General features: G+C 40.6%; 2 protein-coding genes across 5 annotated transcripts; both read right to left on the bottom strand.

Annotated features, from left to right (window-relative positions):
* Positions 1-1690: 1690 nt before the first annotated feature.
* Positions 1691-15731, bottom strand: slc46a2 (solute carrier family 46 member 2). Its single transcript, XM_085413633.1, has 7 exons — positions 14977-15731; positions 12821-12991; positions 12022-12240; positions 11411-11582; positions 6213-6296; positions 4170-4326; positions 1691-4088 (listed from the first exon to the last, which is right to left on the bottom strand). Exons 1-7 carry the CDS (start codon positions 15448-15450, stop codon positions 4040-4042), a joined length of 1326 nt encoding a protein of 441 aa, XP_085269759.1. The 5' UTR covers positions 15451-15731; the 3' UTR covers positions 1691-4039.
* A 2274-nt stretch (positions 15732-18005) lies between these two features.
* On the bottom strand, positions 18006-101459 carry palm2akap2 (PALM2 and AKAP2 fusion). 4 transcript variants are annotated; one of them, XM_085413629.1, is made up of 16 exons: positions 101095-101459; positions 86735-86815; positions 79505-79626; positions 66951-67065; positions 66137-66158; positions 65269-65394; positions 63607-64437; positions 56939-57024; positions 27922-28140; positions 27448-27810; positions 26199-26297; positions 25992-26093; positions 24344-25805; positions 23376-23554; positions 22541-22579; positions 18006-20756 (listed from the first exon to the last, which is right to left on the bottom strand). In XM_085413629.1, the coding sequence occupies exons 1-16, from the start codon at positions 101143-101145 to the stop codon at positions 20625-20627; spliced, it is 4029 nt and encodes a 1342-aa protein (XP_085269755.1). In that variant the 5' UTR covers positions 101146-101459; the 3' UTR covers positions 18006-20624. The 4 variants fall into 4 exon arrangements, with proteins under 4 accessions (XP_085269755.1, XP_085269756.1, XP_085269757.1 ...); XM_085413630.1 differs by having other exon boundaries at positions 22553-22579; XM_085413631.1 differs by lacking the exon at positions 22541-22579 and having other exon boundaries at positions 101095-101458.
* Between the last annotated feature and the right edge of the window lie 9231 nt (positions 101460-110690).

Below are 110690 nucleotides of genomic sequence, written 5' to 3'. Positions count from 1 at the left end.
TCAGAAGGAAGAGCGCAGGGCAAGCTAGCGAGACAGAAGTTAAGCTCTCCTTACAACATGGACCTCCCCCACCCTCATTCAGATCTGGCGTTTGGAATTATTTTGGTTTTCATGTGAGGTATGACCCTGAAGGTAAGGGAGTCATGGACTAAAGTAAAACAGTATGTTGGATGTGCCATACAATGCTCAATTACATGGGTGGGAGCTAGTGTGTTAGCGCAGTTAGCTCGTTAACGTGTTGGCCGTCTAGCCCCATGCACGGGGCGATCGGCGGTAGCTCGTTAACGGAGATTTGCCATGTTGTGGCGTTAAGGTCATTTCAACGAGATTAACCTGAAAGCACTAGTGGGAACACGACGAATATGACGGCACATTTACGCCGACATCATCCTAGTGCAAAGACAAGTGGAAGCAGACAAAAAAAGCAAGCATGCTACTAACTTTAGCCGAGTCATTTAGACAGCTGTTAGCACATGATTCTCCTTATGCTGCTGAGAATATAGCCCAGAAGAAGTGGATAGTATAGCTTTTATTTTGGAAAGAGACATTTCTCTGTAATAAACTCTCTTTTCCAAAGATGAGTGATTCCTCAATCAGATACAGGGCTCGCAATATCGCTAGCCCGACGTCCTGGAGCTAGCGATTTTTTCAGTCGGGGTACCAAAATCTATCTCTTCCCTGCCCGTCGGGCTATTGTAGGAAGGAAAAATATATGTCAATGCTTTTGCATTCTTTCAGAAATGTAGCTGGGTAATTATGTCATTGGCATCGGTGAGCCACTGTCAATATGTGACATATTGAAATCGCGTTTGAATTTGCGCTTGTTTTTTTGCTTTCACTTTGCAATCATGCGAACTGTGTATAGAGAGCGACAGCACTGATCTGTGAGTGATGATAATTTGTGCACCAATTCCTCTGACATCGTCTTATTAATCGTTAGCTTACTATGCAAACATGACAAGTGAAATCTCCTGCAGCAAGCTTAAACATGTGAGAGGTTGATCACGCAGAGCATCGCTGAGCTTATGTGAGTGCGTGTGTAAAAGCAGCAGGATTTATATTTGACTACGATGACCTGGATGACTGAGAACCTTCACAGACAGATATATATTTTAGTTCTGCTGAGCCAAATAAGACAGGTCAGGGTGAAGAAGTGACAGCCAAAGAAAAGCTTACCACAAAACGGAGAAGTTATGACAAATCAGACTATAAGGCAAAAAGAAAGTGCAGCTTTATGGTTTCATGGACAAAAGAATTTCTGTGGCTGCGATATGACGAGCTAAATAACCAGGGCTGCACATAAGTGGTCCGCAGGTGCGCATTCGCTGTCAAAATAAAAAACACGCACAAGGGTTTGGGTTAAATTTAAAAACTGTACTTTTGAGTTAAAATATATATTTATAATTTTAATAAATGACAAATTAAAAAGGCATGAACATTTTTTTTGTATCGAAAAAATATCGAACCGTGACACCAAAGTATCGAACCGAACCGAACCGTGAATTTTGTGTATCGTTGCACCCCTAGTATGTATGTATGTATGTATGTATATATATGTGTATATATATATATATATATATATAGTCATCAAAAAACTAAATATACTGCAGTTATGCTCTGGATGAAGAGGTTTAGAAAGGATTGAATATTTAAATATTCTTTCATACAGACAATTTAAAAACATCACAACAAGCCTTAATAATGTTTATTTAACAAAAAGATTTTTAGTGTCATTGCAGCTCGAACACCAACATAAGTTGCTCTTTATGTTTAATAATTTCATTTAAACTACAGCAGAAGCCCCCTTTTATGCACCGTCAACAAATAAAAGTGCAATAATGTGCAAATGCAAAATAACTATTACAAAAAAACCTTCATTTGGTTTCCTTCAATCAGTACTATAAGCACTACTTCAGCTATACAAACATGTCTACTAATAACTAAAATATGGCTTTAAATTTCTACATAAATTCATACACAGAACTGTACCAGTACCTTCAGACTTAGACAGATGAACATAAAGCACAATCAAATGAATTAGTGGGTCAATATGTAAGGATAATAAAAATATATAAAAGCAAACAAAAAGTTATGTCAAAAAAGATCCCTTAGACTGCCAGTAGTCGGTGTGCGAGAACGTCAAATGACACCAAACCTAAAGCTTTTCCTAAAATATGTGTTGTGAGCAGCTGACCGATGGTGATGATACACGGAGTCATGAGCGGGGGAGAATCCAGCAGTTTTTTCCCATCCACAGAACACTTGTCCACGCACTTGTGATCGTTTGCTAACGTTGCGCTGAATGTTTCAGGCACAACACATTTTTCCTTTTGTTTCCTTACGAACTGCGTCAGTAGGATTAATCTGTCAAATACGCAGCATTAGCTTCCTGTGAAACTTATTTCTTTGTGTTTCTGGCAGCAAAGAAATTAAGAGGTGACTGTTTTGTTAATAATTGGTTTGCCACTGGGCGCAGACAGGTGGTAAAATATTTGATATTTAAAAAATCAATAATATCCTCTGAGCAGCAAAAATTGGTTCAATCTAAAGAAAACTGGGCAATGTTTTGCTATGGTTTACAGATTGAACGTCGTGTTTCAGTCTTATAATGTGCAACAGTGCGCATCAGACTTATGGAGTATGTTTTTCTTTCAACTTTTTTGGGCTTGTTGCCCAATCTGTAGTGGCGTCTATGCAAGCCCTGTTGATTTAAAAAGCAGTGCATGCAATTAGTCCGTTGCCACTGATGTAATGCTTAGCTATTATATCAGGGAGCTTAATACAACACTGTTTAAAAAAAAAAAGAGAGAGAGAAAAAGTTTGGTATGTTTGGTATTGGGGCTGAAAGCTCGTTTCCGCCACTGAAAAAAAAAAACCCCTGATTGGCAGAGCTCATTCGATGTTTCGTTATCTCAAAATTTTGACGTAATAACTGTATTTTTTATTTTGTAGACCAAAATTTTGGAGATAGTAACTCTAATTTTCCATTTGTGGATGCCAGAAACTGTTTTTGACAGAGACGAGCTTCCGTAAAACGCAGCGTAGGCTTGCAGCAGGTTTAAGTCACACCTCAGAAACAGTGGCCTCTAGAGGAGTTAAGGTGATGTGAACAGGACACAGATGTAAACAGTACAAAAAGATGGGCGTGCCTTCTGCGTCTGATGAAATCTGTATTGTCGTTTCGTGGCCAGCAGGGGGCTGGCCATTAAACTCATGTCTGAGAAAAAATATAGATGGCATTGCAGGGTTAGGGCTTGTACAGATGATGTAAGAAAATGTCGCTAGTTTCAGATTTCATAAATGATCCTCTTTATTAGACTCAGTCAGAAGCTGTTAGCCAATGACTGTGCGGTTTCTCGAGCCTCGAGGCTTCACCTTGAGACATCACAGTGGCCATGTCCACCGTTTACACTGTCTGTGACTCAAACTGGATTCACTTCATGTAGCTTTGACCTAAACCCAAACTGCAGCTAAGCTGGCATCAGAGCAGCACTCTCATTAAGTTTGTGCACATTACTGTGCAAGTACAGTAACAACTGCAAAGTCTTTAAATATGGAAACAGTAACAGCCAAAAAAAAACCCCTGATTTTATAACCACACTTCCACTTCTAGCTTCTAGTTTACGAATCTACAAAAACAGTAGGCAGTTAAGTAAAAACAGGTGAATTCATAACAGAGATCAACTTGTGTCAAACTTTCTGTTCCTGTAACAGCCTGAGAGGACTCCAGGATACAAAACTCCTAACGAAGTTGTTTAAAACATGACCCATGGCTGAAAACTGCGTGTGAGTAACAGTTTGCTGACAGAAGCAGCCAACGCAGTCCGTGACAAATCCTAAACTATGTGGAAATCACCGTGGCAGCTTCTGTCTTTGTGAGGCAGTTGTCTATTTGAGATGTAGATGTAAAAATACTGTTTGCCCTCTTTTATAACTGAGGAACACCACAGGAAGTAGTTTCAAGTCTCAGTTCCCTTCTGCCTTGCACCAATGCTCACTCGCTGCTGCTGCTGGTGATGATGTTACTGGTTCGGCCGCTCTAAATCTTCTCATACTGCCACCTCTGAGGTGATCTGCAGCCGATGATACTGGAGGGAGTAGACAGAGGAGATGAGACAATGAGACTCTGAAAGGCGGGCACGTTAGTCTGAAGTGATGGGCACACATACCTGATGGGTGTCATTCCCAGTACTGTGAAAATACTGGCTAGTGTGAACACAAAGCCTGGGAACCAGTCCAGGGTTCCCTGATAGATCTTGGTGAAAGCGGGAATGTACGCCAGGCTGGCAAACTTCAGAGCGAGTTGCAGGAAGGTGAGGGTCATGCCTGAGGAGAAGGGGATGGAAGACAAAGGGAATGAAGAGAGAAGAGCTTGCTGTTTGTTTAATCTATACAAGATATTGCTGGTGTGTGTGTGTGTGTGTGTGTGTGTGTGTGTGTGTGTTTGCATTTCTGACGTTTCAAGCAGATGACGGGAGAAAAAGCCCTGGCAGTAAATTGATCTGATCCTGTAATCACCTGGAAACTGTGTGTTCATGTGTGACAGAGAGGGAGGAAGCCTTCTCTGGCTAGTTGCAGAGCAGGCTCTTATAATATGCAGGTCATTGTTTATCGTGAAGCAGCCTTAAAGGGATCACATGGAGGACTTGCTTATGCACAGATCCTCTCACATGCATCCAAAACTCCCTCAAACTCAGTGCACGCACACTGAAACACAAGACTTAAAATGGTGGCAGCTTTATTAAGGCTTAAATATCACAAGACTCCAAGGCAACCACATTTCAAAATAAAATTAAAATGTCTTCAGTTTTACAGGGAAGATTATGTTTAACCTAAAAACTCCAACTGCTTTCGGCACACGGGTCTTCATCAGGGAGTAAAACAGAGTCAATGAATCGTTTCTAGTGGCATTCCAACAATCGGGCCCTTTCACCTGAGGTCTTCCTTTATTAAGATGTTTAAAAAATATAATAAAACCTCACAGTATAATACTATTGAAGGAGAGCACTTCGCAATCAAGCTGCACTTGTGGTTCCAAGATTTACTAAAAGTAAAATGGGAGGCAGAGCCCTCAGCTATCAGGCCCCTCTCCTGTGGAAACAGCTCCCAGTTTGGCTTCAGGGGAGTATAGTTTTAAAATTTGGCTTTAAACCTTCTTTTGTTTATGTTTTGAAAAAGCTTATAGTTAGAGCTGGATCCGCTTTAGTGATGCTGCTATAAGCTCAGACTGCTGCGAGGCTTCACAAAACAATCCTTCTATTCTCCACTAATTGAGGAATAATGCTCCCATCCCTCAACCGGTCATGGCAGATGGCTGCCCCTCCCCGAGTCTCTTCCTGTTAAAAGGCAGTTCTTCCTTACCACTCTCACCAAGTGCTTCCTTGTGGAGGATCATGTGACTATGTGCTAAATTTTAAAAAAGAAAGAAAAGAAACAGTGTCTGACAGCTATACGGGAAATTCTGCGATTACATAATGACTGAATAATAAATGAAGTCCTCAGCGTTGTGCCACCTGCGTGCACATCTGAATCCTATAAAGCAGTAAAAAAAACCAAACAGCTGGAACAAGAAACAGCTCCTGCTAACGTCTGGCTTATAAAATCTTCTTGCTTATGCTGAAAAGTGTAAAAATGTGACAGCTAATACTAAACAAGCTTAAATCATACATGGTCTTTTCATTAATTAGTAAGTTGTTTGGGCCTCGCTCTTTCATGGGGCAGTGTAATCCATGTGACATGAACTTTAATGCGTCAGAGTTGACAAACCTGTTTAAGAGTCATGAAACTGGTGGCACAGCAGCCTATAACGACAATGCTTTGCTGACACAGTATTTTCTCACGAGCATTAAAAATAAACAGGACTGGTGAGTCTTTTTCCCCCTCTAACGTATCAATGACCTTCAGACAGCAAACACAACTCGCAGGAAAAGTCATGTTGTCGTTGCTTTAATGCAACCACAGATCACTCCAGCCTACTCTCAACCCGCTCTGCTCCTCGAACTCTGAAGCCATCGTTGATTTTTATGCTGCAGTCAGTAAATATGTGTCGAGTTTATTATGAATGACCACACTGGGTTTTCATCCATTGTGTTCAGGCACCAATATTATACATTCATTCACGTGCTCAAATGACAGCCTCCAATATTCTCACTTTTTTAAGATGAAATACAAAGTGTGTGTTAAGTGCTCAAAAATCTTTCCTGCGTACTCACCACATGAAGAAGCTGGGACCTGCTGTGAGAGCAGAGATCTGATTGTGGTCATCGGGATGAGAGCAAACAGGGTGAGTGCACGAGCTGCAGAAAAAGTTCATGATTAACATTTTGTTCCATAATGAATTCTTCAAATCCGCCAAACCCGACCACAGCTATGCAGCTACTGCTGCCCATTCTGGGTAAGAATGGTCGCACCTGGTGTTTAAACAAGTATAATTTTTAATCCGGCAGTGCTTGCTTTAAAACAATGTCCCAATTCAGAGGCTAAATCCTTTGAGGGAAACAGGTCAGGCCTTCACAGGCAGCATTGACCCACCAAATATCTCCCTGCTGAATAACTGCCAGCTGGTGGTCTGGTCACTGAGATATAGTTATTGAGATATGAACATACAAAGCATATGTCAGAGGTAAGATTTAGAAAAATCAGCACATGTATCAGAATAAAAACACAAAGCGGTCAACTCCCTGTTTCGTAAACATCCCAAGTTTCAATGACCATGTCCATCAATGCCTCATCAGGGAGTTTGTAGTACAGGTTTTTACCTGACTAAGAAATACTGAGACTAAGGATTTTTAGTCTATTTTTAGTCTTTGTACACACACACACACACATATAAAAACTAACACCCAGCACGCCCCTGCGGGCGGTTTATCCTTCAAGCTCGGGTCCTCTACCAGAGGCCTGGGAGCTTGAGGGTCCTGTGCAGTATCTTAGCTGTTCCCAGGACTGCACTCTTCTGGACAGAGATCTCCGATGTTGTTCCCGGGATCTGCTGGAGCCACTCGCCTAGCTTGGGAGTCACCGCACCTAGTGCTCCGATTACCACGGGGACCACCACTATATATATATATATATATATATATATATATATATATATATATATATATATAGACTGCAAGACCAGACTGACCAACCTGTGCACTGCCTGGATTGATTACAAGAAGGCCTATGACTCAATGCCCCACAGCTGGATACTGGAATGCCTAGAATTGTACAAGATCAATGGGACCCTAAGAGCCTTCATCAGGAACTCAATGGGGATGTGGCGTACAACACTAGAGGCCAACTCCAAGCCCATAGCACAAGTTACCATCAAGTGCGGGATCTACCAAGGAGATGCTCTGTCCCCACTGCTGTTCTGCATAGGCCTGAACCCCCTCAGTGAGATCATTAACAAGACTGGCTACGGATACCGACTACGGAACGGAGCAGTTGTCAGCCACCTCCTGTACATGGATGACATCAAGCTGTATGCCAAGAGTGAACGAGACATCGATTCACTGATCCACACTACCAGGCTATACAGCAATGACATTGGAATGTCGTTCGGACTGGAGAAGTGTAGTCGGATGGTAACAAAGAGAGGTAAGGTAGTCAGAACTGAGGGGATTGAACTACCAGAAGGCAACATTGCAGACATAGAGGACAGTTACAAGTACCTGGGGATCCCGCAGGCAAATGGGAACCATGAAGAGGCCGCTAGAAAGGCTGCAACCACCAAGTACCTGCAGAGGGTCAGGCAAGTCCTGAGGAGTCAGCTGAATGGTAAGAACAAGATCCGGGCCATCAACACATACGCCCTGCCCGTGATCAGGTACCCTGCTGGGGTAATAGGCTGGCCAAAGGAGGAGATAGAAGCCACTGACATAAAGACAAGAAAGCTCCTGACCATGCATGGAGGGTTTCACCCCAAGTCCAGCACCCTGAGGCTGTACGCTAAGCGGAAGGAAGGGGGCCGGGGACTGGTGAGTGTCAGCACCACAGTCCAGGATGAGACAAGGAACATCCAAGAATACATTGGGAAGATGGCCCCAACTGACCGAGTGCTCAGTGAATACCTCAGGCAGCAGAAACCCAAGAAAGAGGAGGGAGACGAGGAACCATCATGGAAGGACAGGCCCCTGCACGGTATGTACCACCGGCAGATAGAGGAGGTGGCTGATATCCAGAAATCCTACCAGTGGCTGGACAAAGCTGGACTGAAAGACAGCACAGAGGCACTAATCATGGCAGCACAAGAACAAGCTCTGAGTACAAGATCCATAGAGGCTGGGGTCTATCACACCAGGCAAGACCCCAGGTGCAGGCTGTGTAAAGATGCCCCAGAGACAATCCAGCACATAACAGCAGGGTGCAAGATGCTAGCAGGCAAGGCATACATGGAACGCCATAACCAAGTGGCCGGCATAGTGTACAGGAACATCTGTGCCGAGTATAACCTAGAAGTCCCGAGGTCAAAATGGGAGATGCCCCCAAGGGTGGTGGAGAATGACCGAGCTAAGATCCTGTGGGACTTCCAGATACAGACGGACAAAATGGTGGTGGCTAACCAACCGGACATAGTGGTGGTAGACAAACAGAAGAAGACGGCCGTAGTGATCGATGTAGCGGTTCCGAATGACAGCAATATCAGGAAGAAGGAACACGAGAAGCTGGAGAAATACCAAGGGCTCAGAGAAGAGCTCGAGAGGATGTGGAGGGTGAAGGTAACGGTGGTCCCCGTGGTAATCGGAGCACTAGGTGCGGTGACTCCCAAGCTAGGCGAGTGGCTCCAGCAGATCCCGGGAATAACATCGGAGATCTCTGTCCAGAAGAGCGCAGTCCTGGGAACAGCTAAGATACTGCGCAGGACCCTCAAGCTCCCAGGCCTCTGGTAGAGGACCCGAGCTTGAAGGATAAACCGCCCGCAGGGGCGTGCTGGGTGTTTTTTATATAATAAACTTAAACCTACACCATCCTCCCTATTCTGGTATTTTAAAGAGTACTTAGCAGAAATATTAAGCAACCTAACTAATAGGGTTCCAACTCCCAGCAAAAAAAAAAAAAAAAAAATAGGGAACCACCCCCCACCTCATGATGCTTAATCGACATAATTAACTTTAATTTGATGCAGTTTGAAAAAATGCACAGAAATCAATTATTTTTCAAGAGTAATTAAATAGATTCAACATCTTTCTTCAACAGAATTGCAGACTGCACAGATGGTACCTTCCCAACGGAAAAAGTAGTATAGCTTACTAGGGTATATATATTAGACTTAACAGTTACTATATACAGTAATGGACTTCTATACATTTTACATCAGATTAAAACTTTGAGTGTAAGATTCAAATAATTATTTATTAAAAGCTAGACATTTTAAATGAGAATAAGTAAGAAAAGTATGTCTTTGTGCCCCCTTTTCCCTGTTCATGCCCTAACGGCCCCCCTGGCTAAACTTTGCTAGATCCGCCCCTGCACAGTTACCAGCATCAGCTACATAGAAAAAGATCCTGGTGTAGAAAGTAATATTAAATAAATTCTAACAACAGCTTAACAAGCTTAAACATGCTGCTGTTGTTCAGCCGCTGGTTTCCTCTTTCTGGCGCGAAGTGGGCAATAAACAAACAAGAGAGACGAACTCACGACAGAAAAGCTGATCAGCTGATCATTGATCAGTTTCACGACTGAAGTAGCAGCAGGAGAGGGAGGGAGAGAAGAGGCAGTCGCTCCATATATCGTTTGTTAAGCTTAATGCTGGAATGCTTTACAAACATTCAGCGATGAACTTACACACTTGCTTCATTTCTCTCTGGGATAACTTCCTCGGAGATGAAATGCCGGATTGGTAGCGAGGCTCCAAATACTGAACCAGACCGCAGACAGGTCTCCCACGCCACAGCCGCTCTATCACGTGATGCATACTACTCCGACTGCTAAGGTTATGGGCCGAGTTACGCCATGTTGCAAGTTTTGTGAGGTGTTCTTTTGATATTTAATGGATCGGATTATATATATATATATATATATATATATATATATATATATATATATATATATATATATATTGTCCAAGTTCAGAAGTGAAGTATGATAAATAGCAAATAAAAAACATCCTAGTGGTGCCAATCCCGCCCAAACAATAATTAAGACAAAGTATCTCATTTGTTTATAACCAGAAAATAGACCAGACCACAACTGCTGAGAAATGTCCCTTTTTACATTTCCACATGTTTATCCGTGAGCTTCAGCTGAGTAGCTGTTTGCTGGGTGTACATATTGAGTATTGAATGTCTTAGCCTTCAGTAAGAATGCAGATCTCTTATAGTGGTCACTACAGTGGACAGCTATTCAAAGGCTGTTTTCTTGTATTTGTGTCAGTGTTGATAGCATATTTGCACATAAACCACCACATTGGACACTGATGTGTGACTCCATACCCTGCCACCCACTGGCCAGCCAGTGGACTAAGTGGATGTAAAAAACTCTTTGCAAAGTACATGTTTAAAAAAATGAAGTTCAAAAATCTTTTTTTCATGCCTAAAGATGAATAAAAATACTTAAGAAAAAAATCCTGATTGAGGTCATAATTCATGCATGAAAGGGTTAAATAAACCTTATCAAACTTAATTGGTTGAAACTAACTCCTGGCTGATTTGGTAATTAAATGTAATGTTCTTGTTGACTGCCTGTGTGCATATAACATGCTTCCTGCAGCACAGCACTCTTAGACTAAGGGGGAAAAAGTGTTTATGGCTTACAATCACTCCTAGTTCCTTATTTTGGTTCCTACTTTTTTATGATTCATGGTGGTGTTTTAGGTCTGACGTAAACTCAAATAAACAGCTTGAATTTTAGCACACAAACTTATTTTGCTTGCTGAGTCAAACTTTCTAATCCATCAAAGCATAAACACACATTTTTTTCCCATTTGCTGTTTGCTGTGCGAACCACTTGGCAAAGTAAAAATAAAAGCAACGATTGGAATCTGAACACGCAGCTCTTCTGGGAACTAAACCTGATCTGTTTTTTAGACAATACCAAGTGTCACATGAAGAACAGGTTAGGAGCAGTCACACAACTGGGCCTTTGTTGCTTTCAGTGTCTAATTTTTTTTATTTTCTCACTTAAAAACACATTATTTTAGGGCAGCTTTTCATCTTTATTTGACATGACTGAGAAGAATACTGGAAAGTGGGGGAAAACACACAGCAAAGGGTCCTAGGTTAGGCATGCATTGAGCCTGATCAACCAGGGGCGCTAAACTGGGGGCCTATTTACTCTGTTTAAAGGTCATAGGAGAAAATGAAGGATGTGGCCTGTGCGTGTGGCATGAGCTCTAAACCCGCCTCAAATCTTCTGGATGAAGTGTCTCTATTAGCTGCTAATCCACCACAAATTTACTATAAAATCTGTGTAACATGTTTGTTCTTACCGAGGTAGAAAGTGAGGGTCGTCGTTACAAAGGACATGAAGTAAATCCCGACAGCGAAGGACACCATGCCGATCAGAATGAGCGAGGTGTCGCTGCAGCAGCGTCGAAACCCGATGACACCTATGTAACTGGTGAGGAAGATCACACAGCCTGCTGCATTTCCGTACCCCACCTGAAGAAAGAGGAAAAGAAATGAGAAAAAAAGAAGGGAGAGATGTTCAGCGATAGAGAGGCAATAATAAACAGACTATGCAACTAGAACAGATGGCATTAATGCTTAAGTGCCTTAAATCTGCATTATTTTTAATGACCATCAGGGGGCGACTCCTCTGGTTGCAGAAACACTCCTGGCTGTATAGACATTTGTGGGAAAACACGCCTCAGTTCCCTCAGTCTGTTCAGAAGACTACAGTCATACAGTCAGAAAGGAGGATGAACAAGGGTGTGCTCATTAGCTAACAACATACCAATCACCAACCAACCGATGGCTAAGCTTAGACACTAATATTTAGAATTGTCCCGTCTGCTTAAAATAGAGTTAAAACTAGCAGTGTTACTTTTATCCCATCTTTTTTGCATCAAATCACAAAAATGGGGTAAAAAAAACTTACTAGAGTGGCGTTCCAGCTGAGTGGTGCTCTCAGCACAAAGGCGCCCAGTACTTCAATGGCTCCGCCCACTGCAAAGTCGTACAGGATGGCAGCCACAAACAACAGAGCCACATTCACTCTGTTTATCTCAACAGGAGCCTCGACAACTGAAGAGTTAGTGGAGGCGCGTAACAGTAGGTGGCGGTTCTCCTCCGGCTCTCCATCGCTTACACCTTTCACCTTTAATAAAGACGGACATGCGTGGTATATGAGCTCGGCGAGGTGGTAGAGCGAGCACGTGTGGCTAAAACTGAAGGCAGAACATGAATAAAGATGGTTCTAGTTATAAGACACATAATTACAGATTAATGTAATTATTCACATTATTATTACAGCAGCATGTTTAATGATCGACAATTTAGCTTGCTGTTCTTTATTTTATGTCATAGATGTACTTTTAGGTCATTAGGTCATGGTGAGGTCACCAAAAAGAAAGAAGTTTTTTTTTCTACTTTTGGCTCTGTATGATGTCAGTAGGATCAGATCCTCTGAATGTGGTTATCTCTACCTGGTGTTCAGAGCCCTTTTGTTTTGAAGGGGCAGCTAATCAGAAAAAACTTACCTTTAAGGGGGGAGGAGCTAGAAGCAAAGTGGATGAAGGGCCATTATAAAATATACTGTGAATCATGCAAAGCTGATTCACAGTATATTTTTTGATTCCAAGAATAAAAATAAAAATAAACAATTAGAAATACACAAAAAACACATGGCTACACTGGACCCCCGCCCCCTCTGAACCCTCTCACGTGCACACACTGACCTGCAGCAGGAAAATGGAGTGTAAGAGGCAGAGCAGATGCAGCAGTGTGCTGATGATAAGCAGGATGGTCCCATGTCCCAAACTGGAGCTGTACAGGTGGAACAGATGGCCAGAAGCGAGGCTGCCCACCACGCCTGCTAACCCATACATGAACTCCACCCTCATCAACACCTGCAAGGGGGCACAGGGTTATTTCTTTTAATATAAATCAGTTAAGTCTGTGAAGGTTCTCAGTCAGGAGAGACCAAACAGCCACTTCACAAGAGCATGGCACAACACAGAAGAGCCACCTCCACAGGACAAGACTCAGCAGTCCATCTGCATCTTAAGGACAAAGGACACTCTTTCGAGGATGCCAATGTTCACATTTTGGACAGAGAGGACAGATGGTTTGAAAGAGGAGTGAAAGAAGCCATCTATGTCCACTGTGAGCGACCATCTTTGAACAGAGGCGGTGGTTTACGACACCAACTCTCTGCCATCTATAATCCAGTTTTGAGATCCCTTCCCAGACGCCTTAACGCCCACTCACATCCTGGGCCATCTGACCTCAGGAATTCGCATGATAAGGTGGGGCCAGGTTTCACAATGAACACACCCGAAACTCTGGCTGATTGGGACCCACGCCCAGTTTCACACCTTGGCTCAGGCGATTAGAGGATCATCAGGGGGTCCTTTTGTCCCTCTGTGGGGGTCACTCCCACTAGGTTTATATCTGGGACTCTCCACCATTTGACCTTAGAACTGAAGAAGCTTCTCAGATGAGAGGTGAAACGTCTTCAGGCAACTTAAAGAAGTCCAGACGCTTTTCTCTGCAAGCTCCTTTGAATAAATCAGTTAAAGGAAACTGTTTTGCTTTTGTTTGGGTTTTTTTTTTTCAGTTCAATTCAGCTGAATCATGGAGTAAAAGCCATCTGTCACAACGGGTTTGGGGGTGAAGGGAGGCAAACAGGACAAAGAAACACTGTGGAAGAGGGCAAGAGTAGTAATAATAACTTAATAATAACTAATGACTACATGCAGATTGGTGTATTAACACAGGGAGTGAAGATGAAACGGTGCATCATGGGAAGCTCCCAGCTTTCTAGGCCTATTGCAGCACAACTAAGGAAGGATTCAGGGTCACTTGATCTAGAACTATCATCATGCTTTATCAAAAAGGAAAGTCTTAAGTTTAATCTTAAAAGTAGAGAGGGAATCCAGACTGGGAGCTGGCTCCACAGCAGAGGGGGCTAACCCCTGAGTGATTTGGTAATTAAATGTAATTTTCTTTTTGACCGCCTGTGTGCATATAACATGCTTCCTGAAGCACAGTACTCTCAGACTAAGAGGGGGAAAGTGTTTATGGCTTTATGTTAAAAGTTTAAGCTTACTTTTTTTTTTAAGTTCACTGAATGTTGGATAACACCTCCCACCCACTCCATGACATGTTGGTCAGTCACAGGAGCTCGTTCAGTGAGAGACTGAGATTACCGAAAAGCACCACTGAACGACACAGGAAATCATTCCTGCCTGTGGCCATCTCCCTGTACAACGCATCCACTTAACACACTGTTTGCTGCTACAACTACACATGTTTCTTTTCCAAATATTTATTTATAAGTGACTTATGTATGTATGTATGTATATATATGTATATATTGTACTATTCTTAGTTAGCGTATTGTCTGTCTTGTCTTAATGTTGGTTTAAAATGGAGCACTGTAACAAAAAATAATTTCCCCCAGGGATCAATAAAGTATTCTGATTCTGATTCTGAATATATATTTGAGTTGTATTGTGTTTCTTTTAGGTACAACATCTGTATTGCATAGATTTTAGTTAAAAGAGGTGACGCAGACTCGTATATCGACCAATTGTGCTCACATGAGCAATAAAACCTAAAGGCCATTTTTAAATAAGGGAAATCCCTGAAAACAATAATAGCGAAAGACTGAAAAATCTGGAAAAAAAAAAAGAGAGAGAGAGAGAAAGAAAGAAACGGTCTTCTTTAATGGCCCAACTTATTCGTTTATATCCTTGTAATTCTTAGTTTTTGCACATTATCATCAGTTTTACAGTCAAACACAAAGTTTTGTGATTGAAAGTAAGTTATTTTGAGGCTCCTCTCGGCGCTCCTTCCACGGCTTTGCAGCTGCAGCACGCCTGTAACTCACCTTGGAGCGGTCGGCCGCCGTGGAGCCGAGTGAAGCTAGAGTCATTACACCGGGCCAATATGCGGTGAACCCGCCGGAGAGCCCGAGGACAGTCCCCGCCGCGAACATCACCTGCAGCGGCAGTTTTAGAACGACTACCAGGAGCAGGATGACCCTAGACAACAGGTAGCCGGTGAGGGGGGACACGATGGGGGCTTTCCTCCGGCCGCGGTCGCTCAGTCTTGCCAGGAACAGCGCAGGAAAGATGGGAGTCAGCTGGATAATGAGGTTGTTGATCATGTAGAAGTCGGTCATGGCTTTCTGCTGGGCATCCTCACTGGAGTGGCCCGGGTCGGTAGCGTTGGCACAGCGGTCCCAGACCACCATCTGCAGCGCGGTATCAAAGAGAGTGCTGCCCAGCTGCTCGAGCACGATGATCGGCTCGATCTGCCGAAGCATCGCGAAGGCTGCTTGACACAAGTTCGGTACCACCATGATCTGGATTGTTGTAGCTTTGTAAAAAAAATAAAGATGACCGTCTTCTAGGACTGCTTCCGTCAGTAGTAAGTGAAGGGTGTGTGCGCGTGTGCTTCAAACTAAGCAGCCTCACCGAGGAAACACGCCCACTTCCTCATCCCCTGCTGCTGATCTGCTGGCTTCAGTGCACTCTGTCAGATTTTAGGAAACCACCTTCTTTCATCAGGCTCTGGGCCACTATTTACATTTTCATCATTACCATTTCTCTGTGCTCCCTATTATATCTCCACACAAATCATCTCTCGTTGCATTTATCTAGGTTTGAGATATAAAACTGAAACACAACTGAGCTGCAGTCCAAAACATGGCATTAGATATGAACCCATTGAAGGCAGTTAATCCATCTCAGCTGGTATACTTTCATTTTCATTTTTAAATAAATTATCAGTGTGTGACTTTAAAATGTGAAAAATGCTGATAAAAGACCCAGCACGCACCACCCATGTAATTACACAGGTATTGCAAAGCCAAATCAAATGTGCAGTTCCTGTAAATTTCTATGAAGAGCTGTAGGCGAAGTAGATATCGCATGCATACAACAGCACATATACAGGCATTACCGCCAGCTCATTTCAAGGTAAACCAGAAAGCAGGTAATCCTCTAACAGGAGAAGCCTGAAACAGGAAACATTTAATTTCCTTCCAATAAACAGCAGTGACTGCAGTCTTTGTGGATAGGCTTCTGCTAGAGTGGTCTCTGTTGTATGTTGATAAAAATAATTTGAACTGAAAAAAAGCACATTCACAATGGGTTCCCACAAGCTCAACAATGCACTAACCACAAGGTACTTTCAAAAGCTGCTGCTTACAGCTCACAAATAGAACTCAAGGAAGTGTCTGTGAAGGTTCTCAGTCATCCAGGTCATCGTAGTCAAAGGAGCTTGCAAAGAAAAGCGTCTGGACTTCTTTAAGTTGCTTGAAGACGTTTCACCTCTCATCCGAGAAGCTTCTTCAGTTCTAAGGTCAAATGGTGGAGAGTCCCAGATATAAACCTAGTGGGAGTAACCCCCCCCAGAGGGACAAAAGGACCCCCTGATGATCCTCTAATCGCCTGAGCCAAGGTGTGAAACTGGGTGTGGGTCCCAATCAGCCAGTTTCGGGTGTGTTCATTGTGAAACCTGGCCCCACCTTATCATGCGAATTCCTGAGGTCAGATGGCCCAGGATGTGAGTGGGCGTTAAGGCGTCTGCGAAGGGATCTCAAAACTGGATTATAGATGGCAGAGAGTTGGTGTCGTAAACCCCCGCCTTTGTTCAAAGATGGTCGCTCACAGTGGACATAGATGGCTTCTTTCACTCCTCTTTCAAACCATCTGTCCTCTCTGTCCAAAATGTGAACATTGGCATCCTCGAAAGAGTGTCCTTTATCCTTAAGATGCAGATGGACTGCTGAGTCTTGTCCTGTGGAGGTGGCTCTCAGGCGATTAGAGGATCATCAGGGGGTCCTTTTGTCCCTCTGGGGGGGGGATACTCCCACTAGGTTTATATCTGGGACTCTCCACCATTTGACCTTAGAACTGAAGAAGCTTCTCGGATGAGAGGTGAAACGTCTTCAAGCAACTTAAAGAAGTCCAGACGCTTTTCTTTGCAAGCTCCTTTGACAACTCAAGGAAGTGTTTGCTTGTTCAGTTCTGGTCCGATAATGAGACATACCTCCTTCAAAATGTTTGTAATGTAAAGTGTACTCTATGTATACTCCCTGGCCAAGTCAGTGGGTAGCTGTTCAACTGCTCCTTCATCATTCAATCATATGGAGACATAAGTTTTTAGGCAGGTAGACACAGTCAAAAAGACATAAATTCAAACTGTGCATCACAGTTAGGAAGATATGATCTAAGTGACTTTAAACACAGCATGGTTGTTGATGTCAGATAGACTGGTCTTAATATTTCACAAACTGCTCGTCTGTTTACAGAGAAGGATCCAAAAAGAGAGAAAACATCCAGTAAGTGGCAGTTCTCTGGATGAAAATGCCCTGTTGATGTCAGAGAATGCGCAGAATGCTTTGAGCTGATAGGATGGCAACAGTAATTCAGTTAACCACAGAAGCAGATGGGCTACAGGAGCAGATCACACCAGGTGCCACTCCTGTCAGCTTAGAACAGGAAACGGAGACTGAAATTCTATTGTACACCAAAACGGGACAATATCCATCCATTCGTCCATTTTCAACTGCTTATCCAGATCACGGGTGCAGCAGTCTCTAACGTGAAGCCTAAATGTCCCTCTAACCAACTGCCTCATCCAGCTCTTCAGTAGGGGACACCGAGGCGTTTCCTGGGTATTCCTCTGGGCCTTATCCTGGTGGGACATCAGTCAGAACGCCTGGACAATAGAAGATTAGAAAAACTCAATCTCTGCTGCCACATTCAGAGGATAGGGTCACAGCAAAGTGTGAATGAAGTGTCCCTTTGGTTAGTGTATGTATATGGACAATGAAATGATCCCCCCACCTCCGCTTCCAGTATTAACACTGAAAACACATGCAAATGAACCACTCAGGAAACCCACATGTACAGGTTTTGTTTTTAATGAGAAAATATTCATAATATGTATAGTGGGTGTGTAACTGTGAGCCTTACATGTGCTATAAAATAACAAAGCAGAGTATGAGCATACAAGTGGTTAACATAGGAACAGGGGTTATACTGTGTTTATATTGTAGTAATAAGATTGCTTTATCACACACACAGACAGTGAGTTCCACACTGGAGAAGCTCTGTAGGCCGAAAACAAGCTACCAGCATTTAAAATGATAAATAAAATCATCTCTGCACCATAAATTCAAACATCAAAATCATAATAATAATAATTATAATAATAATAATAGATCACACCATTCAATAATTCCTCTGTGTGTACGTTTCATAAGCGACTCTAATGAGAACTTTGATTGGTTCCCACAAGGATGAAAACCTTTTCCGTCCTGTTGTCTTTTAGCCTTTAAGTCAAAAATAATCTCATACCAGCGTTAAAGACACTTCACCTCTGCTGCACCACAGAAGACCCTGAAAGGAGAACTTGGATGATTCTCTGGAACATATGTGTGGGTTTTAATATTATTTGTTCTGGGTTTGGTGGAAGTGGACACCGCAGAGGAATGAGTCCTTGATTTTCACTTTTGGTTTATGGCGTTTGTGCCACGCTTTCTTGACAAAGCATATCACAAGACAGTCGAGTGGAATAAGTTGCAAAGGGTGGCTTGACTTGATAGGTTAGTAGATGTCCAGCAATTACATCTGTGGTTTAGCTCAGCGTACATTCAGTGTGTTTGGAAGCAAAGAGAGAAGTTGCTGCCTTGCTGAAGGGCACTTGGACAGGTCAAAACTGTGACTTTTGGTTTACAAAAACGATGTTGTTTCTCCTCACATCTGGACGCAGAAACGAATCTCAAAGGCTACGACAGAGGAATACAATCAAAAGTTGTCCAGAAATACCGTTTCCACAGCCAGTTTGACACATTTCTACTTTTCATTTTAAATTAAAGACAGTCTGTTATACTCCAGGGAGAAGTGTGGTTGTGTTAAAGTGTATTTACTGTTTTACTCTTGAAGCTGAATCCTGTTTTTCCTCGTCACTTTGTATGATTTCAACACTTCAAAACACAAAATCAATGTCATTCTGCAAAATTCAGTCACAATACAGTTAGTAAAAAAACAAAAAAACCCTTACAAGCCCAACTTACAGCACAGCTCAGCGTCTCGAAAGACCTTTATTGCCTTCTTTTTGCCACTGCACTTTTTTTTCAGCTGTGCTTGTTTCAGGTTAGGAAAGGAGTGTGAATCCATTCGCACACTTGTACGCCTTAAAAAGGATGTGGAGAGCTCAGGCTGGTGGGTTTTCTCTAAATAACATTCTGTTTTGGTATAACGACTTCTTATAAAAACCTTTTTTGATTATTTTTTTCATCAAACTTTATCCTCGGCTAGCAAGTAGATACAGACGTTCATAGGTCAAATACACAGTCCTACCTCAGTATAATACATGAAACAACTGCTTACATCATCAGAAAGCACAGGTCAACAAAGCGACGTAGCCAACAAAAGTAAAATAAGTGATTTTTTTATATAAAACCCCTGACCCAGCCCTTTAATTAACACACAAATTCACTCAAATGGTGTAAGCACTACCAGCAGGTAGCCCCCCCCCCGCCTCTTTCTGTTTGCACTGGAAAAGAAGCGATTACAGGCAAACTTTCTATCTAAGGTGGTTGCTTATTTTCCCTAAGGTCTACCGACAGTGTAGTAATGCAGGATAGGAGAGGATACAATACATACCGTTCACCGACAAGCACTGGCGGTCTAAGGCAAGTTTAGTTTTGCTAGTTTTGCTAATTTCTTGACTAGCATTTAACACAAAAAGGATGCTGACTGCTCAAAATTCAGTAAAGATGCTTGACAAGAAGGCAAAAGCTCCTGGCAAGCGTGTCAAACTTGTGTCATATCTGCACTGTGCCATTATGGGCTCTGAAAGTGACGCTTTGGGGCACCTTTCGGTTCGGTTCTTGGAAAACACAGCAGCTTTCCAGTAGTAAATCCAGGTAAAAGTATTTCTGAAATTACAAAAACTAAAAGGGTGATCTGGCCTCTCCTTGTCTACTTCCTCTCAGAACTTTCTTTTTTTGAATAGCTGCATCTGCCTATCTTTTATATCGTCCTCTTGATTAAAAGCGTTCCACACTTTCAGAAGATGACTGTGGTTATTATATAGCACGCGCAGATGAAACCACCATCAGAGAGTCTCAGGCAACCAGTCAAAATAAAAGCTTTAGATCTTATTTGAATAATAGCATAAAGGTGAAAAATCCTAAGAATATTTCAGTCATTTAGCATCTACCAGCTATTAAAAACACTAAACGTTGCTCTAAAACCACCATCAAACACCTTTGAAGTGTCTCTTTTATTGCTGACCACCTTCACATATTTCCCACATCCTCAGCCCCTTAACATGCTAATATACCTTCAGTTTTCAGGTCCAAAAAGCCCCACTGGTTCACACTGCTGGGGTCATGTGATCTTCAGATACTCTTAATAAAATAAATAGTTTTCCTTCCTGCTTTCTCACTTTTCCTTCAGTCTTTCTCTTCCTTCATTCTCTCCAATTGGCTTGTTAGTTGTCTCTGAAGGGAGTTTTTTACTCCTCCTCCTCCTCCTCTTCTTCCTCCTCTTCCTCTTCTTCCTTGCCTTCCTCATTGGCATAGATGCCGGCTTCCCACTTCAGCGCCATGTCGCTTTTCCTCCTGGTCACACGAGTGGCCTCCAGAACCTGATGATTACAAAGCAACCAATCAGATGCAAGTGCGACCAGGAGCAATGTAATTGTTACAAACATAAAAAACAACAACAACAAAAACCCCAAAACACGCACGCCACAGTGACTTTAACATGACATGCAGTGTATGTCAAACACTGAGGGCGCGCACATCTAATCACTTTAATTAAATGACAAAAATAAAGAGCACCTGCAGTGTTTGACAGCAACAACAAAAGTAACTTTACTCCATTTCAGGGAAAATTCATGCTTGAACACCACATTAAACGTGTCCAGTCATTATTCCTCTCCCACACCCATGCTGATACTCACAATCACCTTCAAGCAGACAGACAAGGACAAGGGGAAAAGATTTCTTTGTCAACTGGAATCCAGGGTAGATCAGGACAGGGTGTAGGTGAAGTGGATTGTGGGTAGTGGCAGAGGGCTGACAGCAGTCATGATGATAGAAAAGTATGGACATGAGCTTCTCAAAGCTTAGGCCAATTACGTAGTGTCAGATTGAAGCACACCCAAGTACCGTATCTTTTAACGACTACACACTTTTGAATATCATTTACAAACATATTTATCATATATAGCTATATGGCACCATTAAAATGGCTCCTTCTGTTTTAAATATTGAAAGAAACTTTTTAAATCAACACTCTATACAGCATGTACATAAATTGGAATGTGTGGATTAAAGGTTCACACCAAATCCACGGACAAGCACATGCAGCACCAACACCACAGAGCAGAACAAGGAAATGAGAGTACAACCAGACCTGGGAGCAGACATAAAAACACATGTGGGTTTTGTTCAGAAAGTGCCCTGTCTATGGTTTCCAATCTACCATCTACATTTTCAGCACTGGTTTCATTTCTAAAAGACTGACTGAAGGACAATTAGAAGATGAAAACAACAAAGTGGAAGTGGAACTCTTCTCATTCTGACTCTGTAACTGGACTCGGGAAGTCAAAATCACTGTGAATAGGCAGTTTCTTCAGGTGATACTGATACATGCTACACTTCTGTGCAAAGGTTTTAGGTAATAAACACATTTAGATTCTTATTATTAATAACTGAATGTAATGAGGGACCCAAAGTCCAATTAATAAATTATGATCCCAACGATCCAATGAGACACACACAAGTAATGCAAATTTAAACTCACTCTGATTATTTTAATAGAGCTCTTTTTTTATAAAAAGGTTTTTATTACAGGAGCTTCATGTTTATTGCTCAGCTGGGAGTTTGATGATGTTCAAAACATAACAGCAGGTTATGGTATTAAAGGAAACCACATTCATAACTGTAACTTCTTTTCTTTCATAGAGGATAATCCAGTATATTCTCAGCTAACGGGGTGGAAGCACTGAAGCACTTTTCCTGAGTCTTTAGAGAATCCAGCCAACTCTTAGTATGGCTCCCATGGGCCACTTAGTCCAAATACTCTTCCTAAACAAAACTGACTATTCAAGCTCACCCTAGTATCAACACTGACTCAGAAATAGCTTATTTTGAATCCAGAGAGGCCATGATGCTGTAAAGGGAAAGGGTCCTCACACTAAATATTAACCAGATTTCTTTTTATTGTACCCTGAAGAAAGCTTTATGAAAGTGGATCTAAATCCATCCTTAGTTCACGTTTAGTACCTGAAACTTTTGCACAGCACTGCATAAAGCTGATTTTTGCCATCTACTTGGACTCTGTTGTATATGAATCTAATGTGTATGGTCTGACCCAGGTCTGTCAGTAAAGGCAGTTACAGGAGGGAAGAGATTCCTCAGGTACCTCAGTGGTTACCTCGTTAGCCAGCAACAAACGGGCATACTGATCAAGAAGCAGGAGAGAAGCAACAGTACACGAAGTCAACACATGTGATGCCATCATGGATAAACAAAAGCACAATTAGCAACAACATCAGCATTTAACAACTGCGCAGCAGAGATGTTTGTGTGGAATAAATTCAGTGAAGTAACTTGAAGTATGTGATCTTACAGCAGCTGGAATGAAATGTTCCCTCCCAGTGGATCTGCTGTGTGTGAATATGAATTTGAGCGTGCGGTGCTCATGAACTGAAAAGTGAAACTTCTGTCTGTCATTTCTGATTACGCAACATTTCCAACAATTTCTTTGTGTTTGCGTGCCAAACCTTTCACCTTTTCGTGAGACCCCATTTTGAATACATAAGCGTTCTGGTGTCGAATTACATTTATTACAAAACATTAAAAAAAAGACAAAAACATGGGGTCAGGACAGAAAGCCCCTCTTACTTTCACTCTGACTGTTTGACTCTCTTCTCTTCCAGGCTGGGAATTACCCTTTGGTGATGTACAGTATGTGCTCATACCAGGTCACGGGCGTTGACATTTAGGGGAGGTGATTTAACCAAAGCCCGGCTGAACAAATACGTATTATGTGACAAACTGGGTCATCTCTTGGCACTTTCACAGAGATCAGGGGATTTATAATAACTGATGCTCACAACTACTACATTAGTTTGTGGTGCTTTGTATTACGCGTTTTCTGCAACAGAAAGCTTTTGATTTTGCAGTGAAAAGCACCTCAGTCTCTTTCTCTTATTCTGTGTCTAGTCATTTATCTTTCCCTGGGTTGAAATACTTACACTGTTGTCCTCAATTTTCTCTCTCCTCTTCACTTTGTGTGTTTCGTAGTCTTCCATAAGAGTCTGCATGAAGTTTTTGGGTCGTGATCCTCCAGAGTCCTCGCTGCCAGCATCAGACAGGGCTCCTTCAGAGGTCGAGGGGGAGACAGGTGGAGCAGGTCGAACTTTCTCAATCTTTCCTGCAAACCCCAAAAATAAAAAAAAATAAAAAAAATCCATACTATGGGTTATTTAAACATTTTTTTAGTTCTTTTCTTTTTAAAAATTGTTACATTTACATCGTTTGGAGCCAAAGCTATTGTTCTTAGATATACATAAGACACAGAAAACCTGTGCTCTGCCTGCTATGACTGAGGAAAGAGCATGCAAGCAGTCATTTTGTGGGTGGTTGGACTGACTGATTCTTATACAGCACTTTTTTACTTGAGCACTCAAAATCTAGCTTTATACAACATGCCTCATTCACACCCATTCACACAAGCACTTTTTCTATACTTAAGTGCTTTCTATCTAACATTCACACACATAGATACTCGGATGGACGCATTAAAGAGCATTTTAATCTTCAGTATCTTGCCTAAGAATACTTTGACACACAGACTGGAGCAGTCGGGGATCTGACCAACTTCCAATTAGTAGATGACCTTTTCTACCTCATGAGCTACTTTTAGACCATTTCTAACATAGGGCTTTTCCTCCTTTACCACTCTAGAATAATACAGCATGAACTTTTCCTTGTGCTGCTGGCTGCATGGCTCTCTCCTGTTAAAAAAAGAAGCTAAAAAAAACTCTTTCTTTTAGTCACAGGAATTCATAAACAGCAAATTTACATGCTAATATTTACCCATTAGCTTTCCAACTGAGTAATGTTGAAGTTGATGGGTTGATTCTGGCATTTAAAATAAACTAATAAGCTTGTTAACTGTATGACTGTATGACCCTTGTGAGGACCTGCAGTACTAACTGACCTGGCGCTGTCCGTGCTGTCAATGTGAGTCTAGTTGGCAAACTGTTGCTCTTCATCTTATCTGTGGGGGAAATAGTGGCGTGCCGCATCCCCGTCCTCACAGGTCCATGACTACTGCTGGAAGTGCCGCTGGGCCGGACAACAACGGTAGGCTGCACCTCCCTCTGCTTCTTCAGTTCTTCCTCTCTCTGCTGAGCTGCTCGGATCTCCTCTTCAATCATGGACAGAGTTCGCTGCTTCTTGGAGCGCAGGCGGAACGGGCCGCTAGCCGCCTCCACCTCTGGCCCTCGCGCTGCTGTCGCCGTGCTACGCAGTTCAGCCGCCTCTGAGTATTTACTGAAGTAGCTGAACTCTGGTTTCTCTGGGCTTGGAGGAGACGGGGGACGGTATACAGGGGTTGGCCTAGAGACAGGAGCTGTTGTGGCAGGAGCAGGCACAGGCGCAGGAGCTGGGGCTGGAGCTGATGAAGCAAGCGCTCTGGTGTAGGAGGACTGGATTTTAATCCTGGGACCTCCGTCTCTGGGCCTCTGTGGTGGTGAGACAGGCTGAGACGGTGGAGGAGAAGGCGTCTGGAGCTGTGATTGTGCTGGTCTTGGGGACTGCTGTTGCTTCTGAGCCTCTTGTGATTCTGATGGCTTCTCTTGGGAAACAACTCTCACCACTGGCTGCCTGTCTGGCTGTGGGGATGAGTTGGATGGTGCAGGACTGGAGGACACAAGTGACTGGAAACTGGGGGCTCCACCAGAAGACACAGGGGAGGAAGAAACTGGCACTGGGCTGCTTGTGGATACAGAGCATGGAGATGCAGGGGTACTCAGCTGTGAAGAATTCAAGTCAGCTTGCTGCCAGTCTTCTACGTTTTCAGCTGCTAGGGCATTTTGGATGGCATTTTGAACAAGAACCCCAGCGTGGTACTCCAGCTCATCTTCTGTTGGACTGCCACTCATCTGCCCGTTGACTGGAGTAGTTGGCTGAGGGGTAGGTGGTGACACAGGGGTAAGTGGCAATGGGGTAGGGGGTAGCGAAGCCCCGCTGTCAGAAACGTTATCCAAGCTAAATATAGTAGTGTCCTGAGAGCGGACTGATAACTCGTCCAGTCCTGAGTCAGATTCCTCTGGGTGAAAAGCTGGATGAAAATGACCTTTTGCTTCCTCTTCCTCAGGTAGGATTGTCATCACAGCTAGCGCACATGTGAATTCATCTTTAGTTCTTTCATCAGACCAGGTCACGTGCGTCTCCCCAGTTTCTGCAACAATGTCACTGCTCCCGTGGCTGCCCCTGGCTGTGGATTTCGAGAAGGGTTTGGCAGAGTATATTTGAGGAGCTACATCCTTCTTGGTAGCCTCCCCTTGCAAAAACTGCTTCCTAGCAGAGGAGAAGTTGATCTGCTCCTCCACGATGTCCTCCTTCCTGGTTAGCTCCGAATCAAGGGTTACCACTGTGGGAGGGCCTGACACCTGAGGCTGCAAAACAGATGAGAGTACAGAATACAAAAGAGTCAATTAGAAAACTGCACAGCAATGAGGCTTAAGACATCTTTATTTAATCTATTACAGTCCAAATTTATCAGGCTTCCTCAAAGTCAAAGAACATGTTTGAGTGTGTGAGCTTGAGCTCCTTTGTTTTGTGCATGTGTTTGTGTGTCTTACCTGTGTGTATGCATAAGTGTGATTATGTCGCTGCTGTTTCCTCTCCTGGTACTTCCTGAGAGACTCGAGCTTATCTGCCTCTAGCTGTTCTTCCAAAGGGATCTTGAATGATTTGAAACAACAAAATGGCAAATCAATCAGTTTGTCATTAGGACAACACAGTTTAAATGAAAAACGAAAACTACCAGAGATTAAATGGTGATCTACCTCCTGAGGAGGGTTCCACCAGCGCTGAGCAATCGAAGGGTTTTTCTTCACTGCCTGGTCTCTGATCAGCTCCTGACGCTCACGCTCCAATTCCTGAACCTGACATGGAAAAACAAACCAGGAGAAGAAGAGTGTGAAAATGTACAAAGAGAATTTCCAATAAACTAGTGCACCAACAAGGAAACAAAGAAAGTTTTTATTGTGTATTGTGTACTGGTTAATGCCATCTTACAAGTAATGCTAACAGCTTTTCAAGCAACGTCAGTGTCACACAATCGTGTTGCGGTAAAATCACAGCAGTTGTGTCTCGATCATTCAGTGTAAGGTGCTCATAAATCTCAGTCAGAGCTGTCTTTTTTTCAGAACAAACCACTAAAGCTCTTTCTGTGTCTGTTCCATTACTCAGCAGTTTTTCTTCCTTGGAAATCTGCAGCATGACGGGAACAATTTCTCAAGGAATTAAGTTGTACTCCTTGCAAATAGTAACCTTGCAAAATCCCGAGTCTTTGCCAAATCTTTTAGTGTATGAGTAAGTGTAACTATTGTGGGAAAGTGTCGCAGTTTCAGGCTTCTCCTGAGGCCTGTGGGAGGTTACATTTTGGACTGTGGTCTTAGTATGACGCTTTAATATTACTTAGGATCAAAAACAGTGTTTTGAGCCCCTTCTGTTGATAGAATTTCAGGGGATTGCCATTGTTTCTATTTATGTTACCACATATGTCTTTTTGAGCTTTGATGTCATATCATGAGTCACTGACAGTTGCCACACACTTTCAATTTCAAAATTCCTTCCTTCAAGCCTGTATTTCACAATTCAATATGAAGTCTTATGTGGCAGTAAGATTACAGTGATCTCAGTCATGACCTTTCTACTTACGTAGTTTGTACATTAAAAAATGTTTCCAGGTGTTTTATATTTTGTATAGTAATAATGAAGGAACACTGGTCTTTAAGAGTAGGCCTCTGGTATTAAAATAGAGCAACTGAAAGCAAGTACACTTTTTGCATTAAGTACTAATCATTTCATTTTATTTTGTTGTTTTTCGTGTTAGAATGGTTATTTATCATTATAAACAAAAGCATGCTAGTGAATGGGGTAAACCTACCCCAAGTAACTCATCTTTGCTTGTTTTACATCATTTTTGTTTTCATAAGACATGATTTGATAAAACAAACCGTGGTCTCCTGTGGCTGTGTTTCTGAATAGCGTATTTGTTACAGTCTGATACATTATCCAGCAGCCTTTTACCTCCTCTGAGGGACGTCTCCTCGTCACCCTGACCTGCTGCTCCTCTCCAGGGGTGAACAGCTTGGCCGGGCGTTTCTCCTCCTGAAATGCTCGCAGCTCAAACTTTGCCCTGCTGCCCCCAGACTCGTCTCCCTGCGCGTGCCCGTTGGTTTTAACGGCAGACTCGTCCTGGTGGAGAAACGTGGTTTGTTTTTGTCCCTCCACAACGATCGAGTGGTGATTGACAGGGGAGGAGGGTGACACACACACAGAAGGAGAAGTTCCATCTATGCTGATGGGTTTGGTGTGACGTGACAGAGAGGAGTTCCCATTTGTGGGTGTGTCTGAGGCTGCATCTAACACCTGGTCCAGGTAGCAGATCTCCTGTGGAAACAACAGTCATATTTCAAAATACTGTGACAGAATGTGCCGCCAATTTCAAATAATAAAACAAGAAGTTAAAACCTTTTAGTTAACTTGTTTTGATCTGCATACCTGCACTACCTCACAGTCAGGAGTCTCTACTTTCATTCCAACTGGACTGTGGGCTCTGTTACTGGGACTGCTGAGACAGTCGTGCTGGATCTGCTGGCTCTCCAGTTCCATGGCTGCAGGCCTGTCAGTGATAACGCTGACTGACTCCTGGAAACTGACAGTTTTCAGGGCTCGCTCTCTCGGGACTGAGTCACTGACATCCTCTGCTTGCCATGATTTCTGTCAACAAAGAAACATTGGTGTTTCAGAAGCTCTGCCGGCTGAAGCTGACTGATAGTTGGTTTAATAAAGACAATGTGGACATTTAATAACTTTAGATATTATTTTGAAAGGTCAGCCGCTTCTAACCACTATCATTTAGACACATCAGTTCACACATGAATGTTCTTTGGTCTGCATTGCAGCAGAACACTGTGTTCTGACTGGTTCCCACCACTAAGGGGCGACAAAATACACACAGTTGCTCTGTATGACAGAAGACTGCTACAACAGTCAAAGCACTCAGGCGTTCTGTTTGCTATGTCAGCTTTGAAGACATTTCAGGTTGAAGATACACCTTTACACACATTCACTCGTCTTTTCTAGGAGGAGCTGCACTTAAGTGTTTCAGATTAAGCACCAGGCTCAGGGCCATGTTGTCAGTAGCTATTTTGAGAAGAATGAATGCCGTCTAAACACAAAAGATTTTCCTAATGTGGTGCACGTTGGGCCAGTTCCAACTAATTGTCTGACTGATAGACAACTGCTACATATCATGGAATTTAATATGTACGGCACACTATTATAAAAATACACAGGTGACCTCAGGTCAGCTAACACGGCTACATCATACTTATTATACCATGGTTTGAAAGTATGTCACATTATGAAGCACATATCACCAGATAAGGCAAAATGGTGATGTTCTATCATAAGACCTTTTTTTTTTTTTTTTTTTTTTTTTTAATATATTATGTTTCATTCTATAAATACACTTTTTAAACTTACATATCACTTGTAGTCATTCAAGGAAGAATGATACAGGCAGTAGCTGAGTCTTGTAAGGTCCATATTGATTGAAGCATTAGTATGCACAGATCAGATCCTCAACCTGGTTTAATGAATCATCCTTCACATTCCAGATAAACCATTAATAAGAAGCTAAATTTACACAGTTCAGCCTCTCTTTTCCTGGACATTACTCTCTAAAAATGTTGGTTTCCTTCTTTACTGCCTTGTAGCCATTATAATTCATCCTTAAGCATGTGCGTATCTCTAACAGGAGCTTAATGAGGAGTTGTTGAACCCTCTTTTTTAATATTTCAGTCTGTGTGAGGGGATTTAATGAGAATAACTTTAGTAAACTAGTCTGCTGATAAATTAACCATTAACCAACAGGTTATTAGAGAGAAAACTAGCTGTCAACTTCACATACGAGTAGAAGTACTAGTAGTACTAGTAGAAAATATGTCACCAGGATTACAAATCTGAAAATGTGGGTGTTTTCAACATTTTGTCAGACATATCAAACACTTCATGAGGTCATCCTGAGCACTGGGATTTTATGAGGATATTTTTCTTTTCTTTTCTTTTTTTTAAATCATAAACAACAAATAAAGAAAATAGTAATCATTTGACACAGCTCTGCAAAAGTGAGCGGCTTTTTCTTCTCTTCCACCTCAGGCCTCAGACAAACTACCAGACTGTCATATTGTACCATTTGGGAACATTCCTTCTTCTTACTATCCACAGGACGGGGTTTTGGACAATCAGTGGCATAATTCAGCTGGATTTATTGTCAACATGAAAATTAAGCCTGGATCACTTTCTTTTCCTCACGTACCACTCCCTCTTTTTGCTCCCTTTCAGTTTCTTGATCTACACTTCCTCTTCACCGCCCCTTTTGAGCTTTTTCCTTCCTCTCTGCTCTCTGAGATTGCTCAAATGCTGAAACAGTGGCCAGTGAAGTCTCTTGGAGGATTTGACCAGCTCTATTTAAAAAGCTTTGTGAAGGGACAGTTTCCTCTACATTCCCTTCACCTCCCTAGTCATCTTTTCTTTATTGCTCTCTTCCACCTCCCTTTTAATAAAAATGTTGTCTGAGGGCATCTTGGTCATCTCTTTGCTTCCATACTCTCTCTCTTTATCGATCTATTAACACATTCTCTAATGTGCCTCTGTAAAATCTAGTGTAAAATAACAATAGACCTCAAAAAACCAAAACACTGTCTAATGGATTTGTGAGTCTTCAGGGACAGTGTTTTTTTGTCCTAATTACTAACATCAGCATGCTTAAAATGCCAGTTCAATCAGGATTTCAGTGGAAACCCCCCCCCCCCCTATGGGTTTAACATACAAATGTTGGCTAATTACGACACAAGACACCTAAAATTAATGGAGATTTACTTTGTTTTGTAGGTTTTAAGGCATCAACATGAATAATATTTTTACTGGAAGATGGGGCTCAAAAAGCAGCTTACAGAATTTATAACAAGCCACCCAATAGTTGGGGGATTTTACCAGAAACCACAAATGTCAGTCTCATACTGGTGCTAAAGGAAAAGGGAGGAGAGCATGGAGTTTATTGACATTTATCCTCTGGGAAATTACTGTCTTTACAAATGTTAACAGAAATCTGCTAATAACTTGTTGTGAGAACAGGTTTGGCAATATATTAACATCTTCCAACCAAAGTTTTAAGCTTTTACATTTAATTAAAACTAAACTAAAAATTAAAACTGTATATGAAAAAAAACTTGACTTTTGATAAAATATAAGACAAAACAAAAAAACCCCTTTGAAAATTAAAGAAAAATATATAGGAAATCTGCTTAGCTTTAGTGTTTGTAAGTTTGGAAAAATTCTATTATCACAGTGTCCCTGATGAAGCTTTGATGGATATGTTTATTGAGACTGTGGATGTCCACAAGACAGTAAGTCAGCTGCTTTGAAAAGGTTGTGTTTTTATAGCAATTCTTGTAATGGTTTCCCTAAATCCTGCCCATCTGTTACACCTTTCATACAATAATAATTTAAAAGGCATAAACCAAAATGAAACCAACAACAACAAAACTGAAACTAAACTTTTCAAACACAAACTAAACTGAAACAAACAAACCAACTAACTTGGGAATGAAAATGAAACTGAACTAAATTAAAAACAAAAAGTAAAAATGACATAAAAAAGAATTCAAAAATACAATTCACAACAAGAGTCACCTCACAGTGCTTTATATTGTAAGAACCTACAGTATTCTGGGAAAAACCCCAACACTCAAGTGACCCCCTGTGAGCAAGCAAGCTGTGGGAAGGAAAAACTCCCTTTTAAGAGGAAGAAACCTCCAGCCGAACCAGGTCCAGACAGGGGCAGCTATCCACTGTGACCGATGGTATGGTTAGAGGAAACAGAAAAGAAAAAGAGAGCATATGGGGACAGGAAATTACACAGGCTAAGGGAGAGAGGAGACCAACATTAATGACATGTTGCAGTGGTGCAGAAACATGTGAGGAGTGAAACGAGGTGAGTGAAGAAGAAATGCTCAGTGCAGCATAACTAGGGGATGGTTCAGAGTCACGTGATCCAGGAGAGCAAGTTCTTAAAAGCAGAGAGTGCCTATTTCTCAAATCCAAACTGGGAGCTGATTCCACAGAAGAGGGGCCTGATACTTGAAGGCTCTGCTTCCAATTCTACTTTTAAAAACTCTAGGAACCCCAAATAAGCCAAGGAAGAATAGCTAATATGTAACTCTTTCTCGTCTCTAGTGCTCTCACTGCAGTTTTGGATTAACTGGGGCCTTTTTAGACAACTTTTAGAACAGCCTGATATTAATGAGTCCAGCCTAGAAGACTTTATTGCATGAACTATGTTTTTCAGCATAACTCTGAGACATGTTTAGAATTTTAGAGATATTTATTTAAGGTTTGCAATGAAGGCTATATCATGATAAAAAAGGACTTCTTCACATGTCACTGAGGTCAAGGTCATGCCATCCCAAGTAAGTATCTGATTTCCAAGATTTGTAGAGTCAAATATAAAGAATAATTATCCAAGCGTATAATAACTCTTCTTCCCAATCCAGCTTCCCGCTGCCTGCCAGAAAAAAAGCATTTCCTCGTGTATTTGTGAAGGTGTATGTATGCAACCCACACAGCACAGTACATAACAACAACCTCACAATACCCAATATCTTAAGCACTATGTCTGCTAATGACAAATGAAAACAATATGTGTGCAACTCTTAACTCTTGCTCAAATCAACGATAAGGAATGAGCCTCCACCTTGTGTTGCAATTCAGCAGCTGGCCTTTAAAGTGAATTCTTTACAGAATCAAATTCTCAAAGAGGGAGATCAGGGAAATAAAAAGTTATGCCAAAGAAACGCATTCATGGACTCAAAAATATTTACTCAATCCTGCAGACAAAAGAAATGTACTGATACAGTGAGCGAGACTGATACAGTCTCTAGAGACAATTGGACAGCTAACAAAAACACCACTTCCAAGAAGCGCTTTAGTTTTGACTAAGACCAATTTTATAATTACTTTCTCTGTACAGTGATTGGTTAAACTATCATAAAACTAATCGCAGGCTGTCTTATTACTTTTACTACAGGCAAGTCTCTAAATTTCACAGACATGATGAAATGACTCAGGGCATGTATTTGGGCAACTATTTTGAAGCTTTACCTGGTTTAATTTAAATTTCATAAAAACTGAACAAATCATAACTCAAATCTAATAAAAACTGCACAAGAAGTTGTTTGACTTTTCCCCCATATTAGTTAAAGACCTTTTTTATAATCCTGGAAGTTATTTTTCTACCACCATTTTTGCTGTTGTGGAATAGATTTCAATTAGTGATTCCCGGAGTGCCGAGTCTTCGACTTATAATGCCTCTGCTACTACTTTATCATTTCAGCAAAAGGAATTCGAGGTTCTTTTTTCCCTTTCTCCATCTCTCATACATTCACACTCTGCCTTCAACAAGTCAAAAGATTTTTCACCCAGTTAATTATATTCGGGATCATGTGAGGACCAGATGTCCCTGCTTTTTACACACACTCATGCCCAGATAAGCTCCTCTGTCTACTTATTTGACCTGCTGCAAATATTACACACATTTATATGTGTGTGTGTGTGTGTGTTTTTATGTGCAGGAATGTGTGTGTAGGAGTCCATGTCCAGCAGGCAGGACAGTACAGAGGGGGAGGATATCCTGTTACTGGCCCAGGAAAACAGTACTACAGTACAGGAATGTTTCATATGCAGTGCTATTCTGCTGCACACACACAAAAGGAGTGTGTATGTGACTGTAGCTGTGCATCGGTGCATGCATGCAAGAGTGCGTTCTTTCAAGGGTGTGTATTTGTATAGCAGGTGTGCATGCGTGTATGTGTTTGTGTGTTTCTGACTCCAATAGAGGTGAACTGACATTCCAGGCATAGCTGCCTGTCCTCAAGGCTCAGGCTCTAATACCTGTGATGAAGGACACTGTACACCTTCCCTGTCTGGCTAAAGGAGCAAGCTGTCTGCATGCATCTGTTTGTGAGTGTGAAAAGAAACCATCTGTCTATGGAAAAGAGACACAGCTCATAATGTGCTTGAATGTTTGAAAACTTCAGACATGTGCCCAATAGCTGTTACATTTCCAAAAGCAGTCAAATATACATGAAGGATAAATAGCATTGTTTTGGCTGTAAGAGTAACATGAGTGTAAAACATGATATTAGGAGTCTAAATAGCCCTGCACCCATCTTACTATAACTTATTCAATTACATTGGGTGTATTATGATTTCATATTGGGTGGGAATTCAGTGGAATACAATCTTGACTCTATATGAGTCAGCTAGAGTCGCATGTTCTGCCTCCGTCTCTGCCTGTCTCCAGCTATCACATCTGGAAATGCTTAGGCTCTGGCTGTGATACCCAAAAATCACAAATAGACACACATACTCTGTATCTGAGCACACATACTAAGCTGCATGCTGGAGATGTTGGATGGTGGTAGTGGGGAACACACTCAATAAGATGAGAATTTACCCAAATACATGGACACACACTTCATGACTCACAGGCTGTACACACACACGCGCACATACACACATTTTCCATAACTTTAATATCACGTCATGGTCTTTCGCTAGAGCACGCAAATCCACCAAAACACATGGCAAACATGAAGTGAAAGTATGATGACGCAGTCACACAACACTCACACTACACTTCTGTGTAACCCAGTACAGCTGGTGTTGTCGTATCTGCTTCCTGACTGAATATGATCCTGAGTGGTAACCAGAGCCTGGTGCTGGTTTAGCCCTGTGTTCTCATACCCAAACACCCTGGATTGGGGACCCAGGCCAAACAGTGCTATTCACCACATCTTCTTTGTTTAATCACTATTCACGCTAGACAATTTGAAATTCCATGGCATAAATCAGTGTTTTAACTAATCCACGATGAGTAATAGGTTGGGAATGACAGCAGCCAGACAGGTGGACTGAGTAAGGGGGATACACAGCTGGGGTTAAACAGCCCAAAGTGCGCAGTTTAACATGACATTCAAACATCTGGACAAGCAAATCAACAGTATTTCAACTTTGGCATACATAAGTTACAAAAATCTGTTAGGGTGTGTGCCTTGGATTGGATTTCTCTCCCTCCTCTATCACTTTCCCTTCTTCTCTGTTACAATATTCAAGTTCACAGTTACCTGCTCTAGATGACAATTCACAGGATTTTTCTTTCTTAGAAATATATTTGAACATTTTTGAGGAAAACTAAGAAAACGTGAACAGAATATTTTACCATGTCTCTCCCAAATAAAAGTACAATCTAATGAACTAAATAACTAGATGTAAAGAAATGTCATAAAATGAATTTGTCAAACAAAAATTACTAGTTACTACTCACCTAATGGTGTCTTCAAGTACAACTGGATTAATCTATTTTTGAGATATCTGTACTTCCATGGTGTAATGTTTAAAAGCTGCACTGTATAACATCCGTAGATCTTCTTTCCTTAAGCTTTATCCGCTTTCCTATTTAGCTCTGTCCAGCCCTGGCCCGTCTCGTTCCCAATAGTGGGAGTGCCGGACTTTTCCCTAGCCAAGCCTTTTCCTCCTCTTCTTCTCCTCCTTTTCCTCCCCTCCCATCTCTTTTCCTCTCCTCCACAAAGCTTCTCCTTTCTCAATCACATTCCTGCCGGGCTGCAACGGTAAGCTGTGATGTCATGGGCAAACTGTGTGCATGTGTATGTCTTTCCCCGCATGCACGTGCTCATGCACAAAGACCCCTTCTGTGCAAGCCCTCATATAAGCACAGGCAACAAAACATCCATCCTGTGCCTCCTCCCTTCCTGCACAAACTCTCTCTTTCCCCAGTGCATGCTGCTTGCCTACTTTCCCTTTAACCTATAACTCTTGTCGGAATGGAGCTGACAGCGAGAAGCAGGCGATGATGAAGAGATGATGACTGAAGAAAATAGGAGGGGCTGATAAGAGAGTAATGATATTTTCTTCTGTCATCATAGCATAGGACTGTTGACTCAGGCTCATATTAAGGTTAGACTGATTCACTGTCTGTATTCACCTTTTAATAAAATGAATTTAACCATGTCACCTCAAAGTATTTTACTATTAGTGCTTTCAGTAGAGAAATCTAAACCTGCAAGTTAGTGTTCATGTTGTTTGATGGGCTTGTCCCCCTTGTTAAAGATAAAGCACAGGCACAAATGGCAAATACCAGCATTAACTATCTAATTATACGAATCAGTCTTTGTATTCAAGCGTTACTCTAACGCTGTTTGCATGTCTCATTCTGTGTGTTTGCTGGGTCATAGGATCAGGCTCCTAGAAATTAGAGCTGATCTTGGTCACGGTTCACTTTCTCTGCTCACAAACACTACATAAGGACACAGCTGAAGTGGAAAGACTTTTGTCCAGTTTACAAGAGCAATTAGTCCGATTGTGTTAGTGGCTCCTAAAACAAAGGAGGATGGTGCTACAAACAGCTAAATACCAGTAAATGAAGATAAGAAGATTCCCTTTTTTGGCTCCACTGCCACATGGATAGACACAGGAAATCTTTCCTACGTCATACAATGATAGTTTTTTATTTTTCTTAGAAATGTCTTAATTACATGACATTTATATGAATATTTGTGGAAATTGTAGACTTTTTAAAAAAAAATCTAATTATACTCTAATTAGAATTATGTAATTGTACAATTATCTAATTGTATATTTTGGTTAATTTTTACTTCAATAAGCAGTTTTATCCTTATATATTGTATTTATTTTAATCAGCTATTCCACCCTATGTAAACTATATTCCTCCTTTTTACTGGTAACTTGCGATACTGTACTGAAAAGAAGCGCAGCCAGATGCGATACACCCGAAGAGGCATAAAGTGCACTCACTAATCTTGTTTTCTTTGACTATCAGGAGTGAAATGTCATCTTTCACACCTTTTAATTTTAGTATTAACAAGTATGTTTTTTCAGATCTTATTAAAACTGAAAGAAATCAGTATGAATATGTGGAAAACAGAGGTAAGAGAGGTTATTCTAATCTAAGGGAAAGAAAGCCCAGAAAAAGTTGTACTTGAGCGTGACAGGAGATAGCCTCACTGTGAATTCAGTCCTGACCACAATGAAAAACGACTTAAATCTTAAATTAAATGTGAGCTGTGCCACTCCTGCCCCTTTTAAGTGCCCCTGTTTGAACTGACAAATCAGAAGCCATCAGTGAGTTCCCAGGCTCGAAATAACTCTGGGCCATATGATGAAGGGAAACTGGTCACAGAAAAGTGGGACACTAACCCAATTATCGCATATGCACCGGGGAGATTAATTTCAGGGAGGGGTGTAATGAACAAAGAAACTTGTGATGGTCATTTGTGTATGCCAGTGCTAGTAATTTAGTGATAAGCTAATTTCTGCAAACTTAGTACTGGATGTATTAGAGGAACCGTGAAAGATGAGAAAACAAAGAGAGTCACAGACTGAGGAACACAGCAGCAGTGTGAGTGATTGTGTAGTCATGTGTGTATTTCTATGTGTGAATCCATGCAACTGGGTCAACACTATTGATGCCCGGAGCAATCTTATGTCATGGAAGTAGATCATGATTGATTAAAAACACAGCAAATGACACATTTACTTATTACAGCATGGCAGAAAGACACAGCTCTACCCCCACCACAATACTTATGCATAAAGTTACAAGTAACTTTTTCACATATTGTACCGCCAAAACAACAAACCCCCAAAAAACACAGTGTGAGGTTCCTAATATGCGAAGGGTTAATTTGACAAAGTTCAACATGGGAGCCCAACTGCTGCGAAATCTGGATTCCTTGAGGCAAGTTCTCAATGAGTGACATATTTTTTTACAGGTCACGGGAGACCACAAAGCCTGCAGGCAAGCAGCAACCTCTGGGACTGTAAAATGAAGTCAAGCTTCAAATTGCAGTTATGCCAATGGCTACTTGAAACTGGCTCCAAAACTGAATCAGTCCCCACAGACTGCCATGTTAAAATGCCCAACTAAAGCATATTTGCAGCCAGGAGCAAAATATGTTTTGTTTCTCTATGGATAGTTTAACTCTCAATAACAACAAATTTGCATGCTAACAAAACCTTTGAATCCTAGCTGAATGTTACATTCAATGTATAGTCATAATTCATTTAGATCTGCAAACAGTAAGTTTGTATTTTCTGCATTATCCCAGCTAAAATGAACATCAGATTAAAACTCCTTAGTATTGTTAACAATTCTATTTTATATAACAAATAAGGACAGAGCTAGTTTCATAAGTGGTCACCACAGCGATTAGCACTGCATGTTTGAATTGCCAGATTGCCAGATGCCCTTCTTGATGCAACCCTAAAAAGATTTGTGTCTCCTCCCGAGACAAATAAAGGCATAGCTGGAAATTAAAATGCTTCATTCTCCTTTGGAATTTGTAAAAGTATTGCTTTTACACATTTATAGGAAGTTTGAAGAGGGTTAAACCATGAAAATGAACCAATCTATTTTCTAAATGACCTAAAAACAATTTTCATGAAGATTTAGGAAATATTATCTATTTCCAAAAAAAGGCTGGCTTCATAACATCTGGTTGAGGTGAAATGTGTCAGTCATCTATTGTGCAGTCTAACTGATACAATGTCTGTCAAAGCAAATTCTCCAGGCTACAACATCCTATCAAAAGTAGCCCCTTTCAGAGGGGTCCTGGCTAATACTGAGTAAAGTTAGAGTCTGCAATGAAATGTTGCCATCCTTCAATCTCAGAACAGTCCTGCTAAATGAAGACATAAACAACATAAAAGATGGGCGGTGAACACATCAGTCTTCCAAAAGTCAAACAAAACGATCCGGCAAACTAAAGGAAACAACTGATTGGATATAAGCCTATCACTGCTCACAGGGTCATCTCAACAGGAAACCAGGAAGCTGTGGTAAATTGTGTCCATGGAAATGGCACTCAACACAGGAAATACATCCAAAAATACATGCCACCTGCACAAAAACAGACACACAAATGCAGACTACTATCGATGATGTGGTCAGTTGGGTCAACTTAAATAACTCGAAAGACAACAAGCTGATTATCCAATTGTTTTTGTCCAGTTGCTGATTGTTAATGAAATAAATAAATGATTAAAACATGATAATATGTCCAAGTAACACATTTTTGTTGGACAAGTGGACTGTTGTGAAATAAACTGGCTGAAGCAAACCCTCTTAAATAACTACTTTGGTTTTTTCTTTCTTTTCTTGCATAAGCTACTGGTCTTTGTGGCACTAAAAACACAAATGAAGATTAAGCTCAAGAAGCCTCTGTTTTTTCTCAAAAAGGTTGACAGCATTAAAGATGGGGCTGTCATCTAGCTACTGCCTCTGCTCTCTAACAAACAGAGCAAGCAGCACTGTGACAGCCACCTGCTCAGGAAGCTTAAATGTGAAGAAAAGTGTTGGTTTGTTTTAGCACAGTGCCAAAGCTACAGAATAAATAACAAGTTAAAATAAAAGCAGTCAGAATGCAAATAAGCTGCGATAAATTCCATCTATACATCCACCCATTTTCCTCCACTTATCCAATTCAGGTTGCGGTGGGGCTGGAGCCTATCCCAGCTGTCACAGATATAACACGTAAAGACACACTGACGCACACATTTACAACTACAAATTATTTAGAATCACCAATTAACCCAACTGGTGGGAACCTAACCAGAGTACCTGGAGAGAACAGAGGCAGGCACATGGAGAATATGCACACCGACAGGCACCAGCTGGCTGAAACATCATGTCAGTCAACTGCAGGCTGACTGCCTGACAGCATCCAGGCTGCCAGTCATTCATTCGTTCCCGAAAACCTCAGGATGAGCGATTTCGCTGTTGCCAACTTGATGTTTTGAAACAAATTGTGATGAGAGAGACTCAGGTCTGACTGTGAAAATTCTCAACTTGTCAGTCACAAACCAGTGAGCAAAGCCAGGAGAATCCTGTACTATGAAACACAGCATGACCAAAATTTATGATATGTTTTATTCAATCTGGCCTAAATAGAGTGACACAAATGTGTTTACAGAGGTTATGTCAGAAAGCTGTTTTCCCAAAGACTCCTGCAGGACTGGAAGGTTTTTGGAGTTACTTTCAATTTCTGGTGGTCAGCAAAAAAAAATGATGTCTTTCTTAAAACTCATCATTTATTTATTTACGCTATTAATAGAAAATATAAGTCTACCAATATATATTATAAATAAAAGGCTTAGTAAAACTTTGATCTACTCGCCTGTGGGGCCAGTGGGTGGGGGTTACTGTGGATACAGATTGATGGATGTAACAGCTTTCATTTGCAGTCCATGCAACCCCCACATTAAACAATTCACAGCCAAGCAGCACAGCAGAAATAAAGCAGAGCCCATCCTGTTCTATTAGGACTAAAATAACAAGTCTGTCTATTATTTATCTCTACTAAGCTACAGACATAAGCCACAGACATACACACAGAATGACAGCTTATTGCAGCACTGCAAAATAATATTCACCTACCCACTGCCAGAGAGCCTGAAACAACAACCAGACAGAAATCATGTTAAGGTCCCTTTTCAAAGCTTGAGTGGTACACAGAAATGCAATGCATGTCTGGAGTCATATCACTCGTATTCCTTTAAATACCTCTCTTGACACAACTCACACTCAAACCCAGAACCCCCAAGACCCCTTCATGGAGCAACAACAAAGGGCCTGACAGCAGATTCAGTGAGATTTTCCAGGCTGAATACTAATGCTACACACGCACATACAAACACACACACACACTTTCATGCTCACCGATGAGGGCTCTTAAGCAGAAAGGTCTGTAGTCAGAGAGTGTGACCAGTCGTTTACACAGGCTCTCCAAGCATAGAACAGACAGCCAGATTAACACTCACAGCACAAGCACAGAGCTAACTGGAAGAAAAAGCAGTCTGAACACAGTAACACTAGACAGCTGTCCCAATATTACTAACAGTATGTCTTTAAAGACCATGACTCCATTGCTTTAATATAGATCTCTGTGTGTTTAATAATATTTCATACTGTGAAAGCAAAACAAACAGTATTGGGCTACTTGCCCAGTGAACTGGTGCAATATGCACAGTATGTATTATGTGGCAGTAGAGGTACAGTGAGTCAGTTGCTGGTGTAGAATATTTTCAAAACCCCTTTTTTAAAGTCAGGTCATGTTGATTACCCTAAACAGCAACAGTGTCAACAAAACCTATCACAGGATTCCCAGGAGAGATTTAAAAGAAACAATTAGGAATAATGGGCTGGTGCCCAGCCATGCAGATTTGGGGTTCCACCAAAATGAAAAACCTGTGACAAAAGTATTTTAACCACAGCTTTATTATTATTATTTTTGAAATTTACCCTGTCAAATGACCTAACCAAGACAACAAAAACTATCTGCTTAATTTTATATATATAGTCAACCCCAAAGGCCCATTTTGAGCCAGGAAAACCATGAATACCCTACAAAACTTTTTTTTTTAACAAAACAGTCAAGGACCAACTTTAAAAACAGAATATGTGCATAAAAGTTAAATCAAGCATTACCACAGCATCACCCGAAAAAGTCATTAATCATATGACACAAATTGCAGATTAAATTAATGTAGGCACTAATTTCTGCCAGCAGGAACCGAGACACAGACATGAAATTAGGTGTAATAGGTTAATTTGATTAGTAACCAATCAGTAAAATGGACCAGACATCTTAAACTAGAGTTAATATATATATATATGACATTAGGAAGATATACCCAGTGTGTGATCGTATGTATTTATCTGTTTTTAATAGTGAGACCCATGTAATATATATTTTCATAGTTTACTGTGGAACAGTTTACTGCTGAGCTCCACTACTGTGTATTGTTCACGGATAGCCTCCTCCTCCACTGGTTATGTAACAGTCCAGCTCTCCCCTGCTGTTAATCCAGCAGGCCGCAGTGTGTGCAGTCAATTATCATTCCCTTTGTTTCATCACATTGCACACATCCATAAAGTGAACACAAAATTTGTTGGACAATGACAAACCGTTTGTTATAGAATAAGTAACCTCCAAGATACACTGGGCAGACAAATATAGACTGTATAGTATCAGATCATGAGAATGAAAACCTACAGGTTAGATGAGAAATATAAAGTAAGAACAGACACGAAGGAGCAAACCTTCACTTGAGCCGGAGACACATGGATGGCTGAGATTGATTGTTTCGAGGATGTGGTTTTGCACATGTGTGTGTGAAGAAAAAGCCACCAAGCATATAATTCTAATCCTTTCCCAGCGTGATTTAGCCCACCTTACCATTTTGTCCCAAAGTACCCTTGGTGCAGAGACCACACAGCGAAGCTAACAGGCAAATGGGCAAAGGTTTGCAATAAAATTAAGATATGTGGTCAGAGAAGCTAGCGTGCCAATTTTTTTGTGGATTTTATGCAGAGTCAAAAGAAGCCATTAGGAAGTGGTGTACAATAAAAGCAACGTGGCTTTTAGCAGTTCAACCACAAATTGCTGGATCGGTTGCTGAATTAAAATTTGTTTCCCATCAAGATATAAATCACAGATGCGTGCCGTTGCTTTTGTTGCCAGTTTTTAATGCAAGACTACAGTCAATCAGTCAGCAACTAATCAAATTAGCACAGCTATGAGTGTCACATGTTTGACATCAATGGAGGCTAAAGATTAGATCAACACATCAGTTCAAATTTAGCATTGTTTGGGTCAAAGAGTAAAGAAAGACTTACAGCACCACACACACAAAAAGACTGTTTGATAAACAAAGCTAGGTTTTTAGTTGGCTTCATGACGGCATCACTAAAACTGTCCTAAAAACAGACAAAATGAACGTTTGATGATTAAGTGACCATCCAGTAAATAGTAAGAGCCTCCAAACAAAGCTGGTGTCAATACTAAAACTATAAAGCTACAATAAATTATGTAACGACACTAGATCAATAGAAATTTATCTAGATTTGAGTCTAACCTCATCATCCATCATCAGTGCACGCTTCCTCTGTGTGAGTTGATCAATTTAGATAAAGCATTCCCATCTCTATACTTATATGTCACATACCCATAGCCGCCCAGCGAAAGTAGCACATGCAGGTTTGTTCCTAACCATGAGACAGAGCATAATAACACTGCTGTCCTAAGAGAGTGAACGGTTTCCTGCTGTTAGCTTATAGCATTAACTACTTCTGCTCTGCCTCACACTGGGAAGGAGCAGTGTGTTAATCACCAGTCTATTTCCGGAAGCTACCTCATTAGCCTCAAGTATTTAGAAGGAAGGAGGATTCGCAAAGGACGAAAACAGCAAGTGACAGCAAACATGTCTGAGCCTGACAGTCACTGCGTTATCCATTTAGATTCAGATATTCCATTTATCTGAATACTGTTTTTTCCATCCATGTTGATTTTTGTTTTTTTTTAAGGAAGAATGCAAACTAAAAGCACTGGGAAGAGAATACGTCAAAATGTAGCAGCACTCATTTAGTTTTTAACATGATTCAAATAATGATATTTATATTAGAGATTATGCACCAGTATGAACTTTTAGGTCCTCAAGAAAAGTTTTTTTTAAAACATTCCAGCACCACACCTGAAAACTAGAGGAGGGAGAGCGTTTACAGTCAGTGCCCTGAGTCCCTAAAATGGTCTGGCCAAGGAAATCAGATGGGTGGAGTCATCTACATCTCAAAACAGACTTTTATAGATAAGCGTTTCCATTTTTGCTAAAGTTTTATTAAATTAAATTAATTTTATTACATTTATTAAATTAAATTTAAACTTTTCAATTCCTGTGAACTTCCTGTAGTTGGTCTCAATGGTTTGTTTTATTTTGTTGTTCCTCTGAAGCACTTTATAAACACAGATTTTAAAATTTGCGATATATCTACAGTGAATTATTATTAATATTATTATGCAGCAAACACAATATAAATTATTCCTGTTTGGTACATGTGTACCACATGTGTGTGTGGAGAAGACCTGGTGGTTTGACAAATGGCAGCTTTGTTTTAGAGCTGTTATGAATTATAGAAAGAAACTGAGCGATGAGTGATAGGAGAGAACAGAAAATTAATGATGTGCAAAACATAAAAATGCACGAGGGGTGAAAGAAACAGCTGACCTCCAAACTCCCTATGTCCCAGTCTAATCAAGCATCTGCAGGAAGTCAAGAACAAGGACATAGAGGGTCCAGGTGTCAGACACCACGGAACATCACCAGAGATCGAGTGTCCATTTCCTGACAAGTCCGATCTAGAGTGGACGGCTGGTGCTAATATTGTGGCTGTTTGCTGTAACACTGCAAAAATGTCTCAGCTGGCTCACTACCAGTACATTCCTGAAATGCGCATCAATGAAATGTTAACCGTAAGTGTCCCGAGTTTTGCTTCCAAATACCATAACCTTGGGTAACCTTTACAGGAAACTCCCTCCAGGACTGTACAACAGAATCAGTCATTACGCACAAACACACACACTCACACATCTCAGAGAGAAATTGTAAAAATTACAGCATCAGCAACTGCGAATCCTGCCCAACTGATTGCAACTCTGCCTGGCTGAACCCAAAGGAAAAATAAGGCGTTCTTGTTGTTAGTAACCAGATGGCTGGACATCAGCTTCTACCTTTCTGGCTCAACTTCACAACACACAGCCTGTAAAATTTAAAGCCTACATGATACCCCAGTCTAAAGCTGAAGTACGATAAGCTTGTAGCCCTGGCAATAGAGGTCAACATCCCTCCTGACTTCCATGCAACACTGATTATTCTTCTGCTTCAGTTTTGAGCCAAACTATCCCATCTACAGGCAATTCAGCTCTCTGTTTCCTGACCATGTCAGTATAAAAGTGTTATGTCTAAGAGCAGTTCTCTTGTGCTGCGTCCTCTGCATTTTTGTAATGCACTTTCATTGTCTATGTTTGTGTGTTGTTGTAAACAGCATTTGTGATAGCAGGTGGCTTGATCTTGCTTTGTGTTAAATGAATGGCTTCTATTGCTCAGTACAACAATACTTGGTGGATGTTGCAGACAATAGCGGGTAGTGGAGTTTGTGTACTGGCAGCCATTACATAGCTGGATTGTATTGTTGTATTTCCTGCATCCCACTAGCTCTCTTCCTCCCTCGAGCACAAATAGCAATACACTGGATGACATTTTTTCTAAGCTGGAATGTGGCAATTCTGGCTTGTTTTAGAAGCTGGATTCAAACTTTCTTTTATTCACTACTGGATATATTAGTGTATTACCTGGCTCCAGACAATTAAAATAATGCAAACAACATTTAATATTTAAATTAAACTGTTTATAACAGCAGTTTAATTTAGTGTTTATCCAACTAAAGAAACACTATTCCCATATTTTAAAAAGTCCAAATCAGAATTTTTTTGTCCTTCATAAAGAAATTTTTCAAAATCCCCTTAATCCTTCCAATGAAATTCACATTAATTGCTTTCACTTAAAGTGAAGCAGTTGCTCCAGTGTGGCGATTTGACTGCAAAATAACACTCAGCAGCCTGGCTTTTATATAGTAATATAACCAGTAGACAACCAGCTAGCAAAAAACTGAGTCAAGTTCCCTACTTAAAAGAGACTTGTCGCAGACAAGTAGCACTCTTCAATACACATTCTGACTGAGATTGATTGCAATGTGTTGCCAACCTGTCTATGCTTATATATTAGACTGCAATTATTTACAACCCCATGTTAATATGTCTGACAGGGAGTGCTGTCTCTCCAAAGATCCTCAGGATTTTCTATACAGGCGCTGTGGAGAGCATCCTCACACAGAACATGACATTGTGGTTTGGGAACAGCTGTGTGAAGGACCAAAAAGCTCTCCAGAGAGTGATCCGTACAGCAGAACGCTGCTGCAGGATTGCTCTCCCCCCGCTTCAGGACACCTACACCAGGAGATGCCGGACTAGAGCAGCGCAGATACTGAAGGACCCGTCCCATCCTGGCAACAAACTGTTCCAACTTCTGCAATCTGGTAGAAGGTTCCGCATCTTCCGGGCAAGGACAGAGAGACTCAAGAGGAGCTTCTATCCCCAAGCCATCCGTGCCCTAAACACACACACCCGCCCTCTCACATCATCTATAATTGACTGAGTCAGGACTCTTCCAGACACTAAACCAAGGAACAATGTACATTTCAATTCCTTTAATTTTAAATATGTTTATATTGTCTATCCTGTAAAATAGTCAGATGTCTATTCATATTAATGTACAGAATTCACCTGCTTGCTGCTACTACTGCACATTCACCCAATGTGTGTATGTATGTATGTATGTATATATATATATATATATACATATATATATATATATATACATATATACATACATATATACATATATACATACATATATACATACATATATATACATACATATATATACATATATACATACATATATATACATACATACATACATATATATACATACATATATATACATACATATATATACATATATATATATATATATATATATATATATATATATATATATATATATATATATATATATATATATATATATTAGGGGTGCAACGATATTCGTATCGATATTGAACCGTTCGATACAGTGCTTTCGGTTCGGTACGCATATGTATCGAGCAATACAACATTTGTAATTTATTTTATCAACTTTCCTTCTGACGATGCTGTCTGTGTTGAGCGCTCAGTGAATCTGTGTTCGACTACTCCGCCTAGGCTGCACTGTCGAGCGCAGATCCACTGAGCGCTCCACACAGACAGCATAGTCAGGAGGAAGAGCACAGGGCAAGCTAGCGAGACAGAAGTTAAGCTCTCAGCAACATGGACCTCCCCCACCCTCATTCAGATCTGGCGTTTGGAATTATTTTGGTTTTCATGTGACGTATGACCCTGAAGGTAAGCGAGTCATGGACTAAAGTAAAACAGTATGTTGGATGTGCCATGCAATGCTCAATTACATTGGTGTGAACTAGTGTGTTAGCGCAGTTAGCTCGTTAACGTGTTGGCTGTCTAGCCCCATGCACGGAGCGATCGGCGGTAGCTCGTTAACGGAGATTTGCCGTGTTGTGGCGTTAAGGTCATTTCAACGAGATTAACCTGAAAGCACTAGTGGGAACACAACGAATATGACTGCACATTTACGCCGACATCATCCTAGTGCAAAGACAAATAAAACAAGCATGCTACTAACTTTAGCCGAGTCATTTAGACAGCTGTTAGCACGTGATTCTCCTTATGCTGCTGAGAATATAGCCCAGAAGAAGCGGATAGTATAGCTTTTATTTTGGAAAGAGCCATTTCTCTGTAATAAACTCTCTTTTCCAAAGATGAGTGATTCCTCAATCAGATACAGGGCTTGCAATATCGCTAGCCCGACGTCCCGGAGCTAGCGATTTTTTCAGTCGGGCTACCAAAATCTATCTCTTCCCTGCCCGTCGGGCTATTGTAGGAAAAATATATGTCAATGCTTTTGCATTCTTTCAGAAATGTAGCTGGGTAATTATGTCATTGGCATCGGTGAGCCACTGTCAATATGTGACATATTGAAGTCGCGTTTGAATTTGTGCTTGTTCTTTTGCTTTCACTTTGCAATCGTGCGAACTGTGTATAGAGAGCGACAGCACTGATCTGTGAGTGATGATAATTTGTGCACCAATTCCTCTGACATCGTCTTATTAATCGTTAGCTTACTATGCAAACATGACAAGTGAAATCTCCCGCAGCAAGCTTAAACATGTGAGCGGTTGATCGCGCAGAGAATCGCTGAGCTTATGTGAGTGCGCGTGTAAAAGCAGCAGGAGAAGTTATGACAAATCAGACTATAAGGCAAAAAGAAAGTGCAGCTTTATGGTTTCATGGACAAAAGAATTTCTGTGGCTGCAATATGACGAGCTAAATAACCAGGGCTGCACATAAGTGGTCCGCAGGTGCGCATTCGCTGTCAAAATAAAAAACACGCACAAGGGTTAGGGTTAAATTTAAAAACTGTACTTTTGAGTTAAAATATATATTTATAATTTTAATAAATGACAAATTAAAAAGGCATGAACATTTTTTTTGTATCGAAAAAATATCGAACCGTGACACCAAAGTATCGAACCGAACCGTGAATTTTGTGTATCGTTGCACCCCTAATATATATATATATATATATATATATATATATAATGTTCTTCCTCTACACCCCCCCCCCCAATTGTTTTGCACATGTCGAGGAGCGTGTCAGGCAACATTTCACTGTGTGTTATACTTGTATAACTATGCATGTGACAAATAAAGAACCTTGAACCTTGAACCTTGTCAGAGGTGTTGTATGTTCAACCTCTGGGGGACCACTACTTCCACAAGACAACTACTTCCAGCTACTTGCAAATGCTCACTAAATTCAATATCATCCCAGGGCAACAACTGATTTTTTTCTAGTTGCCATCCTATTTTTACTCTCATGTGACTGAGGCATAATTTGGGTTGCAGTCACTGATGCTTAATCAAGTATTGTTTGTGAAATGGTATGAAATAACAGAAAAATGCATAGATTTCTTTTAAATAAGCTACCAGACTCTTTAGAGTAGGTGGAAGGACCATTCTCAATCACCTCCCCCAAGGGGCAGTTCTTTTGGGGGGGGTTTTCCAAATAGTTCTTTATAGATTTGGTGAATCCAAATATTTTTGGGACCTATGCCCACAGTTTTAGAAAAAATGGGTGGGTTTATAAGGGTAGGTATCACCCGTATGCTCTGTTGCATTACTTTGCTGTGTGTTGCTAAATTTCACTGTACATATAATCAAAGCTGTGGAAACTCTTGACAGCCCCTGTAATTGATTTCATTTGCATACACTTTAAATAAAAAAAAGACCATTATATTTTGAAAACCTACATCAAAACTGACAAAAGCACCTTGGCCTTTCAGCTCTTCAACTCTGCTCTCTTCATACAGTGTCATGGTGACTTATTTTGCATTATTTGCTGAAAATAAATTTTTTTTTAAATAAAACAGAATCATAAAGACACCACTGTGTCCCTTAGTCACTTTTAGCTGTCATCAAGTCCTATGAGCTAAACAAAAATAGCAACAGAATGTTATTCACACCCCAAAGAACTACTTAAAATTCCAAGTACTTGAGACATGCACAGAAATGAAGAGGCTTTGTTTATATGCTGGGAAAAAAATAATTTTCAAGGCTTAGTCCATTAACTGGCCTGAGGAGCTTTCACATGACATGCTTTCCATCACAAACACCCAAGCCACATGTTGCCTTTCCTATTCATGTCATCCAGTCATTGTCAGCTGATAATACACTCAATATTTGTGTACAAAGAGGTCACAGTCGACTGTATTGCCACAATGTGTTGTATCCGTTGAGCACTACTCACTGTATTATTTGGACTTTGTCTTCGGAAACAGCTACTGAAGACCCATCAAAAAATCAGACGGTAAAAGGCGATTGGCCAGTTAATGTCAACAACACTTCAAGAACTTTGAAGTTAGCCAGGCTTCTTAACAGCATCCTCCACCTCCTTTCTCATGTTTTCTTCATTCTTTTTCCATCCAGTGTTCCAACTAACACCATCACTAACCTCTCCATCCTTTATCCCTCTCCATATCTATTATCCTTTGTCAACCTGTCGGCCTCTCTCATCCCATCCCTCCTGCAGGACCCTATTTCTATTTCCACCTCCTGTGTACTCTTGGCTCAGCAAGCCTCAGCATTATCAAACACACAGCTGTTACATAACCTGTGATTGTGCGTGTGTGTGTGTGTGTGTTTCCTGGAAGTAGGAGAGATTTGAGGTAGACATCACTGATAACTTTGTTGTTCCTGTCAATGTCCTTGCACTATCCATAGTGCTGAGAGGGGTGTGGATTGAAAATGTGCTTTTCTAATAGCCACTGACTGTCTCAATGTCAGTCTATGTCTCAATGTATGTGGTAGATACATCCTGTCATCAACTATAGAATCGAATTGGAGAGCTTGCTGTGATTTTTTCTGTCACTGGGCCTAACAGAGGTATTGGCAAACAGTCTGCCTGAATTGGCAGTTTGCTGTGTGGCTTCGTTATTTCCAGAACCAGCTAGCGATTTCAAATGATGACCTAACAAAATAGTCAACACGCATGAACAGCTATTCTAAATGGAGTCTGGGTGATAAAACAGACTTGAATCTCTACCATAACCCTGTTTACCTCTAAACTTTGAACTTTACTCAATAGACAAGGGCCAAAATCTCACAATGGGCTTGATTGAGATATTTGTCTGTGTTTTACAAAGATGCAGTTCTGCAGCAAAAGGGATGGTTTGTCACTCTATGTGAGAGTTATAGGCCATCAGGAGACCCAGCTTTTTGGAAAGTAAAGTGACCTTGTGACATCATATTTGACCCCATTATATTTTACACAGGTGTGCTGGGATGGTGGGTACAATTTTATGCTTCACAAAGAGAATATTTTGATACGCACAGTGGTCATTTTTTAAATCAGTTATGGTTTTTGATTATTACTTTTTTTTTTTAGGACTATACTACTATAAAACAATGGTTCTCCGGCTACGGGATGGGCCTGACTCATAGACCAGAGAGCAACTGCAGGAGGTGTGAGGGTGTGCATTTCTTTTAGATTTTGAAGTGGGACATGCCAGGTAAACTTTGAAAAAATATATCATCATCAAAAATCCCCCCCCCCCAAAAAAAAATAAGCCTCTAAATACTATAATAAAAGTGACTCTGGATGCAAAAAGTTTTACTTTAAGTTTGGCAATACTAGCGTAAAAATAGGGTGGCAACATCCTTGCTACTAGGAATAATTACTGGTTGCCTGGTGATTTCATTACATTTTTTGTCAGAGAGTGATTATATGTAGCTGAATTAACCAACTGGTTGCTTAAGTTTGAGTGTGCAACATCCTTAACCTCTGGGCAACAATTCTTAATGGAAGGCACTTGCACAGGTCGCCTGGTGGGAGGCAACCTGTATCCAAACAATCGAGATCTGACTCAGACTGACTGCAATCACTCTCAGACAGTTTGGCGAAGGTTTGCAAATATTTGCTGCAAATACTGCACTCAACCTGGGTCAGTCTGTACTGACAGACTAAACCCAACTCCTCCGCAACTCATTTCTTTGCATCAGTGGACTGGACTCAACTCAACTGTTTGCCATTGGTCATATTCTGGTTATAGTCCTAAATAAAAACAATGTTACAGTTCATCTCTGTCCTTCTGGAGTTAAATCATCAACCTGCACCAACTACATCTCTATTTGTGGAGGAATTTTGTAATTTCAGTTTCAAATCTATAAGGTTCTGGCTTGATAGACCTGGTCCTTATCTTTGAAGCAACCATTTCAAAGGCAGCAAGATCGCAAGTTGATTGCATACAGTTGCAAAGGTTTTGCACACACCACAATTTTTGCCAGTTTTTCCTAATGTGATAGTTCCTGGTGACTTTATGTGCTCATCTCTTGCTACTTTCAGGCCATACTGTACACAACATTTAAAAAAGTAAATTTTATAAATTATAGCCATTAAAGTCAGAAAGAAGTATTATCCAAGGTGACAACAGCTTCATAACAGGACTTAAAAAACCAATGTGTCTATGCATCAGCCCCAAAGATTTCACTCCTGGTTGGGTTAAAATTCCATGATTATACTGCTTTGGTGATGTCTTGGCCTCTTTACTTCCTCTTCCCAGTTGGCTGTGTTTGCCTGTATTCCTGAAACTGCTTTGTAAACCAAGTGAAAAGTAAATACATGCTGTTAAATGGGGGGAGGAGGGGGGGGGGGAGAGAATCTCTTTACAAGATGACTGGAAGAATGTTCAAAGCCTCCATCGTGCCTTTGGCATTGTACCAGCAAGCTGTACTCAAGGAAAATCTACCATGAAGTAAAATCAATCAATGAGATCAAAACCAATCAGCAAAACTGGAAGTGATGAGAAAACAGGGTCAAGTTAAGTTGTTTATTTACTTTCAGCTGCAACATCAGTAATATATGCTTCTATTGAAAACTGAAAACGGCATGGCGATAATTGAACATTTCCAGGATCAAGTCAAGTCATTCATTGATTAGATTACAAAAAGAAAAGAGAAAAGAAATCCACCTTAGCAATGTCCACTCACCAGTGAGCAAGAAGATTTTCAAAGTAAAGAATTTCAAGTTGCTTGGCAACAGCTATGAGCAAAGAAAAGAATGAAAAAAAAATCTCCAGCAAACAAATGAAGTCTGGCTTCATTTGGCAGCTCTTTCTCTAGCTTCCCTTATTACTATAATCCCCTATTACTCTGTAACTACCTTTAAAATAAAATGTTAACGTAACATACTTAGTCTTCAAAAATGTTTTTGTTTGGGCAGGGGCGTGGCAGAAACTGTGTATACGGCAACTTGACCAAGATGTTTTTCACAATAGCAGGACCTTTATTTAACTGCACATCCATCAATTTTCTTAGCTGCTCCTCCAGCTCAGGGTCAAGGTGACCTAACCGAAGAAGCCCTTGAAAAATGAGCCATTAAGATACAAGAAAAGAGAAGCTACAATAATGGAACACAGAAAAAAAACCCAAATACTGATAGCAGCATTAATAAAACGTCCCTCTGGTTCTGCCCAGTCATTCAGTATGCTGGATGGGGGATGGAAACCAGGTTAAGGTCATTCCTATATCTAGGTTAAAGTGATGCAGAGGAGGCGGAGGAGGTGCACAAAGAGAAAGAGAGATAGACATGTAGAGACTACTGCAGCAAGCAGTCTGGTCCACTGACCTCCTTTGCTTGTCCCTCTCTTTTTCTCTCAGTAGAGGAGAGTGCAGTATCCTGTGTCCTCCCACTCTAAAGATAATCAGTGTAATTACAGGCTCTGTTTCTATTAACCAGAAGCACATACATGCACACACACATGCACAGCTGACAACATTTTCAGCATGCTAACAAACCCCAGAGGACACCCCCCAGTCCAGCTGACACACACGCCATTCACCCAAAGCAACCGTTTTACTTTCACTGAATGAGTTCCCATCATAAACTTATGCTCAGACACATTTCCGCTATGTTTTAGAAACTACTTATGTTATAATTTAATCTACCTGAGTGGAGATTGGTGTGCAGCAAATCGCTGATTTCCGGAGCTCCTTAAGACCGGCCAATTAGCGGATAATAACCGGGATTAGTTTTTGGTTTTTACCGGCGGAGGAAACGGACTAACCGCTACTTCTTCTTTTTCTCCCTACGTTTTCTTCTTCTTCAGCGTTCACCTCAGTTCAAACTGCGGCACCAACCGCCGGTGGGACGTTAAATAAAACAAACGAACAAGAGAAGTAGCCTAACGGTTGTTCACGTGCTCCCAGGGGCGGTAATAACGGTAACAGTGGCTTCTGACTGAGATGGGACTGAGCTCCTTTTACGCGCCAGCTTTTCCAACTAGCGGTCTCCTCCTCTTTTTTTCTCTCCCCCTTCACCGCTTGCCCCTTTTCTCTCTCTCACTCTCCCTAGCTCTACCCTTTTTTTAGGCACGCGCGCTGAATAATGTAGGGCTCGCGAGGTCCTGGGAGTGTTTTCTGTCCCGTTCCAGAGACAATCGGAGAGCGACCAGCCAGCGCGAGCTCCAGCCAAGCACAATGAGGCCGACCCGCGCGGATCAGGTTACCACCATGCTGCCTTTCATTCATTCATTTATTCCGCCGCAAAACAATCTGACTGCAGCCCGGCCAGGCCCCACTCTCTCCCCTGCCTCTCTACCCCACCTCTCAGCCCCTACACCTTCTGCTCTGATAACCCCCCAAACACCTCCCTCTCAAATGTGCTCGTGTGGCATTTTCTGAGGAACAACAACTTGGAACAGTCTAGAACAGTGGTTCTCAAACTTTTCACAATGAGTACCACCTCATAAAATATATGGCTCTTGAAGTACCACCCTTATGACCAACATTAAAGTACAGTAGTATAGGCATATTTAAAACCACATACAGTTTACAGAGACAATTTTATTTCTTATGTGAGTGTTATTTATTGTAACTCATAAACAGGATGTGACATAATGATAAAAATAACACCTGTACTGCATTAAAACATTTACAGCAGGTGGGATATCCAATCTTTAAGTCAGAGCTTCCCAAAGTGTGTGTTCCGCCCCCTAGGTGGGGGGGGGGGGGGACACTGCTAGCACGGGGGCTCCCACACAAACGCAAAGCGGGAGATGAAGCATAGCTGAATATGTTTCCAAACCAACTTCATTCTAAGCCAAAGACTAGAAAATATGGTGAAACATATCTTTGTTCCCCCTGTCTAAATGATGGACAAACAGTATCCCACAGTTGTTTATGTTTTTGGACCCATTTTGCACAGATCAATACAATACATATTGATCTGTGCAATGCTATCAATACATTTTTTGAAAAATGTATTGATAGCAATGTTGAATATTATTACAAAGGAAAAAAAACAACTACACGTAAAATAATTACACCGTGATGCCTCTGACTTTGTAAATGGAAGGACAGTAACTGCGTGTGTATATGTAAGCATGTAAAACCTGAAGATAGTAAGATTGACAGTAACAGTATTTTGTCTGTATCTGCCATTCTGCAATTCATCTCATGTAAACAATAACGTGGCGCAAAGCGTGAAGTGTTTTTATAATGTGCTAACCATAGCTGTGTAGCTAGCCACCACACAGCACATCATTATATACCGCTAGCCCAACTTCAGTAACCCTACAAACGCCACTGCTGTTTTGTTTTCTGTCTTCATTTATGTCAGAAGTGATAGCAGAGCTGTATGTTTTCATTTTTGCTTCGGTGGTTAAGCTGCCGGATTTTCGGCTTCACAACCCTCCTTCTTGATTCATGCACGTTGAAGCTCAGTTTGCTCTTCGTAGCGTTTCAGCCAACGACACGAAATACCATCGTGTGGTGGCTTTGCTGGTTCCGCTGTCCACCTGTCGTGTGATGACCCTTCTCCGGGATGCCCCCACCCAAGGGAAATACACCGCTCTCAAGGCGCTGCTGCTGTTGCAGTGCTACTCCCTCTCAGATGCAGAGCGGGTCAAGAAACTCCTCTCTCTCTTGGGCCGTGTGATGGTACCGCTCTCGAGCTCATGGAGAGCATGCTGTCCTTGCTAGGAATGGATGACAGTGGATTCCTCTTCACTCACGTCTTCTTCCGACAGATGCTGGCCTCGCCAACTCCCCGCTGCTGGCCATGAAGGATTACCGCTCACTCACAGAAGAAGTGGATCGCATTCTCCTGGCTACCAGGAGCTTCGGCATCCGGGCAATAGTTCTCGATTCACTGATGGCATCTCCTGCGCCCCCATTCTCCTGGGGGCCTCCGACTCATCGATGGTGGCTGGGATGGCAGCAGTTTTGGCCAGCTTGAAGCTGGCCAAATCTCCTTCATCTCAATGATGCATTTGCAGTTTTAAGGCTCAGGGAAACGAGGTCGCCAGCACTCTGTAGCGGCTGCAACTGCTGCAGATAAGCAAAGGCTGCTCTTCATAGAGGACTCACGCTCAGGGAGACGTTTTCTGGTTGACTCCAGCTCCCAGAAGAGCCTCGGGAACTCTCATGTCATCTTTGCATACCTCCACAATGGTATATTATTTAATCTTAAAAAAAATTGGAAATTTCCTGCGTACCACCAGAGAGAGCGCAAGTACCACTAGTGGTACACGTAACACAGTTTGAGAAACACTGCTCTAGAACTCTAAAGGATTCTGAAGTTAGAATATTTACTGAAATACTTACATTCTAGAATAGTCTAGTTATATTTATATCAGTGAATGGTCTAGTCCAGTTTTATGCCATGTCATCTACTGAGCTAAAGTTTTTACTGGTTTTTATTTAATAATTTTAGTTATATTTTATTCATATTTTTTACATTTAATTTACATTTTTACTCATTTTAACCATTGGTGTAATTTAATGCAGAGTGATGTAAATGATTGTAGTCCTGTGAGAAAGTAAGTGCACCCTTAACGCTAGGACTTAAGAGGGTTATCCCGTCTTTAAGTCTGACGTCATTAGCCGTTTCCAGGTCCAAACTCCGCTTCTGGTCCCAAAGTCAAATGAACACTGATCAGTACGGATGCTTTACACAGGTGTAACAATGTAACAATCTGACTGAGGGCTTTCAGAAGAATTGAAACATACAGCTCTGCTATCACTTCCAAATGAAGGCAGAATTTAAAATACAAAATATGAGTAACTGTATTCCGTTACAGTTACCGTTTAAAAATGTGGTATTCAGAATACAGTTACTTTGTTGAAATAAATGGATTACACATCGGTCTTTTCCTGTTTCATATGTTAGGCTATGCCCTCTCTATTTTTGGTAAATCCACGCCGGTGGAAACTCAAACAAAACACGCATTAAGAGGCTCTAATACCGGTGTCTCAATCTTGCGGCCCATTGCACCTCTACTTGCGGCCCGCATAATGACGTAAAGAAATATTTTTTAAAAAATTTGTTCAAAAAATTATTTAATATGAAGGCAATAGGCAGAGTGTTACAGGCATAGCCCTAAAGAATGTAGCCTCATGGGCAGCGTAGCCCAGTTGTAAGTGAGCTATTAAGACTCGACTGTACACTGTTTTCCTCCGAAACAATAAGTTCCGTTGGAGCAGCCTTTCAACGCCTCTCTCTGTCTCTTGCTAGCAAAGTTGACCCAGACAACAAAGTACGAGCCCGACACGGAACCGACGTATTAGCCAGAGGTTCCTTTACTACCATTTGGACCTGTTTTATATATGCACGGAATAGTTTTCTATACGAGATCGCTGCAAAAAGTGCAGCCTTACCTAATGTCCACCCTACTGTTACTAATTTTATATTAAGATTTAAAAATCTTGTTTGTATTGGTATGGCGAGTATCCTTCAGTAATAGTAATAAATCACACAGCAATAGTACATTCATGTAGTTGTAAAACTGCTGATAATATATTAAGTAATCCAAAGTATTCAGAATACGTTACTCTCATTGAGTAACGTAACACGTTACAAAATACATTTTGGGGCATCTATTCTGTAATCTGTAGTGTAATACATTTTAAAAGTAACCTTCCCAACACTGGTAGCTAGCTACACAGCTATGGTTAGTATAATATAAACACAGTGAAGCTGGAGGATAAATGCTAGCTTTTTTGTACTAAATAAAAGTTAATGTGAGGATTCACTATGGTTAGGGACACGTGCAGTTGCATGACAAGTGCAACCCAAACACCTCAGACCAACTGTCAAACATGGTAGTGCATGGGTGATGATTTTGGCTTGTTTTGCAGCCATAGGACGAGGGCACCTTGCAAACCATGAGTTGACTGAAATTGAGAGAGCTATCTGGGGTAGTCCTTTCCTCTTTATATATCAAACCAAGGTTTCTGACTAATGTTTGAACACATTATGTGAATAATACTGTGAGGTAACACTTGCCCTTTTTCTAGATGCAATATGAAGTTTTAAATTAAACTTGCTTGACTTCTGTATACATGTCACTCACCATAGCAGTGTGAAGATTTGTGTTTGCAGTTGGAGATTGACATCCATTTGCCGTTGTCAAAGTAACTCCAAATGTCTGATTGTAGACTGGAAAACAAACAAACAGGAAGTTATTGGTACCAAATTTTAGATTAATTTTCACCTCTGGAAGACCTGCACTGTGGAGCTATAATCAGATCAAAACTAACACAATTATTACATGCTTCAATACTTAGAAATGCTTCAAAACCAAACCTCTGATGACACTTCCAAACACAAAACACAGGACAATGATTAATCCCAGGTTTGACTTCTTGAGAACATATCAGTCAGTATAAACTATGAGCGTTTCACTTACTGAATACCGTCTTTATATTTCTTATGAAGTAAATAAATAACCCTCTTTTAGCCTAATATTCTACATGCAGATCTATACTGATACTCTAAAAGTTTATCAGATGAAGCATCTAATGTATTCCTTTGGGAATATGTATGGGTCGGATTCATATGCCTCTGCATATGCCTTTGTGGTCTGTTGTTAATTTTTAAAAATTCTCTAATCTGCACTAGCATTACGCTGACAGTAAATCTTTATGCTTCATCACACGCTGTGGCTGTAGTTTCTTTTGATCAGGTTCTTTGCCCATTTATTGACCCTCTTCCTTATTGGGACTACATCTGATTTCATATCTTACACCCATGCTCACTGCAAATGAAGAAGCAACACTGCTGTAGGAGTAGAAAATATCAGCATGGATCTGTCAAAATAGATTCATTCTGAAACTACTTCTACTGGGCTTCTACAGGACAATCATTGATAGTACGGGCTAAACTCCTGCTACTACTATGCCTGTCACAACTATGCTAATTTTGCCACTGCTGAAGCTACAGTAGTTAGCAGTTAGCAGCAGCAATTTTACTGTTGTTCTAAAATAAAAGACTTAAATTTAGAGTTCTTTAAGGTTTGATTACAAGTTTGATTGATTAACATTCTATTATTGCTGCTTTTTAGATGGTGTAGCTTTTGCACATATTACTGTTAATATCTGTAAAATATAATGTCATTTCTAAAGCATTATAGATGAAACTATTCAACACTAAACTCTGCTACACCATGAAAATACCCTACACTTCAGTGAGTGCTTTTGCTTATTAATCTGATATCACTTTACACCCCACAACTACATTCTGGCAAGGAGTAACTAAAAAGAACAATAAGAAGGACAGCTGTGAAATTAATGAAAGTGGTGTTAGTAAAGGTGGCATGCAGTGGTAGCAGTAGCAGAATTAGTAGCATCAGCACCAGTAGTGGTAGACCTGTAATAAACCTTGTAGTATAAAAGGAAATAATACTTGACACTCTGTTAAAACTCAGGATGACTGCGTTGTACATTAGTTGCATCTGTCGTATGATTTCTCTTTTGAATTCGTTTCCATTTTTGCTGTTTTTTTTAATGATTTTATGCCATGTGCACTCTTAGTTCCACCTTTTTAATTTCCATCATTACTCTGTTTCTTGTGCTTTAGCGTGACTTAACTTCTGTTCAGGTGATATAAGAGGAACTTCTGTGAATAAGGGGGCTTGAAGCTGGCCAAATCTCCTTCATCTCAATGATGCATGCTCGTATAGTGGAGTAGCTCTTGGCACATGTATTATTATCCTGTCGTGTGTGAGTATGCCTGTGTGTGCAATAATTATAGCAGTCCTGGTTTCTGTTAAAGGCACTAGGCTGCCATTGGCTAAAGATAAGTCAATTACTGTTGATTATCACACAATACACACCCATCCTGTGCACTGAGAGTGTGTATGCAACCTGATTGCTATTTCAAGATACTGGTTGTCACGACTTCCCTAAGAGAATCATTTATCACCCTGAATTATATCTTATGGAAAAGATTTGCAAACCAATATAAACACAAACTATTAGGAAAGATGATACAGCACAACTGCTGTGTAAAATCTCTATAGAGTCCTACAGGAGTGTGCTTTATGAGCACTATTTGTCCATGTTTCTGTAGTGCAAAATTCATAGTGTGACAGGCTCTTTTTCTCTACCTCACCCTTTTCTTTTACTGTTGTGAAGTTGTGAGTTGTCAATAAAATCAGATGAGTGGACAAGTGATTCTGTTTATTAGTGTACTGTTTAGTGTACTTGTACTTCCTTGTAACTGCCCGCTACTTTCCTAAAAGTAAATTCGCTTGTCAGTCATTCTGCCCTCCTTTCTACATTCCTTCTTATCTACCTTCTCAAATACTTACCTTCCTGAGGTTGTGCCCAATGGTGGAATGTAGCTGTGCTCAGCTTGCACAGTATCATGCTTTGTTATAGATTGAACTACCCCAAATCGTATACATGTGAAACAGAAATTTTCATTTGTTGCAATTTATTGGTTTGAACTTTTGCTTGGAGAAAGTATTGTGCCTGATGATGGATGTTTGTCAGTAGTGTTATTTCTTTCCAGTTAAAAAAAAGATGATTAGTGTGACTTGCAAGCACATATTTAGAGCACCAGTAAATAAAATGATTAATGATTAGCTCCAACCTACACCGACTGTTGTAGAACTGAGATGCTAAATATATACCAGTGTTTTTCTTTCTCTTGTAGCTATAAATACACTGTCCCATTTATAGTTTTACCTGTAATGTAGTACTTTTAGAGTGTAAAATTAGTACTTTTACTCACGGAATCTGAATGCTTTCTTAACACTTGTCTTATCAACCTTTTCTTTTGAATCATATCATTTTATTAGATATCACATACTCCCAGTATCTCTCCCTGTAGGACTGTTGCAGCACTACTAGAGCAGATTTTCATAAACAGTGATAAGTCATACTGTAAAAGAAATCCATAAAAAAAAACTTGCACAGCATCTTATATTAATATGCTGATATTTTTTGTAGGAACAGACTCACACCATGTTACAGTGTCTGTGTTAGGCCAGTTACTGTGTCTCAGTTAGGCCACTTCAAAATTCAAACCATTTCACATTAAAAAAATGTTGTAAATGATGCATTTTGTGCATTCAGTTAATCCATATTTTCAAGATTTTGTTGTATTTTGTAATAGTTGTGTATAGAATATTTGTAACTAATACTATGCAATTATTCTAATGTGCATCTACACAGTGACTCTAATTTCTAACTTATTGAAACTGTTTTTAAAATTCTTTGTATGAATTATAGGCAACCATACACCTTCCTCTCCTTCACACTGACCGACTGCATTTTAAATGTATTTATATTCAGTATAGTTTAAAGGGATGCTATTAAAAACCCATCACAACTGAGATATATATACTGGTCTGTAAAGTGTCTTAGGTGACCACTGAAAACACAATGTGCGTGCTCGTTAGTGGCAGTGGGTATTATAACAGCTGGGTGCAGTAAGGACAGCTTGTACTCTCATTGTCAGCAGCCAATAAAAAAGTGAATGTTAGTTATAGATGGAAAGAACAACAAGCGAGAGACAGCAGGGGGGAACTGGAGAAACTCAGCTTTATTGACCAAAGATAGAGAGAAGATACAGACATCAGAAAAGACAGAGCGAGAGAGTGAGAGTGAAGACTGGAGTACGGTGTGAAGTCATAACCAGAGAGAGAGAGAGAGAGAGAAGTGTGAACAATAGAAAATGGCTCCTTTCTGTTTTAACAGTGCATACAATCATGAGGGCAGGCAGACAGGAAAACAGAGACCCCTACAGAGTCAGAGGAGTACTGCAGGCGTGGCAGTGGGGCTGGTAAACTCAACAGATTTGTTGTCCATACACTGTATACCTCTTTGCACTACATAAAAAACACAGGCACATTCCCAAACAAGCAAACTGGATCAGTCAGGTTCTGATATCAAGATCCGTCTTGCTATTTTGGGGTTTGTATTTTCATTTATAGGTGTTTCTTTCTTTTCTTTGCTCTGCTTTACTCCCTATCACCTTCACACTTTAGTGAAACTAACATTATACTTTCCTTAAAACCCTTCTCTGCATAGTGTCCTCACTATTTAAAAACAAATAGCTATAGGTAATTGTTCATGTTTCAGTAAATCTGAACAGGCAAATGTCTCCAGCCTTCACACTTGTCCTGTGCAGATAAATAAAATAATTATGTCTAGTACATCTGGCTATTTTATTGTTGGCCAAAAAAAGCTTGTGGTGGTCATAAGATGGGTGCTGTTAATAATACACACAGCAGTGAAGTGAGAGAATGAAATTATACAAAGCTCTCGTGTGTGCACTCATACAGTCATTATATGGTATCACAGGACATTCTAACAATGCCTAGTACCATAATAACTATAATTATCTCTTGATCTCTATATAGATGTGGAAAATAAAATCATCACTAAATAGAATATAGAGCATATTTACATTCTGTATCTACACTGGAAACCAGACGAGCCAATCACACAGCCAGCTGGACTGACTGACACCAGCGGTGGCCAATCACACTGAAGCATGTTTATTAAAAGGATGTATGGCTGTGCACAGAGCCACATAAGAAAATAAGCAATTATTGAAATCTGCTAGTTTTTGTTAAATACTATTTTGTTTCTTATTTGTGATGATCAGAGTTGGTACACAGTGTGGAAAAAAAACACTATGTTCTTCAGTAGAATCAGGATGAGTAAAGCAAAAAAAAAAAGAAAGAAAGAAAAATAGTGCACTCAAAAAAAAAAGATTGTTTAGCATCCTGTGTCCAATTTATTCCCTTTAGTTAAATAGTTTAGGTTCCGTTCTGTGTTTTAGATTTAGTTATATTCATGATGTTTATAGTTCCTATATCAAGGGGCACACCTGAGCCACAGAATACCCCTAAATCTAATTATCTGGGTCATAAGAACCTTCCAACATGGCCGAAAAAGCGCAGTCATTTCCTTCAATCACGTGCTTCATCTGGTCCCTATAGCTTCAGTGACCTCATTCATTTGTCTCTCTGCAGGGTACAATGGCAAAGTGTAATCATTAACTCTCCAAAAATCTTTTCAAAAGATCTATATTGAGCACCACCATCCTCCCTGTTCTACCCAACATGAAAGACACTTGAAATGAAGTAAAGTCGTTCCAGAGCATCCATTATCATTCAACTGAATGAGCACAATTGCTGCTTTTGAGAGATTTTTCTGAAAACAAGCCTATGCAGTGTAACATATACTATGTTATAATGACAACCAGGCCTTGATAATTTGTAGCACCCTTGTAAACGAGGGCCTGGTTGACGGCTATAGCAACAGCTGGCAGTGTTTTCAGTCTCTTTGCACTTGAAAGAGTATAATGGATCTCTGGTGGAGACAATGAAGTGAATTTAATGGACAAAAAAACGCTGATTGTAATTTGCACATGATCACTGTCTAAAAGCTCATTTGAGCACAGCTATTATAGTTGTAATTTAGTAGTGGTAGTGCTCGTTAATATTCATTATTCACATGTTTGTGCCCAGGCTGTTAGTGGTTGTTTCTATAGGTATAAATGCGTGTTCCCTCACTGCCAGAGTGTTTGTTAAGCTGCCCTTAGCTTCCTGTGCTCTGTAGTGTTTTGAAACACTGGAAAATTGACTGTGCAGATCCTAATGGCTGCCAAAAGGTGTTCCACAGCTTCTCATTGGCTGTTGAGTTAGGAAGTGCCAGAATCAGAGGAAATGACCTCAGCAGTGGAATAGCTGAAGTCGATGGAGGAAACACCAGAGAGAACGAGCGACAGAGAGAGAGGAAGATGGAGACAGATGGATGAGAGAAAGAGAGAGAAATTAACTACAGCATCAAAGACTCGCTTTCCCATTGGAGGAAAACATTGTCTCAACAATTCAGAGTCCTTTAAGTTTCAAAAAACAAAAAAAAAATTAGCTAGCTAATTAAAAAAAAGAAATTAATATCTAATTACTTCTAATCTCTGTTAGGACTATCAGTGTGGTAGAATGAAAGAGGCACATAAAGAAACCAAGGCAACGAGTACCCACCTTTCCTTCCTCATCAGTGAGAGACTGCGCAAGGAAAGGAGTTGGTTGTTTGAGTTTGTATGTCGCGTGTGTGGTTGTTTATGTGTCTTATGTGTTAAAACAACAGCAGGAGGGTTGTGAATGAGTAAAGAAGTAAAAAATATATATATAACTGAGGCTGTGTTTGTCTTTTTTAATATTTTAAGAACTGGCTTAGTAAAGGAGATGAGCTGTTTGATTGTCCTTAGAACCAGACATACTGTTTGGTTAGAGAGCATATCAATGTGAGTTGATTGTCCATAAAGTCTTACTGACCGCTGAGATTGGCTTTGTATGACCCTCTTTAAGCTGTTTGTCAACCGGTATCAATTTTGTCCATCTCTCTGTCTGATTTCACCACAAGTATAGCAGCAATACAGCAGCTTGCTTCCTGCATGAATTTCCAAAATATTCTGTGTTGTCTAAGGAGACGGCAGATGGAAAGAAAGAGCCTCCGTGTTGACAGAGAGGATAATGAAAGAGAAGAGATGTAGAGGTGGTAATGCAACTGAGTAAAAAGTCAACAGTCAGACAAGAGCGTGTATGCGTGTATGAGTGTGCCAGCCGATCAGAGTCCAGAGGTGGAGGAGGAGGAAGGCAGGGCTTCTGTTAGTAATCATCCAAAGACAGAGGAGAAGAGGGTAATAATAAAAGGGTGGAAGAAGGGAGAAGATTCAGTCACATGAGGATGCAGCACTGGCAGCGTTTCCTCTTGTCTGTACCTGTAGCAGGGGTGAGGCCGGGTGGGGGGACCGTGTTGGCTTCTGGATTTGCAGGGGGCGAGGAGGTACTGTCAGGCTCACGGCCATCAGAAGACAGTTCGGTGCTGACAGCTTCAGACGTGACTGGCCGGCCCGACACGAGGTCTGCTGCTGTGCCGTCGATGACGGAGATGTCGGTGACTGTTTTCTCTCTCAGTGATTTCTCATCATCTTCATCGATGAGAACAACCTCAGCCTTCACAGCGCCGTCGAATCCCAACAGTTGTCTGCTCTCGCTCATGTCTTCAACGTCCTGGTAGCCGAGGAACACCATGGTGACTGGGTGCTCCACGCTCGCCTGGGGCGGGGAAGTGAGCTCGGTGCCCGGGTGGCCTGAGGATGTTGGTTGGGTCGTGACGGCAGCAGAGGAGGGGGGCATCATGCCCAGACGGCTTTCCCTCTGGAGTGTAACCTGGGCTGGTGGGCTAGAAGGGATGGATGGCGGGGCACAGGAGGGTGGGGACAGATCATCAACATCTGCTGGAGAAACATATGCCTGTGGGGCAGCTGGAGTCACTGTCACCTGACCCCTCCCGCCATCCCCGCCTCGTACTACAGGTCTGGCAGCTCTCTGGATCAGCTGGTCAACCTGCTCAGAGCTCCAGCCATTCTCTACGGTGGTGGTGGACACGCCCCCAGAGGAAGTGACCTCATAGACCACTTTTCTGCCATCGTCGTAGACTTTGACCCCACGTGAAGCTGCATCCAACGGGTTCACGCGGTTGGCCGAGAGGATGCGCTGCTCACCAGTCTGCGGGTCGTGCTGCACGTTGATCTCCATGGCAAACATGGCTGTTAAGGAGGGAAGGGAGAAGGGAAGATTTGATGCAAAAAGGGAGTGGGGAACAAGGAAGGAAGAGTGAAGGGGTGGGGGACCAGTGGAGGGGTTTGGGATTGGAGTGAGGAAAGGGAAGGGGGGATGATGGGAGGGAAAAAAGTGGATGAAGTGAGGCGTGAGGACAGGGACATAGTGTTTTCTGTTTACTGCTAAATGTGCAATTAGTAAAAAACACATAACCAGGATTTTATTTTATTCTCAAAAATGAATCAAACTATAAAAGGAAAATATCTCGATCAAAGCCTGAACAAATGGTTTGGCATTCTACAAATATGGATCTTTCCTTACCTCAAAATCTGCAGCATTGTGAAGCATAGTAGTGAAACTTATGTTTCCCCCTACTTTTTTTTTTAAAGGTGATAAGTAAAAAGCTATGTTAATAGTTTCCCCATGCTCTCAGTATCTTCCCTGTGTAAAGAATAATGTGGCTTCCGCAACCGATACAAAGCTGACCGTGTGTTAGGACCTACTAATACATAATCCATTACATTATTATAATTAAATTTCCACGTTTTCTAATACAGACAATCATGAAAAGCACCGAAGCCCATGTGCTTCCATACATGTGGTTAAGTTAACTTAAAAAAGTTTATGAGATTTGATTAGTTTAGAGAAAACGTATCGGTGCCGCTTCAGACTCCGTGTGAGTTTATGCAGGTTATAATCCAACTTGGCTGAGGCCCAGAACTGTCCTGTCCTGTCCTCCCTTCCTCCCTCCCTCACTCTTCTCTTCTCTTCTCCACCCCCTCCCCCTCCCTTACCCTCCTCTCCTCCCTTAGTCTTACCAGGTCTTGGTCTGGCGTTGTCGCCCAGGGCAGGTGGGCCAGTCTGGTGCTGCGTGGCCAGGGCGAGGTGGTTGGGATCGGGGTCCATGCGGTCCGAGAGAGGAGCAGACATGCAGCCAGTGGCATCTAGTGAGCAGGAGCACAGGAGGGGAAATGACAATGAGATGAAGCTGTGAGGCTGTGAGTCACACACACACACTTACATTAGCTACATGCCAATACACACAAACACACACCGGGTATTCACGCATACACACACCTCAATGATGTGGAGTCCACCCTGATACAAAAACACACAAACAGTCCGGCCTCACAACAGGGTAACTAACCACACCCATGTGTGACCCTGCCCGCCTCTATTCAACACATCCACCCGCCCATACACACCATCTAACTCTCCTCAGCTCTGTTTCTCTGTCCGCAGCAACTCTAGTACCCCTGAGGTTCGTTGCTTATGCAGCAGAAGTGTGTGTGTGTGTCCGTATTTGTGTATATGTTACTGCTTTGTGTGTGTTCTTGTGTGTCTATGTGTGTGTGTGACAGCAGGAACAAAGCTTTTGGGGCTTACAGGGCTTGCTGGTGAATGGGATGAGGATAAAGCCAGTGACTGCAGGCTGCAGAGTCATGGCCTTGTGCGCGTGCGTGTGTGTGTGTGTGTGTGTGTGTGTGTGAGCTTCATGCCGGTGTCTATGTAGTTTCTGCTAGTGTGTGTTTGGGGGTTCAGGAGCGAGCTCTGGCTTGCATCTCTCCTGCCTCAGCGAGACTATTATCCACACACACAAATGCACACATCACACACACCTCACTCTGTGCAGTTTCAGTTAACATGTCTATGTTTGTAGGCTCGCACGGGTGTCATTGAGCATACCTTGATCCTGCGACATCAGACTCTGAAAGAGAGAAAAGACAAAAAAAGAAGTTTGAACTTCGTTTTTTGGGGGAAAGTGTGCACCAGCAGTCAATTCTGTATTTTTGTGTTTACTACTTTCGGTGCTACTTGAGTCCAACAAGTTTGGGGATGAGAACAAACTCTAAGGAGCTAAATGTGGTAAATAGAATGGCTACTGAGCAAGGATTGCATTGATGTGGCCTGAAAATGTGCAGGAAATAGAAGTTTCCACTGAGAAACTGACCCTGGGGGATAAATCTACAGTGCACAACCTTATGAGTGTGGGAAAAAAAGGACTCATAACCCAGTGTGCCACTTTCAGTCTCAGAAACTATGCACTCCTCCACTGAAGACTGGTGTTAGGTGCTTGGGTCATAGCTGCAGCTCTAATTATAACTGACTATTGTCAACATGAAACAAAAACAAAAGCTAATGTTTGATTACAGTGCATTTTTGAGAATCAATATGAAACTGAAGATGGGCATGTTCCAGTGGTCAAATAGCAGTAGCGATGCAGAAGTGCAAAAGGGATCACTCACATTTCTTGTTTATCATCGGAGTCAAAAAACATTTTCATCACACATTGCACGACCATCTTTTTTGAGCACTTTTAATGCAGTTTGTTTACTTGTTAGTTTATTCGGAATACCATTTACCGTGACCTAAAGCACAGCTGGTAAATTAAAATGAGCTGTTGAACTACTAAAAGAAGACTTGCACATCCTGAGCAGGGCTGGGGTATAGTAAGTCTGTATTGATTCAACAATGCCTGAATCACTTCATGTTTTTATACCTTCTGCAGCTCTTCTATCGAGCGCTCTGTCTCCTTCAGGCGTTCTCGAAGAACTTGCTCCTTGGCTGAAATCTGAGACTCTTCACTTTCGAGTGCACCGATTTCAGACTCGAGCCTATAAATACACAAAAACACAAGAGACAAATCCAAAGTTAACTGTGGCTCATTGTCAGGTTCACAATTTTCATCAGCATATCATCCAGATGCTTAACATGAGAAACGACCAGGTAGATATGGTAGGTTTTAAAGAACTTGCAAAGAAAAACATGCCATCATCTGGTTAAAAGCTTTGTACAACAGGAAAAACTCCACATCCTCCTTCAGCAGGTTTATGAACCATTTCTCTCTGTTGCTATGATAACAACATGTTTTTGCTTTTGCTATTCAGAGGGCTTAATGCAATGCAAATGCATTCAGTTAATTATAACTTCTTTTAAACAAATGGCCGTTAAGGACTGTTAAGTCATTACTGCCATCCTTTAAATTGCACCTAAAATGTTCACATGGAAGTACACACATAATGCTGACGTGGACATTTAAGAGATGGATGCAACAACAATACTAGGAAGCAGTAAGGGAGGAGGACCAAGCTTCCTTACTTCAGGATACAATCCTCTGGGACATCAGGAATTTGTGAGTCAATGTGTGTGACATCATGTAAAAGACACATTATGGCTCACAACAATGCTAGCAACAATTCTTCCGGAGTAGTCAAGAATTAGTAGAGGTCAGTCGTCCCGTTTGCACCTTCGACCATGAACACTTTATCTTATCTGAAGGAGTTTACAGAAACAAGTGCACTGATTGTTAGAATGAGTAGACCACATATATCTGATTAGATATTTTGGAGGATTTGCTTTGAAAATCTTTCACTGTATTGTCAATAGTCACTTGAAAACCTGAAATAATTTTTTAAAAAAAAGGAAAAACACAGTCTATACATCACCGTCTGTCAGCGTTGCTACCCAGGTTCACCTTCAGCAAACTGAAGAGCACTGCAGCAGTACAAAGACTTACTGTGAGGCTCAAAGACACTTCATTCATATGAGCTCGTGAACCTTTTTTTATTGATGCGGTAAATATGCAGATTGCAAAAATCAGTTTTTTAGTACTTCTATGTGAAATGTTGCTTTCCTGTGAAAACTAGTTTCTTAGCAAAATAATTAGCTTATGTAACTGTGCTGTTAATTAACTGTGCCGGTGAGTCAGTGTTGCTTGAAATAATACAGTTCAGGGGTCTGGGTACTCCAAAATAACAGGTCTGCCTTTGCTACAGAAAACATGTAACAAATATTGCAAAATACAAGGCAGCTGTTGTAAAACCACTCTCCATTCTGTAAAGCCCCAGCATCTTATCAGTGTGTACCGATGATCATAATACAGCATATCTGACTCATGATGAAGTGGAACATTTGGGGCTTTTTTTTGATTTATTTAGCTTATTAAGTTTTAAGTAACTTGTGAGCATTTTCTCCCATCTTCATATTTGGAAGAAATGACCGCAGTCAGTTATTTATAAATACAGCGATCCTCTATCTTTAACTCTAGCCTTGATGGTAGGAGAAACAATTACTCAACACTGAACTTAGAGGCAAGGACTGCACCACAATGTGTAATCATTATTTTTTCAAGTAGCACACTAATCTTAGCATGAATGTCTAAAAATGATCATATGAATATGTCATACAATCAGTTTTATCTGTTTATGAAAGAACAATGTGCGATATTGCAAAGTCACAACGTGGAAAAAATAGAAAAAGGCCACACGTTATTTTAAGGTACAAAAGCTAATTACTATAAGTGACCTTTGAGCTTTTTCTAACTCCATATTTTTATTCTTAGCGTCCATTTGAGTCGATTAGCATGACTCACAGTTCAAAATAATCACATTTTTTTCTTCTTTTTTCTTCTTTCTTAAAGCAATTAGCTGGGATTTTTAAAATCTGGTATGTGGGATTATGTTTCCGTAAAAGTCACTGTAAGCCACTTCTTTACACCAACATTTTTCTGAATGACTCCTATTTCCAAACAGAAAACGGCTTTATAAAGAGGTACCAACTTTACAGTCTGTGAGTAGCACCACATTAGTCTTAGTAGCACTAACTAAATATGATCTCTTCTTATGTAACAAAACTAACTACAAATAACTCTAAATGAGGTCTTTCTAATTCAGAATCTGTTCCCCATTCAAAGTAAGATCTTTCTCACGACTAGAGGTATAAGTCAAATTCAAATTCAAATTCAAATTCAAATTTTATTTGTCACGTACACAGTCATACACAGTACGATATGTAGTGAAATGCTTGGACAACTGCTCGTGACCTAAAGAAAACAAAAAAAGGAAAAGGCTATGAATAAGATAGGAAATAAATATGAAAAATTAAAAAGGGTAAATTTAACTAGGAAGGAATAAAATATAAATTAAGGTTAAAAATGAAATAACTGTACAACACAAATTAGAATGAAGGGTAAATTTAACTGGGAAAGAATAAGATAAAATATATAAATCAAAGTTGAAAATAAAATAACTGTACAACAAAATACACAATATAGAACTATATAAGAATGTATGAAGAAATATAAATAAATATATACACAATAACAGCAGCGTGATTTAAGTGATGAAGTGAAAACAATGTCCAGAAAGTCCAGTGTGTGTGTAAGAACTGTATGTGTGGGTCAGTACTGTGTGGTGGTGTGATTGAGAGACCGTATCGCCTGCGGGAAGAAGCTCCTCCTCAGTCTCTCTGTGTTGGTCTTCAGGGAGCGGAATCGCTTTCCTGACCTCAGCAGAGAGAACAGTCTGTTGTTGGGATGGCTGAGGTCCTTCACGATCTTCCTGGCCTTGGTCCAGCACCGCCTGCTGTAGATTGAGTGCAGGTCAGGGAGCTCGGAGCGGATGGTGCGCTCAGCTGACCGCACAACCCTCTGTAGAGCTCGTCTGTCCTGCATGGTGCTGTTTCCGAACCAGGTTAAGATGTTTCCCGTCAGGATGCTCTCCCTGGTGCACGAGTAAAAGTTCCTGAGCACCTTGGAGGGCAGTTGGAAGTCTCTCAAGCGTCTGAGGTGGTAGAGACGCTGACGGGCCTTTTTCACCACGGTGTTGATGTGACAGGACCATGACAGGTCCTGCGTGATGTGAACTCCGAGGTATTTGAAGCTGTCCACTCTCTCCACTGGGCACTCGTTGATGACAGGGGTCTGGTAGTTCCTCTCCTGCTTAGTGCTGAAGTCCACTATCAGCTCCTTTGTCTTACTGACGTTTAGAAGGAGGTTGTTCCTCTGGCACCAGTTCTCCAGATTCCTAATCTCCTTCAGGTAGGCCGTCTCGTTGTTATCAGAGATCAGGCCCACCACGACGGTGTCGTCAGCAAACTTGATGATGGTGGTGGAGCTGGTAGTGGCCACACAGTCATATGTGTACAAAGAGTACAGCAGGGGGCTCAGAACACACCCCTGGGGGGCTCCAGTGCTGAGAGTGGTGGAGGCTGAGACATGTCCGCCCATCCTTACTGCCTGTGGTCTGCCAGTTAGGAAGTTGGAGATCCACTGACACATAGATGAGCTGAGTCCCAGATGCTCCAGCTTGGTGGTGAGTGTGGAGGGAATTATGGTGTTAAATGCAGAGCTGTAGTCTATGAAGAGCATTTTAACATAATTCCCCCTTCTAGTGTCCAAGTGAGTGAGTGATGTGTGGAGGAGATGAGAGATGGCATCGTCTGTGGAACGATTTGGACGGTAAGCAAACTGTAGTCATGATGCAGAATAAGGCATAAATGCTTGCTTAATAAGGAGCGAATATATTACTTATATGAATGCAAAGAAACAACTACCTTAATGTAAACTGTTACAGTGTCCCTGATTATATTCACACGTTTTTTTTTCTGCAATTCTAACCTACTAAAACATTTTTAATTAAACTTTTATATTTTTCAGAATGACTGAATTGAAGTAAAGCAATTTACTTTAACATCTGTCAAACTGTTTTTATATTGCTGACACCTGATGGAACTGAAAATTGTACAAGCTGGAGAAATGTAATTAGTGACACGTCTAATTAGCACTCAAGAGGCCAGAGCTGATTGTATAAATATGGCTACTGAATAAACTGAACTTACTGTGATTTGTGATGAAGTCACACTGTTCATTCTTTGCTCAGATACACTGAATAATTGTGACTCAGTACCATGCACTCCCACATAGGTGTCAGAGTATCAAACTTCCAGATGTTATCCTGTCAAACGTCACAACTAAACTGGCATCTGGAAGTCAAAATACCCAAGAAAAAACACTGTTGCAAATTAAAGATAAAATATTGGTTTAAAAGTCTAAAGAGTCTAAACATACAGAGTACTGTGGCGTTTAGATCACTCACACATAAACTGTACAGTGGTACACAGGAAATTAAAGATTCCCAAATCTTTTGCTTTTACCTACAGTAAGTATTATCTAACCACAGTAGATGTCTCTACAAGCTATTGCCACTCATGTGACTGCTTATTCCAGCTCCCCCAGAGCTCATTTCCTTTCTAGTGGGAAAAGGATTTTACTTCAGCTTCCTCTGAGCTGCAAGAGGTCTTGTCAAAATGGAAGAGAAGCAAGACTTTTGCCAGGACATTGGACACAGTTTTCTCATCCTGCTACATTTTAACAATGTCAGGTAGTGTACGGTATAGTGCAAAAGTCTCATTTCTTTATATTTTATTTCCAAGTAATCAGGCTTTCTAAAGGTCTTTCAAAGTTCTTGCTTTATTCACTTTTAAATTATATCCTTAGGCACTTTGTTTGTAAAAAACAAACAAACAAAACAAAAAAAACAACCATAATTTATTCACTTTTTTTCTGTTGAATCTATGGGAAATAGCAAAGATAACAGTTCGACAGATAGAAAATAGTATTTTCTGTATTAACAACGTGATTCCCAAAAGAGCCAATAGCGGAAAGCATCTATCTATCTATATATATATATATATATATATATATATATATATACACACATGTTATTTAGGGTGATGTGCAATGTGTGCTTAAAAAAATCTGAGGAAACTGGAAAAGAGGAGGACAGATGAAGAAATGACAGGGCTAAAAATCTACATTAGATGAGTTGCATCTGAAAGTAATTTCCTTAAGAAATAGGAAAGAAATATATCAAAATCTTGATACAGGACCCAAAAGATGCATCCAGACCTTCAGCTAAATCATCTACTGTTCACTGATGCCTCATTAGAAATGGTCTCAATGGAAGGGTGGCTGTCAAGTCGCCATTTTTAAGGCAAGAAAGCAAGGGAGGATGAAGTTTGCCAAATTACAAAAGGACTGGACTGAATGTCAGTGGCAACAAATCTTATGAAGAGGTGACACCAAATGTGAAATCTTTGGTTCAAACCAATGTCAGGACATTTGTGTAAACACCCTTTACACAACTAGTCTATTCTTTGCAAATGCAATGCGGGCAAAAAAGTAAAGACAGAGTGACACTGGTATTAGTGATGTGGGTGTCTGGCACCCTCTAGTGGGGAAACCTTTAACATGCCAACAATAAAACTCCGTAAACTTTAGTTTTGGGTGAGAGGGTTGTTACACTGGTTGGTAGTTTTTCAGTGAGGAAAAACTGCAGCTGTTGTACCTAATCCCAGACTCTATATGAGGTCTGTTACTTGTTAATTATTAGTAAAACACCATAATATTTAACATATTAGTATTAAGAATATCCATCAAATAAATTTAGACTTGTGAAAATCAGAAAAACAAAATAAGAAAAGTAAAATGAAGTGCTTATAGCTGGAAAGCTAGTTGTTTTAGGGTGGGAAAGACAGAGAACCAGGCTCATGACTTTAACTCTCCTGCTACACTTCTACAAAAGAAGTCAGCAGCATTATTATCTCTGTGGCACTCCTTGAATGAGACCAGTGATGTCACTGTCCCCGCCTTGTCAGCCAACCACAGTCCAGTTGCCATGGATACGCCTGGGTGGGCAGCAGCAACTGCTTTCCACATCACACAAGAGGAGGAAGAGCCGACATCTGTTTCAGTGTGTGTGTGTGTGTGTGTGTGAGAGCATGCATTCATGTGCACGCAGGCTGTCAGAGATACAGGAACACACAAAGCAATGACACACTGAGAGGACGAGAGAGGAAGAAGCTCCAACCACATCGTGTATTTATAAGTGAAGCTGTACTTCAATTTATAGCTTTTCAATATTTGGAACAGCGAGGAGGTTGAAGGTATAAATACATATACAGTAGGGTAGGCTGCACATAGGCAGGGTTAACACAGCATGGTTTTCAGGGGTAGGAGAAACCAGAGAACTTGCAAACTCCACACAGAAAGCTCCTAACTTGGTTTCTTGGTTCAAATGGAGGCCCTTCTTGATGTGATGGTGTTAACCACTGAGCCACTGTGCTGCCTATAATAACTGGTTTATAGTGTGCTCTAAGGTTTTAATGAGATATAATTGTTTGTCAGTGTTCTTTTAATTCTGTGTGCATCCTGAGTGTGCAGGCTGGTAAACTGACTCAGCACCAATTAGTATCACTAGCCTTGAAATTCAAATGCAAACAAACAAAAACATTTAGCACAACACATAAGTTAGCCACATAAATAGGTTAGTAGGATGGAAGACTCTCGTCTTCTTCTCCCTACTCCAAAAGAAACGCCTGCTTCCCATTTCAAATTTGCTAACTCACAAAACCATTACTCCCACACATTATGTAGTCAAAGAGTGAAATCACTCTTTAAGATTGTACACACAGGCCCAGAAATCTATATTCAGACCCTGACTTTGTCTTGTTTCCCTCCTGAGTGTTGTTCTGTCGAGTCAAATCACTTGGCGAAGATGCAAGCTGCACACGATCCATTTCCAGCTCTGTAATCTCTTATTTTTACTCTTTGGTTATGATCATTTTATAGCCTGCATTCACACACCCACACAGGGCAGCTGTAACTCATGCAGCTCTTTGATCCTTTCTGCTTGAATGATTAACTGTCCTGTGCTAAAGCTCGCACACAAAGTTAAAGATGCATTATGCTGCATAAGTCTTAATCTGCTCAGTTGTTTACAGTCACAGATTGTGCTACAGAGAGCAAGAAAAGACAAGACGTATGGACACAAATGCAAAGCATATACGCCACAATAATGAGGGGAAATAATCAAAATCTTTAATTTGGGCAGGGGTCATACATGCAGGAAGCATGAACACATGATGAGATCTACTGTACTGTGAACAATGGAGACACTAGAAGCTGGTGGAAAACAGATGATCTGGCAACTGACAGACTGAAACATCAGGGAGTATAAACTGGGGAGGCTGACTGGATAAATGATTATAGATGAATTTAACTAATGAGAGTGCAAAGGAAGGAAAACTGATGGCTGACAGGAAGTGAAACAGACAGGAGTGCAAGGTGATGTGTAAAGTGCAGGCTTTTTACAGTGGATTTATACTTATGTGTTGTAAATGCAGACCTGGCAATGGCAATGGTTACTTAAACGGGCTACACCGCAAACTCAGATTCACAGCAGAAGCATAATTTAGGCATAAATTACAATGTACCTATGATGTAGATTTAACACAAAATACATTGTCTCTCCCAGCTTGCTGCAAATTGAAAAGTGTTTGTCTATGACCTTAAAAACACTATATTTTAGATGTATATGTATTAAATAACAGTAAAAAGGTTGATGATTTTAAGGAATTTATGCGATTGTCATGGTCCTGAGTCTGAGGACTCGGTGTATTGTGTTTCTTTATATTATTCTTTGTTCTCGGTTATTCTGTTTTGTCTTTTGTTTAGGTTTGCTATGTGTTAGTGTTTTTGTTTCATGCCTGCCTGTGTTCCCTCTGTCTGTCCATGGTGTTATTGTGTCTGCTCATGAGTCTGCCTGTCAAGTTCAGTGTCCTGTCTGGTTCTCTGTGTCTGTTAGTTTCCTGTTTTATTCTGAAAGTTCATGTCTCATGTGAGTGTGTTCAGTTTTACCGCTCCCCTGTCTCGTTAGCCTAATTGCTCCCAGCTGTGTCTCCCTCCTGTGGCCCATTCCCTGATTACTCCCCGTGTATTTAAGCCCTGTGTTTTCCTGAGCTCTCTGTCGTGTTGTCTGTTTAACGCCATGTCTGTCTGCATCGTTCTGTGTAACCCGGTGTTCATTCTGCGTCTTCCCGCCATCTTTCATTGTGCATTTCGTTCCTCCTCCCGTGCGTGCTTGGTTTAAGTTGAGTTCTTTAGTTTTCCCCAGTTTAGGTTGGTTTACTCCCCGCTCTGCTCCTCCTGTTTTTGTCACCTTATCACCTCTGCAAATAAACATTCACTCGCACCCCAGTCAGTGCCTGCATCTTGGATCATTTTCTCAATTCACCACACGACTGCTGTGCAGCCGTGACAGCGATGTTTTTAGTGAGTTAAATGTGGGCCTTTAATGAATTGTTTTATAGATGCTGATAGTCCAGCTACAAAAAAAAATCACTACACCTGAGAAGTAGAAGTATTGTTGCTATCAAACTAAACAAATTTATCCCTTACCAAATTACTTTTGACTACTTTCTGTCAAGTTAACTGTTTTAGCTCAAATTTAACTTATAAAGTATTTATGTTGAAACCTGCAATGTAACATCCGTGGAAGAGAAAATCAACGTAGCACACAATAAACACAATTCAGTCTTTCCTTTTTGGTGTCCCACCCACAAAATGTAAGGAATTTACTAACTATTCTATTCTAGCTGATTCTAGCTTGGTGTTCTTGTCTCAAATATGTCACACCGAGGGACTAATTTTGGCCTTTAATTTAGTTTTGGTGAGGAAAGACTTTGTTTTCACAGCAGTCACATTTGGCTCAAGCTAAAATGGTTTCTGTCCCATCTGGTTTTACAGCTGAGGCAAATGTGTGATTGTGAAATGCAGATATGGTGAACTCTGCAAGCTGAAACTGCCGTGGAATGATCTGAACTGAAGCACAGAAACTGCTCTCATACTGTCACTGCGAGGCAAAAGACAAATACTCTTGGAGCATTATGTAACACAACACAGGGCATTTCACTGGGCTTGTTGCAATAAGTATATTTTGCTATAGTCAGACTGCCAGCTGGACCTCATGTGTCCCCATTTGGCTCTTTTGCACTTGCAGATTTTCTGGTCTGGTAATCTATTGATAGTTAGTCAAGGTGATGGAAAGATGGAACATTATCTATCTGCTGAGCAATGGAGGTCACTGCAGATTTACTGGGAAAATTAGGGAAAATGGTCCTAGCGAGTGCACAAATAGAAATGTGAGATTGTGCACACGTACGCGCGCTACATGTTTAAATAAAGACTGCGCTGGCCTACCTTTGAATTCAAAACCTGTATTCTTTTAGTGAAGCTATTTTCTGATTTCTAAAAAAGATTAAACCATATTTCTCCAGGTCTTGAATATGTAGGAGGACATGCTGTACACAAAAAACAAAACCACACATTTCCCCAACAGTGACAGCGACATCCGCACAACGCTGTCTGTGCAACATGAAACAAGCAATGATCCAAAAGCAGCACAGTGTGGGTACAGCTCGGGTCACAGTGCTGTATTCCTCTCTGTGTTTACTTAGGCTGTCCATGTAATGATAGGGATATCTGTAAAACTACCACTGCTGCCTCCACTCTCTCATTCTGTCTCCTTGTGTCTGTGTGTCCTCCAGGCTCTGCAAAGTTAACGTCTTCTCCTTCCTCCTGTCTGTGCTGTCCAAGTACTGTATGTGGATGAAATGGCCTACACAAAGATACCACTGCACCCCCCCTTTTACTTTACGTGATCACCAGTTGAAGGTCAAAACTAGTCAGTGCTGATACTTTCCTAATGTTTACCAAATTCTTATTCAGTGTTTTGTCTGTTCCTTTGGACTATCCAATAACACTTATTGTGTTGCATTTAATGCTCAGCAAGCAGCACAGCTGTTCCTCTTCTTTCGTTCTCCGGTGCATGAAATGAGACAAGCATCTCTAAAAGAGCAACTGCTGTGTCTTTGTCTCGTTCGGTCTTTAAAGTGTCCACTGAAGTTTGTGTTAAAAGCAGGAAGTCCTCCAATATCTCCCACCTTCACACCACGACATCACACTTTTTTCCTACTGTTGATGTTTAATTTTATACGCCGTCTCCTTTACTGCTAAAGTGTTTATTGAATCACTGAGTCATCTGCTTTTCTGATTGGATAATGTGATAATTGATTAGCTCCTGCGTGTGTGTGTCTGTGTGTGTGTATAAAAGAGAATGCTAATATGGTATCAATCTACCTACAATCTAGGACGGGCAGACTGAAACATTATAATTTAATAAATATTTCAGCAGTAAGCACGACTGTGTGGGAGTTCCATTTGATTATACTTATGAAGTAATTTCCTCTGATGCATCATCTGCCTCTCATTCAGGTGGCCATACACTTATTTTTTCATGTTTATTTGTGTACAATGTTTTCATTACTGGGTTTCAGGTTTAGGATTTGTGTGACTATAAAGACACTCCTCAAACACCCACACACAAGCACTGTGGCTTTATTTTACCCACTGGAAAAGCTTGTTTTCTGAAAGCCTTGAGACTTTAATGCCAAACAGCTGAGCTCCTCTTAAAGCACTTTTCAGCAGCCATCTGAGACCCTGATTCACATCTATCTATCTATCTATCTATCTATCTATCTGTCTGTCTGTCTGTCTCCGTCTACCTTGTGAAACAAAGGATTAGTATGCAAGACAACAAGGCATTGACCAACTTCTACATTTACTCCAAAACTTTCTGGGAATCAAGAAAAGTATGGCCTTCAGGACTTTCTGGCCCACTGTTGCTGTTATTGGAGCTAACTGCGGTTGTTCTAACTCAGTGTGTATTTATAGGATTTGAGAATGCAGAATTCAAAAAATCTCCAATGCCACACAGTTGTCTAGAGAGTTTGACTGTCACTTGTGATTGCTGTGCAACACTTTGTTTTCCTGTTGCAGAGATAAATAAAGCTGGAGTTGATTTAGCTCAAAAGGCTGGACTGTAGGAGAGTGAAACCAGACTGCAGACAATAATCCTTACAGTTTAATTGCTTTTGTAACTAATTAAAACCACAACTGCAATATTAAAAAAAAAAAAAAAATCAGACAGCAACTCTATTCAGCTGCAGCTGAATGAAGTGATTCACGTGAGGCAGCTTCACCATCACAACTGTACTCTGGCCTACAAAGCTGTCTCTGTGACCATTCACGGCTGTTCTGTTTATAGAAGAGCAAATGTTATCCTGGAGTTCGTGACAACGCTTCATGTTGATGTTATTTCGGCAGCAGTGATAACCTACGGTAGCTAACAGAGTCTCTTTCATACAGAGATTTGATAAATGAGGTGGTGGAGTGAGCCTCACTCATTGATGCCAAATTCACCCAGAGCGTGCTCTGATCTCACCCATATACACGAGCTACGAGACAACGACTCTCCACTGCATTTTAACTGATTTGTTTTTACAGGCCATTATCCTGCTATGCTGCTAAGCTTTACTCTTTATGAATCCATGCTAGTTTTTGTTGGCAGAATAGTTTGTGAAGATTTTTTCCTCTTCTTTTTCTTTTTTCCCAAATACAACATTAACAGTTTCCACTGCTTCATGCTTCTTCCTGTTTCTCTTCCCTAATAAAAGAGGAGAACCCCCTATTTTCTTCTCACTACGAATTCTGTACCATTGAGCATGCATACATTATTATAACTAGGCTAATCTTTTCAGGTCCTGCCAAATATGGGGATATCAACATTATATTAAGGCCATCTCATGTGGACATATTTTTTACATTTTTAATTTGTATCCAGAATGAAAAGACCTCACTCGTTTATTTTGTGCAGTTTCATTTTATTGCACACCAGCGTCTACATCATTTGTATTAAGCAGTACTAGAAATCAGACAAAGCCTCTGCTTTCTACTGCTTTCTGTCTGTCTCAGGAAAGAAAAGCTGCAGCCCAACCCCAATCTCACACCCAGAATCACAATAGCAAGAACTGGCTGGCACTTTATTCATGATCTCATGCCCCCAACTTCACTGGGGAATAAGTGACTATCTCACAGCAACACTTGATGGGAATCAGGAAGCTCCTCCCGGAGGCACAGAGACAGGAAGCACAAAAAGAGTCACATCACTCTATTTTGATTCTTTAAATGTATCTCACTCTCTTCCTCCTATGTCCCCTTTTTTGCATGTCCAGTGTGTTCTTTGTGAATTAGATGTAAAAAAAAAAAAAGCCCTTATTTGATGACTACATATAAGACTAGAACTATAAGGGATAATAAAACTGATATTCTTGGAAATATGTCAAATTGGCTGCAGAGTGCCACCAAGAAAAACAGAAGCTCAGTATTAAAAAAACGGATGTGACAACTTTTGTTAATATTAATCTAATCGGCTGCTTACATCTGTTTAATATCAGCTCTGCCTTTTGTTTAATCCCACTTCAAATGTATTATGTCCTGCACTGTACTCTAACCACAACAGAAGATAATCAGCAGCACTGCCAGAATGTCCATGAAGAGCAAACTAAACCCAAGCCTCGTTACTGCATGTGTTGTACCTGTGTATCATGTCTTCCAGCCTCTTCCCTTGCTCTTCATCTTGTTCCAGCTGTTTCCGCCGTGCCTCCTCTTCTTCCACTCCCATGCCCTGGAGCAGCCACCGCTCACGCATAGCTTTGGACTGAGGACACAAAGAAATGCTGGTTTCAGTCGGCTCAGTCACTCTAGAGTACAAATAGAATGGGAACCTTCTTGTGACTAGAAACGAATCCATGGTTGACTGGTAATTGTATTGAATTTTGTTTTGCTGTCTGCAACTAATTGCAAGTGGCTGTCCACAAGGCTGAGCATATGATACTCTCAACCTCTGGATGACCACTGGTGGAAGGAGACCCAGCAATGACCCACCAGGGTGCAATCACTCTCAGACTTAAGGTTTGCAGATAATCCCCATCTAATTTACAAGAACAGACAGGCTGCCAATACGTAACAATCAATCTGAGTTGATAAGTTCACACAAGTTTAACCACTGCTTTTGGAATAGATTATCCTATTTTCCTGTTTGATCAGAAGATCACGATGCCATGACTCCACAGCTGGTTGGCTTAGCATATAAACTGAGGTTGGTGGGAAATAGAGATGCAAAGGTTTAAAAACTAGAAGCACAGATGCATTTTTTTCACTAGACTCTAGAACTGACAAGAAAGAAATGTAATAAATAAAATGTAATAAAGCATGCCAGAGTGCTTTATTTGACCAGGCAATGATCAATTAATAATTGACAAAAAGGTTGTGATTATTTGTCTGTCAAATCAATCCAGTGAGTAACTGTTAGCTCTAATAAATGGCAGCCACATTGGAAGCCTGTTAACTGATAAGGCCTTTATGGTACACTCCTGCTTTACTATTTGGATACAGTTGGTCTAATGGTGCATAGAGTCTTCTCAAATGACCAAATGAGAATGTTTAGAGCAGAAAAGGTTGTCGACCTGTTCAGATTGTGGAGATCAGCAGACTACATCAAACACTACATCAGCATCTTTGTGATAGTGTGTTTTTGTTAAACATGCTGTTAACTGCCACCGGAGCACCGTTACGGGGGCTAGAGTCCTCTAATCACTGCCGAGCACAGCTAGAACAAATAACCAAACATGTAGGAGTTTTTATGTAACACAGGAACTCTGAACTCAGCTGCTACTCGTAGGAAACTACTCTTTGTTAAAGGCGAATCCCACAAGCCCGAGAGAGCTACAGCAACCATTCTCCGTGATGTAAACAACGTTATTTTGTTAGGAACGTTATAAAAAGCGCTTTGTCGGCTAAATATCATCATGTACAGTCAAGGTTGTTTTCTTCAACTAAGGGTGTTTTTTTCTGTGAACTATAACAAATTTATTTTTTCCAAAAAGGGAAAGAAATTTAAGTACATTCACTGTGAGCATGGTGCTTTTCTATTAAGTTTTACTAAACAAGCAGTTTAGTGAAAAATTTTCCTTTGATCATTTTACTGCTGTGTGAAGAGACAGATGGTATTTTGGTGCACAAACATTTCTCAAATTAGACTAAACAGGGATAAAATATGAAGCAGATTTTCTACTGTCTCTCTCTTTCTGTTTAAATGATTTGTAAGATACTAATAAGCTAAAGAAACAATTCTTGTTTCGCTATGCCTTATAATAACAAAACCAACAACGTTGTTCTGTGTTTTATGGTATTTTATTGCGTCTCGATTTCTGTCTCCAGATTTGTCCCAGAGACATATCTGGGCACACAAAAATTCCATATGCTGCATGTGGTCCCTGTAGCCCCCTGTTTACATTTCATGGATAAACAATATAGATTAAACCCCAGGTTTGTTTGTCTGGTTCTTGCAGTATTAAACACAGAAAATCAACCAGGGTGCCAATCTTCTCATCACACAGGCTCTGGATTTCTTTAATGTTTTATAGATAATGCCAGAGCTCTGTTTACGCCATTAATGTCTCCGTTTCTGTCTGGAGCTTTGCTTTGTTACCACAACAGAGCGGAGCTGGAACACTGATTCACCTTTTAGCTGTTTACTGTCAAACTGTTGCTTGGCTGGAGGTCATAGAGCTGAAAATTACCCGTGTGACTCCCCCCACCGTGCGCGCGCACGCACGCACACACACACACACACACACACACACACACACACACACACACACACACACACACACACACCTAATTAAATATTTAGAAACTCACATGGTGGCAAGTCAGTGCATGTAAGCATGTATAATCATGGTCACAATGACCTGCAGCATTTCAAACTGAGCATCAGAATGGGGAAAAGGTGATTTAAGTGACTTTGAAAGTGACATGTTTGTTGGAGCCATACAGGCTGGCCTGAGTATTTCAGAAAGTGCTGATCTGTTGGAATTTTCCCACACAAAGATCTCTGGGTTTATAGAACATGGTCCAATAAAGAAAAAAAGCCTCGTCGATGGCAAATGTCAAATGATAACGGCCAAATTGTATATGCAGGCAACGGGTTGATGCAGAGCATCTCTGAAAGCACAACATGCAGAATTTTGAAGGGGATGGACAGCAGAAGGCTGCACCGTGTGCACCGTCTTTCAGCTCAGAACAGGCTACAATTTCATGGGCTCACTAAAATTGAACAACAGACGATTGGAAAAATGTTGCCTGGTCTCATGATCTTGGCTGCATCATGCAGGTGGTGAGGTCATGAAATCATGGATCCATCCTGCCTTGTATCAACAATTCAGGCTGCTGTGTGGAGGTGTTTTTATTAGCACACTTTTGGCTCTAAGCACCTTGAATCAGCCTTTGTTGTTATTTTGCGCCATATAAAACAATTCAATTGAACTAAATGTAACTTTAGTACCAACTGAGCATCTTTTAAACACCATAGCATACCTGAGTGTTGCTGCTGACTTCATCCATCCCTTTATGACAACAGTGTATAGCATGCTGCAAAGCTCAAATCATCTAAAACAGGTTTCTTGAACATGACAATGAGTTCACTGTACTCAAATAGCCTCCACAGTCACCAGATCTCAATCTCAGTGTTTCCAGCACCTTGTTAAATGTGTGCAATAAAGAGTTCTGAAGGGGGAAAAGTGGTTCATGAGGTGCTAGCAAGTTGCACTGTGTCTGGTGAGTGTATGACAGAAATATTTTGAAAGGCAGTTGCACAACCTGGTTATCAGTTAAACCGAACAATTTAAAAACTATGTTCTGCAAAATTTTCCCATCCATGTTTGATTTTCTTGCACTGCAGTTTTCCATCACAAACATTAGTGAACTTCTAAAGTAAACAGCTAGTTTCAAGTTCATTAAGCAAATTCCACATTCCACATCGAGATCACAGCGGTATTCTCTATATGATTTAGAAGCCATCACTTATTCAGAGATGCATTGTTGGCTATATTTGTGCCTGACCTCTTACCAACACTGTGGAGTTTTATCAATACCATAATATATATATAACAGCTTTCCGTAGCATTTCAGCTATCAAAAAGCATTGGTGAATAACTTGTTTCCCCTGAGAACCAGACGGCTCTTTGCTTCTCTCTCATGCTGTTTAACAGACTTTCCATTTCCTGTTGAGCTGTGACACACAACCACTCTGAACTCGGCTATTAAAGGGAGGGTTTCAGGCTGTTATGAATGTCTGTGCTTGTCATCAGAAAGTGAAATAACCAATTTATCAAAATATGTAACGCCCAGATGGAGACACTGCTTCAAAAAGAGAATTCATGGCCAAGGTAAAACTTTGCTCTGAAGTCATGCCGATGTTTACAAAGTTCCAGACTCACATCATCGCCTCCATTGAGAAGCTTGAATCATGCAGCCCAGAGGTCCTTATCAAATCTCTGGGCTCTAGTTCCCGTTTCCTCTCCCAAGCCACTGGGTCTCCAGAGAGCGCTCAACAAAGCCTGCTTCATGCTGCCTGGCAGCGTGGCACTTAGAGGTAATGGCCATTAAATGGAACTGTGTGACCAGATGCTGATTACATCTGGAGTTCAGGCCTACTGGTGTTGTATGAAAGAAAAGTACACAGATCATTAAAGATCAGTGGGGGCTGGATTCTGCAGATAGAGCAAACATATTCAGATTAAGATCCATTCTGACCTCTCTTGGTTTTTCATGTATCTTTAGGGAGCATGAGAAGGATAGTAGAGTTGTGATGACTTTTGAATGAATCCAAACTTATCACAACCCTTTAAGGCTGGCTCCAAATGTGAGTTCATCCATAAGACTTGTAAGGTAAAATGCACAATCAAGCCATTCACTTGAAGTTATGCTTATTGTTTTAGTGTCTTTTGGAGCATTTACAATGACACGAATTAACCGATTTATGCACCACATCTGTTCTTGTTAAACAAATAATATAGCATTATACATAACATGGCAATGGCCATCCATCCATGCATTATCAATTGCTTATTAGGGGCAGCAGAGGAGGCCAAGGTGTTTCCAAGCCAGACGAGACACTTCACCTAGGTGGCACTGAAGGGACAGATGCCTGAACCACCTCAGATGAAGGAGCTTCTCCCCTAATCTCTAAGGTAGAGCCCAGGTGTCCTTTGGAGGAAGCTCATTTCTGCTGCCTGTAACCAAAATTTCTATAGTCAATACCCACAGGTCATGAAGATTGGGAATGGTGGAAAAATAGATTGACCAAGGAATTTACAACTTCACTTTCCTGCTCAGCTCTCTCTTCACCTTAACAAACTTGTCTACATCACTGCAGATGCCACATCAATCACCCTGTCAGTGTCCCACTACACTGACCACTCACCTGTGAACACGTTTAAGACACTTAAATGCCGCCACTTTGGATGGAAACTTGAGTGGCCACTTTACCTTTTCTTGGCTGAGAACTTCAGACTTGGTACCAACTTTAATCCAAGTAGCTCGACTCTTGGCTGCAAACTACCGTACTCCAATATAAGCTGGAGGTCATTGCTCGATAACGCCAACAAAATCACATCATCAGCAAAAAGCAGAGTCGAGCTCCCGAGACCATCTGAGAACACCCTTCAACACTTAGCTCTGCCTAGAAATTCTGTCCATACAAATTATAAGCAGAATTAGGGACAAAAGACCCTTTGGTGGAGTCCAACTCCATCCATGATTAAGTTTGACTGTTAGAAATGTAAACCAAGCTTTCATCGCAGCTGAACAGGGATTTCTTTCCTTAATTTTCAGAATTCACAAAACAAGGATGGATGCCAGAATCTGAGGCTTCAAAGCAGAAGTGCAGAAACCAGTAGGTGGCATCAACATGGATGTTTTCAAAGTTTTGTCATTTGCAAGAAGCCTAATTCAAACTTAGCTGAAGTGCCACTGAAAAGTTGGTAAGCATAGCACTGTAGCACATCAGTGCAGCACTGATAAAACAACAGTGGCTATTAGTCTAAATAGCAGTCATCGCAGTAGTCTGCAATGTCAGCACTTTGTGTCATGTGTAATTTGTTATGATTATTACTTTCAGTGAAGAATAACCCAGATCGGGTCAAATAAGAAAACAGACATTAGAAAGAAGCACTGATTCATCAGCACTTTCAAAGCAAACACACACACACTCAAAAATGTTACGTTTAAAATATGCATATGCTTAGAATGATAAACACCCTTTTGCAGATGAGCCCTAACTGGAAAACTCGACTCTTCAGAGGGCTCAAAACCAAATATACGAGTTACTGTAAACCCCAATTAGTGGCTGAACTGCACTGCATGCTTTAATGAAAGTGCACATGTCTTGAATCAATGTTTTTGTTTTGCCCATGTTCCCATAACTGGGTGTTAAATGGTGGAAAACACTAGTATGTGGAATCAGACTTATTTGATAAAGGATTCATTCATGCCAAGTGTGTTTAATGGCTCTAGTTAGCAAATGGAATGCATTTTTATTGCAAATATTAAAACTGGTTCCCATAGATATTTATGTAGTTTAATGAGTACCCGCAGCTATTCTCTTAACCACCCTGCAACTCTGCAGCAGCTACGGCTGTGGGATTTTCCTAATATTGTCTTTTGAAGTTAAACCAATTATACATCACCAGAGCAGCACCATATTTGACTTGTGTTGCTCATGCACACATTTTATAAACACAGTGACGACACTTAAATAAAAGTCCAGTGACATATAGTTTAAACAGCGTCACATCGTGTGTCAAAGCTCGAAAATTATGGGATGCCTCAGTCTGTTGTGTCTCCACCTGACAGTGGTTTGGTTGGGTGAGTTTTGTGTACAAGGTCAAATAATTCTTTAGTAGCTGAAAGAAGAAGTCCGCATAAATTACAGATGCCTGGAAGCTGCTCATTTTATAAACTCATAATGTGTCAGGAGCTTGTGTCTTCTGTCCTTCATTTGGACATCAAATCTGTGTTTACTTGAAACAAAAATCTTGGCTTACCGGTAGTGGCTGGCATTAACTATGAGGGGATATATTTGTGTGTTTGGATTTGAGTGTTTTTCTGTAAAGAAGAAAACAGCCATGCCAGGGCCTGCTTAGCCAAGGGAAACTCTTGTTCTAATAGGCCTGCACACCAGGAGATACTGAGGTGGAATCACTAACATCTCAGCCAAAAACTGACAAACACACTCGCACATGCTCATGAGTAATTAAACACACTTGCATGCAGAAAAGCAGCATGCTGAAATGAGACAAAACAGTTAAGGAAGCTGTCAAATCGATCTATCTCTCAAGGGTTGAGGTTATATCTAGATGAAGAAAGAGGATAGAGCAATAACTCATAAGAGCATCATGACTCACGTCTTTCCCCTGTGAACTACTAACCCTAATCTGCACTCTTCACCTTCCCTTCACCTTTACGCTGACCTAATTTTAATCAACCAGTACCTTAGTCAAAAATGTATCTCTCACATGCTCACACTGTTTTAGCTCAGCTGTACGCAGTGCATTCAAGTAATGAATAGCTCTGTGTAACACGAGTAAGCAGAAAAGTCTGTAAGTACATCACAATCCAGGACTGAGTGAATGTTGGTATTTCTCTGTCTGTTGTCTTTAAAAATGTTAATAAATATATAATTTTCAAACTTAGCCCTTACAGTGGTACCATAAGTGTTATAACTGAATTATGCAAAGATGGATAAACAGCTACTGAGCATGTTCAGGGTGATATTTCTTTGCACATGTGCACCTAGACAGGCGATGACGTTTTATTGCTCTAATATAAAAACAACAGGGCATAATCATTACTTGAACTGTAAATAATACTTATACATATGTATCATATGTACCCAACATATGTATCATAAATACACAACATACCTTGACATGTTGGAGCTGCAGCAGCAGGTCATCAAGCTGGCTTCTTTTATCATCAATTTCAGTTTGCCGCTTCCGTTTCTCCTGTGAGACAAAGAAATGTAAGAGTTAAAAATCAAAGTGTTACTGTTGTAAAGTTGAGTCTTGAGTTTGTAGCATTTAATATTGCCTGAAAAGAATAAAAGTAATGATGTCACAGTAGAGCTGATGCTTGACTTCCTCTTTTAGCTGCTTTTCCACAGTAGATCATCTTCCTCCATCTCCTATCTCTAACCTCTTCCTATGCCACACCAACCCTCTGCTTGTCCTCATTCACTACAACTTCTTTTGTGGTCTTCCTCTTTTACTCCTGCCCGGCAACTCCATATTCAAAATCCTTTGTCCAGTATATCCATTCTCTCTCCTTGCCACATGTCCAAACCATCTCTGCCTTACCTCTCTAACTTTGCCTCCAAACTCAACCTGAGCTGTCCCTCTGATATACTCATTTCTGATACTGTCCTTTTATACATTTTACAGAAATCTATACATTTAATTGTCTGCCTCTATGTGTTAGTCCTGTGATAGACTGGCAACCTGTCCTTAAACCCTATAACGGCTGAGATAGACTCCATCCCCCTCATGACCCTGAATTGGATAACTGATCAAGAAGATGGATGGATTGTGTCTGAATTTTTGACTTATGTCCTAAAACATCTATTGTGAAATTTTGACCTTTTGGCCACAAAATTCAAAATTCATCTTGGACTTTGAGGCAATGTTCGTGCCAAGTTTCCAAAATTCCCATAAGTAGTCTTGTGAGATGTGAGATCTGAGGGATAAATGGATGAACAACTGGAAAACATAATGCCTTCAGAGACAGCTTTCAGCAGCGCCTAGGCATAAGAATACAATTGTTTTATTGATTGAATGTGTTTACATTTTAATGGTGCATTTCAATCTGCAAGACAAAGATCCCTTTGGGACAAGTTTAATGGAGAGATTAAGGTTTAAACAAATTCAGTTTAGAAGTGTGCAGAGACTGAAATGCGATACACTGTCGATCTCAGTTTAATAATGATAAGGTGTGGTAGAGTTTACTGGTCGAGTTCTGTCACGGATGCTCCAGTAAAGCCAGATTTTATTCATAGTAATTGTTTTTTCTGAAAAAAAAAATTCCACTACACTGTACGCTGTCCGCATACTGTACATATGTGCAATTAAATGTCTCCTTATGAAGACATGGGTAGAAATATGGTCCAAGGGGCATACACAGGAAGGAAGGAAAGTATTAGAGAGGTTGAAGGTGAAAGCTTATTGAGGTTTGAGAAGGGTTAGTGCTCACAAGCCATATAAAGAGCAGAGATTTGGCCTTGATTACTCCACGTGGCACTGTCATTGAACTTGGGGTGGGAAGAACATTCCTTTATGTGGAGATAAAGGATAAATAATGGGTGGGAGAGGAGGTGGGTGCATGGTGAGTGGAAGGTTTTAAGCTGAAAACAAAGAAAATACACACAAAAAACTAGAACGATTAAAGCATGCACATAAATGCATGGAAATGTACAAACAAAGCAGGTCCCAGTATAAGCCTGCTTGGGGATGACGAGCATGAGACAATGTGGATGTGTATGTGGCTTCATCTCTCCCACTCACTACTCTGTGGGAGTAGACTGAGGATTTCTGGGACGTTTCCTGTTGACTAAATATAGCCATAAGGGGAAACCCCCCAAATATGAATGAACCTTGGACCATTTCTCAGACAAAGTAAGTGAAGACTGATGCAGAATAGAAAAAAGAGGAGAAGGGAATACGGAGCTGAATACAATGGAATAAAAATAGAGCAGAGGAGAATTCAATAGATGTTATCAGGAAACAGGTGAAAACAGAAATAAAAGAGTCAATATAGAAACAAGATAGGTAAATGAAAAGGTTGGGGGACTTGTTGCTGTTGCTTGTGATGTTTCAGCATGTAAAAAAATACAATTCTGTTACTTTAAAGACCCTGTGACTGCTCTGCATCAAAATCAGCACCTCTCCAGCATTTTCTCTGCCTAAGAGTTTCTAATGTGGGTGGAAATGAGATCCCGGGCTTTATTTTTCCTGTACAGGGCACACAAACACTTTGGGCACAAGCACAAATTTTCCAAACAGAAATACTCAAATAAAATTGTCCTGGTAAATCATGCCAGGGAGTAATATAAAACTGTTACTGGCAGATTCTACATGCACCTCTTTGTTTGAGCACAACGTGTTACTGAGGGCTGCCTAAACATAAAGTTTAAGCGCAGAGGCCTCCCTGCTACCTGATCCGACTCACCAACAGGTATTGACCAGCTGACAGCTGACTGGCCTTTTTGCAGATCTGATAAAGTTTCTAATCATCGATCATGGATCTCCAGCATGCTGCCAGGTGTACTTATGAACACCTTTACACTTGAACATGGTGTTTGTTACTGTAATCAGCACAGAAATCTAGTAACAAAACTCCACTGCGACCAGGCATGCTGTTCCCGAGAGGGCCACCGTAAAGCACACCACCAGAGACTCAAAGAAGATTCAGTCTTCTGGACTCTGTCAGTGCAAATGACAGCCAGAAAACATTCCCCAACAGCAAGATTACCTTCCAGGCCTTATAAGCACTTTAACAAACACCAAAGTCCCTTTAGTGGCCTATCCAATCCAATCATATGTGTCTCATTTGGGCTGAGCCCCGTGAATGAAGACCTGGCGTCCTGAGTCAGCTAAGAGATTTGACCCTTGTATCCATTTTTCCCTAGAAGTCCCTTGCCTTGTGAGACCCTACCAGGTGCCAGTTGCCTCTGACAACAAAGCTACACTCATGGGTAGACTAAAGCGCACAAACCACCTTGATCCTTGAAGGGGTATCACCAAGTCTTCTACATAATTTATCAGACATCTGTTTTTGAGATGTTATCAAGGAATGTTTTCAGAGTGTGCCCAAAAAAAAGAAAAAAAGAAAGAAGAAGAAGTCTGCTCTAGTTATAAGCACACAAACCTTTGACTTTTTATTTTCATTTGCTTTTTGGTGTAGTCAACCACACTGGTTAGAATTAGGAAAAGTTCATACTTTGTGCAACAATATGTAATTTTGCAAAATGAGAGTTAGCTCAATTACTTGGTTGCTCATACTGGTGCAAATTTTAAATGCAATTATTCACGGGTTAATTTATGCTATAAAACATAATTAGAGGCTATAATAACAGCTTGAACTAATGACATGTGGGATTGTTTTTGAGAGGAGAGCGCATCTGAAGGATGCTCACTTATCACAACATTTATAGCAACATTCAACTGAACTCAGTGGTATTATATAACAAATTTTCCTTGGTAATATTTAGCAGATGAAAATAATGTCTAAGAAATGGAAAGTAGACCACACTTGAGTGAGTCTGGATGTCTCTGTGTATGTGCCTGCCAACTAAAGCTATTAAAACCCGGCGTCTGTGTTTGTGATAGGATAAGAAGTAGTTTGAGCAGGAGCAAATGCAATTTTGTGCCAAAGTGCGCACCAAAATTACCCTGCACTGACTATTCAGCAAACCCACAACCTCAGGTGTGCCTCTTTTCCAACTGTGGTGCGAACATGTTCATTTGGTGCCAGGAAATTACCAAATGGACCCAAGATGGAGCACATAAAAGCTACATTTGGACCTGCTCTTTTCAGAAACAAAGAAAAACAAGAAACCCCTGAAAAGAAAGGTGCAAAACTGCTATATTACTATAGCAGACTATCAGAACATATTATTAAACTGCACACAGGCTGTGAAAAGATATACACCAAGTCTGAAGTCATTTCTCTCCCTCTGTCGCACACACAGACACACACATACAGGAGCAGCCTACACAGCGGCATGGTTCCCATGGTTGGCGAAGTACAGTCAGAGAGCGTAAGCAGAGGTATGGTCACCAGATGTCAGGGACTGTCGAGGACATGTGGTCAGGGAATGGGCAAAACACGCCCACATGAAAGACACAAAAGCAAATAGACTCACAGGCTTGAATACGTAGACAGAGAAAAGCCCACACTAATATACTCTCTAAATAAACAGCACTCAGTCAGTGTGTGTGCTTTGTACGTCTGACAATCATTTACTATATAGGAATGCATAAGCACAGATGATGGTTGACATCGCCAGATCAAAGATGGTTTGGGTGCCATTTGGTTTTCATCATCATATCCCAGAAATAAAATGTATAGAGCATCCCTGTCCACAGAAAAGCTCTGCTGTCATGTAAACTGTAGAACTGGCTACTGAATATAATACTTTAAAATAGTGGTTGGTTGCTAAATAGAGAACATTTTTGAGAGACCTGCAGAGTTTTCTTGACAATGCAGTAATTGCTTTTGTGTAATGTTAAAAATGGCACTCGAATTACCAAATTTGGTGGAATAACTTTTACTAATTTTGAATAGATAAGTCTGTATGAGTCTGAACTGTAACAGTAAAAGAATGTCTTCAATAGAATATGAGGGCTTAATAAAAAGTGAAATAAGTTTTTTCCCTTGTGGAGTTGAACAGGCAGGAATAATGACCCCGAGCCCCGCTCTGTTCACTGTACTCTCTCCGAGTGGTCACATCCTCCTCTTCAGAAAAATATGTTGACATTCTTGGTGACACACTCATGACTTCCCACACTCTGACTCACAGTGTTTGGCCCTATTTGGCTTACAGGGCAGCTTGTATGCAGAGCGTATATCTTTTTTGTCACAGTCTAAAGGGTGAAGACATTTGTGTTCAATGACTTAAATGATTAATCTCCAGTGTACAGTTTACTTTAATTTGTCACAGTTTTGCTGGTGTGTTTAACCTCACAAGACAACCAAGTGCTCTTGATCGAATTTTCATCCTAAAGAGCTAAAATTTCGGCAGTGAAGATGAAGTCAAATGTCAGTTGTCTGGTTACATTTCCTGTAAATTTAAGCTCAGCTCAGTGAACTCTTACTCTTTTTTCCTGTTCAGTTGATAGGAGAAAAAAAAAGAACTTAATAGGCATAGTAGTCGACATCCTACCAAACTTAATGTTTGATAGGAGTTTCCTGTAAGGGACAGGAAGTAATTGACAAATTACACAATCCTTACACACAGATGAACAGCAATCACACCCATCACAGTCACAATCTGCGATCACACCAGAATTTAACTTACTAGATTTTAAATGAATATTCATCTACTCATACACTTTACTACCCAAGTAGAGTCTGTGTGTGCGCAATAGTAGTCAGCACTGGGAGCATGAATAGCACATTTTATACCACTATTTAAAATGCACACATTTTGTCTTAAATGATTCAGGGGTGGGGCTGGAGCCTATAGCAGCGGTCCCCAACCCCCGGGCCACGGACTGATACCGGTCCGTGAGTTGTTTGGTACTGAGCCGCGAGAGTTGAGGCTCGGGTGTGAAATGTATTGTTTTCAGAGTTTTTATCATTAACTCAGTTTCCTGTGTTGTAGTTGTGTGTTTTATTTTGAAAGAAATGTTTATGCGTTACCATAGCGACCAGAGAGCATTAAGGGTCAGAGAGGAGGATGTTACTCTCAATGTTGTTGGCTCGTTTCAGGAGAATGCTGGTAACAAAGTTACACAATTACACAGTGAATTCACATTTATTATATTTACAAAATTTTTGTCTTGGTCATATCATTTTATTTTGTTGTATTTATCCGCAACACCTTAAAGGCCTGTTCGTGAAAATATTTTCTGACATTAAACTGGTCCGTGGCGCAAAAAAGGTTGGAGCCCGCTAGCCTATAACTAGAAGTGATATGGGGCAGACTCATTTCCAGGCTACTTCATTAAGGGGAATAACCTTCAGTACTAACATGTGACTATAGGTGTGCCTACATCTTCTGTCTTTTCTCCACAAAGCCCAAATTTTTCAATTACTATATGCAGCACACTGTTTTCACTCTGAGTCCAACGTTTAAATAAAAGGTGGAATACATTAAATTAATTAAAAGGTTTTGTGTGTCATCAATAACAGACAGAAGTCTGGATTTCAGTGGGGAGAAGTACAAAATCAATATGAAATTAAAGCTGCAAGCAGCGTTATGAGGGCCCTCGCACCCTGGCGTGTCGAGCCACGCCCAAAACCTAATACCAGCATGTTCGATCTGATGTGACATTGATGGATTTCATGCATTTAACCACCAGCTAACATTTCATCTTATTCAACCAGGATTATAGTCGTCCCACTAGGTGGCGCTCTAACCATTATGTACAAATGGCATAACAAACATATCCGAGCTCGAGTCTAATCATGCCTGCGACCTTTGGGAGAGATTGGACATTGTGTTTTCGAGTGACAGCAGATTACTGCTTTTTGGCGAGTGATTGAAACTCCAAATGCCGCCATGACCACCCCGTTTCCCTGACTGTAAAAAGCTTCGCAATTTAACATCACAAAGGTCTTTAGATTCCACACACAGGAAATCGCATCAATCTGATGAAATCCCTTGGAGGAGTTCGTCAAAGAATGGTGCCTGAAAAGAGGGGAAAATGTTGCCAAAATTACACATTCATTTTAAAATGGCTGACTTCCTGTTGGATTTGGGATTTTGCTCCAAGAGACTTTTTTTGTACATCTTGATCTCTCCTATAAGCTTACCAGGTTTCAGACTCATACATAAAACACAGAGCAGGGGCTGATGATTTGAAAGTTTGTAGGGGGCGCTGTGGAGCCATTTTGCGCTATTCAAGGAAGGTGATCACATAACAACAAAGCCTTCGTCCCATTGGAGGTGTGGGCCAAATTTCAAGACTTTTTAAACTTTCCAAGCCCCTCAAACGCCACTTCATTGTTCACGGTGAACCGCGTTGCCACCAGGGTGCGCCGTTCAGTTTAAAGTCACAATTTTCGCACTGAAGCATCATGAGCAACTGATGGTGATATTCACTGCTTTTGAGGTGGCCACGATGAACCTGTGAAAATCAGTACGACAAAATGAAAGACATGACATTTCCTGTTGCCACTAGGTGGCGCTCTGCGTATTCCTGACAATGGGCACATCAATCTGTTCAGGGTGGGTCTGACATCATGCCTGTAAAGTCTGGTACTGATCAGACTGGATTTCATTGAGTTATACTAATTTGTTTCTTCATGGCGTGACATCAAAGTTCGCCATGCTGCAGGGTTCACACCCTTTCGCGAAAAGTCACAATTTTCACTGTAACCCAAGACCAACTCCTTAAGGCTTACCTGGAGAAATTTGAGGCTGCAGATGTCACCCATCACAATACTGTACCCCAAAGTGTAAAACATGACATTTCCTGTTCCCACTAGGTGGCGCTGTCCTTGATGTCAAATATGGCAGTTGAAATATGTTCAGGGGTGGAGCCTTATCATATGTGTGCTCTTTGGTCCAGATCGGACAATGTATGAGGGAATGAGAGGCAATAAGATTTTCATGGCGAGTCATCGAAATTCGCCGTGGCGCCACCGCCACACTGTATCACGAAAACTCAAAAGCTCCGCAATTTAACATGGCCCAGGTGTGTAGTTGACACTGACCAAACATGAAACTTATACGACCAAATTCCAAGGAGGAGTTCGAAAAAGTTCGAGGCATGGAAATGGCAAAATTAGAGCCAAAATGTCACCTTCACTTCTAAATTGCGGACTTCCTGTTGGGTTTGCATCAATGGGCCCAAGACTTTTTTGTTCGTCTTGGCATGATACACATGTGTGCCAAATTTCATACATGTAGCTCAAACGATGTGGTCGTAGGGCTGCATTTAACAAGGCATAGGTGGCGCTCTAGAGCCATTTCCCAGTGCTCATATGTAAAACCATTAAAATACAAAATTTTTCACGAGACCTGGCATGTGTGCAAAATTTCATGAGTTTTTGAGGATGTTTAGGCCCTCAAAAAGGCCCTTGTTTTGCCTGAATAATAATAATAAGAAACGGAGCAGATACAATAGGGCCTTCGCACTCTCGGTGCTCGGGCCCTAATTAAATATGACATGATAACTTAACAAAAAATGAATGTGATTGATTGCTGATTGAAAGACTAGGTACACTGGCCAGGTTAAAATTCTTTATAACAGTTTAATACATCTATGCTGGTAAAATAGGAGCTTCAGTGACCTCTCTAAATTCCTCATGGAGGGTATTTCAGTGTTGTGAAGGTCAACCACTGTTCAGCTGCTAGTGAGGGGAGGGGCTGTGTGCCTCCCTGTAGCTGCTGTGTGAAACTGTGTGTCAACTGGAAAAGTTGGTATGAGACTTTTGAGAATCATCAATCACAACTCTGCCATGTACCATAACAAACTATAATGCAAAACAAAAAAAGCTGTGCTGTATGTTGACCCAATTTACTTATCTGTTCTGTTGGACAGTTTGATTAACAATTCCCAAGACAGATGTGGGCTTGAAAGCAAATTGCTTGGTTTATAAACAACATTCCACACTAGTGGTGCACATCTCACACATCGATGATTAGCTCAGGAGGGTATAATTATAATGTGATTAAACAGTGATGTAACTCCAAATATTAAAGTTCTGCTGATGTTGACTTAGTGAACTGAAGTGGGCTACAGATCAGATAGGTCACATTCTGTACATGCCAACACACCCAGCACAGAAATCTCACTGTGAAGATCATCTTCCATTCTGCACGCAGGCATACCTGACAGCTTAGAGAACAGAGACTGAAATGGACCTGTGGTTCAAATGTCATGGGTTTGATTCTGCACCGATACCGGCTAAAAAGATCTCTGCACAATTCTATAAGCCATCAGCTAAAACCTAAAGTGTGCATGCATAAATTTAGCATTGAAACAATTTATAGATTAGTTAAGAAACAAAATCAGCCACAGTTAATCAAAGACTATTTTGGTAAGAGCTGTCGTGGGTCAGGGTTAGCAAGTGTTGCAGAAAATAGTTGAAAGTCTATAGTTTGAAAGTATACCTTTCACTAATCAAGGTGGTGGCTACATGAACTGAATAACTAATTCAGACATTTCTAATTTGTTATTATGCCTAGAGTTAACATAATGCTCACTTGGCAAGGTCTTAGCTAGTGCTTGTGCACAAAAAATGCTAATTTAGCACATTGCTTAAACATCCTGCATGCCGTTGTCATGCGATGGCAGCAGGTGTTGACGTCATTCATCATGTCCTCCTCTGAGGTGATCCAAGTATCCCTACCTTTAAAATCACATGATGTAAATATACATAAACACAGCAGAGTTTCAGTTTTTTAAATTTCTCCAGACAGCTTTTACATGAGTATCAAGCAATGCTGCTGCTTATAGTAAACCACAATGCATTTATTTTGAGACCTATGAAACTGTCATTAGGTATAGTTGCTAAAATGACTTTTGCTGCGTGTCAGGCTGACTGTTCTTTATATGGAGGACCGAAAGTGGCACATTAACTGATGAACGAACGAAATAAATCCATAAAATATTATTAAAAGTGAAAGTTATTTTTTTATTTATTTATTTATTTTTTTACATATATTTACATTTGTGTTTTAATTAACTGAGAAATGCAAAAAGAAAATGCTGAAATAAATGAATCTGTGGAAATTAACAGGGAAATATTCACAGTAGCATATAATACACTACAAAGCACAAAGGTACAAAGTAAAAAAACAAAAGAAAAACATAAAAAATGAATACATTTATAAAAACTGAATCGCAAAGTGAGCTCCCTTCTATAGAGCTCACTAAATTGGAGCATGTTGCTCTAATAGGATGCCACAATTACGAGAAGTTTGTGACATTTCTTCCCTCCGTCATCGACTGTGAAATGCTGAGGTTGCTATGCGCTGAGGTGCATAGAAGTCACCCATACTCCGCTACCACACATAAACAGTTCTTTTCCTCCTTCGGTATTAATATCAATACAAAAACTGTGTCAGGGACTTCATGGCATGGATTTCCATGGCCGAGGAGCTCCTGTAGGTGCGACACATCTGTAATACAGTTATGATTTTGACATCTTTGGTCCTCCATACTTCTGCGGTATTTCTCTGCCCGGTCACTCTAGATTGTTTACTATTCAACTAAACCCAAATGCAATGTGGATTATTTCAAACCCGGCAGAGCTCACTGCAGCTGAATCCCATCCTCTCATGTCTCAAGTCTCTGTGAACTCCAACCCCGCTCATTGAAACAGACACACACACACACACGCACACACATAGATAGAGGCATACCAAAATGTCCTGTTGGCCCAAGGCAGCTGCTGCTAATTTTAGACGGCATGTAACGCCTGCCGTGCCCCAGACCTCCTGCCGCTCAACAAACCACGCCTCCTCTTCCTTTCCAATATGAATTTCCCCCAGGAACACCCCCCACCCCCATAAGTTACCAAACCTCGCAATCCAGACCTACTCTAACCACCTATCAGTTCTCCAGGATCCAGTTGGCTCATTGGAGACCTTTGGCATAAATTCAGGGAAAATATTGGGCAATTTTCTGTGGGAAAACAGACTTAACATATATGATATATTATTAATTAGTTTGACCATTTCTGTCTCTTCCATGTCAGCAAAACTAAAGATATGCCTCTAAAATGGTACTTAAGCCTGTGAACACCACTGAAGGAACATGTGTGGTTTAGTAAGAAATGTCTTTTGGTGTTAGCAAATGATTGACCCAGGAACAAACAGTTTCCACTGAGGTAATAATAGTTTTCATAAATATTGTGAAAAAAGAAGACAAAAGAAAGTCACAAATGAAAGCTAAGCCTAAAGTTAAATAGAAAAACAACATGTTTCAGTGAGAATTTGCCAGTTTGGAGGTAAGTGAAATGCACGAACTGAAACAACAAATGCCTGCAGGCGGCCCAGCCCCCCACTTAACTCAACCCATTACCCCAGCCCTCCACTGCAAGCCGTAGTCACAAATCTTAATGCCAAGCTATAGCTATAGCATCCCCTTCAACTTCACCCTACCCCAGGCATACTTTTCTCTTTTAGAGATAACTAAGAGAAAATCAGCCACTTTACAGATCTTGGACAAGATCAATTTCTGGTTGAACCCACGAAGTATTATAGATCATAATGGAACATCAGGCTTGCAGTGCTGTGAACCATACTAAAGAGGCAGCAAAAGATCCAAAGGTTATCTTTTTAAATGAAAAATCCAAAATGCTTGTCCTGTAACTATCTCTGTGTTGCTTCTGGTTCAAGCTGATGTCAATGCTTTGCTTGCTGTCTTTCCCGAAAATGCACATTCCCATCATCTCAATCCTCGTGTACCACTTCTTAATTTCCCTCTGACTTGGCCCCGAAAAATTTGTGGGCTTGTGTGCATTTGAGTTTGTGTGTGTGCGTTGGAAGGGGGGGCAGCTAAGAGTCCAAAGGGCTGAGGTCATCTATGTAAACATATCACAGACACTACAGAGAGGTCCATGAATGAGCGCAGGCAAAGACTCATAGACTTTTACATATGCTTTGCTGTTCCATGCTTGTGGCTTGTACGCCACATGGGCAACAGTTAATTAGAATGATGAAGCACCCGGTATTCACTGGCTGATCTGGAAACCACATGCAAGCCCTGGTAAAAGCACATGAGTTTACCAAGACACACAAACACACATGCACACACACTCATATCAGCTTTTAGGGGAACCCTGGCCAGGCTGAGCTCCATCTGACTACTATAATTACATAGTAATAATACACCGAGGCCTGGATTTAACAACATGACATCACAACTGTTTCCTAATCTAACCAATTAGTAGCCATGGAAACCACTTGCCACTGGCAGCTGACAGACCCTAATCACTATCAGACTGTGGGAATCTTTGTTTGCATGTGGGATGGACAAATGAGCCACTTAGCTAATTAACTGTTAGATTAAATGCTGGTAATTTTGCTGTTTCTTTGTTTTACTGATCAATTAATGCTCAAAGCAATATTATTATCTGAAGAACAAACCAATCAGTGTTTATTTTCTCTTTAGAAGTCACTAATTTGGATGTCAGCACATAATAGACAACAGTTGCTGGTGTTAAGTGTCATTAATTCTTTGTCTAAACAGGAAATAAACTGACTGTTTACATGCCAAGAAGACCAAAGTGCTCCTAGAATACCTAAAGGAAGATGTGAATCATCTAATGAATTCAGACATCTTTCACATCCATTAGCGCCATGTGTTATTAATGAATCTCTACAGTAAATTAATTCTTTAATAACAGATGTCTGCTACCTGATTGTGACTTTTTATGCAGTTTAAATGGATGGTAGTGGCCTCAAACTTGAAGTCAGTACCATGTGATAAAGCAATGAAAATGACACTGTGCACGGCTCATACACAGAAAAGACTGTTCCGATTTTCTGAGGAAGCCTTCCATTTGTCTTAAGATCTGCTAAAGTATTGATGAGGATGGACGCTGATGGTGATGACAATGAGTATCAATTATTGATGAAATCATTAGCATGTCAGCTGCAGACCGCAGACGACGAGTGTGTATATATGTGTGCACGACATACTGCTCTGCAAGGGTTTATTCATGCTTATCCAGAGAGCCAGTCAGACAGAAATCACCTCTCTATATCTTTGCGGAAGACAAACAATGCTTGCTAAAATTCCTACCACATGACTAAACACTTGCACTCGAATGAGTCAGAAGAGGTTTTTATAACTTTGTCCAGCTCCTGTATTTACTCTTAACCTCCGCTGCTTGGCTAAGTCTTCGGCTTACAGAGCGCTCAGTACTATTAGTGTAATAGTAGCCCTTCTCTATTTAAGTGGCTGGTTGGGGCTGAAAGCTATTAGCACTATTATTGTCTTTGATATAGTGTATACACACTTAGCTGAAACAAGACAAATGTTCATTTAGATGAGACAAAGAGGCCCAAGTGGTTTAATTGTATTCAGCGGCTGCCCATTACTATATGTCAAAGCTCTTGGCTTTACAGTGGGATCTCCAGTGCTACCTGTTAAACTACAGTATCAGTAAGAGTCAGAATATTCTGCAGTTTTTCATGGCCTCATTCAAGAAACCAAAACTCATTTGTGCTATTTATTAACTGATTTTTCAGCACTTTAGTTTTAAATGTTCAAGGATTATGCAAGAAACAGAGTCTTTTGCTTCTGCTTGTTTGAGAACTTTCCACTCTCTTTCTAAAAGTCCTGCATTGGTGTAAGTGCATGTTGCCTGGTATGGCTGCCATGTTTAAACATGGCCAAAATAGTTTCTCCATCTGCTGCTGCTGTGCCCCCACCCCAACCACCGCACATACACTTGTGTATAAATGCGTGTGTGTGTTCCTGTGCCTCTGAGCGTCTTAAGTGTGCGTGGTATGCTGTGGTTCCTAGCTGGCGCCAAATTTAGTCCCAGGCAGTGAGCCTCGGTATAACTGTTGCTCTAAAGTCCCATCATCCCCGAGCCAAACGCTTCCACAGATGCCTTTCTGATGGTAAAACACAACGGCAACTATCAAAACTTATTCTAGACTACCGAACAACTGGGAAGCTAGTATACCTCAAAACCTGACTAAAAAGCTGATTCTCCTCCAAGTTGTGGAGATGTGGATGTCAATGACAGCTGACAGGAACCACAAGACAAACAAAGCAGTGTTGTAAGACAGACAGCTAGTAGGGGAATACTGCACATTACAACTAGTGCAACAAAAATCGCTTTGTTTTATTTGATTAAAATGGGTGTAGGAGGCTGTGATGTCATGCAGCAGGGCTTCCAACATGTTAAGCATATTCATATGTATCTCCTTGTTGCAAGATTTCTGTCAGAAAAGATCACTAGCAGTTGCCAATTTATTTTTTCTTCATTAAAACTTCACTATAAGGAAACAGCAATGACTACATATCAGAATATGTAGGCAAACGATTATCTGCGCAGACATGTACAGATTCAGTTTGATCATGAAAGCCAACTTCTTTTAAGTTTGATTCTTATGACATTAATTTTCCTAAACATTAGATAAGATAACCTCTAGTCCATGTTTGGGTTTCATCCTTGGATCACTGTGACTTTCCATCTTTGTTTTCATGTCATTTAACTTTATAAGTCAAAGTTCAGTACACTTTGGCTGGAAGCAATGACAGACAGAAAAGTGGATACCAGTTCTTGCCCCGAGTATGTGTTTCAGTGACACTAAAAAGTAAATGGCAATGGTACACTTAGGGGGAATGGCAGGCTATAAGAGCAGAAAGGACTGGAAAACTTTTCTGGAAGCCGGAGGTGTGAGACAGCCATGTGAAATTTTATACTGTGAATGAAAGAAAGCGATAACGCTGAGGTGAAACATTATTTCTGACGGACACCGCAGACCTCACAGACAGAAGGTCAAAGACACGTAGAGAGAGAGAGAGAGAGAGAGAGAGAGAGAGAGAGAAGAGCCGAGCAAAGAAAAAAAACCTGTTTAAACAGAGTGACTTACCGCCAAGGCCTGCAGCCTCTCTTTGTGGAGTTGAGCCTCCTCACACGACATCCTGAGGAGGAAGCAGGGGAAAGGGGGGTGAGAGGAGAACAAGAGGTGAGATCGGGGAAGAAGGAGAGCTGCAGTCCCTCAGTGAGAGGTAGGAAGAGAGGTGGAAAGTAGAGGAGAGAGAGGGAGACAGGGAGAGGAGGAGGAGTATCCAGATGAAGTCTTTCCTCGGCAATAATCCAACCAGAGAGAGGAGACAACGGGAGAAGAGGCTTGCGCTGAGAGGAAGCAAAGATCTCTCACTCACTGGCCATGTGCCCTCACACTCAGCCCACTGCTTGCATTTGCTGTCTCTCGCTCTCTGTCTATCACCCACTCTTTCTTTTGCGCTCTCTGTCTCTCCTCCCATTTGTCCCCTCCCTCCCTCCCTCCCTCTCTTCTTTAGGCATGAGCCATGTGTGATTAAACAGCTGGGAGGAGCAGCTGAGAGAAGGATGGTGAAGGAAAGGGAGAGAGAACTAGCAGTATGGAGGTCGAGCTGTGTGAGAAAAAAGGGGGGAGAAAAAGGAATGAGGTAGAGAAAAAAAACAGTGAAATCAAAATTGCAGAAGTAAGGAAAACAGAAGGAAAAGAGTAATTTGTCAAATTTGAAAGATGAACTCCCCGAAGGCGCTCAAGAATAGACAAGACAAGAAAAAAAAAGGAAAACTATAGGACTGTTTTTCCCCCTTTTTTCAGCAGTTTTCCTTTCTCCTTATCCTAAAGGTGACTTGGATGTAAGCCGTCTTATTATTGAGATCAGTCAACAAAGTGATACCTCCTGCCATAATCACTGATCACTTCTTAGGAGCAGGAGATAAACATACAGATAAGGAAATCACTGTTTAGGGGGATTAAAGCATTAAAACCTAGCCTTTTATTTCAGATTACCTGTAAATAATTTTACTTATTACTTTTGACTTTTTGACCAATCTAATTTTATCAAAAACATCTGCACAATGGTGCCATAGAAGCTAATCAGTTTAGTTATTGTGGTTTTTCATTTCCTTTGACTCACGACTTGAGTCAAAGCTTCCTTGGAACACTTGCAGGATGCTCTGGTTACGTCTAAACTCTGAGCTCAGAAAACTGTGTGTTAATCCACTGACAAGTAACAATCCTTACTCATATCCTCAGTCCTTTTCTTTGTCCACTTCTAAGTTCAGGTTCTCTTCCACTTCTCTTAACATATGGTGTACCACAAGGTTCTTTATTAGGGCCTATATTGATTCGGATATTTCTGTTATATATGTTTAAAACCTCAGTTTTTTTTTCTTGCTTTTATCATTTAAGAAATATGGTCAAGTTGAGTTCCATAGTGTCAAGATCTGAATTAAAATGATTGTAATTCCTTGGAACATTTGCTGAGGAACACTGACTAAGCTTTGTATGTACTCACTCACTGTTACTAATTCAGTTGCAGTGAAGAGTGCCCATGAACTTCAGAGTCCATTTAAAGATTCTGGTTTTGACTTTTATACCTCTGCGTGGATAAACTAATGTATACATGAGTGAATTTATACGTCCATACATTGCCAACATTTCCCTGGTGTCATGTGATCAGAACCTGTTCAGCATACAAGGCTGGAAACTAAAGGAGACATCTATGGATGTGTTATTACTTGAAATAGTCTTATCTTGTAATAGTGGAGTAGGAGATAAAAGTGATCTTGTTGTCACCCTTTATGGACAGCACCCAGGGATATTTGATCCCCAGGGTGCACAGTTCAACAGCAAAAACTGTCCACCGATGACCAAAGCAGACATTGTTTCCATTTGCTATGGAAATATTGATCTTATTATTTAACTGAACTTGTATTTGTGTCTTTCAGAGTAAGCAATTTAACCTCCTGACACTCAAGCTATGGTTTGGGATCCAGTTTTACTTTGTACTATCTATTTGTGATTAGTTTGACCTGGTTAGTAAATGATCTAAACTTCCTCTTTGAACAGGAAATTGTTACTGCTTTAGAAATTAGTTTAATGTGTCTCTTTAAAAAAGTATGCTCTCATCAAGGTCAAGGTCAAGGTAACTTTATTTATACCCAAAGGCAAGGTAAATTTGCTTTACAGAAAAATGACAGCTTTCTCATATGGAGAAAGGTGGTTTATTTTATACCACAACAAAATAAGGTCAGTGTTGCTTCACAAAATATTACACTGCAAAATCTCCAGTGTTAAATTGACACTAGAAAGTGTCTATATGTGTCCACTCTTTTGAGTGTTAAATTAACACTTCTGACAGTGTTATATTTCTAACAGTAAGATAGTCAGTGTTAAAGATTAACAATGACTAACATTAGCAGTGGGGTTTTTTCTAACACTGAAATATTACTAGCATTTTTAGTTATTTTCCAGTGATAGAAAATCAGCACAGCTCAGTGTTAGTCATTATTAATCTTTAACACTGACTATCTTACTGTTAGAAATATAACACTGTCAGAAGTGTTAATTTAACACTCAAAAGAGTGGACACATATAGACACTTTCTAGTGTCAATTTAACACTGGAGATTTTGCAGTGTATAGTCTGCCTGACATACCGATGACGACTGATATTTTCAGTTGATATTTGCCATTTGCATCTATCAGTACTGGTATTTATAATGTCTGATAAATGAAAATGAAAATAGTGAAGAAGAGATGGGAGAAGCATCATTCAACAGTGTTATGAATGTTAAAATCTCAAAGTTTGTCTACAAGAGCGCACAACTTCCCCGCTGGCAACATATGTGTTTGGAAAATCACAAAAGGAACAGTCATCTCTCTGAGTAGAGTCAAGTAGAGCCTAAAGGAGTCAATGAATAACTACACATAAGAATTGTTAAGTAATCTTGCCTTTCATGGGTCTTTTGGTCACATATTCTTTTGGGCCAAATATTGGCAATATTTATATATAAAAATCCACCAAATCACCAAATATCTGTATTAGTCATAAAGATAACATATCATTCAGGCTCTATAAAGTATAAAACACTATTGAGAAGACTGAGGCAAAATGTGCTGAGAAGACAACATGTAATGTCTCCATATGAGGACACAGAGTCTCAGGAGGTCAAACCTTCAACCTAAATGTTGCTAATGCAGCAGCTTTTTAGCTCAGCAGATTAAAATGTTTTCTTTTGTTCTAAGCGACATATTGATAATAAATAAGTTCTGGCAGAGAAGCTCAACTTTGCTAGAGGTCCAGGTGATTGCATCTTTCATTTCAAAACAATTTTTCCACCATGTTGCGATGTCTTAAATAGATGTTTAAACAGTGGTGATTCAGTGTCAAACTGTTCACAGGGAATGGCAAATTGATGCAATTCCTTTGAAATAACAGGTCACCCATGTTCAAAAAAGCCCAAACCTACACAGTTCTAAATTTTAGACTACACATGGTTATCACGCTATCATCGAAGAAGCTGACTTGGCAGGTTCCATTTTCTGGCCTCTCTGGTGATCCATTTATTTTAGTGAAAATCAAAGCAACATCAACAGAAGCTGCCTACATTAGAGGATCAGACGCAGGGTGAAAAAAAAGGATAAAAAAAGGAAGATAACTGTGTCGCTCCATGAGCTGGGTGTGGAGATGAACATCAGTGGAGCATCTTTGTTAAGATAAACTGCAAAAACACATCATTGAAAGACACACACACACAGATAAGGCAGTGGTTTTTTTAAATGGGTCACTGTTACCTGTGACCCATTTAAAAAACTCACTAGGTTCACCTGAGTTTCACATATTCTTCTTTTCACACCTCTAAGACCTTTTTAATCTTCCTGTCTTACCTTTTCTGCTCATTCTTTCTTTCCTTTGCTGCATTCCTGCTCTCTTTCTCTTTTTTGTTCTTACTCATTTTTTCTTACAGTTTTTCAACTTCTTTTCTTCCTTACGATTCCTTTAATACCCTCTCTTCATCTTATCCTCCCTACCTTTATCACCCCCCCTCCCCCAGTGCTCTCATTCCTACTCGTATCCCACCTGTCCTTCCTTCCATCTGTTCACTTTCTCTTTCTTTTCCCTCAAATGTGCCCTTCTTCTTCATTTTCCTTTTTTCTTCATCCCTCCTTCCACAAGCAGACATCCTTATAAGGAGAAACAGCAGCAGCAGTCCAGGATAACTCTTTAGGGAATACAGAAGCATGTAACACACACACACGCACACACACAAGCTTGCATTCAGACACACAAGGACACAACAGCCACTGCATTACTCAAAGACAAGAATGTGGATGAAAAAAAAAAACTGCAGCTGTCCCTTGAGTGAGTGTGTGTAGTTTTAATATTTACACACTGAAGATACTCTGGGAAAATCAACCAGAAATGATAAATGTGTTATTATAGTGTTATTGCATAAAAAAAGCACACAGTCGCAGATACTGTAGCCTGGTGGGATTCAGGACCGCTGACGCATTCATTTAGCTTTGCATGTCTTTTGTCACAGCGATAAAATGTTTTAGTATTTAGTTATGCTTCAGGTTTTACTTATTCAGTCTTACTGAAATATTCATAGTAACTAATGTTCAGTCATCTTTATGTACATCATCTGGTAAGAATTAACAAAAAAAGACAAAAATCACCTCACTGAATGTCTCAGAGGACAACTGTGAAGCAAATACATTGCTGGAAAGTGTCTCTTTTACGCAGTAAAATTATTTTTAAATCAGATTTGTCCTGTACCTGATGCTACCTAATGATTAACTTTTGGTCACATATTCTTTTGGGCCAAATCCTTAATATATCATTCTGCTACACCTTGAAAGTCATCTTCATTAGAACGCATTGCCACATCCTTAACATAAATCATATCCCATATAACCTTGAACTATTTGGGATCTTGAAAATAAACAATTTATAACTGTAATCAGAGCTCAAGTCTGGCATGTCTGAGTGCTTTAGTTTAACCTGGATTCATACCAGTTACCTCATATTGGCTGCTCGCACTGTCATTACAAATCATTCTTCCTTACTAATAATACATCGTACTTTTCTTTCTTTTCTTGTTTTGGGCCTACTGTACTTTTAACTCTCTCCTTGTCCACCTCCCCTCCTCCTCCAGCCCCTTCATTCTGGCGTCAGACACGCTGGTTTGTCGTTGACGGAGACAACAGCATCATTGTTCTTCTGCATCGCAACGAGGACGCGATGACCTCACTGCACAGCTAGCCCAGCTCCGCCTACTCCCCCAAATCCAGCCCAGACGTAATGGCCTCCAGATGTGGAACCAGAAGCAGTGAGACCCACACACACACAGACACACACACACGCGCACAAATGTAACAACATGCAAAGTAAGAGTAGGTGGAAAAGGGAATGAGCAAATATGGACAAGGAAAGTAAGACAGAAAATTGCATCTGTGTGCAATGTTAATGGGACTTTTGCCTGCCTCTCCTGAGCTCAGTACTCCCACACTTCAGTTTTCCCCCAAATAACTAAAAAAACACATCAGCTACAGACTACAAACTATTACTTATTGTATGTGAGTTTGAGAGATTGGAAGAGAAAGAGGATGTGGAGGGAGTAAAAGCAACCCAAACAGACATATTTCTAGCTATGGTACTGCCAGACCTTGATCTCATTCATAATTTATACATCACTTAGAGAAGCCAAGCTGGGTTTGTGTGTCACACAGTCTGTCTGCCTGTCTGCATTTAAAATGCACAAATTTATGGGGTTTTCTTTCAAACTCATTTTCACCTTTTCCCCATTCATTTTGTAGTTTCAGTTATAAAGTCCTTTTTAGATGTAATGATCAGCATTTATGAAGGGCAGTTTAGGGTAGAAAAGCCTCTGAAGCATGCACTTTCGTAAGACACTGGCTTTCAGTATTTCATCACACATATTTACTTTACTACTTGCTCATCTCAACAACCAGCTGTCTGTATTTAGTCTGCCACAGTCTCATGTGAATCAGCTTCTTCAGGTTTTCTTTACCGTTGCCGTTAATTGTTAACAGCTACTTTCCACACAAAAAACCACACAAAACATAAAACCAGATCAGGGTACCTATACACCGTTTAAGGAAGCATAACCTTGTGTATTACCCACAAGCATATTAGAATAACTCACCTAGATCACACTGAATTCAAAGCTGAATACTGTATATGACATATAATCTAAAACGTTTCTAGTCAACTGCAAAGTGAGATTATAATGAAGCAAACTTCTCATTTCTATCTGAATTTACTGACAATTTACATTGAGAGAGGGGAGTGCACATGGATGTCGGTGCATGCTATTTTAGGCACTGCATGCATCCATAAAAGCTGCTATATAGCTGAGATGCAGATGGGAAGCCAGAGGTCTTGGCCTTGAAAAACTCACAACCTCAGCATGTTCTTTCGGCTCCTTCTTTTTCCGAATGTCTAGCTGTAATTTCTCATCCTCGGGCACTTTTTATTTGTAAGAGCAAATCTGTGAGTAAAACGAAAGCGTGTTAATTGTAAAAACAACTGTTTTGTGTTCAGGCTTTAGGTGATTTTTGATGCACTGGAAGGAAAAAGGCTGGATCTTTTACTATCTTTTAATCTTTTAATGATCTTTTAATATATTACTGTTTATATATAAGTTAGGAGGTAAATTTATTTATATAGTGCCTCTACAGACAAGGTACTGAAACCACCTGAGACCAGACATAAACAAAGTAAAATGCAACACAAATGATAATTTAAAAGATGAGTCTTTGGTGGCTCACAGATCATAGACTCGAGGGCAAATTATAGATTGAAGGGGCACAACTGAGGTTTTAGTCTGGATTTTGGGATGGATAACAGGCCCTGATCAGAAAACCTGAGAGTCCTGCTGAGGGCATATGGCTGTAAAAGGTCACTAATATACTGTAGGTAGGTGATTCACCATGCAGAACCCTGAAGGGACGAAAACCAGAACTTTAAATTCAATTCTGAATTGAATAGTGAGCCAGCACAGAGAGATCAACAGGAGTGTAACGTGGGAGCGCTTGGAGGATCTAGTCAAGAGCCTTGCAGCAGAGTTTTATACAATCTGCAGATGATCCATGGAGGTTTTATTGATTCGGGTGAAGATTCAGTTACAACAATCGTGCCGAGGAGAAATAAAAGCGTGAATAAAAATCTCAGATTTTGATGTAATAGGAGCAATTTACTGATGTCTCTCAACTGATAAAAACAGGATCCAACCAGAGTTCTGACCTGCAAATCCAAGTGACAGTTTATCTAACTGCTGATTTAATGTGGGGAGAGCCGACATCCAGGACTATACGCAGAACAGACGATATTTTTAGAATTAAGAACTTTAGTTTAGGTTTAGTTCTAGGTTTAAAAGTGATGTAAAGGACAGTGTCATAAAATGAACCATTAAATAAAAGCATTTAACAAATCTGATGTAAAGAAGCAATTACAAGAGAAATAAAACAGGTCACAGAAAGCAGCTCTCCAGAGCTACAGTGTGAGAGGGGGACTAATGATGACTGCAACAGATATACCCACCCAGTGCCTCAGTCTCATGATTAACACATGCTGATTAATAGTGTCAAAGGAGTCAGACCACTAGATTTGCTTGTATCCCTGCACATCAACAAGACATTTGAGACTCTGAGGAGAGCAGATTCAGTAGAGTGGGCTCAACTGAATGAATGGGCTCTAAAATGTTTTCCTTTCACCTTTTATTTCACTTGTGAAACTATTATTTTCAATTTCTTATATAACTCATTATCTTTAAATCATTCACACAGACCTTTTGGCAGAAACTCATTAGTATCTCATCTGCTGATTATTTCTAATGATCTGATTGTTTCATTTCATTGTACAGTCTGCATCAATAAACTGTCCTAATATAAACATGCTTCCAATGCATTTTAAGTGGCAATCAAAACACTGAACAGTAGGACAAATGACTGTTTAAATATTAGTGTTTCTTTATCTTGATGTGCTTCCAGTAAATATAAATCAGTTTATACCATCCATATTTATACGCCTTCCCTTTAAGACTTGCTTGTATATGCAATAAAAAGCAGCAGAGAGTGGGCCATCTGCCACTGTGGCGTCTGCAATGTACATGACCACAACTACTACCTCGTCTTTCTGCTGAATCAGTGGACAACCCAGGGAGAGCACAGGGTACACGGTGATTAAACTGAGCCCACAGCGCAGAGGAAAGCACAGATAGGGTGTGATAAACTGGCTGAATCACAACAGCACTGCCTCATTTTTCCAATTATAACATTAACTATTGATGCAGCAGCAAAGCATGTCTGCTTAATGCCTCGCTGCACCTTCTTGGCCTTTCCTGATCATGGGTGTGGCTATGAAGGAGGAAAGGGAAAAAAAAGACAGTGGAAACTGTCAGTCAAAGTGTCTGACGATTGCAGATTGAGGCTCTAAGCCTGTAGTTAGCTGCAGTAAGTCAAGTTGGATGCCACTCAAACCAAATCACTGATCACTCATTTGCTTTTCTGATAGTTCTGGAGGGTTTTTTTTTCCAACATAGAAAACAAACCCTGCACAAGGACACATCATAGCCAGAATAAACGGATATTGAAAAGGCAATCTGATGAACTGATGAACTCACATCTTCTAACATCTATCATTACTAACAGAAACAAAACCACATTTGAGATCACATTACATGTGAGACCACAGACTGACCGCTAACCACGCCGATATATTGTAATTTAATCTCAACTGACCATCCATTATCTCTTTTGTTTTTTTACATTTTTAGTATGATGAGCATCTTAAGCTTCTCATAGTTCAAGGTGAAGGTTCAGCAGTGTTGTAAGGAAGAAAAAGATGCAAGTTAATATGTTTTAATGCCATGATTCATACAATACTGAGACATCTGCGCCACACACCAAGCAAAATTAACAGTGAGGCAGTCAAAGCAGCACAGAGTGAATGAATTATAAAAAAATATATACCATCTTTAGAGTTGTTAAATTGCTGTTTAAATGATGGTACTGACGTATCAATCACAGAGCAGGCCCCCCTAAAGCACCTGCCTTATCCTCCTTTCTGACCTTAATGGGGACCATGACTTACAAAATATTACATTTAATAGGAAAGTATTTGAGGTCACAGAGTAAGGGAACTGAGGGCCATTCTCCCATGGACTTCTACACAATTACACATCAGTTTTCCTTTAGAAGCTATGCCCATCTATGCCAAGGATTTGAGAACTCTATGCTCGGGGAAATTTGTTTGAGAGGCCACAGCTACAGCAGAAGTATATTACAATGGGAGCTATAGTGTGAGCTAGTTTAGGTATATAATCACCTGTTCTCCTTTATTGGCAGGGAGTTTAATTTTAAATAAACAAGTGTCTGCTTTCTGGATATGGATACCAAATATTAGTCATGTTTTAACAACTTCAGACTGTCTGTGTTTGTCTGATGTTCCAGTCAAGAATCTGGACAGTTTGCTGACTATATTCATGATTTCATGATTGCAAACTACTTTCTTTCCTCCTAATTGTTATTCCCTGAACTGTAATATAAACATCCACCAACACCAAATCTGCAAACACACTGCAAACCACCCATGATATTATTTTCTCTTAAAGCAACAGGCTCGCTTTACAAAGAACATTACAAAACTGTAGCTGTCTT

Source organism: Rhamphochromis longiceps, linkage group LG7, assembly GCF_057381845.1.
Source record: "Rhamphochromis longiceps isolate RC_006_pf linkage group LG7, R_longiceps_female_GT1.1, whole genome shotgun sequence".
In the NCBI taxonomy this organism is placed as follows: Eukaryota; Metazoa; Chordata; class Actinopteri; order Cichliformes; family Cichlidae; genus Rhamphochromis; species Rhamphochromis longiceps.
This window is presented reverse-complemented; position numbering and strand designations above follow the sequence as displayed.

Excerpts from the sequence above, each read along its gene's own strand:
- palm2akap2 (XM_085413629.1), bottom strand. The coding sequence starts at position 101,145 with ATGTCGTGTGAGGAGGCTCAACTCCACAAAGAGAGGCTGCAGGCCTTG. Across the intron at positions 28,141-56,938 it reads CAAATCTTCACACTGCTATG|AAATCATGGCAAGCAGAGGA; the intron begins GTGAGTGACATG and ends CTTTGTTGACAG. Across the intron at positions 26,298-27,447 it reads GGAGACGTCCCTCAGAGGAG|GTTCAGGAATTGGAGCGTGA; the intron begins GTAAAAGGCTGC and ends TTTCCATGTCAG.
- slc46a2 (XM_085413633.1), bottom strand. The coding sequence starts at position 15,450 with ATGGTGGTACCGAACTTGTGTCAAGCAGCCTTCGCGATGCTTCGGCAG. Across the intron at positions 12,241-12,820 it reads ACTCCATTTTCCTGCTGCAG|GTGAAAGGTGTAAGCGATGG; the intron begins GTCAGTGTGTGC and ends TCTTTATTAAAG. Across the intron at positions 6,297-11,410 it reads GACCCTCACTTTCTACCTCG|CTCGTGCACTCACCCTGTTT; the intron begins GTAAGAACAAAC and ends CTTTTTCTGCAG.